Source organism: Stenella coeruleoalba, assembly GCF_951394435.1.
Source record: "Stenella coeruleoalba genome assembly, chromosome: 3".
Lineage (NCBI taxonomy): Eukaryota > Metazoa > Chordata > Mammalia > Artiodactyla > Delphinidae > Stenella > Stenella coeruleoalba.
The window spans coordinates 166,570,105-166,700,825 of record NC_137148.1 but is presented as its reverse complement, the minus strand read 5'-3'; the positions used below and the strand labels follow the sequence as shown (position 1 = coordinate 166,700,825).

The following is a 130,721-nucleotide window of genomic DNA, read 5'->3' as shown; positions in this document are numbered from 1 at the left end:
TTTCTCTTTTTTTTTTAAAATAAATTTATTTATATTCTTTTATTTATTTTTGGCTGAGTTGTGCCCCCGTTACTGCACGCGGGCCCTCTCTAGTTGCAGTGGGGGGGAGGGCTACTCTTTGCCGCGGTGCACGGGCTTCTCACTGAGGTGGCCTCTGCCATTGCGGAGCACGGGCTCTACGCACGCAGGCTTCATTAGTTGTGGCTCGTGGGCTCTAGAGCGCACCCTCAGCAGTTGTGGCGCACGGGCCTAGTTGCTTTGCGGCATGTGGGATCCTCCCTGACCAGGGCTCAGACTGTTTTTTGTTTTTAATGGGTGGTGCTGTATTCCTCTCTTACTGCTTGTTTGGCCTGAGATGTCCAGCACTGGAGTTTGCAGGCAGTTGGGTAGAGCTGGGTCTTGGTGCTGACATGAAGACCTCTGGGGGGCCTCACTCCGATTAATATTCCCTGGGGTCTGAGGTTCTCTGTTAGTCCAGTGGTTTGGACTTGGAGCTCCCACCACAGGAGCTTGGGCCCGGCATCCGGCCTGGGAACCAAGATCCCACAAGCTTCATGGCGCAGTTAAAAAAAAAAAAAAAAAAAAAAAAGGAAAGAAAGAAAGAGAAACAGATGCGGTACAATATCAAAGAATAAAAAACAAAATAAAATTAGAAAGATAAAAAAATATATTAGGAAAAATAAAACTATAAATTGAAACAACTGCAACAAGGTAAAATAAAACCACAACAGAAAAAAGAAAAAAAAAAGGAGGGGGGGAGAAGCCAAAAGGAGAGAACAATAACAAAGTATAAAGAATAAAATAAAATTAGAAAAATAAAAGATTCCATTCACTTTTCATCACACTCTTTTATCTCTCTGTTACTCAGACTCAGTAATTACTATCGTCCTATCTTCATTTACGCTGATTCTTTTTCTACTGGCTCAAATCTGCACTAGAATTTCTTTTCTGGCTTTTTTTTAGGTTTTATATCTCTTTATTGATATTTTCTTTTTGTTCATACGGGTACTTTTGCTGTCCCCTTGTTCCCAATTTATAGGCAAGTGGCAGGACCTGAATTCATCAGACCCGGGTAGTTTGGCTGAAGTCCGAGGTCTTAACCATTGCCCCTCCTTGCCCTGGCCATGACTTCTACATTAGTTCACCTCTGTGGAGCACATCACCCTGGGACTTCTTGGTTAGTTACCTAAGAGGATACAGGGGCCAGGGGGCAGGAGACCCTGTAAGATGACGTGCGTTAAGTGAGACCATGTGCTTTAGCCTAACCATGCCCCCCCAAATAAAAATACAAAAACAGAAAACTCTCCATCTTGTTCAGAAGGCATTTAAGGTAACTAATTTTTAGCACATACCACATTGGAGGAGGAAACAAGATGGCCTTTTCTTCAGCCCTCAACACTTGCTAAATGGTTTCCAATGCCTATGAGGACAACATAGGTTATCTGTTAACCATGAAAGTCTTCACACTGTCTTGTACACCCCTCCTGGTTCATCTTCGACTTCTCCCTCCTTGCTCACACTGTTCCTAGCTCTTCCCAGACTTCGTTATACCTCAGGGTCTTTGCACTTCCTGTTTCTTCAGCCTTAAAGCTTTTCTTCCCCACATGCCTGCCTGGCTCCATCCCTTCATCTTGGCTTTGATCCACATCACCTTATTAAAAAGATTTCTCCTGATCACCCTGCTGAAATCCCTCTCTAGCCTCTTGTTCTACTTTGTCTTTCTCCCAAGTATTTTTTTTTAAAACATAAATTTATTTATTTATTTATTTTGGCTGCATTGGGTCTTCGTTGCTGCTTGCGGGCTTTCTCTAGTTGCAGCAAGCCGTGACTCCTCTTCGTTGTGGTGTGCAGGCTTCTCATTGTGGTGGCTTTTCTTTGTTGTGGAGCACTGGGCTCTAGGTGCTCGGGCTTCAGTAGTTGTGGCTCGCGGGCCCTAGAGCACAGCCTCAGTAGTTGTGGTGCACAGGCTTAGTTGCTCCGCGGCATGTGTGGGATCTTCCTGGGCCAGGGCTTGAACCCATGTCCCCTTCATTGGCAGGCAGATTCTTAACCACTGCGCCACCAGGGAAGCCCTCTCCCAAGTATTCAGTGATGTTTTCTGTGTCCATTTCCCCCATTGGATGAAGGTCTGAAGGAGCAGGGATCTGTCTCTCTTGTTCACTACTTCCTCCCTGGTGCCTGGCCTGTAGTGCACACTCGGTCCATGTTATGGACTGAATGCTTGTTCCATCCCAATTCATATGTGCAAACGCTAACCCCCAGTGTGATGGTACAGTAAGTGGGGAGTTTGGGAGGTGATTAAGTCATGAGGCTGGAGTCCTCAGGAATGGGACTTGTGACCTTATAAAGGGAACTCAGGGAGCTCTCTTGCCCCCTTTTTCTACCACAGTGAGAGGACACAGTGAGATGTCCCTCTATAAATCAGGAAGTGAGCTCTCACCAGCCATCAGATCTGCTGAAGCCTTGATCTTGGACTTCTCAGCCTCCAGAACTGTGAGAAATAAATTTCTGTTGTTTATAACTGTTAAGTCTATGGTATTCTGTTCTAGTAGGCTGAGCAGACTAAGACAGTCATTATCTGTAGTTAAATGAATGAATTTACATCCTGCACCTTACATTCTGCAGAGAAGGCTTTCTCTACAATGACCTCACAATGACAACAAATGGAAAATCCCACCCACTCACTGAGCAATTATTGGCACTTACTGATGTCAGGCATTAGGTCCCAGTGGCTATAGGTTATATTTAGGTTTCCTGCCATCATAATGCTACATCTTTTTCAAAGACCAAGATTCCTCATTGTCTCTATTCTTCAGACCATAGGTTGGAGGCTGCTCCACTTCAGCATGTGGTCACTGGAATATCCCTTCACCTGTAGGGTTTCAGGCCATTACTTCATGTAGCTCTGCTTTGAAATGCCACCTTGCAAAACAGTTGAGACCATTATGAGCCCTTCTGCTCTTAAAACATTGTACACTTGATCTACAGAGATGGAAATAGTTTAAATGGAGATTTAAAATGTACCAGTATCTTTTCCTCTCCCAGGTCTGCCTTGGTCCCTGGGCAGCCATGTTCCTGGGGGGATGAAGGTGATGTTGATAGGGTACAATGTTACAATGGAGATGACTGGGACTGATCCTATGGACCGTGTTCTTGGAGTTATGCAAGTGACATTGATAGGGTATAAATATTACCATAGAGACAGCTGAGCCTGGTGCTATTAGCTGCAATCATTCTAGCTATTATCCTGGCAAAAAGGGTGTGAAGAAATTAATTTGCCAGCAGCTCCAAGGACATGCAGCTGCTACAGATTCTGTGTTAGTTTGTGTTTCTACCAACAGATCCACGAATATCACCTGGAACCATTGTGAAGATGGAATATGCAAAATCGCCAGAAAGGATGCCAGAAAAACCTTCCCATGTACCCTTTGTTGAAGGTTTGTTCCAGATTAATTGCCTGATAAAGCAGAGATGTTTGTGCCATTTGTTTTAAAGCATAAACAAAAGAAGAAAGATAAAGAACAAAAAAGCCCACCTTGAAAGTTCACAGTGGGTCTACAAATCAACAAGAGCAGCTGGGGGTTATGCCTCTATAAGCTTTCTTTTTTAAATATTTATTTATTTGGCCACGTTGGGTCTCATTTGTGGCATGCAGGATTTTTCATTGTGGTGAGTGGGCTTCTCTCTAGTTATGGGGGACAGGCTCCAGAGCATTCAGGCTTAGTAGTTGCAGTGCGCAGTCTCTCTAGTTGTGGCGCGCGGGCTCTAGGGTGTGCGGGCTTCGCTGCCCCGTGGCAGGTGGGATCTTAGTTCCCCCGCCAGGGATCCAACCTGTGTCCCCTGCATTGGAAGGCGGGTTCTTAACCACTGGAGCACCAGGGAAGTCCCTCTACATGCTTTTGCACCTAGATTTTTGAGCAGATTTTTAGTTTTATTTCAGTGGGCTCACTGTTTCATGTACTAAATTTTTGCAAAGTAAATTTTCTGTCATTAGCATATTTGGCAGCTAGTAACACTTGCTCTAATTAGAAGATAAGAGTAAAAACAGATGTGATGACAACCACTATGGAAATCGGCATGGCAGTCCCTCCAATTGTTAAAAACAGAACTACCATGTAATCCACTTCAGGGCATGTTCGCAAAAGAACTGAAAGCAGGGTCTCCCCTACACCTGTGTTCACAGTAGCATCATTTACAACGTGAGGGCTCTCTTCTGGATTGGATGTCTCATCCAATCCACACACAGCATAAAGAAGGTGAGAAAGCTCTGCGGGGTCTCTTTTACAAGGCAACTATTTCCATTCACGGGGGCTCCACCCTCCTGACCTAATCACTCCCAAAGGCCCCACCTCCTAATGCCATCACCTTGCATTCACACCCTGACCCTTGACGATAAATAACCCAAATGCCTCAATACTGAAAGAGAACTTTTTTTTTTAAAATTTTTAAAATAGTCTCCACTCTTGGCATCCAACAAAATCCCTGGCACTGAGAGGCAGCAAAGATAGTTTTAGTCCTGCCCTCCTGGAGTTTACCATTTTCTGGAGGAAACGGACTGGGAACCTGTGTAGTAAAGAGTTTAACTTTCCCCCAAAAGAGGTCTGGCCTTTGTCTCAAGCTCCTGGAGATAATCGCTAAGTGTCTTTGTTTCCCTGGGGGCCTTGGGTCCAATGGATAGTCTTTTTTTTTTTTTTTAAGATTTTTAGAATTTCATGTAATCAGTGGATAGTCTTATGATGTGACTTAGGCTGGGGGCCAGAAAGACCCACGGTGTGATTTAAGGTGGGGGGCTTTGGGTCACACGGTATCAGTGGACCTGTAGACTAAGACCGACCTTGTGGGCTACCAACCAATCAATCAATCGCGGCCACGTAATGGAGCCTTAGTAAAAACTCTGAACCTGAGGCCCAGGTGAGCATCCATGGTTGGCCATGCTCTGTGTACCTCATCACACATCGATGACGGGAGAGGAAATGATGCCTCCATGGGGAGAGGGCGCTAGGGGCTGTGCACTTGGTGCTTCTCCTGGACTCTGCCCCATGCACCTCCTTCCCTCGGCTGATTTTGATCTATATCCTTTCCCTGTGATAAACCATAACTGTGAGCATAACAGCTTCAGGTCAGTTCTGTGAGTCTTTCCAGCAAATTACCAAACCTGATGGTGGTCTTGAGGACCCCTGACCTTGCAGTTGATATCAGAAAGGAGGGGCGGTCTTGGGTGGACCGTGTCCTCAAGTTTCATAGGTGGCTGTAACCCTTTACGGCAAATAATTAAATGAAAAATATTTATTTGTAATTCTCATAGTCCTTTGAATTAAAAAAAAATCCAACAAGGAGGGTTGCTCTGAGAACCCAGCTCTTCTAGATGTTATTCATGCTAGAATTTTTAGAGTTTTTCACTGTTTGAGTCCAGCATGGGCTGGTTTCAGTGTAGGCAGAGTGCTCTGAAGGTTGGGTTTGACTCCACCTGGGGACAACTGCCTTTGGGAGGTTCTCATCACCCCTGCAGGGACCCCACTATTCTTGGTTTAGGTGCGTGTAACATCTGCAGCTCTGATTTCTCCCAGCTGGGTTTCTGACCCGTGGCCTTGATGAGGGAGCAGTCCTCTGAAAAGTCTCCCCACTTCTTCTGTAAACAGCCATTTGGGTGTTGAAATAATCCTATAAGGCTTACTCTTTGGGGGTTCTATAAAAGCTGCTACAGAGTTAAAACACTTTTGGTGACTGAGTCAGTTTTCCTGGGTCTCTCCCATGCATATGTGTTATTAAACTGAGTTTGATTTCCTCCTGTTCATCTGTCTCATGTCAGTTTAATTCTCAGAGCAGCCTAGAAAGGTAGGGAAAATTTTCTTCCTCTCCAACAATACTCTCACGGTGAGATACGTTTGTCAGAATCCACCAATGTACAACACCAGGAGTGAACCCTACTGTAAACTCTGGACTCTGGGTGATCATGATGTGTCCACGTAGATTCATGGATTGTGACCAACACACCGCTCTGGTGCAGGATGTTCATGGGATAGTTGGGAGTGGGTTCTAGCTCGTGTGTGTGTGACTGGGGGGACAGAGCAGCGGACATAAGGGAACTTTCTGCTCAATTTTGCTATGAACCCTAATCTGCTCTAAAAAAGTAATAAAACCTATTTAAATGAACAAATGGAGTTAAAACACTTTTGAAATATCAGGAGGATGACCACAGTGAGATGTCACCTCACACCCATCAGGATGGCTAGTATAAGAAAACAACAACAAAGAAAATAACAAGCTTTGCTGAGGATGTGGAGAAGTTGTGGACTGTAGGTGGGAATGGAAAATAGTGCAGCCACAATGGGAAATAGTATGGTGGATCCTCAAAAAAGTAAAAATAGAATTACTATGTGATTCAGCAAGTCCACTTCTGGGTATAGAACCAAAATGATTGAAAGCAGGGTCTTGAACAGGTATGTGCACACCCACATTCACAGTGGCCAAAAGGTGGAAGCAAGCTTAGTGTCCATCAAACAGATGACTGGATAAACAAAAGGTGGTCCATCCGTACAGTGGAATATATATCTATTTTTATTGAATTATAGTTTATTTACAATGTCATGTTAGTTTCAGGTGTACAGCTCCATGATTCAGTTATATATATATATTCTTTTTCAGATTCTTTTCCTTTATAGGTTATTACAAAATATTAAGTATAGTTTCCTGTGCTATACGGTAGGTCCTTGTTGGTTATCTATTTTATATATAGTAGTGTGTATATGTCAGTCCCAAATTCCTAATTTATCCCTCCCTCCCCTTTCCCCTTTGGTAACCATTAGTTTGTTTTCCATGTCTGTGGGTCTATTTCTGTTTAGTAAACAAGTTCATTTGTATCTTTTTCTTTTTCTTTCTTTTTTTAAGATTCCACATATAAGTGATATCATATGATATTTGTCTTTCTCTGTCTGGCTTACTTCATTTAGTATGATAATCTCTAGGTCCACCCATGTTGCTGCAAATGGCATTATTTCATTCTTTTTTATGGCTGAGTAATATTCCATTGTATATATATACCACAGCTTCTTTATTCATTCATCTGTCTATGTACATTTAGGTTGCTTCCATGTCTTGGCTATTGTGAATAGTGCTGTTCTGAACCTTGGGGTGCATGTATCTTTTAAAAAAAATTTTATTGGGGTATAATTGATTCACAATGTTGTGTTAGTTTTGGGTATACAGCAAAGTAAATCTGTTATACAAATACATATATCCACTTTCTTTTAGATTCTTTTCCCATATAGGCCATTTTTAGATTCTTTTCCCATATAGGCCATATAGGCCATTTCCCAAATCTGTTATACAAATACATATATCCACTTTTTTTTTAGATTCTTTTCCCATATAGGCCATTTTTAGATTCTTTTCCCATATAGGCCATATAGGCCATTTCCCAAATCTGTTATACAAATACATATATCCACTTTTTTTTTAGATTCTTTTCCCATATAGGCCATTTCCCAAATCTGTTATACAAATACATATATCCACTTTTTTTTTAGATTCTTTTCCCATATAGGCCATATAGGCCATTCCCATACAGAGTATCAAGTAGAGTTCCCTCTGCTATACAGTACAGGTCCTTATTATTACATATAGTAGTGTGTATGTGTTAATCCCAATCTTCCAATTTATCCCTCCCCTCCCCTTTCCCCCCAGTAACCATAAGTTTATTTTCTACATCTGTAACTCTATTTTGGTTTTGTAGATAAGTTCACTTGTAGCCTTTTTTTTAGATTCCACATATAAGCAATATCATATGATATTTGTCTTTGTCTGACTTACTTCACTCAGTATGAGAATCTCTAGGTCCATCAATGTTGCTGCAAATGGCATTATTTTGTTCCCTTTTATGACTGAGTAGTACTCCATTGTATATATGTACCACATCTTCTTTATCCATTCCTCTGTTGATGGACATTTAGGTTGCTTCCATGTCTTGGCTAATGTGAATAGTGCTGCAGTGAACATTGGGGTGCATGTATCTTTTCAAATTATGGTTTTCTCTAGATATATGCCCAGGAGTGGGATTGCAGGATCATACAGTAGGCTTATTTTTAGTTTTTTTAAGACTCCTCCATACCATTCTCCATAGTGGTCTGTACCAGTTTACATTCCCACCAACAGTGTAGGAGGGTTCCTTTTTCTCCACACCCTCTCCAGCATTTATTATGTGTAGACTTTTTGATGATGGCCATTCTGACCAGAGTGACGTGATACCTCTTTGTAGTTTTGATTTGCATTTCTCTAATAATTAGCGATGTTGAGTGCTTTTTCATGTGCCTGTTGGCCATCTGTCTGTCTTCTTTGGAGAAATATCTATTTAGATCTTCTACCCATTTTTTGATTGGGTTTTTTGATTTTGAGCTGTATGAGCTGTTTGTATATTTTGGAAATTAATCCCTTGCATTTGAAAATGCAAATATTTTCTCCCATTCTGTAGGCTGTCTTTTTGTTTTGTTTATGGTTTCCTTTGCTGTGCAGAAGCTTTTAAGTTTAATTAGGTCCCATTTATTTTTTTTTGTTTTTATTTCCATTACTCTAGGAGACAGATCCAAAAAGATATTGCTGTGATTTATGTCAAGGACTGTTCTGCCTATGTCTTCATCTAGGAGTTTTATAATATCCAGTCTTACATTTAATTCTTTAATCCATTTTGAGTTTATTTTCATACAATGGAATATTATTGGGCCTCAAAAAGGAAAGAAATTCAGACACCTGCTACAACATGGATGAACCTTGAGGACATCATGCTCAGTGAAATAAGCCAGATGCAAAAAGACAAATAGTGTATCATTTCCACTTATATGAGGTCCCTAGAGGAGTCAGATCCACAGAGACAGAAAGTAGGAGAGTGGGTGCCAGGGGCTGGGGGAGGGGGATGGGGAGTGAGTGTTTAATGTGGAGAGAGTTACACTTTTGCAAAACAAAAATGTTCTGGAGGTTGGTTGCACAACATTGTGAATATACTTAACAGGACTGAACTGTACACTTAAAAATAGTTAAGATGGGCTTCCCTGGTGGCGCAGTGGTTGAGGGTCCGCCTGCCGATGCAGGGGACGCAGGTTCGTACCCCGGTCCATGAGGGTCCCACGTGCCGCGGAGCGGCTGGGCCCGTGAGCCATGGCCGCTGAGCCTGCGCGTCCGGAGCCTGTGCTCCGCAGCGGGAGAGGCCACAGCGGTAAGAGGCCCACGTACCGCAAAAAAAAAAAAAAAAAAAGTTAAGATGGTAAATTTTATATTATATGTATTACAATTTTTTAAAAAATCAGGGATATGAAATTGTTGAAAACGGAGCGATCTCAGAGCTGCCCAAAAGGAGTACAGCCAAGGCTAAAGGTAAGGATTCGCTGCTGTATGGCCTGGAGCTGGCGATTTTGTGCGGGACCTGGCCTGGCAGCTCAAGCTGCAAGCAAGGACCCTCCGGCACCCAGCTCCCTGTTTGATGAAGGAAGGTTTAAGAGAACGGGCTCCTGCAGGGCAGATGCTTGCTCTCAGCTCATGGTCGTTCCTGTTTGTCCTTTGATATTTGTGTCTGCAACCTCTGTTTGTTTGGCAGCACTGAGTGGTATTCGGGATCTTAGTTCCCAGACCAGGGATCGAACCTGTGCCCCTGGCAGTGCGAGTGCAGAGTCTTAACCACTGGACCACCAGGGAAGTCCCTGGTCTGCAACCTCTGGGCAGAGAATTTTGCCTGAAAGGGACTTTGGAGATGACCTGGATGAAGCCCATTGTGCTATGTCTTTGCATGCCAGCTTTGCCTTCTTCAGATTTGCAGGCATTTTTTTTTTCTCGTATGGCTCACAAATTGTAGTTTATTGAATTTTTAGACACATATAGAATAATTAAGCATGGCAAATTTGTTTTAACATTTCTGTTGAAAAAACTTTAAAGTGTATTACATACATTCTTTAGTTTCATAACCACAATACACTCTATGATGTTTAATTTTTCATGGTAACAAAGGGCTTTGAATATTAATCAGTATACTAAATATTAAACTATTATAATACGTACAAGAGATTTCCTAGTACAGTATTCGTACTTTAACCCAATAGCGCCCTACAGATGAGGAAGATAATGTATAGAGGTTATATGACGTGCCCAAGGTCCCATGGCTAGTAAACAGAGCCAAGTCTCCTGTGAAGTGCCTTTATCCATTATACTGTGACTTCTATGCATACAGAAGAAATGAGAGACGAGATCAGCTTCTAATCCTAGTAATGTTGCTAGACGAGCTGTTTTGAGTAGATTCCTCATAGGTCTCACTATCATAAAATCAGAATGAAGAAAGCACAAGTGTACAAACCATAGAATTTTTTTTTTAAATTTAAATCACGGCGTAGGTAGATGGAGGCATGGGTCAGGGACTTAATTAAAGAAGAGTGAAGGCAGGGACAGAACATTCCAGCCACACGGCCATGTCACTTCCGAAACAGGTTTACCTGCGGGGGTCTCCGAGTGCAGCTGGAGGGAGGAGGTGTCTTTTGTTCACAGTGAAGATGGATTAAATACTCAACCTGGGGACTTCCCTGGTGGCACAGTGGATAAGACTCCACGCTCCCAATGCAGGGGACCCGGGTTCGATCCCTGGTCAGGAAACTAGATCCCGCATGCATGCCACAACTAAGAGTTCGCATGCCACAACTGAGGAGCCTGTGAGCCGCAACTAAGGGGCCCGCCTGCTAAGACCCGGTGCAACCAAATAAATATTAAAAAAATAAAACCTCAACCTGGTGGCTTCCCCCTGCAATCCTCACCCCCAGGGCTACCTGCATCAAGGCCACCCTTCCATTGCTGTGGGGGACTTACAAGCTGGTGCGCTGACATGTCCAATGAGAGGAAAATCACTTTGATTTTAAGTGGTCAGGTGGTTAAATGGAGAACACAGGAAACCTGCAGGCGTGAAACCTTAAGTTAATAATATCTCGGGATTTCCCTGGCAGTCCAGTGGTTAAGACCCCACGCTGCCACTACAGGGGGCGCGGGTTCCATCCCTGGTTGGGGAACTAAGATCCCGCATGCCATGTGGTGTGGCCAAAAAAAAAAAAAAAAAGAAGAAAAAGAACATATCTCACCAGTATCCTAGTCTGGAAATTGCTGTGAAACAAATGTTTTTTAAATTTTTTTTACTTTTTATTTTTTTTAAAGATCATATTTTTAAAAAATTTATTTATTTTTGGCTGTGTTGGGTCTTTGTTGCTGCGCACAGGCTTTCTCTAGTTGCAGTGAGCGGGGGCTACTCTTTGTTGTGGTGCACGGGCTTCTCATTGCAGTGGCTTCTCTTGTTGCAGAGCACAGGCTCTAGGTGCGCAGGGTTCAGTAGTTGTGGCTCGCGGGCTCTAGAGCGCAGGCTCAGTAGTTGTGGCTCATGGGCTTAGTTGCTCCATGGCATGTGGAATCTTCCCAGACCAGGGATCGAACCCATGTCCCCGGCACTGGCAGGCAGATTCTTATCCACCGCGCCTCCAGGGAAGCCCTCTCCACATGTTAATGCGTGTCGGGCAGTATCTCACTGTGGTTTAGATTTGCATTTCCCTAATGATTAGTGTTGTTGAGGAAATATTTTTTACATTGGAAATGATTTCAAGGTGACAGAAAAGTATCTAAGCTTATATAACCACCAGCCACTTGTTTTCAGAGATGACAGGGATGCTCGCTCAACTTGGTTCTCATCCATCTTCTGTGCTGTAGCATGACTTCTTTCTTCTTCAAAAACCGAAAATACACACACCTGGGCTGGGCCCAGTGCACCTGGACACACAGGTTCAGCTGCTGGAGAGGGCCGATGGCAGCTGCAAAACCACTTCTGACACGTGATCCCCAGGAAGCTCAAACTCTTCATGTACGCAGAAGCCAGATGTGCTGAGAGGCCGGCTTTCTCTCCCCAGGCCCCACTGGTCCACCCTTTGCCTTAAGGCCAGCTCCTTCTCTGGGTGTCACCTGCAGCATCTTTCTAGCCAAGGACAGCTTTTCAGGCTCTGGCTTCTTGCTACACACTCTGCCTTCGGAACACTTACCACAGGGAGATTGTAGAGGGATTTGTACATTCAGGTTTCTCATGTTACGTCCCCAGACCTGACATGTAGACATCAGTGACCTGTTCTGGCTTCTATGCTGGAGAAACGTCTGCTCAACTCTGGCCACCGTACTAATTAAAAACATAGTTCTAAACTGTTTATTTTCAACTTCAAAAATATATTACAGGGACTTCCCTGGTGGCGCAGTGGTTGAGAGTCCGCCTGCCAATGCAGGGGACATGGGTTTGTGCCCCGGTCTGGGAAGATCCCACATGCCGCGAAGCAGCTGGGCCCGTGAGCCATGGCCGCTGGGTCTGCATGTCCAGAGCCTGTGCTCCGCGGCGGGAGAGGCCACAGCAGTGAGAGGCTCGCGTACCGCAAAAAAAAAAAACAAAAAAAAACCAAAACATTATATTATTATTAGTGTTACCAATTCAACATGTGTTTAGATTTATCCAGTTACCACTTTTTTTTTTTGCTCAACATTCCTTTTTGTTTCTCAGTCCTTCCCTCTCAGATCACTTTTTGTTCTGCTTGAAGAATGTCCTTTTTAAAAAAATTTCTCATAATTTCTTATACCATTTTATTTTTTTAATTATTATTTTTTATTTATTTATTTTTGGCTGCGCCCCGCAGCATGTGGGATCCTAGTTTCCCCGACCTGGGATCTAACCTGTGCACCCTGCAGTGCAAGTGGGGAATCTAAACCACTGGACCGCCAGGAAAGTCCAGAACGTCCTTTATGGAGGTCTGCTAGTGGCAAACTCTCTCTTTTTATTTGAATGAAAATGTCTGCCTTTTACTATGTTCTTTTTTTAAATTTAATATTTATTCATTTGGCTGCGTGGGCTTTTTAGTTGCAGCGTGCGGGCTCTAGTTCCATGACTAGGGATCGAACCCGGGCCCCCTTCTTTGGCAGTGTGGAGTCTTAACCACTGGACCACCAGGGAGGTCCCTTTTACTATGTTCTTGAAAGTTTTCAGTGCAAAGTTGACTTTGGTTTTTCAGAATCCAAAATTTGTTTACTTATTGAAGATTTGATTCCTTCTCTTCTGGTTTCCAATGCTGCTTCTGCAATGTCAGCGCTCTGTATAATTGTTCTTATTCTACCTGATCTGAAAGTCATCTCTTTGTTTTAGATATTCTACAGTTTTATTACAATTGGACTACATGTGGAGTTTGGGGGGTTTTGTTTGGTTTTTTTGGCCACGGCAGGCGGCATGAGGGATCTTCCCTGACCAGGGATCAAACCCACGCCTCCTGCAGTGGAAGGGCGAAGTCTTAACCACTGGACCACCAGAGAAGTCCGGAGTTATTATTTTGATAAATTTTAAATTGAAGTGTAACACTGTATAGTGAAGAATTACCCAAAGAGAGGTCTGGCCTCTGTCCTAGCTCCTGGGAGGTAACCTCTAAACCCTTGGGATTCTCTAAGTGATAGGATGTATTGGCTATTCCGAGAGCCCCTCGGAACACAGTTTTTGCTATTAGTTTCAAGTGTACATCAAAGTGACTCAGTTATACATATATATAATCTCTTTCAGATTCTTTTCCATTATAAGTTATTACAAGATATTGAGTATAGTTCCTTGTGCTATACAGTAGGTCCTTGTTGTTTATCTATTTTATATATACTAGTGTGTATATGTTAATCCCAAACTCCTAATTTATCTCCTCGCATCCTGGTATCCCCTTTGGTAATCATGTTTGTTTTCCATATCTGTAAGTCTATTTCTGTTTTGTAAATAAGTTCTTTTGTATCATTTTTTAAGATTCCACATATAAGTGATATCATATGATATTTGTCGTTCTCCTTCTTCACTTAATATCTAGGTCCATCCATGTTGCTGCAAATGGCATTTCATCCTTCTTTATCGTTGAGTAATATTCCACTGTATATATATATATATATATATATATATATATATATATATACATATATACATACATATATACCACAGCTTTATTCCTTCATCTGTTGATGAACATTTAGCTTGCTTCCATGTCTTGGCTGTTGTGAATAGTGCTGCCACGAACATTGAGGTGCATGTATCTTTTCGAATTAGAGTTTGCTCCAGATATATGCCCAGGAGTGGGGTTGCAGGATCACAATGTAACTCTATTTTTAATTTTTTAAGGAACCGCCATACTGTTCTCTATAGTGGCTGTACCAATTTACATTCCCACAAACAGTGTAGGAGGGTTCCCTTTTCTCCACAGACTCTCCAGCATTTATCATTTGTAGACTTTTTGATGATGGCCATTCTAACTGGTGTGAAGTGATACCTCACTGTAGTTTTGATTTGCATTTCTCTAATAATGCCTGTTGGCCATCTGTATGTCTTTTTTGGAGAAATGTCTATTTAGATCTTCTGCCCATTTTTTGATTGGATTGTTTGTTTTTTTGATATAGAGCTGCATGAGTTGTTTGTATATTTTGGAAATCCATCCCTTGTCGGTAGCATCATTTGCAAATATTCTCTCCCAGTCTGTAGGTTGTCTTTTCATTTTGTTTATGGACTCCTTTGCTGTGCAAAAGCTTTTTTTTTTTCTTAATTTTTATTGGAGTATGGTTGCTTTACAATGTTGTGTTAGCCTCTACTGCACAACAAAAGGAATCAGCCATACACATACAGATATACCCTCCCTTTTGGGCTTCCCTCCCATTTAGGTTATCACAGTGCATTAGGTAGAGTTCCCTGTGCTATACAGTATGTTCCCATTAGCTGTCCATTTTATACATAGTATCAATAATGTATATGTGTCAATCCCAGTCTCCCAATTCCTTCCACCCCACCACTTTCCCCCCTGGTATCCATACATTTGTTCTCTACATCTGTGTCTCTATTTCTGCTTTGCAAATAAGATCATCTATACCATTTTTCTAGATTCCACATATGTGCGTTACTATACGATATTTACTTTTCTCTTTCTGACTTACTTCACTCTATATGACACTCTCTAGGTCCATCCACATCACTACAAATGACCCAATTTCATTCCTTTTTATGGCTGAGTAATATTCCATTGTATACATGTACTACATCTTCTTTATCCATTTCTCTGTTGATAGATATTTAGGTTGTTTCCATGTCCTGGCTATTGTAAATAATGCTGCTATGAACATTGGGGTGTGTGTGTGTTTTTGAATTATGGTTTTCTCAGGGTATATGCCCAGTAGTGGGATTGCTGGGTCATATGGTAGTTCTATTTTTAGTTTTTTAAGGAACCTCCATACTGTTTTCCATAGTGGCTGTATCAATTTACATTCCCACAAACAGTGTATGAGGGTTCCCTTTTCTCCACACCCTCTCCAGCATTTATTGTTTGTAGATTTTTTGATGATAGCCATTCTGACCAGTGTAGGGTGATACCTCATTGCAGTTTTGATTTGCATTTCTCTAATAATCAGTGATGTTGAGCATCTTTTCATGTGCCTCTTGGCCATCTGTATGTCTTCTTTGGAGAAATGTGTGTTTAGGTCTTCTGCCCATTTTTTGACTGGGTTGTTTGTTTTTTGATATTGAGCTGTATGAGCTGTTTGTATATTTTAGAGATTAATCCCTTGTCAGTTGCTTCGTTTGCAAGTATTTTCTCCCATTCTGACGGTTGTCTTTTCATCTTGTTTATGGTTTCCTTTGCTGTGCAAAAGCTTTTAAGTTTAATTAGGTCCCGTTTGTTCATTTTTGTTTTTATTTCCATTACTCTAGGAGATGGATCAAAAAAAAGTATTGCTGTGATTTACGTCAAAGTGTTCTGCCCATGTTTCACAGTATCTGGTCTTACGTTTAGGTTTTTAATCCATTTTGAGTTTATTTTTGTATATGGTGTTAGACGGAACACACTTGACAGTTTAAGCTAACTTGGTGACTCATGGTGGGCCCCTGGATTGTTTATGCTAACTCAATGACTCGTGGTGGGTCCACGCCAGAAACACCAACCATGTAATTAGATGGATAGGGTTGGCGTCACGCGATATCCAGCGAGGGGAGGTGGGGACGGGGGCTGGAGATTCAGCCATGTGGGCAATAATTTGATCATGTAAGTATTCAATCAATGATTCCTACCTAAGAAACCCCAGTAAAAGCTCTGAACACTGAGACTTGGGTATACTTTCCAGGTTGGCAATAAACTCTGTGTATTGTTGCAGATGTATGTGTCTGGAGGATAATGTATCCCTGAGGACAAGAGAAACTTCTCGATGTTAAACCTCCATTGTCAATGCCATGGTCAATGCTGGAGAAACATTTCCTGTGAGATGCATTGGGCTACTTTTTTATATATGACCTATATGTTTTTTGTTCTTAATCCCTCCATTACGGTCTTCTTTGGTGTTTGATGGGTATTTTCCCTAGTGTGCCATTTTAATATTATTTTTTTTGGCCGCGCCATGCGGCATATGGGATCTTAGTTCCCCCACCAGGGATCAAACCCACACCCCCTGCACTGGCAGTGTGGAGTCTTTTTTTTTTTTAATATTTACTTATTTATTTGGCTGAGCCAGGTCTTAGTTGAGACACGCAGGGTCTTCGTTGCTGCATGCGGGATATTTAGTTGCAGCATGTGGGACCTAGTTCCCTGACCAGGGATCGAACCCAGGCTCCCTGCATTGGGAGTGTGGAGTCTTAATCACTGGACCACCAGGGAAGTCCCATAACCACATTTTTTGAGAATAAGATCCATATTGCTCCCCATTCCCCACCTGGAGATAGCATCAGACCCACAGGTTAAGTAAGGGCTCTGTCCCACGAGACTGGCTCCCAGTCTCTTTGATGCCAATCGCAAGTTCAGGTTGTCACCTGTGCTTCTGACCAACTGGCTATAAATCAGAGGTTACCCACGACCCCTCCTTGGGTTCGATTAATTTGCTAGAGCGGCTCACAGAACTCAGAGAAACATTTTACTTACTATATTACCGGTTTCCTACAAAGGCTATGAAAGGACCCAAATTGACAGCCAGATGAAGAGATACACTGGGCGAGGTGCTGAACGCAGGGGCTTCTGTCCCTGTGGAGTTTGGGGCTCAGCACATGGATGCGTCTGGTTCACCAACTTGGAAGCTCTCTGGACCCCATCCTTTTGGGTTTTTATGGAGGCTTCATCACATAGGCATGATTGATGAAATCATTGGTCAGTGGTGATTGATTCAACCTTCAGCCCCTCTGGAACTGAATGTTCCAGACAGGCTTGGTTCTGTCAACGAGCTCCCATCCTCAGGTACTTTCCAACAGTCGCCTCATTAACATAAACTCAGGTGTGTCGGAAAGCGCTTGTTAGGACTATCAAGACACCTTTATTGCCCTTATCACCTAGGAAATTCCAAGAGTTTTAGGAGCTCTGTGCCAGGAATGGGGATGAAGACCAAATATATAGTCCTTATTATAAATCACAATATCACAGGACACAATTTGAATGTAGAATCAATTACAAATACCAGATGAATTGGATGTGGGGGGTGAGAGAAAGCGAGGCAGTGAGGCTGACTCTGCGAGTTTTGGCCTGAGCACCCGGAGGGATGGAGCTGCTTTGGATGGACAAACAAGGTTGTTATTACTGGTTTTTATTTTTAATTTAATTTAATTTAATTTTGCTTTTTTTGGGTCCCAGCGTGTGGCTTGTGGGATCCTAGTTCCCTGACCAGGGATCAAACCTGGGCCCTCGGCAGTGAAAGCGGAGAGTCCTAACCACTGGACTGCCAGGGAATTCCCTATTAGTGTTTTTTAAATGTAAAGTATTAACTTTAAAATAATTAAAAATCATTCACATTTTGGTCATTCGTCTCTGTAAACACGTTTCAAATTCTAAACCAAAGGGTCCTATTGGTGGTTCAGGTGAATTCATTTAGTTGACTAGTGTTTGCTGAGCACCTATTACACACCAGGCACTATTACAGACACACGGGATACATTGGTGAACAACACAAAGACTCTGCTTGGCGGGGGGGCACGAAGGACAGAGGCTGTTGGCACAGTCAATACATGATTGACATAGTAAATAAGGAAATCAGAGAGTGTGTTAGAAAGTGGTAAGTGCTATGGAGAAGGGCGGCTGGGAGAGCTGAGTGCTGACGGAGGGGTTGCAATACTGAATAGGGTGATAGGAGTTGTTGAGACTGGAGCAAAGGTCTATGGGAGCTGAGGGAGGGACTTCCCTGGCGGTCCAGTGGTTAAGACTCCACACTTCCACTGTAGGGGGCATGAGTTCGGTCCCTGGTCGGGGGAACTAAGACCTCGCATGCCATGCAGAGCGGCCGAAAATAAAAATTTTAAAAATAAAAATAAATAAAGGAGCTGAGGGAGGAGTGATGCGGATATCTGGGGAAAGAATGCTCCAGGCAGAAAGACTGCAGGTGCAAAGGCCCTGTGGCAGGACTGCGCCTGGCAGGCTGGAGGAGCAGTGAGGAGGCCGGTGTGGCTGGAATGAGTGAGTGGTGGGGACTGGCGGAGGCGAGGGCAGGGGGCCTTGAGGACCATGGTCGGGACTTCAGCTGAGGTCAGTGCAGCCACTGAGGCTAGTCCTTCTAGCCTAAGAAGATTCCAGAAGCTCTGATTGCAAGAAATGCTGTCTTTACCTTGCCCTAGAAATATAATCCATGGCTTCTTCCACTTTATTCTTTGGGAAATTTTAAATATGGAGAAAAAAATCGAAGTCCAGGATGTAGGGGAGTCTGGTAGAGCACAGCAGGCCACTTCAAGATGTTTGATAACAGCACATCCAAGGGACCAGCAGATGACTGTTAAAAGGAAAACCAGCCTTGGAGCCACTGAAGGCGCAGCTTTCCTTCCCCTGGCTCTCACCAGCGAGGTCTCCCAGCGGTAATTACCGCATGTGCACGCTGACTCAGGGCCCGGCTGGCACTTTTGTAATTCCATCCTGTCCTGTGAGCTTCAGCACTGATCTCAGAAGTGCAGACAATGAGCATCATGATGGAGGCATGCACGTCCCTTCCATAAACACAGCGGTCATGATCTCCATCAGATAAAAACGATCTCCAGGGCTCCCCAGGGTGCCTGGATAAGCCAGCAGAATCAAGTCTTAATTATCCTGGGCTGAGGCTTCTCACACTGTCTCTCAGCCAGCACCTGAGGATCTGGGCTGTGCTCATCAGAGGTTAGCTGGATGGCTTGGATTTATTACGACTTACGAGGTTTTTAAAAAGTTGAGGTAAAGTATGCATGACAGAAAATTGACCATCTGAACCCTTTTTCAGGGTACAGTCTGTGGCATTAAGCACATTCACATTGCTGTGCAGCCATCACCACTATCCATCTCCAGAACTCGCGTCTTGCAAAACTGAAACTCTGTCCCCATTAAACACTCACTCCCTACCCCTTCCCTCAACCCCTGACCCCCACCATTGTCCTTCCTGACTCTGCAGTTGACTGTACTTTAGGGACGTCATATACCATGTGGAATCATATGGCATTTATCCTTTTGCACTTATAATGTCATCCATGGCGTAGCAGGTGTCAGAATGTCCTTCCTTTTGAAGGCTGAATAATATTCCATTGTATGGATGGACCACGTACATCTGAGGATGGATGTTAGGGTTGCTTCCACCTCTTGGCTATTATGAATAATGCTGCTTTGACCATGGGTGTACAAATATCTGTTTGAGTTCCTACTTTCAATTCTTTTGGATCTATACCTGGAAGTGGGATTGCTGGATCACATGGCAGTTCTATTTCTAATTTTTTTTTTTTTTTTTTTGGTGGTATGCGGGCCTCTCACTGCTGTGGCCTCTCCCGTTGTGGAGCACAGGCTCCGGACGCGCAGGCCCAGCGGCCATGGCTCACGGGCCCAGCCGCTCTGCGGCATGTGGGATCTTCCCGGACTGGGGCACGAACCCGTGTCCCCTGCATCAGCAGGCGGACTCTCAACCACTGCGCCACCAGGGAAGCCCCTATTTCTAATTTTTAAAGGGATCTCTATACTGTTTTCCACAGCATCTGCACCATTTTACATTCCCACCAACAGTGCACAAGGGTTCCAATTTCTCAGCATCCTCTCCAACACTTGTTATTATTATTTTTCTGATAGTAGCCATCCCAATAGTGCGAGCTGGTAGTTACTCCTGAGTTGTTGTTGTTTTATTTTTAACTATCATTTATTTATTTGGCTGCGCTGGGTCTTAGTTGTGGCACGCAGGATCTTTGTTGATGCGTGCCGGCTCTTCGTTGTGGGATGTGGGATCTTTGGGGTTTTTTTAACATCTTTATTGGAGTATATCTGCTTTACAATGTTGTGTTAGTTTCTGCTGTATAACAAAGTGAATCAGCTATACAAATCCATATATCCCCATATCCCCTCCCTCTTGGGCCTCCCTCCCACCCTCCCTATCCCACCCCTCTAGGTGGTCTCAAAGCACCAAGCTGATCTCGCTGTGCTATGCAGCTGCTTCCCACTATCTGTCTTACATTTGGTAGTGTACATATGTCAATGCTAATCTCCCACTTCGTCCCAGCTTACCCTCCCCCGGCCATGTCCTCAAGTCCATTCTCTACACCTGCGTCTTTATTCCTGTCTTGCCCCTAGGTTCATCAGAACCATTTTTCTTTTTTTTTTAGTTGCGGCATGTGAACTCTTAGTTGTGGCATGTGGGATCTAGTTCCCAGACCAGGGATCGGACCCGGGCTGCCTGCATTGGGAGGGCAGAGTCTTAGCCACTGGACCAGGGAAGTCCCACTGCTGAGTTTTAAGAGGCTGCTTCTGCCTTCATGGAAGTGTGTCTCGGGTTTATAAAATCATTAAAAGACCTGGTAAGCAGCCCCAGGGAGAAGTAAGAGCCAGATGAACCCAGGACAGTGAAACTCTTCTCCGGGAGAAGCAGCACCACTGAGGTCCACCCCATGGTGCCTTTCCCAGGGTCACCTGGTGACAAGAGCTCATGCGTGGGCCATGCTGGAGGAACACCAGCTTGGGCAGAGATGGGTTTCGTTTCTTCAGTTCACGGTTGGACAACCTGTTCTACCACAGTCTCAGGGATGCCACTCCCAGGCTTAATTTGCACTGCAGAATGAGGTCAGTGGAAGAAAGGGAGGAGACGACACACGAGAGGCAAAGGGGAGGTGGATGGAAGGGGGCCGGGCAGGACGACCACCTGGTTTTGTCACATCCACGCCCCGCTGCAGGCTCCCCTGGCCACGTGTGTGTGTCTACACAGACCCCAGGGCTGGGGGACGATCATTTCGGCCGTGATCCTCTTATGAACAGGAGAAGGTAAAAGGATGCTTAGAAGCTACCCTAAATCAGGTCCCTAAATCAGTGCTTCTCCATGGGGGATGATTTTACTTCCAAGGGACATCTGATCATGTCTGGAGATATTTTTTGGTGGTCAGAACCCTGAGGGGGGATTTTTTTAGTTAGGAAAATTTTTATTTCAAAAAGTATTGAGGGCATCCTAAAACCTTAAACAGGATTCTGGACACTGTAAACTTATAGCACAGACAAATATGCCAATCTGCCTCCTCTCTGGGGCTGGAACTGGATGTTGGACTGGAGGAAGGGTGTCCTTTATTACATAGCAGTCTCTGAAGTCATAAAAATAGAGAGTACTTTATAATAGTAGATCAGCATTAAATACTAGCCACTGAATTTTCATAACTGAATTTGTCTCATAGACTAAGTCTGCACATCCACCGTGTAGAGACAACCGCAACCCCCAGGTTGGCCCAGCCTCTGTCCCCAAATCTGTCCCCAAATCAGTGTACAGACATCTGTCAGTGGTAGGGCTCCAAGCCTAGAACTCACACCCACGGGAGGGGAGGGAAGGAGACAGATGTTTCTGAAGGATCCTCCGCGATCCTGGACCCCCACCTGGAGGCTGAAGGGATCTGCTGGTGCTGAGGCTGCTGCCTCCCTTTCCTACCCTTGATGGGGTCCTGATGGTGGGGACCTGGGTGGTTCTAGAGAGTGGACATGGAGGAGAGTGGACCCACAGGAGAGGGATGCAAACCCCGCCCCATCTCCCTTCACTGGCCCACACAAAGCCAACCATCATTGGAGAGGCCGCCAGACGGCAGGATAGTCAGCTGCGTGGTGCTCAGTCACGGAGAAGTAGCAAAAAGAAGAGAAAGACCAGGAACCCAGGACACTGGGCCCCCTGCCACAAGGGAGCTTCTACAGGGAAGATCAGACAAAGGCCTGAGCCCCAAGGTGGCACCAGGGAGGGAGCCTGGGCTCTGGCCTTTGGTACTGACCAGTGATGGATGGATGCCAGGGTCACTGCTCAACGCCCTACAGTCCCTACAGTGCACAAGACAACCCACAGTGACGCTGAGGTCGAGAACCCCTGCCTGACACCATCTTCTAACAGACCCTTGAGAAAAAGGCCCTGACACGGGCCAAAACCCAACACACACCGCCTGCTGATTTTCTTCCACAGAAGGGGGTGAAATGCTACATTGTAGATGTTTTCAGTTTGCACTCCCTGTGGCCAGCTCCACCCTGGCAAAGTAGAGAAAACAGAGCTTCTCTGCCAGCTCTGAGGATGGTGATTGAACCTGTCTGTATGTCCACACCAAAGGTGTCCAGCAAACTATGTCCTGGTGCCCACGTGTTCCTAGTCTATTTTGGTGATGTGATGGTTAATTGTATGTGTCAACTTGGCAGGGCTGTGGTGCACAGACATTTGGTCAAACGCAATTCTGGACGTTCCTGTGAGGGTGTTTTTGGATGAGATTCACATTGAAATCAATAGACTTTGAGCAAAGCAGATTGCTCTTCACAATGCAGGTGGGCCTTTTCTAATCAGCTGAAGGCCTGAACAGAACAAAAGACTGACTCCCACCCCCACCCCCAAGCAAGAGGGAATTCTGCCAGCAGACAGCCTGCAGGCTGGAACTGCAGTATCAGCTCTTCCTGAGTCCCCAGCCTGCCAGCCCACCCTGCAGATTCTGAACTTGCCAGTCTTCTTAATCACCTGAGCCAGTTCCTTAAAATCAATCTTGAATGAGTCTGCTCATGCTGTCATACCAACTCACCATAAACTAGGTGACCTCAAAAACAGAATAAAAATTTTCTTTTTCTTTTTCTTTTTGGCTGCGCCACACAGCTTGTGGGATTTTAGTTCCCCGACCAGGGACTGAACCTGGGCCCCCAGCAGTGAAAGTGCCACCAGAGAATTCCCAGAAAAAAATTTTTTTTCACAGTTCTGGATGCTGGGAAGTCCCAAGATCGAGGTGCCAGACAACAGAGTTTCTAGTGAGGGCTCTCTTCCTGGCTTATAGATGGCCACCTTCTTGCTGTATGCTCACATGGCAGAGATAGAGACGGAGATGGAGACGCAGAGAGACAGATTAAGACTGTTCTCTGGTGTCTGTTCTTATAAGGACACTAATCCTATCATGTCAGAGCCCCACCCTTATGACTGCATTTAAACTTAATTACCTCCTTGCAGGCCCATCTCCAAATACAGTCACATTAGGGGTAGGAGTTTCAACACGAATTTTGGGGAACACAATTCAGTCCACAGCAAATCTCTTTCTATCCATGTACACATCCTATTGGTTCTGTTTCTCTAGGGGAACCCTGACTATGGAGGTGAGATGAGATTTTCTAAATAAAGCAACACAGGCACTGTTTGTCACAGACAACTGAGCACAGGTGACAATGGTCACCTAGGGTTCCCCTCCCCTCTATGGCTCTGTGTATAACCTGCAGGCAGCCAACTCTCACCCCTATCTCTAGCTCTGCATTTTCCTCTGCGCCCATCATTGGCAGCAGCAGTTAAGGGCACGACCACCAGAGTCCACCTGCCTGGCTGTGACTAGGCCAGCTCTGCCAGGACAGTGGTGACCTTGGGTAGATTATTAACCTCTCTGTGCCTCAGTTCCAACTACAACGTGGGGGCAATGGTAGGAGATGCAGCAAAGGGTGTGGTGAGGGTCATGTACATATATGGATACGGACGTACAGTTTTTAAATGAACAGACTTTGTTTTTTAGAGAAGTTTTAGGTTTACAAAAAATTGAGCAAATAGTAGGGAGTTCCCATGTATCTCCTCTCCCCACCAGTCCTCCACCCCATAGTTTCCAGTTTCCCTAATTGCCCTCCACCCCATAGTTTGCAGTTTCCCTAATTATTAACATCTTGCATTAATGTGAAACATTTGTTACAATTGAAATTGGTTTACAACTGAATCAATATGGATACATTACTATTAACTAAAGTTCACGGTTTACATTAGGGATCACTCATGTTGTATATTCTACTTTTTTAATAGGCTTTATGTTTTAGGGTAGTTTTAGGTTCACAGCAAAATTGAGCAGGAAGTACAGAGATGTCCCCTATAGCCCTGGTCCCCCCCGCCACATGCATAGCCTCCCCCACTGTCGACATCCCCCACCAGAGTGGTATATTTGTTGCAATTGCTGCACCTACACTGACACATCATCATCACCCAGAGTACACAGTTTATATTAGGGATCACCCTATGCTGCACAGTCTGTGGGTTTGGACAAATGTCTAATGACATGTATCCATCATTACTGCATCACACAGAATGGTTTCACTGCCCTATAAGTCCTTTGTGTTCTCCCTCTTCCTCCCACCCTTCCCCCCAAACCCCAGGGAGGGGGAGGTCTCCTTTTACTGTCTCCGGTTTTGCCTTTTCCAGAATGTCATATAGTTAGAATCACACAGTATGTAGCCATTACAGATTGGCTTCTTTTCACTCAGAAATACAGATTTAAGTTTCCCCCATGACTTTTTGTGGCTTGATCTTATTTTTCTTTAGTGCTAATATTCCATTGTCTGGATTTACCACAGTTTGTTTATCCTTTCGTTTATCGAGGGACATCTTGGTTGCTTCCAAGTTTTGGCAATTACGAATAAAGCAGCTAGAAACATTCATGGGCAGATTTCTGCATGGACCTAAGTTTTTAATGCATTTGGGTAAATACCTAAGAGCACAATTGCTGGATGATAAGAGTATGATTAGTTTTGTAAGAAACTGCCAAACGGTCTTCCAAAATGGTTGTACCAATTTGCACTTCTACTAAATTTTTTTTTTGTGGGGGGGTACATGGGCCTCTCACCATTGTGGCCTCTCCCATTGCGGAGCACAGGCTCCGGACACACAGGCTCAGCGGCCATGGCTTACGGGCCCAGCCGCTCCGCAGCATGTGGGATCCTCCTGGACCGGGGCACGAACCCGTGTCCCCTGCATCGGCAGGTGGACTCTCAACCACTGCGCCACCAGGGAAGCCCTACTACATTTTAATTTACATATTCACGGTTTAGAATAGCAGCTGGTACCCAGGAAGTGCTATGCAAGTGTTAGCTATTGTTGCTAATATTAATTTCTGGTCCTTTAATGGTGCCTACCTTTAGCACACACCCTTTGGCTTGCTAAGCTCATCCTTTCAACACCTTTGAAAAAGGATTCCCTCCTAAGCCTCCCTATTCCTCCCAACAGAGGAAGCATGTCTAACCAGTCTCAGGCAGGGACAGAAGTTAAATCTAAGCCAAGTCCTTGTGTAGGAAGCCAAGAAGAGAGGCAGAGAGAGAGCATTCAGGCTGAGGAATCATGGGCAAAGGCTGCGGGACTAGAAAAGGACAAAATGGGACCTGCAGTTGGATGTGCACGGCTGCTGTTTCCAAGCAGGTAGAGGAAGATTTGCAAGGGGGGAGCGGCGGGGGGATAGGCAGGGCCTTGTGGGCCACTTTACAAAGTCAGGGCCTCGTTCTGAGCCACTCAAGGGTTTATTTAAAGTAAACACATAATATTTATACATGCACTCAGCCCCAAAGGGTGTAAGCGTCTGCCTTCCTGGATCACAGCTCCTCCTAGGGACCAGCCCAGAGCTGTGCTTAGAGAGGGCCCACCCCCTACCCAGACGTTTGACCCACAACAAGCTTTTGTTTTTTTTGAATTTTTATTTTTTATTGGAGTATAGTTGATTTACAATGTTGTGTTAGTTTCAGGTGTACAGCAAAGTGATTCCATTATACATATACATAACATCTATTCTTTTTTCAGATTCTTTTCCCATATAGGTTATTACAGAGTATTGAGTAGAGTTCCCTGTGCTATACAATAGGTCTTTGTTGATTATCTATTTTATAGATAGTAGTGTATATGTCAATCCCAACCTCCTAATTTATCCCTTCCCCTCACCTTTCCCCTTTGGTAACCATAAGTTTGTTTTCTCTATCTGTGAGTCTGTTTCCGTTTTGTAAATAAGTTCACTTGTATCACTTTTTTAGATTCCACATATAAGTAATATCACATGATAATTTGTCTTTCTCTGTATGACTTACTTCACTTAGTATAATAAGGTCCATCCAGATTGGTTCAAGATGGCAGAGTAGAAGGACGTGCTCTCACTCCCTCTTGTGAGAACACTGGAATCACAACTAACTGCTGAACAATCATCGACAGGAAGACACTAGAACTCACCAAAAAAGAAACCCCACATCCAAAGACAAAGGAGAAGCCACAATGAGACGGCAGGAGGGGCGCAATCACAATAAAATCATATTCCATAACTGCTGGGTGGGTGACCCACAAACTGGAGAACACAGAAGTCCACCCACTGGAGTGAAGGTTCTGAGCCCCACGTCAGGCTTCCAAACCTGGGCGTCCAGCAACGGGAGGAGGAATTCCTAGAGAAGCAGACTTTGAAGGCTAGCGGGATTTGATTGCAGGACTTCTACAGGACTGGGGGAAACAGACTCCGCTCTTGGAGGGCACACACAAAGTAGTGTGCGCATCGGGACCCAGGGGAAGGAGCAGTGACCCCATGGGAGACTGAACCAGACCTACCTGCTAGTGTTGGAGGGTCTCCTGCAGAGGTGCGGGGTGGCTGTGTCTCACCGTGAGGACAAGGACACTGGCAGCAGAAGTTCTGGGAAGTACACCTTGGCGTGAGCCCTCCCAGGGTCTGTCATTAGCCCCACCAAAGAGCCCGGGTAGGCTCCAGTGTGGGGTCGCCTCAGGCCAAACAACCAACAGGGAGGGGACCCAGCCCCACCCATCAGCAGACAAGCAGTTTAAAGTTTTACTGAGCTCTGCCCACCAGAGCAACAGCCAGCTCTACCCACCACCAGTCCCTCCCATCAGGAAACATCCACAAGCCTCTTAGATAACCTCATCCACCAGAGGGCAGACAGCAGAAGCAAGAAGAACTACAGTCCTTCAGCCTGTGGAACAAAAACCACATTCACAGAAAGATAGACAAGATGAGAAGGCAGAGGGCTATGTATCAGATGAAGGAACAAGATAAAACCCCAGATAAACATTGAAATTAAGTGAAGATAGGCAACCTTCCAGAAAAAGAATTCAGAATAATGATAGTGAAGATGATCCAGGACCTCAGAAAACGAATGGAGGCAAAGATCGAGAAGATGCAAGAAATGTTTAACAAAGACCTAGAAGAATTAAAGAACAAACAAACAGAGATGAACAATACAATGATTGAAATGAAAAATACACTAGAAGGAATCAATAGCAGAATAACTGAGGCAGAAGAACGGATAAGTGACCTGGAAGACAGAATGGTGGAATTCACTGCTGCGGAACAGAATAAAGAAAAAAGAATGAAAAGTAATGAAGACAGCCTAAGAGACCTCTGGGACAACATTAAACACAACAACATTCACATTATAGGGGTCCCAGAAGGAGAAGAGAGAGAGAGAGGACCCGAGAAAATATTTGAAGAGATTATACTCGAAAACTTCCCTAACATGGGAAAGGAAATAGCCACCCAAGTCCAGGAAGTGCAGAGAGTCCCATACAGGAGAAACCCAAGGAGAAACACACCGAGACACATAGTAATCAAACTGGCAAAAATTAAAGACAAAGAAAAATTATTGAAAGCAGTAAGGGAAAAATGACAAATAACATACAAGGGAACTCCCATAAGGTTAACAGCTGATTTCTCAGCAGAAACTCTACAAGCCAGAAGGGAGTGGCATGATATACTTAAAGTGATGAAAGGGAAAAACCAAGATTACTCTACCCAGCAAGGATCTCATTCAGATTCAATGGAGAAATCAAAAGCTTTACAGACAAGCAAAAGCTAAGAGAATTCAGCACCACCAAACCAGCTCTACAACAAATGCTAAAGGAACTTCTCTAAGTGGGAAACACAAGAGAAGAAAAGGACCTACAAAAACAAAACTAAAACAATTAAGAAAATGGTAATAGGAATACACATATCGATAATTACCTTAAACATGAATGGATTAAATGCTCCAACTGAAAGACACAGGCTTGTTGAATGGATACAAAAACAAGACCCATATATATGCTGTCTAAAAGAGACCCACTTCAGACCTAGGGACACATAGAGACTGAAAGTGAGGGGATGGAAAAAGATATTCCATGCAAATGGAAATCAAAAGAAAGCTGGAATAGCAATACTCATATCAGGTAAAATAGACTTTAAAATAAAGACTATTACAAGAGACAAGGAAGGACACTACATAATGATCAAGGGATCAATCCAAGAAGAAGATATAACAATTATAAATATATATGCACCCAACATAGGAGTACCTCAATACATAAAGCAACTGCTAACAGCTATAAAAGAGGAAATCGACAGTGACACAATAATAGTGGGGGACTTTAACACCTCACTTACACCAATGGACAGATCATCCAAACAGAAAATTCATAAGGAAACACAAGCTTTAAATGACACAATAGACCAGATAGATTTAATTGATATGTATAGGACATTCCAGCCAAAAACAGCAGATTACACTTTCTTCTCAAGTGTGCATGGGACCTTCTCCAGGACAGATCACATCTTGGGTCACAAATCAAGCCTCAGTAAATTTAAGAAAACTGAAATCATATCAAGCATCTTTTCTGACCACAACGCTATGAGATTAGAAATCTACTACAGGGGAAAAAACCGTAAAAAACACAAACACACGGAGGCTAAACAATATGTTACTAAATAACCAAGCGATCACTGAAGAAATCAAAGAGGAAATCAAAAAATACCTAGAGACAAATGACAATGAAAACACGACGATCCAAAACCTATGGGATCACAATCTGAACCTAATCAAGAGGAAACATCCAGTGAAGTCAAAGTGAGGGACAGATTACAAAGTAGCTGGTTTGTAATTTTCTAAAGTGTCAGGGCGGTCAGGGAAGACTGAGAATCTGTTCCGGACTGAAGGAGGCTGGGGACAGCACAACCAAACCTGTGATTCTGGACTTAATTTTTTTGTTATAAAGGATATTGTGGGGAAAATGCGTAAAATGTAAAAGGAGCCTGAGAATTAAAATGGTAGTATCACGGTTAAGTATCACTGTTAATTTCTTTTTTTTTTTTTTTCTAATGTTACGCGGGCCTGTCACTGTTGTGGCCTCTCCCATTGCGGAGCACAGGCTCTGGACACGCAGGCTCAGTGGCCATGGCTCACGGGCCCAGCCGCTCCGCGGCAGGTGGGATCCTCCGGGACCGGGGCACGAACCCGCGTCCCATGCATCGGCAGGCGGACTCTCAACCACTGCGACACCAGGGAAGCCCAATAAAGCTATTTTAAAATAAAACCTAAAAAAAATTGTGGTAAAATACACATAACAAAAAATTTACCATTTTAAGTGTACAGATTAATGGCATTAAGTTCAACCACAGTGTTGTGCAAACATCACCACCATCCATCTCCCGAACTTTTTTTTTTTTTTACGGTACGCGGGCCTCTCACTGTTGTGGCCTCTCCCGTTGCAGAGCACAGGCTCCGGACGCGCAGGCTCAGCGGCCATGGCTCACGGGCCCAGCCGCTCCGCGGCATGTGGGATCCTCCCGGACCGGGGCACGAACCCGTGACCCCTGCATCGGCAGGCGGACTCTCAACCACTGCGCCACCAGGGAAGACCCCATCTCCAGAACTTTTTCATCTTCCCAGACTGAAACTCTGTCCCTATTAAACACTCACTCCCCATCCCCCTTCCCCTCCCCCAGCCCCCGGTAACCTCTATTCACTTTCTACCTCTATTAATTTGCCTGTTCTTGATACCTCATATAAGTGGAATCATAACAGTATTTGTTCTTTTGTGTCTGGCTTATTTCACTGAGCATAATGTCCTCAAGGTTTATCCATATTGCAGCATGTCAGAATTCCTTCCTTTTTAATGCTGAATAATGTTCCATTGTATGGATGGACTACATTTTGTTTATCTGGTCATCGATTGATGGACACTTGGGCTGCTTCCACATCTTGGCTGTTGAAAATAACGCTGCTATGAACATGGGTGTACAAATATCTGTTCAAGTCCCCAGTGGTAATCTTTTGCAAAATGATAGTATAATATCACAGCCTGGAAAGAGAAATACATATTTTTCCCATTACTCCCCCTTGCCCCCCAGCTTTATTGAGATATAACAGGATATTGACATGGATACAGTTCACTGATCTTATTCAGATTTTCTCAGGTTTGCTTGTACTCATTTGTGTGTGTGCCTGTGTATTAGGTTCCATTCAATTGTACCACCTGTGTGGGTTTGCATATCCACCACCACAGTCAAGAAACGAAACAGTTTCAATACCATAAGGATTCCTAGTGCTGCCTTTTTATAATCACACACACACCTCCTCTGGCAACTGATAATCTGTCCTGCATCTCCAAAATGTTGCCATTTCAAAAATGTTACATAAATGGAATCATACAGTATGGCTTTCTCTCTCTCTCAGTGTGACTGCATAATTCCCTGACATTACTTCATTCAGGTTGTCCAATGAATCAATAGCTCATTCTCTGTAATTGCTGAGGAGTCATCCACGGTACAGATGGACCACAGTTTGTTTACCCAGTCACCTGTGTGAAGGATGCCTGGGTTGACCCCAGTTTCGGGCTATTACAGATAAAGCTGCTATGAATATTCATGCACAGGTTTTGCGTGAACATTCATGTTTATTTCTCTGGGATTAAGACCTAGGAGCACAGTTACTGGGTCATATGATAGTGGTCTGTTTAGTTTCTTCTGAGGCTGCCAAACTGTTTTCCAGAGTGGCTGTACCATTTTACATCCCCACCTGCAATGTATTATTCCACGTGTATTCCAATGTATTCCAGTTTCTCCACATCCTCACCAGCATTCGACGTTGTCACTAATTCTTCTTTTTTTTTTAAAGGGAACTTTATTATTTTTATTTATTTTTTTGGCTCCTTTGGGTCTTCCTTGCTGAGCAGGCTTTCTCTAGCTGCAGCGAGTGGGGGCTACTCTTCGTTGCGGTGCGCGGGCTTTTCATTGCAGTGGCTTCTCTCATTGCAGAGCATGGGCTCTAGGCTCGTGGGCTTCAGTAGTTGTGGCTCACGGGTTCTAGAGCACAGGCTCAGTAGTTGTGGCGCACGGGCTTAGCTGTTCCGCAGCATGTGGGATCTTCCCGGACCAGGGCTCAAACCCGTGTACCCTGCATTGGCAGGTGGATTCTTAACCACTGCGCCACCAGGAAGCCCACTAATTCTTATTTTAGCCATTCTGATAGATGTGTAGTGATTTCTCATTGTGGTCTTAATTTACATTTCCTTAATGGCTAATGACACTAAACATCTTTTCGCGCACTATTTGCCATCTGGATATCCTCCTTGGTGAAATGCCTAAATATATCAAGCCTAGCCCCAATCATATGTTTGGCTTATATATGTATATGTGTGTGTGAAAAATGTACTGTGATTATTCTTGATGGAGGTCCAAAGTGTAATAATTCCAAACTAGTGTTTTAGAAGAGCTTAATAAATTCAACCTAAAATAAAACACTTTTAGACATATTTATAGTTAGAATAAAAAACCTATTGAATTATGACAAATGTGGGGAGTTAGGTTTTGCCCTGTAGTTGCAGGAAGTGACATGATTTAGTGCAAGTGTAACATGATATGCTGATCATTTGCTGAGCTGAGTTAAAACCTGGGCTTCCGGCTAAAAGAAATCTATTGCCCTGGGTTTATAATTTGGAAGGATGGCTGCTTGTTCTCTGCACAACGCATCTCACTGCTTGATGTGGGGAAATCGTTTTCTTGTGATGCCCATTTTTCAGGGCAGGAGGTCATGTTTGAGGAATAAATATATGTTTGGTTAATAAATAAGCAGTTTCATGCCTAAGGAAGATCTGAAGAGATTACTCAAAAAGTACTCACTTTACTGTGGCAACTGAAGAGGACGCATTTCACATTTTCACCTGCTGGACGTGTGTAAGCATTTTATTTCAAGCCCTTGACGTTGAGTCAAAAGAGAGAAGTTCATTTTCTCTGCAATGGTTCATTTTAGGTGTCAGTTTGGCACATGGCGCTTAGCTGTTTGGTTGAACACCAGCTTAGCTGTTGCTGTGGAGATTTTCATAGATGTGATTAATGTTTAAATCATACTGAGGATGTTGAGTCAAGCTGGTCACCCTCCATCATGTGGATAGGCCTCATCCAATCCGACATAAGAGCAAAGAACGAGGATTCCCAATGAAGAAATTCTCAAGACTGTAGTACAGAAACCCTGCCTGAGTTTCCAGCCTGCTGCCCTGCGGAATTCAGACTCAACACTGAGACATCCTCTATTCCCTGAATTTCCAGCTACTGGCCTGCCCTATGGATTAGGCTTTGGACTTGCCAGCCCCTATAGTCATGTGAGCCAATTCCTTAAAATAAACATCTTTCTCTCTTTATCTGCATAAATATAAATATACATATACGTGTGTGTGTGTTCTCTTTCTCTATATATGTATATATATTCCATTTCTCCAGAGAAACAGAATAGGATGTATATATATGTACATCCAACATCATATTGATTCTAGAGAACCCTGACACATCCTCTGAGCCACGTGAGAAACTCCTGCCTAATAAGGCAGCAGATACCAGAGGATGTAGACGTGAATGCACAGACTCCGAGACTGCTAAGACCAACTGGGAATTGTATTTTCACCGCGTGAGGAGTGATGCTGCAAACATCTGGACTTTTATACACCTCTTTGCATTCCTACCCTTCCCTCCACACCTGGCACTCTCCTTCCCACCGGGGAAGGCAGGAGGGGCAGCTATCATTGTGCCAGGCAGCAGATGGGGAGGGTGACTGGGACCTGGACACAGGAGATGAAGGGCAGAGCCTAAAGCTGTGACTTCAGTCCAGGGCTCGAGTCATTCTCCCCACTGGCATCTGAGAAGCCGGGAGTGTAATACTGACGCCTCAGGAAGCATCTCGTAAACCGGCAGCAAGGAGTCACCCGGGAGTACTCCTTCACTCTCTCTTTCGTGCACCAGGCATTTGGCACTGTGCTAGGTGCTGGGATGCATGGGTGGTGGAGACAGACACAAAGTTTATGTTTCAGCATGGGGGATGAGTACCGTGGAGAAAAATCAACTGGGAATGCAAGGTGGAGGCGTCTGTAACATTACTGGTATCCTCTGGGAGACAGAGCCATGCATGGGTTGGGAGCACACGGGCAAAAACTCTGGGGCAGGAATGTGCCAGGTTTGAAGAATAGCGAGTGAGGAGGCCAGTGGTGGGAGGGGAATGAGCCAGGAGAAGGGCAATAGGCGATGCAGTCAGGGAGGGGACAAATGGCCTACAGGTCCCTGTGATGACCGACTTTGGTCTTTTAAATGTGTTTACATTTAAAAAATAAACTTTATCTTGGACTTCCCTGGTGGCACAGTGGTTAAGAATCTACCTATCAATGCAGGGGACATGGGTTCAAGTCCTGGTCTGGGAAGATCCCACATGCCGCGGAGCAGCTAAGCCCGTGTGGTATTAACTACTGAGCCTGCGCTCTAAAGCCCGCAAGCCACAACTACTGAGCCTGCGCGCGTAAAGCCCATGCTCCACAACAAGGGAAGCCAGCGCAATGAGAAGCCCTGCACACAGCAACAAAGAGTAGCCCCGCTTGCCGCAGCTAGAGAAAGCCCTAACGCAGCAACGAAGACCCAATGCAGCCATAAATAAATTAATTAAAAAAAGTAAACTTTATCTTTTAGAGCAGTTTTAGGTTCACAGCAATATTGAGCAAAAGGCACAGAGTGCCTTTTTTTGCATCTACTGTTTTATTTAAGCATATTTAGAGATAAATACATGTCAGAATTTCAACATATGTCACTAGGGAAAGGAGTACATGCACCACACAATGAGAGACACTGTTTGGTAGAGATGTCACCACACTGAATCAGTCATGCACCTGGCTCTGTTAAACAGAGCGTTTCAACATATGTCACGAAAATTGCCATGTTGATGTTTGCTTTAAACATGCACAGTGCTCCCCTCTCCCTAGCTCTGTCTCATGTGTCATCTTATCAAGTACAAAAGCCACTGGTAAAGCTCAGTGTTAAATATATTTTCATGTTTGGTATTAAAGGTGTGCTACCTAGTTTATGCTTTTCATAAAAATCTAGTTATTAGTTAAATAAATTATTTTAAAAAGCAGTGTGCAATAAAAAAATTTTTTTCAAATTAACAAACTGTAATTGCTTTCCCAAAGATACATTTTTTTTTCATACACATCCATCATACACTGTAACCAAAAAAAGCAGTGTACATGAAATAAGAGAAAATAAATTTAAAATCCATAGCATAGGTAAGGAGGCTCTAGTCTGGAGCACAGCTGAGTTTCCAGCAATATAAGGAGGCTCGAAAGTTTCTTTTATAAGAATGCCTGCTAGCAAGGGTTCCAGCCAGGTGGTTGGTTGGTTTGTAAGTCAGTCTTGAGTACTTGAAACAGTTCTGTGTTTTTTTTTCCTTAGCGTTTAGAATAGCCATCATTGTCCTGCAATAGGCAGAGCTATCACGTCCAGGAAAAATGAGGGGGGGGCACAGAGTGCCACAAATGGACAGCCTCCTCCCTATCAAAGCGCCCCCCCATCAGTGGCACCTTTGTTACCACTGATAAACCTAAATGGACGCATCATCATTACCCAGCATCCACAGTTTACATTAGGGTTTACTCTGGGTGGTGTACATTCTAGGCGTTTGGACAAATGTATAATGACAAGCATCCACCATTGTGGTATCATACAGAGTAGACAGACTGCTGTAAAAATCTTCTGGGCTCTGCCTATTCATCCCTCCTTCCCCTAAAATCCCTGGAAACCACTGATCCTTTTACTGTCTATATAATTTTGCCTTTTCCAGAATGTCATAGTTGGAATCATGCAGAACAAACATAAGCCTTTTCAGATGGGCTTCTTTTACTCAGTAATATGCATTTAAGGGTCTTCTATGTCTTTTCACGTCTTGATAGCTCATTTCTTTTGAGTGCTAATATTCCATTGTCTGGACGTATCACACTTTATTTATCCATTCATCTACTGAAGGACAGTGTGGTTGCTTCCAAAGTTTTGACAGTTAAGAATAAAGCTGCTAGAGGGACTTCCCTGGTGGTCCAGTGGTTAAAACTCCATGCTTACACTGCAGGGGGCACGGGTTCAATTCCTGATTGGGGAACTAAGATCCCGCATGCCCCGTGACGCGCCAAAAAAAAAAAAAAAAGGTTGCTAGAAACATCCAGGTACAGGTTTTTGTGTGGACATGTTTTCAACTCCTTGGGGTAAGTACCAAGGAGCATGATTGCTGGTTCATATGGTAAGAGTATGTTTAGTTTTGTAAGAAACGGCCAAACTATCTTCCACAGTGGCTGAACCACTTTGCATTCCCACCAGCAATGAATGAGAGTTCCTGTTGCTCCACATCCTCACCAGCAATTGGTGTTTTCAGAGTTTTGGATTTCTCCCATTCTAATAGGTGTGTAGTGGTATCTCACTGTTGTTTTAATTTGCAATTCCTTGATGACATATGATATTGAACATCTTTTCATGTGCTTATTTGCCATCTGTGTATCCTCTTTGGTGAGGTGTCTGTTCAGGTCTTCGTTTTTTAATTGGGTTGTTCATTTTCTTATTGTGGAGTTTTAAGAGTTCTTTGTATATCTGGATAAAAATCTTTTATCAGATAACTTTTCAAATATTTCCTCCTAGTCTGTGGCTTGTCTTCTCATTCTCGTGATGGTCTTTGCCTTTTATTCTTGGTGAGATGGGAGCCATTGGAGGGTTTTGAGCAAAAGAGGGACATGATGGAACTGAACATTTTAACTCCTATTAAATATCCAAATGGTGGTATCTGAGAGGCACTTTTCTGGAGCTCCAGGTCCAGACAGGAGATAAACATTTGGAAATCATTAGCATGTAGATTTTTTAAAAATTAAAGTGAGGGACATCCCTGGTGGTCCAGTGGGTAAGACTCCACGCTCCCAATGCAGGGGGCCCAGATTCGATCCCCAGTGGGGGAACTAGATCCCGCATGCATGCCGCAACTAAGAAGCCCACATGCCACAACTAAGAAGCCCACATGCCGCAACTAAAAAAAGATCCCAGGGCTTCCCTGGTGGCGCAGTGGTTGATAGTCCGCCTGCAGATGCAGGGGACGCGGGTTCGTGCCCCGGTCCGGGAAGATCCCACATGCCGCGTAGCAGCTGGGCCTGTGAGCCATGGCCGCTGAGTCTGCGCGTCCGGGACCTGTGCTCTGCAACGGGAGAGGCCGCAACAGTGAGAGGCCTGCGTACCGCAAAAAAAAAAAAAAAAAAAAAAAGATCCCACATGCCACCGCAAATAAGTCTGCAGGCTGCAACTAAAAAAAGATCCCGCATGCCACAACTAAGACCTGGCACAGGCAAAATAAATAAATAAATAATAAAATTTTAAAATAATTAATGTGAGATTCATATAAAATTAAACACCTAAAGATGAATTATTTAGTCATATTTAGTGCATTCACAACAGTGTGTAAGCATCATCTCTATCTAGTTCCAAAATATTTTCATCATCTGCCAAATAAAACCCTGTACCCATTAAGCAGTTACTCTCCTCTTACCCCCAGCCCCTAGCAATCTGCTTTCTGTCTCTATGGATTTGCCTATTTCAGACATTTGAAATATACAGACTCATACAATATGCCGCTTTTTGTGTCTGACTTCATTTGCTTAGCATGTTTTCAAGGTTCATCCAGACTGTAGCACATAATAGGACTTCGCTTCATTTCATGGCTAAATATTCATTGAATGTATACAGCACAGTTTGTTTATCCATTCCTCTGTTCATGGATATTTGGACTGTTCCAACCTTTTGGGTATTATGAATAGTGCAGTAGTAATGAACATTTATTTACAAATATTTGTTCAAGTGCCTGCTTTCAATGCTTTTGGGTAGATACCTAGGATGTAGATGATTTTTTTTCCTCACCATGCGGATTGCGGGATCTTAGCTCTCTGACCAGAGATTGAACCCGGGCCAGGGCAGTGGAAGCATGGAGTCCTAACCATTGGACTGCCAGGGAATCCCCTGGAAAAATTTGTAAAGTCACAAGACTGGAAGCCAAGGGGGTGAATGTAGATAGGGGATGAAGGTCTGAGTCCTATGGCAGGTCATTCTTAAAAGATCAGTGTGAGGAGGAGGAAGACACAAAGGAGCTGATGATGGGGTGGGAAGAAACCTAGCAGTGTGTGGTGCCCTGGAAACCAAGTGAGGAGATTGTTCTAAGGAGGGAAAGTGTCAACTGTGGCCACCAGCCCGAGGAAGGTGAAGCTGAGAACTGACTCCTGCCTTCAGCAACAGGTAAGTCCCTGTGACCTGGACAGGAGTCATATCACTGGACTAGGAAAGGCCTGAAAAGGGCAAGTTTAATGGACATTAGAGAAGACCTAAATAAACAGAGAGATACTCCATGTTCATGGATTGGAAGATGGTGATTCTCCACAAACTGGTCTACAGATTCAGTGCAATACCAATCAAACCATGACCGTGATAAGTCACTGTTTTTGGTAGAAATTTACAAGTTGATTCTAAAATTTACATGGAAATGCAAAGGATCTACAGTAACGAAAACAATTTTAAAAAAGAACAAAGTTGGAGTACTACTTGATTTCAAGACTTACTATAAAGCTACAGTAATCAAAACAGTGTGGTCTTAGCTTAAGGGGAGGCATATTGATTAATGAACAGAACAGAGAGTTCGGAAATAGATTCACACTTTCTGTCTCAAATAGTCAACTGATTTTTGACAAAAGCACCAAAGCAATTCAAAGGGGGAAGCAAACAGCATGGAACAACTGCATATACCTATGGAAAACAATGAACTTCAATCTTACCTCATACTACATACAAAAATTAACTCAAAGTGTATCACAGACAGAAGTATAGCGCTAAAGGCATCAGTTTTGCTTAAACTGGGATCTCACTGTACAGCCATAAGCCACCGGTCTATAGGCTTATTCCTAAAATATACCTTGTCCTTAAAACAGGACTCCTTTTTTGGCCTTGCTACATGGCTCTTGTGGGATCTTAGTTCCCCGACTAGGGATTGAACCTAGTCCACTGCAATGAAAAGTGCTGAGTCCTAACCACTAACCACTGAGTCCTAACCACTAACCTAGTCCACTGCAATGAAAAGTGCTGAGTCCTAACCACTGGACAGCCAGGGAATTCCCCCCAAACAAGACTTCTGATCCTTCCTTGCCAGTGTCCATGTCCCCAGTGTCCCAGCTGCAGAGAAAGCTGGAGTTCACACAGGGTCCTCCTTCTTCACCTCAGTCCCACTTCCATGTTTATCCATTCTAACTCCAATTTCATCTATCTCTAGATGTGAAGACACCCTCTTTACCCTGGGCCACTGCAATGGCCTGAAGGGGGCTCCCTACTTCCTCTCCTTGCTCCTTGTCCCGCTAGCCCAGTCTCCACCCTGCAGCCAGAGCAGCATGGGATTCTCCTGATTAAAGCCCTCCAACTGCCTCACACTGTGCTCCAGAAAAAACTTGAGATCCTTGCTACTGCCCTGCTTTGCCCAGCTACTGCCGACATCCCCCTCACAGCCACAGGAGCTGTTCCCATGCTCTTTTCCCTCTTCAGGGTCTTGGCATACAGAGAGGTCGAGCTGACGCCTCAATCCCAGGAAGGCCCTATGTTATGATCTCATCACACCCTGGGCTTTTCTTCCATTGCACTTAGACTCTCCTATCATGTATTAGTGTGATCAATGTGGGAGACAGTCAGCTGAACTCAAGGACTATCTGCTCCAAGGGCCGGAACCCTGCCTGCAGGCCTATGACCAGCTCAGTGTCTAGCATGTTGAGGGCGCTTAAGAAATATTACTTGAGTGTATGAGAGAGACCAAAGTCCAGACTCCATTTGCCCATTTCCTGTCCACTACCCAACATGACAAGCTAAGGTTCTGAGAACTTCCAGGTGGCCTGCTTTCAAGGATTCCTCATAACCAACCTGTGGAGGTGAGTGCTGTTATTGTTTGCATTTTACAGGTGAAGAAAAGGAAGTGTGGATGAGTCCAGTAAACTTGCCTGGCATCCCCCAGCTACTAACAATGGAGTCGGGTTTTCAATTCAGGTCTTTTTGGCTTCAGCCCAAGACCTCGCCTGCTGCTCTATGCTGCAAGGGACTCACCTTGGGCTTGGAAAGGCCCAAAGAGCTTATGATACACACTCAATAGAATCTCTATTATTCTTTCAATCACAAAAATTTTTTTTAATTATCTAGCAGATATGTGGCAGAGGTGGGCAACACACTAGATGCTGGGTATTCACTAGGGACTAAAATTTACAACATCGTGTCATTTGAGTGAGACAGACAATAAAAGGGGTACACAAGAATTGTGAAAGAAAGGAAAAAGAGGCAGTGATCGGGCTTCCCTGGTGGCGCAGTGGTTGAGCGTCTGCCTGCCGATGCAGGGGTCACGGGTTCGTGCCCCGGTCTGGGAAGATCCCACATGCCGCGGAGCGGCTAGGCCCGTGAGGCATGGCCGCTGAGCCTGCGTGTCCGGGCAACGGGAGAGGCCACAACAGTGAGAGGCCCGCGTACCGCAAATAAAAAAAAAAAAAGAGGCAGTGATCAAAAAGGAGGCAAGGCCAGTGGAGGTGATGAGTCAGCTGAGACCTGAAAAATGAGGAAGAGCCGGCCTGAGAGAAGCAGGGGTAGGGACAGTCATGGGCTTTGGGACTTGACCTTGGGGAGCGTCTGTCCAGTTGCGGAGCTAAACGCGACATACACAGACTCGGAGATACTTTGAAAACAAAAAGAGACCAAGCCGCCTCCAGGCTCTGGGTCTTCCCACTCGGAACAAGGCTCTCTCCGTCACTGCTTTTATATGTCTCGACTCAAATGTCTTCGCAGCGAGGCCTTCCTTAGCTGCCCCATTTAAAACTCCAACGACCCTTCCTGTCTCCATTATCAACAAAGTGTATGTTACTTAATTCTCTTGCCCCGCGCCTGCCTCTCCCACTAGACCGTGAGCGCCACAGCGGGTGATATTTTTGTTCGGTTCCGTAGCACCTGAGCCTGGGGCAGGTCAATAGATATCTGCTAATCCAATTAATAGCCCTAGGTAGGTTTTGCAGAAAAGGCAGCCACGGTCGGTGCCCGTTCGGCAAAGCCGGACGGGCACCGCCATTCCCCGACCAGGGATGAAAGCGGTTCCTAAGTCCGCCCTTGGCCCAGGGGTCGGCTCTGCTCGTCCCCAGTCCAGCCTGTCCGCCACGCGCCTTCACGCACGACCTTGGGGCCTCACTTACGAGTTTCAGGGTCCCTCGGCCACCCCTTCTCCTCAGACCTCGCTGCCACCCCATCCCCCAACCTCCCCCAGCCACCTCCGCCTCCACAACCGCCGCAGTGCCACCCGCTCTGCGCATGCCCGGCGGCGTGGAGACGCGCGGCGTGCCGAGGACGAAGACCCCCGCGCGCAGGCGCAGGACCGTCCCGCACAGCGTGGGGAGGTGCGTCGGGAGCGCTAGGTCTCTCTGGCCCCACCCACCTTCCCCAACCCACCCTGGGCGGGCGCGCACGCGCGCTAGGAGCGGAAGGGTGGGCGGGCACGCGCAAGAGGCCGGGCCGACGACGGAAGCGGGAGAGGCTGTCTGTGGTGGGGGGAGGGGAGGTGACGAGTGCGCGCGCAGCGGGGGCGCGGGCGGCGTGGGGGGGCGGCTGAGGCGGGCGCGCGCGCTAGGCTTACCCTCGCTCGGCGGCAGCGGCGGCGCCTTCTTTGTTTCGTGAGGAGAGACGAGACGCTCATTCTGCCCCCGGCCCCGCGCGGAGGGGTGGGGGCGGCGCCGGGAAGGCGACGGCGCCGTCGACTCCCGGTAAGGAACGCGGGTCTCGGAGTGAGCGCGGCGCGGGACTTGGGAGGACGGTTTGAATGGAGCCAGGGCGCTGAGGGTGGAGGGGGCCGCTGGCGCCCGGATTGGGGCCGGGGTACGGCGGCGCCCGAGGGTCAAGAAGCTTGGCCGGCACCGCGCGCGCGGTGAAGGCCACAGTGCAGCGAGGCCGCGGCGGCTACTGTATCCGCGGGCCGGTTGGGTGGGGGCCCGGGCCAAGTGGAGGCCGCGCGCCCTCCGCGCGCGTTCTCGCCGGGGTCGCAGGACAAAGCTCGCAGCCCCGTCGGCGGGCCAGGGGCCCGGCCCCCATTGGGGTTCCAACAATAGCCAGCCGTCCTGGCTTTTCTGGCTACGTGTAACGGGTCCGACTCGAATGTTGCTTTTTGGCGAGGCTGCGGTCGGAGCTCAGTAGGAAAAAGCCCAGGTGTGTCCAGCGTCGCCTGGACACGAACATTAGCAGCCCCCTTGGGTTAGCCGACCTAAAATTTTATTATAAAAAATCACGTCATTTTAGATTTTCAAGGAAAGGTAAATAACTCTCCTAAACCCTCGCAAGTAGTGACTTAAGAATGTTTGCCCTGAAGCGGGGGTCGGCAGCAAGTGGGGAAGGACTGGGGAAACTGCTGTTGAAAGCATTGTTTTAGTTTTGCATCTTTTTCCCTTTCTCTCAATTGATTTTCCAGATTAAGGCTTTTATTTAAAACGTGGATCTTTCAGGAGAGGGTGTTTTGTGCCGGTCTTGAAGACACTAGTCTTGATTTTTCCCCCCGCCCAGTGAATCCTTGGGGAAAGTAGGGAATAAGCGTGAGAGCCACTTCCGAGGAATTTGAAACAAGTTTTCACTTTTAATTGACAGACCGGATTCGAGTTTGATACCTGGCGTTGCTGGTCACTTAGCTGTGTGACGTGAGGCAAAAAGCTTAATCTCTCTGAACCTCTTAGTGTCCTCGTATGTGAAATGGGAATAATGCCACAAGTGGAGTTGGTGAAGGCCTGTAAAATGGTTCTTGGCTAGAGGGAAGCACTATTATTGTTGTTCAGTACAATCTCTTCCTTTATTGTTCAATATTTGTTGAGTCCCTACTGGGTGTTCGATGGTTGGAGGTTGGATGCCCTGAGGAGCCTCTCCAGGCCTGTAGGGGAACAGGTGGTAAATGTGGGAACAACTCCCCTTGGCCTATCATGTGTGAGGAACACAGTGGATGGATGCACAGGGGAGTGAGTGATGGGAACCGGAGATCAGGGAGGCTGCGTGGAAGAGGGGGCCTTTACTCAGGATCAGGGAGGACGTCCAGGCTGTATTTGACCACCCGGGACCAGTCATCGCTCCCCTTTGCTACACTTGCGCATCACCCTGAACCTTTCTTGTGTAGCAGTTACCCCAGTTTGTAATTATACATCTCTTTTTCTCCAAGGGCCATCAGAGCCCTCAGCTGTGTCTACCTGATCTCCTGCAGTGTACCCCGGGCCCAGCACCTAGTAGGCCCTCAGTGAACCTTTGTGGATGAATGAGGAGGGTGTGCGGGAGGATTGAGTGAACATGTGTGTGAACTGCTTGGCACACGACTGAAGGGGGATTGTAGGCAATAAATGTTAGTTGCTGTTGCTGGTCTGTTTTTGTTTTTGTTTTTGTTTTTAAACTTTCCAGGCCATTGTTTTCCAAACCTCATTACCCCAACAATGAGGGTGTGTGTGGGGCGGTGGTTAATATGAGGTGGTGGTGTGGAGTGCTAGTTCTGGAATTAGACCTCCTGGATTCACAGCCAGCTCTAAATCCTAGTTTGACCTCAAGCAAGACACTTACCAGTAGGTCCCCCCACTTGTGAAACAGGTATGACAGTGGTACCACCTCAAAGAACTGTTGTGAGGGTTGAAAAGGTAGTATGGGAAGTGACTTAACACACTGCAGAGCCTGGCATGTAATGAGCCCTCAATTTATTGGAGTTAATATTGTTTATATATGTATGTATTTGTAAATTAACTGTTTAAAAAACTGAAAACATAAGTTAGAGTCATTCTGTATCCCAGAAATCCCAGGTTTGATGTGCCGGTTATATATATTTTTATAATTTTCTTTAAAATCAATGCATACACAATTATGAAAATAATAAACGTTCTTCTGCATGCCACTTAAAATCATTTTGTGTCCAGCACTTCAGGAGATGTTGATCTTGCAGGTTTTTGAGCTGGGGGTGGTGGTGGGATGACCTCATCAGAGCTTCTGTGTAGGGTAGTGCAGTGCAGTGCAGTGGTCTCCAAACTTCCTGTCAGTGAAAAGCACCCCAACATAAACACGTGTTTATTTATATACGTTTGCTACTCCTTGTGGACCCTCAAAACACTGGGAGGTAATCCTAGACCAGCTTCAGGTCCTAGCTGTCTATCAGATGTGGGAGAGTGGGAAGGATTAGTTGTGTTAGGTGAACATTCTGCAGGTGAAGAAACTGAGGTCCAGGGATATTTCACCAGGAGTTCTCGGGTTGAACATCCAAGTCTGACTCCTGGCTTGGCCACTTTCCCTCTTGGTGCCTCAAGGCAATGGGGGTGACAGTGCCTGGCACCTTGTAAGTCCTCAGACATGACAGCAGATTTTGGCCTGGGCTGTCAGGGCTACCATGGCACAGAGGGCATTCACATTCACCAGAGACAGAGCACAACGTGAATGGCGCCCCCTGCAGTTGTGCAAGAAGTGGCCCAGCCACGCATTCCCCATTCGTATAGTGAACAAGCGTGCATTGAGTGCCTGCCACGAGCCGGGCACAGCTTGGGGCTGGGGGTTCAGCCGGGAACAGGCAGACAAGGACCTTGTTCTCCTCCGCTCCTACCTGTCTCCTTATTTGCAAAGGGGGACAGTAATAGTACCGAACTTGTAGGATTGCTGCAAGGACTAAACAACAACAAAATGACAGATGACAAACGTTAAGTGCTTAGGACAATGCCTGACACACAAGACTAAACAGTTTGTAGCCGTTGTCATATATTATGATCTCTACAACATCCTAGCGGGTTGAGATACAGAACAGATTTTTGCCCCATTTTAATAGTTCTGTATGTTTTCAAAGTGGTAGCAAAGGAATCAGCTCCTTCATTTTGTCCTTAATAATTTGAAATTGTGTGCTTAAAAAAAAAAATTGTGTGCTTTGAAGTTTCACCATACAGCATTGGAAAGAGGGAAGTGTGTCTGGTGGCATGGGTTTTAAAAAATATCAAGTGTTTGTTTTGCATTTCATATATCTCCTCATAACTTGTAACGTTGATTGGAACACTGAAGAGAGGGTTTTTTTGGTTTGTTTTGTTTTGTTTTTTGTTTTTTGCGATATGCGGGCCTCTCACTGTTGTGGCCTCTCCCGTTGCGGAGCACAGGCTCCGGACGCGCAGGCTCAGTGGCCATGGCTCACGGGCCCAGCTGCTCCGCGGCACGTGGGATCTTCCCGAACCGGGGCACAAACCCGTGTCCCCTGCATCGGCAGACGGACTCTCAACAACTGCACCACCAGGGAAGCCCGAGAGAGGTTTTTTTTTTTTAATTAAAATCAAAAGAATACGCAAAACCTACTATAAAAGGGAAGTAACAGCGGCGGGAATATTGGAGGGAGATGTCCGAGGGTGACTATATCAGAACTGAGTTGCTGTTGCTATCACCTTCCAGATGTCATCCCTAAGAAATATTAAGCTCATTGATATGGTCGGTGATATCTTGGAGTTTTCAGTTAGCTGCATGCAAATTTTTCAGGATATGGATTTGATGGGCATGAGCAATTTGGCCTCCACTCATCTTCCTGTGTGGGAAAGGACCTTGCGGGAGGCACCAGGTGTAGCTGGGTCTCTTGGGAGATCATATTTCACAGGGCAGAGGGAAGGAAAGGGATGCATCCAGTTCCCTCAGGGAAGGGGCTTTCTTTAGGAAACAGGTAGCTGGCCCCTTCCTAGAAACTCAGACTGGTTTCCAGGGCTTCGTTTTGGGATTCTGTTACTTTGCTCAAGGGCCATGTCTTCATTTTTGTGCGTGGACACTTGTAACTGGGAACGGTCTGAGTTTCGCTCAGTGTGAAGTTTACCACCCGCAGGAGTGTGATAAAGAGAATGTGCTTTCCCAACGACCTATACTGTATAGCACAGAGGACCGTACTCAGTATTTTGTAATAACGTATAAGGGAAAAGAATCCGAAAAAGAATATGTACACATATTAATGTGCTGTACACGACATTATATATCAACTATTCTTCAATAAAATTAAAAAAAAAAAAAAGATGATGGGCTTTAAAATGGCTCCTTGGGGTGGTTTAAGTTCTCCTTTCACTGGCAGGTTGCGCCCTGCTGGTTCAGGAAGCAGGTGGCCGAGTGGCAGTTGCTGCCTCACCTGTTACAGTGAGAGACTTGAGGGGGCAGGGTTTGAGGTGCACCACCCCACCTTGCCCCGAAAGTCCCAGTAAAGTGGCACAGTGGGTGTCTCCTTGTCCTGATGGTGACGCTGAAGCACAGGGGGCTCCTCGATGTGCCCTGGGAGCTGCTTCTGGCCCTGATGACCGCAGAGCACACATCGACCACAGCCTGGACTGCTAGCGCGCTGAGCGCCCTCGTCGGCCTCCTCGGAACACCCCCTGGAGGCTCCTGCCTTTGGAGTGCTTCTCTTTGCTGCACTTTGTGCTCTTCCAGACTCTCCTCCTCCTCCTCCATCTTCTGATTCTCAGCCTGAATCAGTTACTCAGGCATTAGAGTCCGACAGGCTTGAGGTAGGCAGGACTCTATTCCCACGTGATTTTGGGCAAACAACGTAACCTCTCTGAGCGTAAAATCCCCTGTTTCTCCCATAGTCCCCAGTTGGCACCTCAGTCACCAGTAGTGAACCAAGGGGATGCAAGTTGGGGCTGAAATCCAGCCTGGCTGGGCTTTGCTAAAGTAAGCCTGGTTCCAGGGCTGGTCGCCCCCAAGGAAGGGGCACCCTTTATACTTCAAATGGCATGTGCTAGCTGAGGCCCTGCTGTTCACCTTGGTCATCCCTGTCTCCTCTCATTCTCTCACATGCATTCCATCTGCTTGTACAGAAAAGTCTTCTAAAACCATCATCAGACCATGTCACTGCCTTACGCAGAACATTCCAGTAGTTTCCCATTGCACCTAGGGTAGACTCCAACTTCCTTACCACTGCCCTCGAGGCCTGTGATCTGCCCTCTTTGCCCATCTCTGACCTCATCTGCTGCCACACCCTTCTCGCCTGCTCTCCTCCTTCAGGGTCCCACCCCAGGGCCTTTGCACTTGCTGGTCCCTCCGCCTGTCCCTAGCCACTGGCTCCCATTTCACTTCAGGTCTCTGCTCAGATGTGTCCCCATCACTGCCCACCATGATTGGAAACGCACCTCCCATCAGCTTGACTGTTAACCCTGCTACTTTATTCATAGCACTTCCACCCACTACGTGACACTGTGTCTTATTTATTTGTGTGCTTGTTTCTGTCACTCAGTTGTCCGTCCCACCAGGCAGGGACTTTGTTCTCTGCTGCATGGCCAGTGCCTAGAACCCTGTTTAGCGCAGAGTTTGTTCTCCCTAAGTATTTGGGGGTGGCTGGGGCTCTGTCATGAGTGACACTCGGCAGTTATAGGTGCCACGCCTCCCCACCTATTCTTGGCCACACTTGCACTTTGTGCGTCCCTGTCATGGGGGACTTCTCTCCTGCCCTCTCCACAGGTCACGCATCATGCTCAGTGTTGAATACAGAGCAAGCCCCACAGCAGACCCAGTGGTGGGTCATGATGTCCATCCAGTGGGGCTTGGTCAGGCTTAACAGAAAAGGAGGAGAGTCTACCCAAGTTTCAGGGGGGCAGGGTCAGGACAGAACTGTACAACTCGTCTTGGTTACTTGATGCGTGTTTGTGCTGGATCACATTGGAGTCTGGGTCATGGTAAAAAGAGTTTGGCAAACACCTGTGTAGATAGGCTAGCGTTTCTGTTCTTGAAGTGTAGACAGTTTATCTCCCTGCTGGATTAGAGCTTGAACTCCCCGAGGGCAGAGGGCTGGCCTGGTTGTCTTCATGTCTCCTGCCATGTTATAGATGGGGAGGTACTCTTCAGTGGTTTTCAGATGAATGAAAAACTTAAAAAGGGCAGGGGGGAGGATTCCAATGAATAAAATGATATATAATTCCCAGTGCTAAAAATAGTACTTGGTAGCAATTTGGCATGTGTACTTCTGAGGTAGAACTGAGAAGACATTGTAATTTATCATCGCGACATGGTTTTTTGGTTCTCAAATGCATTCCCTTTTAAATGTAGGGCAAGGTTTTGCTACTTAATTATATTGCAAGGGAAATGCCACAGAACAGCCAGCTTCCCAGGGTCTCAGGAATAAGCCATTTCCACGAGGTCCTTAAAACCACAGGTGCCCCCCGCCCTGCACATCCTTGCAGGTTCGAGGACTAGTGCACCCCACACCGTCAGGTCAGGTGTGGAGGGTTTTCTTAGTCATGGAGTGTGGCGGGGGTGGGGATGGGGGAGGTGGAAATCTCATTTTGTAGTTTAAATGTGACGGATGGGGCTGGCTCTGCTGAAGCCATCCCGCATGGCCACCTTGTACCGTCTGAGCGCCGGGTCATGACTTGACTGCAGTGTTGCTGCTGCTGAAATGTGTCTTCGAACAAATTTCTCCACGCCCCAAAAAACAAAATAGCAGCCATCCTGGGACCAAACTTAAATATAAAGCTGGTTTTTAGGCAAGATGGAAAAAAAAAAAAGCCAACCCATGATCTCAGCAAGCAGGTTGCAGAGGGTCCCGATCGCCTGTTGGCAGCCTGTCCTGCCACAGTGGCCGGCCACCACGGTCCTTTTTTATTTCTAAGAGAAACGCTAAGAGTGGTACGAAAGAAGAAACCAGACCTCTGATCCTCAAGCAGGTCTGGTTCCGCATTTGAATGTCAGCATAGTGATTTTGGTGAAGTTGGAAGTGGGTGGAAAATAACACAGTCCCCAGATCCTTTCATCTTCCTCCTTTATTTCCACAAAGGCACTTCCTGGGGCGTCTTTTCTGGGTGTTTATTTCCCAGGTATTTTTTCTGATCCAGGGCTTTTTTTTTTTTTCTTTTTCCTTAAAAAAGTGTTTTTTAAAAATCTGTTTACAAAAGTAATAGTTAAAACAAACACACAAAGAAAAACTCCAGAAATCTGTGATGTGGAAAGTGTAAGTTCCCCAACAGACACCTCCAGAGAGAGTCGCAGGCAGTTTGGTACATGTTTTCTGGCTTCTGTGCTCGGATTAACGTGCAGAAATTGTTCTTCTTAGCAAAGTAGGGTTTGGGCCAAGCACCCCAAACTTTGACGATGCCTTGTTCCCCTGCTTCATTTTGGACCATCCTCTGTGTCCACGTGTACCGTGTCCCGCATTCATTTTTAATGATGCCTTGACTTGTACAGCATGGACTGTGGGCAGTTCTGGTTGTTCGGCAGTTGGGGGGCTTCTCAGAGAAATTGAGGTGAAATGGCTGAGTACCCTTCCAGACCCTTTGGCCCCAGGAACCTGGGAGTCTGTTTTCATCTCACAGCCTCCTGAACTGTCTTTAGTTTTCAGCTTTTTGGTTCTGGCCCTGGAGTATATTTATTTTCTGTCACATGCCTTCGGGCTACCTGCCCAGAATCCCAGGTTCCGTTCCCCGCTCATGGAGCCCCCAAATACACCTGCCCCTCGGGCCACACACATCTCAATGAGGCTCCCAGGCACACACGTGCTAGTGGCTTTGCCATTTTGGCCCCTGCATCCCCTTCTCCTTCGCTTTTCTCGCCTGCTTAGGTTTGGGTTGTCTGTCTGGTTTGAGATGGATTTCTGTGTTGTGCAAAGTTGCCCCACCTCTTCCAGCCCAGACACCAAGTGAGTTGTCAGAGAGGGACTTGTTGCGGGAGTCCAGGCAGCACCAGAAAGCCACCTGAAACCCCCTGAGGCAGCCTTGAGGGTGACCTAGGGGACCCAAGGGCTTTGCTGGAAATGCCAGATCTTTATAGTTTCCTGTATGAGGAGGGCAGGGGTGTTTGGTGATGAGGGAAGAAGGAGTTTGGAGAGAGGGGTGTTCCTTGCCCTCAGATCTTACCTCTCTTCTGAAATTCCTGGCTGAATTTGTCTGGCCCCCGCTGGGTAGGAGCACATTGGTATCCCGTCCCACACCCTCTCTGGCTCTCAGCAGGGCCAGGCCCAGCCCCGCACCTCAGGAAGGGCTGGCTTGATGATGGCTAAGAACAACTCCTTTGTGCAGTGGGAGCTAAAAAGGTAAGGGAGAGTTTGTAGCCCAAATCCTATTCATTGACTGTCAGGCTGGACTGCGGTCACTTTTGACAGCTGGTCCTCATTTGCACCAAGGCTGTGCTGGCGTTCAGGTAGCTGCTGCTCCTCCAGGTCAGCAGAGCTGCCTTGTGCAACCTCTACTTCCCGAGGAGGGAAGTGAGCCTGTTGTCCTGAGTGCCGTGCGTCCGGAGCGCTAATGGCTGATTTCACCAGCAGCGTGGTAGCACTTGCTGCTGGTATGTGCCTGGTGTGTGTTAGGTTGTGTGACACAGCTAGCGACCCCTGAGAGAGGGACTGGTCTCAGCTCTAGTCTGCAGAGAGGAAACAGGCTCAGGGAGTCCGGTGTTGTGCCATTGGCAGGTGGCAGAGTCCACGCTCAGAGTCTGAGGTCTACTATGGCCTTGGGCTTGTGACTCCAGCTCTTCCATTGACCCACTGGGTGGCCTGGGAGCCTCAGGGACCCCTCTGTCTGGTAGTCCTTCCTCGTAGGGTGGTGGGGCAGGCTCAGTGAGGAAATAAATTCCTGTCCTTATTACCTAATGGGACCACTCCTTTCCCTCCCCTCTCTGACTGGATCTTACCTCCCTGCACTTTCTTTGTGACCGATTAGTCCTCAATAATTGTAAGCCACTAGGAGGCGGGAACAAGTCACAATCCCCCTGGACTTTAAAATATTCCTTCCCTTTCTCTATCTCCATGATCTTGAGGTAGTAAAGTGTCACAGTACTTCTGACACCAAACGTGGGTTTTCCACACCAACCAATTCTGCAGGTTCCTGTGGACACCAACAGGGTGTCCTACAGTTCAATTCAATTCTGACACTACCCAGAGTTGGTGCAGACCTCACAGGTTAAGGGTTCAGTCCCACAAGACTGCCCCCCACTTCAGATGCCAGTCGCAAGTAGTGGGTCCCAAGGTTATCCACACTTCTGTCCAACTTGGTTACAAACGTGGATTCCTATGACCCCCTCATAAGGTTTGATAATTTGCTGTAACAACTCACAAAACTCAAGAAGACACTTACGTTTACCAGTTTATAAAGGATACAGATGAACAGGCAGAAGAAGAGATACATAGGGTGAGGTCTGGAAAGGTCCGGAGCACAGGAGCTTCTGTCCCCATGAAGTTGGGGTGCACCACCCTCTTGGCACGTGGATGTGTTCACCAACCCAGAAGCTCTCTGAATGCCATAGTTTAGGGGTTTTGTGGTGCTTCATCACGTAACCATGATCGATTAACTCAATCTCCAGCCCCTCTCCCCTCACCGGAGGATGGGGTGGGGTGGGGGTGAAGGTTCTAAGCTTCTAGCCATGGTTTGATCTTTCTGACGACCAGCCCCCATCCTGAAGCCATCCAGGAGCCCACCTAGAGTAGCCTCATTAGAGCAAAGGACACTCCTATCACGGAGGAAATTATAAGGGATTTTGGAGCTCTGTGTAAGATGCTCTTATCACCCCTATCACTTAGGAAATTACACAGGTTTTAGGAACTCTGTCAGGAACTGAAGGCAGAGACCAAATATATTATTTCTTATTGTCACAGGTAGACAAAGATTTCTTAAACAGGACCCCAAAACCATTAACCATAAAAGAACAGACTTGATACATTGAACATCATTAAAATTAAGAACTTCTCTTCATCTCTGGGAGACAGTAATAGCAATTACACATCCCCAATAAAATGTTAGTGAAAGCTTAGAGCCTGTACAAAAGTGGATCTCTTGGTGGCCAGTGAGCATATGGAAAGGTGCAACACTATTAGTCACAAGGGAAATGCAAATTAAAACTGGAATAAGGTACGATTATACACTCACCAGAACGGTTACAAATTAAAAAGACTGACAGCACCAAGAGTTGATTTAGAGGAGCTGGAATGCTCACCCAGCTGCAGCAGGGAGGGCAGTGTATGTGATTGTCATGCTGACTTGGAAAACTGACAGTATCTGCCAAGGTAAAGTTATGCCTCCCTCATGACCAGCAGTTCCCCTCCTGGACACACAAGGAAAACGAGTGCCCACGTCCACCAAATGACATTGTTCACAGCAGCTTTATGTGTGCTAAAACCTGGGAGCACAACATCCGGGAACAGGAGAATTGACAATAGCATCCAACTGCATGGATGCCCCTCCCAGACCTAGCGATGAGCATAAGTAAACTATATGACCCTCTTTTCTTTTCTTTCTCCTTTTTTTTTTTGGCCATGCTGCACGGCATGTGGGATCTTAGTTCTCTCACCAGAGATCAGACTCGCACCCCCTGCAAAGGAAGTGCAGAGTCCTAACCACTGGACCACCAGGGAAGTCCCTGACCCTGTTTTCCGATTGAGTTCAGTAACAGGCAAAACTAACCTACAGTGAGAAAGTCAGAACAAGAGTTTCACCGGCAAAGGCCCCTTCTGAAATGTTGGAAGTGCTGTGTCTGATCTAGGATTCATCCAGCTGTATACCTACGATCAGGGCACTTTAGGTATGCCAGAACTCAAGATGCCCCTCCTCAGTACTACACCAAGCACCTGAGAGCCGCTCCCCAGTTCCATTTTTCTGTTCTCTCCACCGCCATGCTGTAGGATTGCCCTCCTGTGTCCACACGTGGCACAAGCACCAGCCCCTGGTGGGGCTTTTGATGGAACCCTACCTGCTTTGCCGCTCAGGATGGTTTTGCATTGTGTCTGCACTTTTTGGATCTCCTTTACTGTCGTTTCCACGTGTGTCTGAGCTTTCAAGTCCAGAAACGAGTTTGCTGACGGTGGCTCCGAGCAGTTACCTGTTTCATTGCAACCTGACCCTTCAGAGGTGGCAGCTTCTGAAGGAAATGCAATTTAAAAAGGGTTTTGTGAAAGCCCATGCTTCTTGAAGGCGAAGGTTGCCATACTCGGGCATGAAAGTCTTTTTCGCTGCCCTCCTGTGTCTTTGGTGAGCTGCTTTGTGTCGCCGATGACGTTAGTGGTGCTGTGAGAGGAGGCAGTTAATTCCTAGAGGGACCTTGGGCAGAGCTGTCTTTCCAGAGGCACATCGGTTCGTCTGTCTTTAGATAGGAGGTGGTGTGGATTTTATTTTGCTGTCAGTTTCAGTTGGCTTGACTTCGAGTGGAGACCTCCAGGTGAGAAAGAAACCATGAGCTGCCAGGTGCCACAGGTTCCTTAAGGAGGTGCAGGACTATTGTCCCTCTTCCCGCCTCAGCAGTGCTCTGTGGACCCGAAGAGAGGGCCTGTGGACACAAAGGGCCCAGAAGGGAGCCCCGAGGAGCCATCGTCCTCAGTCCAGCCATGGCCACATCCATATCACTCGGCTGCCCACTTGGGAAGTGTGACTGCTGGTGCATCCACCCTGTAGACAAACCCCTGGACCAGAGGTTTCCAACTCTAGAATCAGCATTTTAGCAAACGAGATACAGGGCACAGACCGCTGTCACGTGGCAGGGCAAACAGCATCCTGTTTGTGCGACAGAATGTGTGAATATTCACATGGAGCTGAATCAGGTCAAATTTCTTTTTTTAATTGAGGTATAGTTGATTTACAATATTATATTAGTTTCAGATGTACGATGTGATTCAAACGTTTTTGTACATTATACTCCATTTAAAGTTATCATAAAATATTGGCTGTATTCCCTATGCTGTACAATATATCCTTATAGAGTATTCATTTTATACATAGTAGTTTGTACCTCCTCATCCTCTACTGCCATTTTGCCCCTCCCTCTCCTGTCTCCCCACTGGTCACCATTAGTTCTCTATATCTGTGAGTCTGTTTCTGTTTTGTTATATTCATTTGTTTTATTTTTAGATTCCATATATAAGTGACAACAGAGTATTTGTCTTTCTCTGACGTATTTGACTAAGCATTATACCCTTCAGGTCCATCCATGTTGCAAATGGCAATATTTCATTCTTTTATTATGGCTGAGTAATATTCTATTGTATATATATGTGTGTATCTATATACATAGATACACACATACCACATCTTTATCCATTCATCTGTGGCTGGATACTTAGGTTGCTTCCATATCTTGGCTACTGTAAATAATACTGCTATGAACATTTGGGTGCATGTGTCTTTTCTGCATATATTCTTGTCTCCTTTGTTGTAGATTAATTGACCATAAATGTGTGGATTTATTTCTGGGCTCTCTATTCTGTTCCATTGATCTGTGTCTGTTTCTGTGCCAGTGCCATACTCGTTTGATTACTCTGGCTTTGTAGTATAGTCTGAAGTCAGGGAGCATGATACCTCCAGCCCTGTTCTTCTTTCTCAGGATTGCTTTGGTAATTCAGGGTCTTTTGTGTTTCCCTACAAATTTTAGAATTATTTGTTCTAGTTCTGTAAAAAATGCCGTGGGTATCTTGATAGGGATTACACTGAATCTGTAGATTGCCTTGGGTAATTTGGTCATTTTAACAACACTGATTCTTCCAATCCATGAACACCGTGTAACTTTCCATCTGTTTGTGTTTCTTCAGTTTCTTTCATCAGAGTTTTAGAATTTTCTGAGTACAGGTCTTTTTGAATCAGGTCAGGTTTTGCTTCCAAATGAATTTGTCTCGAATTTATTTTTTTTTAAGTTTGATTTTTTTCCTTGAGCGTGTTGGGTTTTGGATTTATGTGGAAGGGATTGTGAGCACATGTCAGTTCTCCAGCACTCCTGTTAGGTGTATTTAAGGTCCAGCACTGAGGCTTCTTGAGCTTTGGAGGAGATCAGGGATGCCGGGAGGATGGAGGAGTGTTTTCTCATACGGTCAGGCGTGTTCACCAGCAGGCAGGGGTGACAGCTGCTGGTCCTGGCTCTGCCAAGATTTCTGACCCTCTCTATTCCAGTTATTTAGTCATGAAACTGGACTGAAGAAGTTCGGGCTTTTGATCTGTTATCCAGGAAGATATACCCCCACCTTTCAAACGAAGACTTTTTTTTTTTTTGAATCAAGAGAATTAAAAATGTTCCTGTACTTTTTCAAGATTTAGTCTTAGAATCAGGAGAGCCCAGTAGAGCTTAGGGGCAAAAAGATTCATTCCCCAAACCAAAAAGTCCAGAGAAAGAAAAGTAGATTTGTGGCATGCCAACAAGAGAGGGGCTTTTGATAATTAATAAGGACCTACTTTAGAGCACAGGGAACTCTACTCAGTACTCTGTAATGGCCTATATGGGAAAAAAATCTAAAAAACAGTGCGTATATGTATATGTACAACTGATTCACTTTGCTGTACAGCAGCAAGTAACACGACATTGTAAATCATCTATACTCCAGTTTAAAAAAAAAAAAAAGAGGGGCTTTTAAATAACTCAGGATGCATCAGGACCAGGGAACTTGGTGGAACTGCTAGAATTTGTGTCTTGAAGACTGTTAAATGATGAAAAGGGTCGTAGGTATGATTCTCTGAAGAGAAAGCTGGCCTAGAATGTGCTGAGTAATTCTGTAGAGCGAGTGTCTGTGTGTGGAATAGCCTCGAAGGAGAAGCACTCTGGAGTGTGGCCGGGTCCCAGCGGGAGCACCAGTCAGCTGTCCATCCTGAGAGGGCTCCATCGCCACAGCTCTGGGGGTCTCTGGGGAGCTGCAGCCCTCTCTCCCCACACGTACCCCCTCACCCCACCCTGCTGGGCGGGAGGGGTAAGGAGGGCAGGGCTGCTTCTTGATCTCTGCAGGGCCAGCAAGAACTTCACCTCTGTGTCTGGTAGGACGGTGGGTAATTTTAAGTTTCTGTATTCTTTTTATGTTTTCCAGATTTCAGCACTGAGAATGTATTACTCCTGACAGTCATGACAGATTGAGGGTTCCCTGAAAACTGAACCCTTACTGTAGGGAGCACTTATAAAATGTATCAGCTCACAGACCAATCGTAGCAGTCATAACTTGCCAACGTCATTGGATATTTTGTTACCTGAGTTCTGGATCTTGTGGAGGCTCGGGGTCATAGTTCCAGGCCTCAATTTTTAGTTTACAGCACTTGAATATCACTTTTGAAGTATTTGACGTATCAGAGTGCCATTAGTCCTGTAATATTTCTCTTTAAAAGAGCCTACTTTTAAAACTTAAATTCATGTATTTTAAAGGAAACTTGGTCTCACTGCCTTAAGTGGAAACCAGCATTACTTGCTATGAATATGTGTTTTAGTTGAATTAACGAAGGTCCCGTCAGATGCTGTTGCCAGCAAAGGCTTTGAGCCTTAGTCGCGTTCTTCTTTTTTCTTAAATAGGAAGATGAGCAAGTGTGGGAGTGATGTGAAGGGTGTGTCAGCACTGCCCTGAGACGTCCTCTCTGTTGTAATCAGAAAGATACCAGGGGAAGTGAGGCAGTATCACCTGGTGTCCCCACCTCCTGAGTCCCACCCCTTCCTCGGGGGACTTTGATCTGATTTTGGGTGCCTGATGTATCACCTCCTCGGAGAGGAATGGAGGAGAAAGGACTGGGGCACTGGGGGTGCCCGTCCAAGGCACCAGCTCCCTGTCAGATGGGTGCTCTGACATGACTGTGTGTGATCGTCCTTGACCTGCCCTGACCCACCCAGCCGATGGCTGTGACCCCCACGCTGACTGGGACTTTCTTCCAGCAGGAGACCACTATCCGCAGCTCCCGTGAAGATGTCCACTCCAGACCCACCCCTGGGCGGAACTCCTCGGCCAGGCCCTTCCCCGGGCCCGGGCCCCTCCCCTGGAGCCATGTTGGGCCCTAGCCCAGGTCCCTCACCCGGCTCCGCCCACAGCATGATGGGGCCCAGCCCAGGGCCTCCCTCAGCAGGACACCCCATCCCGACCCAGGGGCCTGGAGGGTACCCTCAGGACAACATGCACCAGATGCACAAGGTAGGGAGCCCTGGGCCTGCTGCCCCACCAGCTGGGTCCGCACGATCAGAGACGGGAGGGGAGCAGCAGCACACCCTGGCCTCCACTATGGGCCGGCAGCCACCCCTCCCTGTGTCTCTCACACCCGTCGTTTTAGTAGTGAATTAAGAATGTCCAAATCCTAAAAGATGGCTTACAGCCCATGGTTTCCCCCACTCAGGCTGCTCGGCTCACCCGGGTAACTCACAGAGCATAGCAGCAGGTGCCCTTTGTCCCCACTTGATCCTGTACTCGGGTGCCATTGTCTTCACCACGTACCTGAGTTGATCAGTGGTGCTTTTGCCAGTGAGATGGAAAAAACCTCTTTTAACACAAATGGTTGCCCTCTCTCTTTGCATTCCTGGGCGGTGGTTGAAGGAAATGAGGAAATACCCTCTTATGGATAGTATTTTGCCCATTTTGCAGACGAGGAAGTAAGGTCTCAGAGAGATGGTCACTCAGTGAGTTGGTGGCAGAGCCACCTCACCCCTCCGGCCCTCCCAACCCCTCAGGCATGTGTCACATCGCTGACCTCCCACACAGTGCAGTGACCCCTTCCCCTCCCTGCCCTCCCCATCCCCCATATATTTCTGTCAACTTCGATACAGTATCTGTCTTGTCACTTCCCTTTTGGGAAACTGTTGGTGATCTCCCCCCATCCCCCCACCCCCCACACACACGCTGACTGAGGCCAGCTTCTCCTCTAGCACCATCTCCTTTTCCCTCTCTGACCATCTTGTTTCTTCCTCCTGGACACTTGACCCATGTTTGTCAGATGCCTGCCATGTGTCTGGCCTAGGAGCTGAGGTCCAGTGGTGCCCTTCACCTGCCTGCACAGAGCTCCTGCTCTGGGGGAGGCGAGCCCATCAGTCAGCTCCACCAGCCCAGGGAAGAAGGAGCAGAGGGTGGGCCCCACCCAGGGTTCTGCTCAGCATCCCGAGGGCCCCCTGCTTCTTCTGCTTGTGAAGCTGGCCCTCGTGCTCCTAGCCCGGTGCCCTCTCGTCCTCCTCTCACGGCACACACTGAGCTGTAGCTGACTTTGCTGGGCCAGCTATTAGACCGGAGAGCTGGATGTTTGCATTAACTGGGCCCACAGAGGGCCTGGAAGGGTCTCGGAAAATGTCCCCTTTCCCAGCCATTCCGTAGGGGGAGTGCTCAGTGCTGAGCATCAGGAGGGAAAATGTGTGTTTCTGTCCCACCAGGATCTGATCGAGCCTCCGCGGAGGGGCAGAACGATGCTGCAGACAGCCTCCCTCCCAGCTAGCAGGTGGGAGGCCAATCTCGGATCAGTGAGGACATTTGACATACTGTTACCATACTTCATGGGCAGGAGTTACTGCCCGTCTCTCTGATTTACAGTCTCCCAGGCAAGAGGGTCCCCCATCCAAAGACTTGTGGTCACAAGGTCATCTTGTGACGATAAACAGGGAGCTTGGTATCCCAGCTAAAACTGCTCCTGACTGGGAGCTATGTGTGTCCTTTCCTTGTGAGATTTTGGCTGTCTGAAACTGTGTCCTCACCCTCTCCCTGATGTCCTAGTCCAGCTGTCCCCTTGCCTCTAGACCACCAATCTGCAGGTTCCCTGGGTGGCATTATTTCATGCACCTGCCTTGACACCCAAGTAGATGTTAGGCCCATGTCTTGGACCTAAGCCACTTGGTCATGTTGGTGGTTCAGTAAATGCCATGGCGACTTTGGATGGGCATTGTTAGTGACATTGAAGTCCTCTCATTCAGCGCCTTTCTGTGCAGCCTCTTCCCTTCCCGCCTTGCTGATCCTGCCCTGTTGTCCACTCTCGTAGCCAATGGAGTCCATGCACGAGAAGGGCATGTCGGACGACCCCCGCTACAACCAGATGAAGGGGATGGGGATGCGGTCGGGGGGCCACGCCGGGATGGGGCCCCCGCCAAGTCCCATGGACCAGCACTCCCAAGGTATGGTTTCCTTTCTTTTCTTTCTTCATGTTTGTTGCCCTCTGGAAGTCCCGAGGTCATTTTCCTAATTGGATCACCCATGCATGGATTCAGAGGACCTAGGGCAGTTGAGCCTCATGGGAGACCCTGCCACAGAGGGCTGTTAAGCTTGGGCTTGTCTGGTGCCCTCTTCAGGGCATCTTTTCTTATAGCAGCCCCAGGAGAGCGGATACTGGTGGGACAGAACTGTGTTCAGCGCTGGGTGTTAGACAAGCCCTGGGCAGGATGGGCTCCTCGGGATAGCCGCTCTGGTGCCACCCAATGCAGACTCCTGGGATTTCCCTGACGGTCCAGTGGTTAGGACTTGGTGCTTCCACTGCCAGGGCGCTGGGTTCGATCCCTGGTCGGGGAACTAAGATCCCGCAAGCCGCATGGCACAGCCGAAAAATAAAAAAAGAAGAAGAAATGCAGACTCCTGGGCTCTGCCCTGCTCCAGACCTGCTGAGTCAGAATCTCAGGAGGGGGCTGGGGCTCAGCTTTAACAAGCCCTACAGGTACTTTTCTGAACAGGGAGGTTTGAGAAGTGATGGGGTACATGGCTTCCTGTCACGGGGTGGGAAGCTCAGGGGCTCCGCAGGTAACGGAAGTGAGAGGAGTGGGCCTGGCCAAGCCGAGGGGCAGGGGGGCAGGCCCAGAGAAAGCCCGGATCTGTGTGACATCTCAGCTTTAATCGTTGGCAGGTTACTGAAAGATGGGCCGAACCAAACCAGCTGTGCAGGCTGCCAACCAAGCTGCGAGCGTGTGCCCTCTGGGTGCCTCTTGTTTGAATCATGAGAACGAAACCTCAGGGTAGAGGCCCGTGTAATCACGAGAACGAAATCTCAGGGTAGGGGTCCGTGTAATCACGAGAACGAAATCTCAGGGTAGGGGCCAGTGTAAGCAGGCAAGGGTTCCCGTCTCTGCCTTAAAAATTACTGGACATGTGCTGCCGAGTGACCGCTCGGATCCACGTTTCCCCGCAGGTTACCCCTCGCCCCTGGGTGGCTCCGAGCACGCCTCCAGTCCGGTTCCAGCCAGCGGCCCGGCCTCAGGCCCGCAGATGTCGTCCGGGCCTGGAGGCGCCCCGCTGGATGGTGCTGACCCCCAGGCTTTGGGGCAGCAGAACCGGGGCCCGACCCCCTTTAACCAGAACCAGCTGCACCAGCTCAGAGCTCAGATCATGGCCTACAAGATGCTGGCCCGGGGGCAGCCCCTCCCTGACCACCTGCAGATGGCGGTGCAGGGGAAGCGGCCGATGCCCGGGATGCAGCAGCAGATGCCAACACTACCTCCACCCTCTGTGTCCGCAACAGGACCTGGTCCCGGGCCCGGGCCCGGCCCCGGTCCTGGACCAGCACCTCCAAATTACAGCAGGCCTCACGGTAAGGCCCATGGCCCTCAGGGTATGGAGGGGTCTCAGAGCAAACTGACAGGAGTGTGGGCATCAGTGTTGGGCAGATCTGGACTCTGCCGCCCATCAGCTTCCCCGACAGCAGGGTTGCTGTCGTGATAAATGTTGTTTCTCCAGCTGCCCCCTTTCTCCCCTGGTGCCCACAGTGAGGGGCTTGTTGTTGAGTGTGTCCCCTGGAGCCAGGGCTGCCCAGGGAGGCAGGTGCAGGGAGAAACACAGGACGCGTTTTATCCTCTTGTCCGTTTCTCCCTGCGTGCAGGTATGGGAGGGCCCAACATGCCCCCTCCAGGACCCTCAGGTGTGCCCCCCGGGATGCCCGGCCAGCCCCCTGGAGGGCCTCCCAAGCCCTGGCCTGAAGGTAAGTTCCCTCTGTTCTGGTGACACGTGTGTGCCCTGACTCCCATGTCAAGTTTGTATCATGCAGACCCTGAGATGAGCCCGGTCAGAGAGAGGCAGGCAGGATGTCAGGGCAGCTCGGGGTTCTGTCTCCCCTGTGTTTTGTGTAAAATGTAGTTAGTACTTATTTGAAGGTCACATCTGTTAGGTCAAAGCAGTGGATAAAATGGACTCATTCCCCATCCTCACGGGCCCTGAGGTTCAGTGATGGTCATTGAAGGGCTAATCGCTTAAATAGGATTCCGTTGGAGCTAGGGTGGATGAAAGGCAGGCAACTGCTGCTCCTATGAGGCCACAGCATAGCAAGATCACACCCAGACCCGGCACTTGGACCAGTAGGGGGCTTTGGGGAAGGGGCCTGCAGGCTGAGATCTGGAGGAGGAAGAGGAAGCGCACCCCATGGGCGAGGAGTAGTGTGGCAGTGAGAGGTGGGGGTTACAGGGAGCTGCCCAGGCCTTGTCAGCCTTGGGGATGAGTTAGACCCCAGGGCAGTAAACGCCCAGCAGGCTTGTCATCTTCACCTGGAATGGACTCGGAACGCAACGCTGTGCCCTGCTTCTTGACTCCCCCCAGGACCCATGGCGAATGCTGCTGCCCCCACAAGCACACCTCAGAAGCTCATCCCCCCGCAGCCAACGGGTCGCCCCTCGCCTGCGCCCCCCGCCGTCCCTCCTGCTGCCTCCCCCGTGATGCCGCCCCAGACACAGTCGCCAGGGCAGCCGGCCCAGCCCGCCCCCATGGTGCCGCTGCACCAGAAGCAGAGCCGCATCACCCCCATCCAGAAGCCGCGGGGCCTGGACCCCGTAGAGATCCTGCAGGAGCGGGAGTACAGGTGAGGGTGCTGCCGCCCCCCCCCCGCCCCCCCCAGGTCACGCGTTGTTGTGGTTCACACTTCTAAAGGCCTATGGGGTATGCAGCCAGAGATCACCCTCCTGCCTCTGTCCCCAGCCTCCCAGTTCTCTGGGTCAGTGTGTATCCTTCCAGAGAAATCGAGTATGTATACAGGCAGATGGGTACAAGTGGCTGTGTGGTCCCCAAATGGTACCTGACATGTGCACTGTTCCTCCCTTCGCAAAATATCTTAGGGATCATCCCCTATTTGTACAAAATAAGCTCTTCTTTTTTCTGGACACATTCTGCCTGGTGGCTCTACTGTGACTTATTTAGCCAGTGTCTTACCCGGAGGGACGTTTAGGTGGTCTCTAATCTTTCGGTAAAACGATGCCGTAGTAACTACACTTGCATATTTCTCTTCACATGTGTGCATTTATGTCAGAATAAATTTGTGAACACGGCATAGTTCAGGTGCAGGGGATTTACGTGCACGTGGAAATTTCATCAGTTCTGCAAAACTGCCCTCCATGGAGATTGTATGTGTTGGAGTGAAAGTGCTGTTTCACCTCTCCAACACAAGTGTATTATCCAACTTTTGGCTCATCCGCACTCAAAAAGCCACCTGGCAAGCTTTGCGGTGGATGTTCCTCAAACATAAGTAGTTGTTGGTCGCTTTGCCAAGGCCTCCTGAGCGCCGGGCGCTGTGTGAAATGCCTGGTGCACAGTAGGTCTGTATCACCCTGTCCCACACTGCTGGGGGCGCCTGAGACTCATTCCCTGAGCACCTCGTGCTCCCCTGTTTCTCCACTGCATTTATAACCTGTTCAGGGCTGGCCTCCCTTGGTAAATGTCAGCTCCCTTAGGGGAGGGGGCTGTGCCTTGTTCACCGTAAATCCCCAGCTGCATCAGTAAATCTGTGCCAGTGACTGTCTCCGGAGTGCATCTCCAGCTGTGACATGCCCTGGAGCTCCAGCCCCTGTACCCAGGCGCCTCCCCGCCTGCTCCATCTGGACGGCTTAAAGACGGCCTGTCCAGATGGCCTTATGCCCCCCAGTTTTCCCTTCTCTCTCTGTTCTCATGCAGCAGCTGAATGGACCATGGACCCTTCGGCTCCTTGACCCTCGCTTGTACTCCCTCATCCTCGGTGTCTGGTGAACTCTCTCAGCTCCTTTCCCCCCAATGCTGTTCACCCTGCCATCTGGTCTACACCTCCTCCCTGGCCTCCCTGCTCCCATCCTTCCCTGTGCAGTGTTTCCCACACAGCAGTTTGAATTCTCTTTTTACAGTTAATTTATATTAGATCTTTTCCTGGGTTAAAACTGGCTTCCCATTATCCATTGAGTAACCCTTTTCTCTGTAGCCCCTGCCCAGTGCTCTGTCCTCATCTACCTGACTGTCCCGGTTCCTCTTTCTGTTGAACAGGTTAGACTTGTTCCTGCCCCAGGGACTTTGCACATGCTCTGCATGACTCTTTGTAGTTATTTAAGCTTTATTGCCAAGGTCCCCACCTTATAGAAGCCCTGCCCCCCCCCCGCAACCCCTCCCCTCCAGGACCCTCCTCCAAGTCCTTCTCCGGAATTACCATAGATACTTAATTTTTTAACTCCTTTATGGCCTGTCATCCTGATAATGCTGTGAGCTCCATGAGAGCAACAAACAGCCTTGTTAGTCTTGTTTAGTGCTGAATCCCTTCACCTGGAATGGTCCCTGGCACACAATAGGTGCTCAATAAGTGTGTGAAAGACTGAGTAAGGAGATTATCCCATTTGAACTTCAGACCAAGCCTGTAGGGTTGCTCTGAGGGGTCTCCCCACTTCATAGCTGAGGACGCTGAGGCTCATGGGCTAAGTAGATTCCCAGGACTGGGATGGAGACCCTGGCCCGCCTGACTCCAGAGGCTGGCTCCCACTGCTGAGATGCCAGAAACCAGCTGCGCCCTCTCAGGTTTCCAGTTTGCTGTGGCTCCCGAGACTTCTGTGGCTGCCCTCCTGTATGTAGTCTGTGTTGTGGGGCATCCTTTTCTCAGCCATCTCTTGTCTTATGATTCATATCGGCTTCCCTTGAGGGATGGATACTTCTGAGGCTCCACCTTCAAAGAAAGGGAACAGATGGGTTCCTTGTAAACAGGTGACACCTCTCATCACCTGTCTTTTTTTTGTCTTTGTGCCCTAGGCTGCAGGCTCGCATCGCACACCGAATTCAGGAACTTGAAAACCTTCCCGGGTCCCTGGCCGGGGATTTGCGAACCAAAGCAACCATCGAGCTCAAGGCCCTGAGGCTGCTGAACTTCCAGAGGCAGGTGGGCGCAGGCGCAGGCCTTTGCTTTCGGAGGAGACTCTTTCTGCCAGCCTTGATGCTTAGATTAAAGAGCCGCTCACTGGGCAGTTACTAAATGTACCCTGACCATTAAAGCCGCTGTGCCAGGACTTCCCTAGTGGTCCAGTGGTTAAGACTTCGCCTTACAATGCAGGGAGTGCAGGTTCGATCTCTGGTCAGGGAGCTAAGATCCCACATGCCTCTCGGCCAAAAAACGGAAACTTAAAAAGCAGAAGCAGTATTGTAACAAATTCAATAAAGACTTTAAAAATGGTCCACATCAAAAAAATCTTACAAAACCAAAGTCGCAGTGCCCAAGCACACTTGTTGGCTCACTGTCCCCCTTCCTTTCCATGTCCTGCCCAGTGGAGGGACATTGGGATGAATAAGTGTGGGCCTTCCCTAAGGTGGCAGTGGCTAGCTTGAAGCAGTGTACTTAGATGGGTCTATTTCTTTTCTTTTTTTTTTTTAATTTTATTTTATTTGGCCATGCTGTGCAGCATGTGGGGTCTTAGTTCCCCGACCAGGGATCAAACCCGTGTCCCCTGCATAGGGAGCGCAGAGTCTTGGCCACTGGACCGCCAGGGAAGTCCCTAGATGGGTCTAATTTCTAAGGGTCCTTTACTTTTGAACGACCAATAACGAAGTTTGTTTGTGGTTGAGGGAGGGCAAAGCTGGAGACCTGAAGACCTGAGCATAGGGCTGTCTGCTGGTTGTCCGGAAGCAGCTGTTTCCTACCCTGTGCGTGCCCCGCCCACGGGCACCCACCACGGGTTCTCCCCACGCACGCGTTTATGCTCACGGGTCCTCCTTGCTGCCTGGCTTGCGATATGGAGGTGCGCGTGTTGCATGGATGTTACCAAGTTGTGCCCGTCGCCAGTTTCTCCTCTTCCTTCCCGAAGCTGCGACAGGAGGTGGTGGTGTGCATGAGGAGGGACACGGCCCTCGAGACGGCCCTCAACGCCAAGGCCTACAAGCGCAGTAAGCGGCAGTCCCTGCGCGAGGCCCGCATCACTGAGAAGCTGGAGAAGCAACAGAAGATAGAGCAGGAGCGCAAGCGCCGGCAGAAGCACCAGGTGTGTCCCCGCGGCCGCAGGCTTGACCGTGTGCCTGAGTCGTCAGCTCTGCACTGTCGAGTCTTGGTTTTCCTCTCAACACGATGTCCGAGTCTCTTTTCTGTTCATTATAAGAGTATCCTAGGCACTAAGAATACTTCAGTGGACAAAAACCAAACAGTACGGAAAGGTGGGTCGTAATCAAACGCACGTATAACACGTTGGGAGTTAATAGGGTGTAAGGAGACATGAAGCGGGAATAGGGAGTGATGGAGGAGCCCTTTATATAGGACGGTCGACTCAGGGACGGTCTCCCTGAGGATGTGAGGTCTGAGCAGAGCCCCGAGGGAGGAGCTACACCGACGTGTGGACGAGGCTCTTTGCAGACAGAGGGGAGTATGCCCCAGTGTTCTGTAAAAAACAATGACCCAGTATAGTCAGAGTGGGGTGAGCAAGGGGGAGGGTGGGAGGAGGTGAGAATGGGGAGGTGATGGGCAGAGCGTGCAGGACCCTGTGGGCCGGGAGGATGACTTGGGCTTGTGCTGTGAGTGAGGTGGGAGCCACGGAGGATCCTAAACCATGGAGGGTCCTCAGTCAGTGATCTGACTGAGGTTGATACAAGATCCGTCAAGGAGACCAGAATCTCTACTCAAGTAGGATTTGGGGTGATTCTGTTTGTTCATTCATTTATGTTTTCTAAAGTTTGCCTCCAAACAGTGTCTGTTACTGGCATAGTTTAAAATAACAGAGAAGTCAATATTCAGTGTTAACTACTGTTAATATCTTGGTATATCATTCTGACCTTTTTTGTCTATATACATATAGTAATCAAAAGTTAAACAGCTGCCTTTAAAAATATATATATATATGCACATTGAGCTGTTTAAAGTATTATTGAAGCATGATTTTAACATATGTGTTGTAGTCCATCTCAGTGTGCCCAGCATCCCATGATTTATGAAACTGTTTCCCTGTTTGGGGACATGCAGTGTACTCTCAGCTTTCCAGTGTTAAAAGTAACACTGGGATAGGCATTCTTGTCCTTGAGTTTTTGGGCCAATATCTGCTATTTTCCTTAAAATAAATCGCTAGCAGTGAATGATTTGGTGGGAGGGCGGGTGCATTTTGCAGTGGGTGGTAGACACTGCCAGGTTGTCTCAGCCAGGGCATTTGCCCCGTCTGCTGTGCATGAGAGGGGGGTCCCTTTTCACCACACAGTCCACGCAGAGAATGTTGGGCCTCGTAGGCAGACAGTGACTCAGTATCGTTTTGGTTGCGTCCCCTTGGTTTTCACCAGGCCCCCTTTAAAGTTTTGTCTCACGTGGGGTGACACCACGGCAACTCCTGTCCCATAGTCAGTCTGCTCTTCTGTGTGCGTCCTGCAGGAATACCTCAACAGCATTCTTCAGCACGCCAAGGATTTCAAAGAATATCACAGGTCGGTCACAGGCAAAATCCAGAAACTCACGAAGGCGGTGGCCACATACCACGCCAACACTGAGCGGGAACAGAAGAAGGAGAATGAAAGAATCGAGAAGGAGAGAATGCGGAGACTCATGGTACAGTTGGCCATCATGACCCGGGTCCCTTCACGCGGTGCTGGGTGTTGCAGGCATGCGGGCGGATCAGCCGCCCAGGGTTACGCCGGGGCATTTTGGTGCTCAGAGTTGGAGGCAGGACAGAGAAAGAAAGGGCTTGGGTTTGGGAGTCCGAAAGACCTGACTCCAGACCTTTGCCCACTCACTGACCATCGGTGACCGCGTGACCTCAGCTGGTTAACTGGCTGCTCTGTGCTCTCTGGAGGGTGGAGGTGGCACCCCTCCTGGTGGAGGAGCCGCCGATGGTGTGAGCCTGACCTCCCACCCCACCCTTCCCGTCTGACCGTGTATTATTCGTGGAGGGTTCTCTGACCGGGCCAATATTGACAGGCACTGCTGAGTGGACAGGGCCACGTTAGTACGAAGGAGAGTCCCTGCCCTTGGTGGGGCTCGTGCTGGCCCTAGAGAGACAGATGCCCAAGAGAGACAGACAAGATAGTTTTGGGTGGTGAAAAGCGCACTGAGGAGAACAAAGCAGGGCCAGGGAGTGGGGATTGACTGGGTGTTATGGGCAGGGTGGGTGTGACCCATGAATGCGGAGATCCAGGGGAAGCACCTCCCGGCAAAGAGGAGCTGAGGGCAAAGGCCCGAGGCGAGAAGAAGCCGTGTGTGAGGCTCAGCCAGTGGCCCCTGGAACAGCGTGGCGTGGGGGCAGAGTGAGGTTGGAGTCCTGGAGGCAGCCACGCGGGGCCTTGCAGGCCACGGGGAGGGCTTTGGATTTAATTCTGACCATGATGGGGAGCCGAGGGATGCTGTAAGCTGGGATGGCGGTGGGGGTGGGGGTGACATGATCCGATGTGTTCTCAGAAAGCCGGGGCAGACGGTCTGTGGGAGAGCAGTGGCTCGGACAAGGTGGAGAGAAGGGTTGGGATTTGGGTGTGTTTGTGGACATAGGGGACGGAGCTTTTAAATGGCCCTTGGCAGGACCATGTCTGTCCAGCAGGTCCCCAAGGAGCCTGGCCCGGGGTGGGAACTGGGGAAGTTCTGAAGCGGAGTCAGTAGTTATGTGAAAGGTGTGAATATAGCGCAGCCCCGGGTGTGAGCTCAGTGCTCCCTAAATGTGGGTCCGGCTGCTGGTTAACTGCAGCCCCGCGGGCTTCTTGAGTCTGGTTTGCCCGCCCTGGGTGCTGGTGGACGAGCGTGTCATGGGCACGCGCCATAACCGCACGCTTCTGCAGGCCGAGGACGAGGAAGGGTACCGCAAGCTCATCGACCAGAAGAAGGACAAGCGCCTGGCCTACCTCCTGCAGCAGACGGACGAGTACGTGGCTAACCTCACGGAGCTGGTGCGGCAGCACAAGGCCGCCCAGGTCGCCAAGGAGAAGAAGAAGAAGAAGAAAAAGAAGGTGCGCCCCTCGGTGGGACTGGAGCGGCTGTGTGCGCGTGTGACTCGGCCTCCCCGGTCGGGGGGTGACTGTCTCTCTCTTTCCTTCCAGAAGGCAGAAAACGCTGAAGGACAGACACCTGCAATCGGACCTGATGGCGAGGTGAGGAACCAGGGGTTTCTTCTGTGGAAATGCCAGCCCAGCCCCAGAGGTTAGGTCTATTTCATCCTTAAAAAAATTTTTTTTTCCCTTTGAAATTGTAAAAGTATATGACAATGGTAAAAATCCACATAGGTCCCCTGCCACACTCCACCCTTCCTCGCTCCCACTGCCCAGAGAGAATATTGTTTACTACTGGGTGCGTTTCCTTCCAGAGCTTTTTCTACGCACGTGCTGTTATTTATTTCTCAGTTTTCCCTTTAAAGTTTCAGGCTCACAGGAGAGGTGTAAGAACAGTGCAGAGAGTTCCTGCGTACTCTTCACCCAGATTCCCACTTTTCACGTGTCATTATTTTTTCCTAAACCATTCGAGGGTCAGATGCACACGTGAGGGCTTTTTACCCCTCTGTGTGTTTCAGTGTGTACATCCTAAAAGCAAGGCTGTTCTTTTCCACAACTGTACAATGATCAAAACCAGGAAATGAACATTGACGCAATACCGTGATCTAATTCACAGCCCTTGTTAAGGTTTCACAATTGACCCTCCAGTGTCCTTCACAGCAACAGAAAACCCTGAAATGACGCCGGGTCCTTCTCTGTGCGTCATATCAGGAGTGTGTGGCGTAGATTTCTTCCCCCACTGGTGATATTGACCTTTTGGTGGCCGCCAAGGTGTCTCCAGCTGTAAAGATTAAGTACCTTGTGCAGAGATACTCAGACATGTAAAGATAACGTGATTCCTCAAACTTTCATCGGCTGTTTCATCATCTGTTGTCTTTGCCTGTATCAGTTTTTGCCATAATGGTTACAAAATGGTGATGTTTTTTCCCTCGTCTTTTCTTCTGCATTTATTAGTTGACTTTCTGCAGGAAGGAAAAGCCTTCCCTTCTTTTTTATTTGGCTTGTTCATAGTTTGGCAACCCTTGGTACTAACTCATGGATTCTTATTTAGTTTAATGGATTTACTTAGTTTAATCCTGCACTATTATTATGTATTTTGATGCTCAAATTGTTCCATTTTGGACCAGTAGGAACCCCTTCACATTGGCTCCTGCCTGCTTTTGATGTGTCCCCATCGTTCTTTTAGGGGTTTCTGACTTCCTTGCACACGAAAATGGCCCAGGCTCATCTTCTGCTTTCTCTGCCCGAGTCCTGGACTCGGTCATTTCTCCAAGGAGCCCTGATTCCTTTAATCAGAGAAGAATATTTGGAAACCATGATCTAGATGTGTTCGTTGCTACTGAGTTGTCATTGCTTCTGGGCCCTCTCAGTGGACAGATCTAGGAAACAGATGTGTGCATGCTCACACATCCACCTTGCTAGTTATATATATTAACTAGTTATTGTAGTATTAAAAATACTGAGGCCACACTGATACTTCCAATTCTAATCCAGTACCACGGGGTTCTTTTTCTCCTTCTCCCTGTCCACGTTATAATAGCCCAAAACCTGACCCCCGTCTGCCACGAGATAGGCCCTCATTTCCTCAGTCCTAGACTGTGCAGGAAGTACATTCAGAATGGCTAACATGTACCCCTCTGCAAAAGAAACCTCGTAGCTAGGGGCTTCCCTGGTGGCACAGTGGTTAAGAATCCGCCTGCCAGTGCAGGGGACACGGGTTCGAGCCCTGGTCCGGGAAGATCCCACATGCTGCGGAGCAACTAAGCCTGTACACCACAACTACTGAGCCTGCGCTCTAGAGCCCTTGAGCCACAACTGCTGAGGCTAAATGCCACAGCTACTGAAGCTCGTGCACCTAGAGCCCATGCTCCACAACAAGAGAAGCCACTATAGTGAGAAGCCCGCGCACCACAACGAGGAGTAGCCCCTGCTCCCCGCAACTAGAGAAGGCATGCATGCAGCAACGAAGACCCAATGCAGCCAAAAATAAATAAATTAAATAAATAAATTTATAAAAAAATAAAAAGAAAGAAACCTCCTAGCTAGAGCTCACTGTTTGTCTGAAGTTGAAAGTACATGCTCCAGATACTGCATTCAGAAGATTAGTTCTCCCCTTGTGCCCCCGTTAGTGAGGCTCCCCCCAACGCTTGTTGGTTTTATTTATTTACTCCTCATTTCTTTATTTAGGATGTGAAATACTAGCCTGGTTCCAAAAGTCAGAACCGTGCAGTGAGGCCCACTCAGAGAGGGGTTGCTGTCCCCACACACGAGTCTTTGAGTCTTTTCCATGGCACTCTTGTCCGCCTCCTCTCGGTTAACACACTAGTGTGAAAGAAGGCTGCATAGTGAGGTGTGAATGCAAGGTGTGGCCTTTACCACCTCCTCCAACCCCTCCTCAGTCCCCCTTCCCAGAGAGAAACCTGAGTAACCTTCGGTGTGTTTGCTCTGGGACCTTTTCCGTACCTGTGTCTCCAGGTGGTTTTCTTTTCCCCGCCTGGTATTGTATCTGAGTCTTTCCAAGTTAGCTCATGTACACTTACTTACCTGACTCTTTCTAATACCACCGTATTAGAGAGGTGGCTAGTGCTTGCTTCTCTGACTTATAAATGTAATACTTCTAGGAAGAAAATGATAATAACATGAAACGTAAATGTAATGATAACATGAAAAGTAGAAGCCCCCATGGTGCCTGTTCTCTCACAAGCATGCATGTTGATCCTTGGTTGATGTCTCTCTCTGTATCTTTCCAGAAACCTTTGTGCTTATATTCTCTTTGTTTTGTTTTGGGACCATTTGGGTCAGTCTACACATAGCAAGACTTTTCCTGCGTAGCAGGTATCTTGGACCACTTTCCATATCAAGCAATTAGTTCTTTCATTTTATTGTATTGATGTACTAGGATCTCTTTCATCGTTCAGATTGATAGCTATCTAAGTTGCTTCCCATCTGTAGCTGTTAGATCCTGCACTGAACAGCTCTGATGGACCACCATATGTCCCCTCCCCTATGGGTGGCTATTTCCATTGTTTCCTTTCTTTCTATCCCACATGTTGTTGTAATGAGCCCCCTTGCTCTCTTAGCTGGGCTGCCATAACAAAACACCATGGCCTGTGTGGCTTTTTTTTTTTTTTTTTTTTAACCACATGGCACATGGGATCTTAATTCCCCGACTGGGGATTGAACCCGCACCCCTTGCAGTGGAAGCACAGAGTCTTAACCACTGGACCTCCAGGGAAGTCCCTTTTGTTGTTTTAGTTCTTGTTTTTGTTTTTGTTTTGGTAGCCTGCATGGCTTAAACGGCAGAAATATACGTTCTTATAGTTCTGGAGGCTGGAAATTGGAGATCAAGGAGCAGCAAGCTTGGTTCCTGATGAGTACTCTCTTCCCGGCTTGTAGACTGCTGCCTTCTGGCTGTGTCCTCACATGGGAGGAGAGAGAGCAAGCTCTGGTGTTTCTTCTTATAGGGGCACTAATACCATCCTGAGGGCCCCACCCATATGACCTAAATTAACCCTAATTACCCACCAAGGGCCCCATCTCCAAATACAGTGACATTGGAGAGCTGGGGCTTGGGCATATGAATTTTGGAGGGGACACAGTCCAGTCCGTAGCAGATGGCACGCTTTCTCCTGTTGGCCTGATTCCCAGAAATGAATGACTATAGTGATTAACTCAAATAATATTCTTATTTCGCATGATTTTATTTGAAACGTTAAGTTGAATTTTTTAAGAGAAATGTGGGCTGGCATTTTACTACAGTGCTAAGCCTTCACACGGCCATTTGTGGCTTTCAAGGGGGAAGTCACATCACAGGAAAGCGTGACTCGGGGAATTCTGTTGGGGAATCACTGCAGCTGCTCATCCTGTTTAGTAACGGGAACCATCACTTGATGATGGCTGCTGATTGTCCTTGTTCTCACCCAGTGGTTCGCAGCCTTGGCTGAACGTCAGAATCAGCTGGGGAGCTTTTGAAAACCAGAGAGGCCCAAGCCTCACCCCAGAGCAGTTCTGTCAGGATTCTGGGTGTGGGGACATCCCGGCATCAGCACCATAACCGCTCTCAGGAAGGACTCAGGGGTGAAAGTCACTGATTGAGGCAGCCTGCAGAGCTCATTCGTGGGGCGTGGGGTTTCTGTTCCGCTTCATGGTGGGCCACTTTAAGGGTGAGATTTTAACCTGCATGGAGACTAATCTCTGCTGTGGGTCAGTGTTGATGGAGGGAGGCGTGGGAGGTATAAGTTCCTGGTAGATGCAAACAAAGGTTTCCATCCTCATCCTCGTCCTGAAGGTTTTCACCAGGAAATGTGAAGGAGCTGAGGAAGGGGAAAACTTCATCCCAAGTTGATATCTCAGGAAATTGAGGAATTCCGTATTTGTTGCTACAAGGAAGTTTTATTTTTCAAATATTCTAGTTAGCTGTTTAACAGAAAAGAATGAGGACCCTTGTTGCAGTCTACAAATACAATATAAATTGAATAACTCAAGGACCAGAAAAATGGGAATAGTGTAGTCACTTGGGTAAAAAAGGAAGGAGTACGTAAGTCCATGTTCCTTATGTGTGGAATTGATCTGGGAGAACACACGAGAAAATGATGCTGGTGGGCGCCTGTGAAGAGAAACTGTTGGGCAGGGGGATAGGGAGGGAGAGTACACACTCTATACTCTTGAATTTGAACTATATGTTACCTATTTGAAAATTAAAACGTGGATATCAGTTCCTTCCAAGAAACAACTGTCGTCAATGGGTTATATATATTTTTTTTTACTGAATGGTTAATGTGCAGCTAACCCATCTCCACAACCACTGGTCACATTGGTGTGCTGTTTTCTGGACGTGGAGTTGGGAGGGCACTTCTCCAGTTGGCCATGGTTAGTGGGGCACCGAAGGTATAGACTCTACAGAACCTCAAGTCACACGTGTGACTTTTTCAGCCTCTGGATGAGACCAGCCAAATGAGCGACCTTCCGGTGAAAGTGATCCACGTGGAGAGTGGGAAGATCCTCACGGGCACAGACGCACCCAAAGCAGGGCAGCTGGAGGCCTGGCTGGAAATGAACCCGGGGTGAGTGGGGCTTCGTGTTCCAGAGGCAGCCAGGATCCTGAGTCAACAGTCGGCCTCATTCCAGGGGAGCTGGCAGCTGGGGGTGATCCTGCTTACATTTGGAAACAGGCCAATTTGCTAAGGAAAGTGAATCATGCTGGTTCTGGGGAGATTTATATTAAAATGCTGATTTTTTTTTTTTTTTTTTTTTTTTTTTAGGTATGAAGTAGCTCCGAGATCTGATAGTGAAGAGAGTGGCTCAGAAGAAGAGGAGGAGGTAAGAGTTCATTTCCTGGCTGTCGAGGCCCACAGTGCTGTGTGGTGTGGCCTCTACCCACAGCAGGCACAGTGATCCTCTCCCGCTCCAGCCAGGCATCAAATGGGGCAGGAGATCGGCACACGGGCAGGGGGTGAGGCTGAAAGTTGGTGCTTTAGAGCTGCGCTGTCCAGTACCGTAGCCTCTAGCCACACATGACTGTTTCCACTTTCACTTAATTAAGTAAAATGTAAATGTCCTCACTCATATCTCCTCAGTCGTACGGGCCACATTTCAGGTGCCCAAACAGCTCTCCCCTCCAGAAAATGTTGGTATGAAGTAGTGAGCATGAAATCACATACATGTTGGCCCCTTGTAATCTATTCTTTGGCAATGTTACAGATGGTCGCATTTATTGTGTATGTTCTCTAAATCATTTAATTATTCCACGTTATGGTGATTTTTGGATGTTTGCTGGTTGACAAAGCTCTGATGAGAGCCTTGTTCCTCTGTCTGTCCTGGGTGGCCTCCTTGGGAAGGGTGACTCAGAGGGAGCCCGGGGATGCAGTGTCCGAAAGCAGGGCTTGTTTTCCACAGTTCGCATCCAGAAGGGTGCTGTCCTGACTCCCCCTTCAGCTGGGGTAAGAGTGTCTTACAAGGCTGTTAAAAAGCTTTGGCCACCTCCATAAGATTTTAAAAAGGGAATTTTAATGGGCAGATATTTGCTTATTAAGGTTGAACATTTTTTCAGGTGTTACTATTTAGATTTCTTCTGTGAATGGTTTGCTTCATTTGCCCATTTCTAATCAGTTGTGTTTTTTTACTGGATTTTTAAGTGTTCTTTATGTATTTACCCCAGCCTGAAATCAGCTTGGTGTTCACCTATATCTTTCTTTTGGTTTGTCCTCTTACCTCTTCAGGTCATCTGGAATTTATTTTGTGTAGGGCTTGAGATGGCGCCCTTTTTCCCCCTTCCCAGTAGTAGCGTTAAGCCAGTTGGTATACTGTTAGTCCATCCCTTCCCCATTGATCTGTGATATTTAAAAAAAACTAATATTAAAGACACACTGGTGTCTTTTTAGGGTCACATGTTCAGTTTCTTTTTCTTTTTTCTTTTATAATTTATGTTTCTGGGTTTTATTTTATTTAATATTTTTTTAAATTGAGGTATAGTTGATGTACTGTTCAGGTTCTTTTAAAGTTCTAATAATTCTTAGACCAGTAACATTTTGTTGTAATTTTTTAAACAGCTTTATGGAGATATAATTTACATATGTAAAATGCACCCACAGTAAGAGTACAATTCAGTGATTTTTTAGTGAATTTATAGAGTTGTGCAATCATTACTCTACACCAGCTTTAGAACGTTTCTGTCACCCCAAATGACATCTCACCCATTTACAGTTTGTTCTTGCTAACTCCTCCAGCCCCAGGAAACCACTGGTCTGCTCTGTCTCTATAGATTTGCCATTTCCGGAATTTCACATAAATGGAATTATACAACATGTAGTATCTTGTGTCTGGCTTATTTTATGTGGCATGTTTTTGATTTTCATCCATGTTGTCTGTACACCAAAAGTTTGTTTTACATTGCTAATTAGTAGAGAAATGCAAATCAAAGCTACAATGAGGTACCACCTCACACCGGTCAGAATGGCCATCATTAAAAAGTCTACAAATAACAAATGCTGGAGAGAGTGTGGAGAGAAGGGAACCCTCCTATGCTGCTGGTGGGAATGTAAACTGGTACAGCCACTGTAGAGAATAGTATGGAATTTCTTCAAAAAACTAAAAATAGAGCTGCCATATGATCCAGCAATCCCACTCCTGGGCATTTATCTGGACAAAACTATAATTCAGAAAGATACATGCACCCCTCTGTTCATAACAGCACTATTTAGCAGCAAAGTCCTACACTTAGGAAACTATATTTAATATCCTGTAATAAACCATAATGGAAAAGCAAAAAAAAGAAAATATTCTATGCTTTGAAGGTGTAGATTTAACCCTTATATGCATAATCCCAAATATATCAAACTCAACTTATCAAAATTTTTGATTAGATATGTACATTTTACTCTAAGTAATTTCTATCTCAGTTAAAAAATATTTTAAAAATAAGTGGAGAAACCATTAATAAAAGTTAAGGTCTTAAAAAAGAAATTTGTTTTATTCCTGAGTCATGTTCCATTGTATAGATATACCACACTTTGTTTATCCATACACCAATGGGTGGGCATTTGTGTTTTTTTCCATTTTCTGCTATTACGAATAACATTGCTGTGAACGTTCACATACATGTCCTTGTGTGGACATACGTTTTCATTCCTCTTGGGTAGATACTTAGGAGTGGCATTGCTGGGTCATATGGTAAGTTTATGTTTAACTTTTTAAGGAATTGACAAACTGTTGCCTGAAGTAGTTGTACCTTTTCACAGGTTCCAGTTTCTCCATATCCTTGTCAACGCTTGGCGTTATCTGTTCTTTACATTATATAGCCATCCTTGTGGGTGTGTAGTGGTATCTTGTGGTTTTACTTTGCATTTTCCTAGTAAATAATGATGTTGAGCATCTTTTCAAATGTTTATGCACCATTCAAATATCTTCTTTGGCGAAAATCTATTGAAATCTTTTGCCCATTTTTAATTCGGTTGTTTGTTATCTCATCAGTGAGTCCTAAGAATTCTTTATATATTCTTGATATGTGTCCCTGTTCAGATATGTAGCTTGCAGACATCTTCTCCCAATCTGTTTGCTTTTCTTTTCCCTCAGTGATGTCTTTTGAAATGCAGAAATATTTCATTTTGATGAAATCCATTTATCGGTTTTTTCTTATATGAATTGTGCCTTTGGTGTTGTATCTAAGAACTGTTTGAAGTCACAAAGGTTTTTCTCTTATGTTTTCTTTTAGAAGTTTTATATTTAAGCTCTCACATTTAGGGTCATAATTGAGTTGATTTCTGTGTATGGTTTGAGGTACAGGTCTAAGTTTGTTTTTTGTGGGCTTTTTTGCTATGGATAACCTTCTTACCCAGCACCAGTTGATGAACAGACTGTTCTTTCTCCCATGAATAGTCTTGGTAACTTTGTGGGAAATCAGTTGACCATAAAATTAAGGGTTTGTTTCTGATGCTCAGTGTTCTCCTGTTGATTAGTATGTCTGTTTGTGCCACTACCACACTGTCTTGTATTACAAGTTTTGAAATCAGGTAGTATTATTTGCTTGTTTGCTCTATTGGCTATTCTAGGTACTTTGCATTCCCATATACACTTTAGGATCAACTCATCAGTTACTACAAAAAGGCTTGCTGGGATTTTTATTGAGATTGTGTTGAATATAGAGATCAGTTTTGGGAGAATCACGTCCTAACAATATTTAGTTTTCCAGTCCATGAACGTGAGATGTCTCTCTATTTATTTTGATCATCTTTAATTTCTCTTAGCAATGATTTGTAGTTTTCAGAGTATAGGTTTTGCTTTTTTTGTTGTTAAATTTATTCTTAAATATTTTATTCCTTTTCTGCTACTATGAATAGAATTGTTTCCTTGATTTTATTTTTCGATGTGTTGTTGCTATTACGTGGAAATACAATTTTATATGTATATTTTTAAAATGTTAATCTCGTGTTCTGTGCACTTGCTGAACTCATATTGGTAATTCCAATAGGGTTTTTTGTTTGTTTGTTTGATTCCTTAGGATTTTCACATGCAGGATTATGTCATTCATAAATAACCATAATTCTTCAATACTTCTTCCTTTCCCCTCTGTGTGCCTTTAATCTTTAATTTCCTTCTCTTGCCTTATTGCACTGGCTAGATCCTCCAGTACAGTGTTGAATAGAAGTGTCTAGAGCAGATATCCTTAGTTTGTTTTCGATCTTAAGGGTTATGCAGTTAGTCTGTCACTATTGTTTGGTGTTAGCTGTAGATTTTTCATGGATGCCCTTTATCAGGTTGAGTAAATCCTCTTCTGTTCCTAGTTTATTGAGAGTTTTTAGCACGTGTGAGCTAGATTTTATCTCATACTTTTTCTATTAAGTTGATCATTTGATTTTTTAAAAATTTATTTATTAATTTTTATTTTTGGCTGTGTTTGGTCTTCGTTGCTGCGTGCAGTCTTTCTCTAGTTGCAGTGAGTGGGGGCTACTCTTCGTTGTGGTGCGCAGGCTTCTCATTGCGATGGCTTCTCTTGTTGCAGAGCACAGGCTCTAGGGGCGTGGGCTTCAGTAGTTGTGGCACGTGGCCTCAGTAGTTGTGGCTCAAGGGCTTATTTGCTCCCCGGCGTGTGGGATCTTCCCTGACTAGGGCTTGTACCCGTGTCCCCTGCACTGGCAGGCGGATTCTTAACCACTGCTCCAACAGGGAAGTCCCTGATTTTTTTTTTAATTTAAATTAATCTTTAAAATTTAATTAATTAATTTATTGGCTGCATTGGGTCTTCATTGCTGCATGGGGGCTTTCTCCAGTTGCAGTGAGCAGGGGCTTTCTCTAGTTGTGGCAAGTGGAGGTACTCTTCGTTGCAGTGCACGGGCCTCTCATTGCACTGGTCTCTCTTGTGGTGGAGCACGGAATTTAGGCACGTGGGCTTCAGCAGTTGTGGCACGTGGGCTCAGCAGTTGTGGCTCACAGGCTCAGTAGTCATGGCGCACGGGCCTGATTGCTCTGCGGCATGTGGGATCATCCTGGACCAGGGCTGCAATCTGTGTCCCCTGCATTGGCAGGTGGATTCTTAACCACTGCGCCACCAGGGAAGTACAAATTCTTACTATATTTTTAAAGTTATTTTCTTTGTAGTTGCTCCAGGGATTATGATATGCATCTTAATTTATGATGATATGCTTCAGGTTAATACTAACTACATTCTGGTAAAATATGGAAATTTTGTTCTAGCTTAGCTCCATTTGTTCTTCTTCCTTTGTGCTGTTATTGTCACATATGTTACATCTATATATGTTATAAACCCAACAATACAGTCTTCTAATTAATACCTGATATAATCTTATGACTTAGTCTAAAGAAGTTGGAAAAGAAGAAATAAGGGAAAATATATTTATAGAGTCTTTTATATTGATACATGCACTTACCATTTCTGATGTTTTTTATTTCTCCTTATGGATTCAATTTACTATCACCTATCATTTCCTTTCAGCTTGAAAGACTTCTTTTTTAAACCATTTTTTAAAATCAAAGTATAATTTACAATGTTGTGTTAGTTTCAGGTGTACAGCAAAGCAGTTCAGTTAGACGTGTGTGTGTGTATGTGTTTTCTTTTTCAGATTCTTTTCCATTACAGGTTATTGCAAGATATTGAATATATTGAAAGATTTCTTTTACCATTTATTATAAGGCATGTATGCTAGCAACAGATTCTCTCAGCCTTTGTTTTTCTGGGAATGTATTTCTTTAGCTTTCATTTTCAAAGATAGTGTAGCTGGACATAGAATTCTTTGTTGACAGTCTTTTTCCTTTTGAATATGTCATTCCTCTACTTTCTGGTCTCCTGTTTCAGATGAAAGTCTAGCTACTAATTATATGGATGCTCCTTTGTACATGATGGTTCATTTTCTCTTTCTTGCTTCCAAGATTTTCTCTTTGCCTTTGGGTTTTAGAAGTTTGTGAACTCTCTCTTTGTGTTTATTCTCGTTAGTGTTTGTTCAGATTCTTGGCTTGGTAGAGTCATGTTTTTCATCAAATTTGGGAAGTTTATCATTTCTGTCTTCTATTGAGACTCTGTATTTGTTGATACATTCTACTTAAAGATGGTTTCCTTTATTTCTTTGAACATATTTACAATAGCTTTGAACACATATATAGTAATAGCTGCTTGTATGATTGTATGCTAAGTCCAACATCTAGGAACAGAGACAGGCTCAACTGACTGTCTTTTCCCCTGAGTTTGTATCACATTCTCCTCCTTTTTGTTTGTCTTGTAATGAATGTTTAGTGGAAGGCTATTTTAACCACTCTGGATTCTGACTTCCACCCCTGTGCGTTCTTTTTGGTGTTTTTGTTTGTTTAGTAAATTATCTAGGCTGAATCTGTGGAATGTTTTCCCAGGGTGTGTGCTGCCTTTGGTGTCTCTGCTCAGTTTATTGTTTTTGTTTTTTTCTCATTTTTAGTTTTAATCCTGGCTCTCTAGGAGTGGGTTGTGTTTCTTCATAACTTAGTAGTCTTCCAGTGATTGGGGAGAGTTTGTACTCAAACACCTTGAGCCAGTAAGGCTTCTTTCTCCAGCCAGTGGATCAGTGTGTGTAGAAGAACACATTCCAAGTTTGGGCCATTCTCAAGCCCACCCTGGCTTTTACTTTCTGCTGGGCCCTTTCTCCCTTTCTCGTTTCCTCTGTGCATGTGCACAGCCCTCAGCCAGTAATATGCTTTCCCCACCCATGGCTGAGGTCCTCACCTCCACTGACAGTGCTGCTGGCCTGGGCATCGTCCACTGCTACAAAATGACTAAGTCCCCATCAGCCTCAGCTGCCAGGCCTCGTGGCTTGCCCACCCTGGGAGAACTTGCACATCAGAACTGGGAGCTGAGGGTAGGAGAGATGAAAGCACCCCCAAGTAAGAACTCCACAAACTCCCACTCTTCTTGCCCAAGGCTCGGCAGTTTTCTCAGTGTTAATGCTTCTCAGACTCCTAGGGCTCTGAAATGGTTGCCTGTGCTACTTTTGTCCAGCTTTAAAGCCACTTTTTTTTTTTTTTTTTTTAAATATAAGTCGGACCTCAGGCAGGGCTGTCAAGCAGCCCCACCTTTCTCCCCACCTACTCCCCAGGAGGACTAGGGGAATTCTTTTTTTTAAAATAAATTTATTTATTTATTTATTTTTGGCCGCGTTGGGTCTTCATTGCTGCACGTGGGTTTTCTCTAGTTGCGGCGAGCGGGGGCTACTCTTTGTTGCAGAGCACAGGCTCTACGTGCGCAGGCTTCAGTAGTTGTGGCGCACGGGCTTAGTTGCTCCGTGGCACGTGGGATCTTCCCGGACCAGGGCTTGAACCTGTGTCCCCTGCACTGGCAGGCGGATTCTTAACCACTGAGCCACCAGGGAAGCCCCTAAAGTCACTTTTTGAGGGGAAAATTTGCTGACCCCTTTAATTGGAATTAGCCAGGCTTCCCATTCCTATTTTAATTCCCAGCATGGTAATATCAAGTAGGATAAGTCTTACCGGTTATGATTTTTTTGACCAAAATGTTTGTGCTGTCATTACCTGTTCATTATTCCAAATGATCTATAAAATTATTTTGCATGCTCCAAAGGAAATCCCACTGGGTTTTGACTGGAATAATTTGACAGGTTAATGACAGATACTTTTTCTTTTTTAGTTTTATAGCAGTTCCATTATACACACACATTTTGTGTGATTTATACAGGAATACAAGGATGGTTTAATATTGGGAAATGTATTTGTGTGTGTTTTTTCAGTATGTCATACAAAATCCCCTTTATTATCTGCTCAGTAAATGTTGGAAAATCCTTTTAATGAAACACGACACTCATACTTAATATACAGATTTATAGAAAACCTCTTAGTAAACGATGATGCCTTATCATCAGTCTTATTTGACATATTTTAGACATTTTGGCCATGTCAGTAAAGCTGAAAGTAAATCAAGAGCAATAAATATTGAAGGTTACCTATAAAATGTTTAATACCTAGGAAATCCAAGAGAAGGGAAAAGCTGTTTTAGTAGTATGCATTGTGTACGGGGGACTCGGTGCAACAGAAGTACAGCATACCCTGAGAGGCCCTTAAAAAGAAGTGTCTGGACTCTGCTAAGAAAACTAAAAATCATATACTGAGCAATTAAAAGAATGTGCAAATAAAAAGCGTGACATGTTTTGGGATTGGTAGGAAGAGGGCACGTGGGTTGTAAAAGCATCACTCTGGGGTGACCTGAGGTGAACTGGCTTGTCTCTTGGTAGGAGGAGGAGGAGGAGCAGCCACAGCCAGCACAGCCTCCCGCCCTGCCCGTGGAGGACAAGAAGAAGATTCCAGATCCAGACAGCGACGACGTCTCCGAGGTGGACGCCCGGCACATCATCGAGTAAGGCATCCCTCCCTCCACCAGCTTCCCGCGAGGTGGCACCGGCAGAAGCTGTTAGAATCCCAGCTTCTCCCCGGACAGCACTGTCCAGCCGGCAGCCGCTGTGGGACCACAAACACCGGATTGACTTACTTCAGATGTCACTGATGTTTGTAGGGGTCGAATGACGTTCCATCCATTCACGTGGCTCATCCTGTGTTTAAGAGATAGTCGGGGGCTTCCCTGGTGGCGCAGTGGTTGAGAGTCCGCCTGCCGATGTGGGGGACACGGGTTCGTGCCCCGGTCCTGGAGGATCCCACAGGCCGCGGAGCGGCTGGGCCCGTGAGCCATGGCCGCTGGGCCTGCGCGTCCGGAGCCTGTGCTCCGCAACGGGAGAGGCCACAACAGTGAGAGGCCCGCGTACCACAAGAAAAAAAAGAAAACCAACAAAGAGATAGTCGGGGGGCTTCCCTGGTGGTGCAGTGGTTGGGAATCTGCCTGCCGATGCAGGGGATGTGGGTTCGATTCCCTGGTCTGGGAGGTTCCCATGTGCCGCGGAGCAGCTGGGCCCGTGGGCCACAATTACTGAGCCTGCGCTCTAGAGCCCGTGGGCCACAACTACTGACCCCGCATGCCACAATTACTGAAGCCCATGCGCCTAGAGCCCATGCTCCGCAACGGGGGAGGCCACCGCAGTGAGAAGCCCGCACACCGCAATGGGGAGTAGCCCCCACTCGCTGCAACTACAGAAAGCCTGCACGCAGCAATGAAGACCCAACACAGCCAAAAATAAAATAAACAAATAAAAAATAAATAAATAAAAAAGAGATAGTTGGGTTTACCACAGAAGGCCGCTTCATGCTTGTGCTTCAGCCGCAGCCCTCCCCATCTCCTCCCTGGAAGAAACTGCTTCCAGCATCGCGTGTCTTCCACACATATTTTATGCATCAGTTAGCATGACATGTATCTGTGTTTTGTTTCATTTGCACAAGTGTATCTGGGGCACAGTGTTCTGCCCCTTGCTCCTATGTCTGTGCACACAGGGTGTCTCACTCCTCCACATCTGGCCATCCTGTCATGGCATCCCTGTCATGGTCTCACGTTGTGGCCTGAGTCTGGCGGTGGTCGTTTAGGTTATTTCTCATCCTTTGGTTGTAAGCACAGTTACAATTAACATACCAATTTTATTGTGGCTTACAGGACAGAGTTAATGGATACTCTTAAATAGAGCATTGAGAGCATTATGTATTACATAAGCACTAGGTATGAAGGGAACCATATGCGGTATGCGGGCCTCTCACTGTTGTGCCCTCTCCCGTTAACGGAGCACAGGCTCCGGACACGCAGGCTCAGCGGCCATGGCTCACGGGCCCAGCCACTCCGCGGCATGTGGGATCTTCCCAGACTGGGGCACGAACCGTGTCCCCTGCATCGGCAGGCGGACTCTCAACCACTGCGCCACCAGGGAAGCCCAAACATACAGTCTTTTGAATCCATCAGAAATATATAGGAAAAAACCCTCTAAGCTAGGAAAACCCAGCTCACTGTGCAGGATTTGTAAGAAGATATAAAAACAAAACACAGCATAAAACAATATGATAGTTGGATCACATATATCTCTCACATTAATAAAATGTAAATAGTTTAAAGTCATTTTTTAAAAGAATTCCAGGGAGTTCCCCTGCGGTCCAGTGGTTAGGACTCTACGCTTTCACTGCCAGGAGCCTGGGTTTGATCCCTCGTTGGGGAACTAAGATCCTGCAAGCCTCGTGGTGCGGCCAAAAAAATAAAATAAAATTATAAAAAGAGATTTTTTTAATTGAAGAATTCTAGATTAGATTACAAAACAGCCTAAGTGTAAATGATTCTGGTTTGTGCAAGGCTGTTGAGTGTACATTTTCCCTTTAGACTCTTGAACTCCGGGTAGGGAGGGTGGGCCATGTGACCAGCCTCTGGCTAAAAGTAACATTCCTTCTGTGGTGTGACAGTGACTTGATTCCCATGGCACCCAGAAGTCTAGTCTTGGGCCCACCTGGATTAGTGTTTGCTGCCTTGCCTGTCCTCAGACTGTGCGGCTGCTCTTTGGCTTATCTTCCGGCTCAGGCCATAAAGCTGCTCTGCGGAGGTTTGTGTCAGAAGCACATTGTCACAAGTAGGAATGTGTGTCTTCACACGGCCCTTTGATCTTGCTCCCAGGAACGCCAAGCAAGATGTTGATGACGAGTATGGCGTGTCGCAGGCCCTCGCTCGTGGCCTGCAGTCCTATTATGCCGTGGCCCACGCCGTCACCGAGAGGGTGGATAAGCAGTCGGCGCTCATGGTCAACGGCGTCCTCAAGCAGTACCAGGTAGGTTGGAGGGGGCCGTGTCCACATAGCAGTCTCGGCAGAGGGGTTTCCGGGTCGTGGGTGGCTGCTGAAGGCAGGCAGACCTGAGTTCACGGTCCACTCTTGGTCTTTGGGCAACTTGCTCTTCCCCTCTGAGCCTCAGTCTCCTCATCTGTAAAGCAGCTTCATGGTCTGACCAAGAGGAAATGAAATGTTGCAATAAATCCGTATCTGCTGGGTGCTTGATATGTGCCAAGAAGAATAGGAGCACTTTATAGGCTGTTAGCATCTGAATTCCCTCAGCCACTCTGAAGTAGGTGCTGCGGTCCTCCGAATTTCATGGGAAGGGGGGGTGGTTGGAGGGACAACTGAGGAACAGAGAGGTACAGCGATTCCTCAAAATCACACAGTTTGGGAATGGCCGAGCCAGAATGGGACCCAGGTGTGGGCCCATGGGTGCTCAGTACATATTTCCTAGAGCTCTGTGCAGCATGAGGCAGCAAGGCAGGAGAGGTTAGCAGCCCTAGACTCGGTCCTTCCTTCTGGGAAATGGGGCAGCAGCCCCTCCTGCCAGCCTCTGAGGGTGAAGTGATGACGCCTCTGAAGCTCTTTGTCAGGGTCTGGCCTGGAACAGCCAAGAAATGGAGCTGCTTATAGTAAAAATCTCTTCTCCTGTGGCCCCATATCCCAGGCTCACCTGTAAGCTCCCAAGAGGCAGCTGGTGCTGATATCCGTGCTGATATCAAGTGCCAAAGGTGAATCCTGTGGCCAGTGGAACTTTCCAGAGACCAGTGTAATCAGAGAAATCAGAACATGGCCAAGACTTAACTTGCTTAATCTGTTATGAAAATTTCCAGATTTTCCCTGAAGACAATATTCTCTCTAACTGACTGTGTTTCAGAAAGCTTCACAAGCTTTGGAAACCTTTCAGTTAATCTTGAAATGCTGTTGAGGCAGTTGTTAGTCATGTGGTGGACTCCTCACCAAGTTCCCCTGAAACCCCAACGCTCTCCTGAATCCAGTGTCACACGGTTGAGGGCAGGTTGCTCCCAATGTGCTGTGTGGCTTGGTGTCAGGCAGTGACAGACGGACACTGTAACAGTGAGAAGCTTAGCTGTTTAAATGTGCGCCCAGAAAGGACATTTCATATACATCTCTCATTAGCACAGCAACCCTGTGATTTCAGAGACAGGATTGCTGAGGATGAGGCTGAGTGGGAAAGGAGTGGGCTGACTCAGAGCAAAATACCAAGTGAAGACGGCCGCAGGAGGTCCCTGGCTGGGGCAGAACTTGTGAGTCTCCGAAGCGCGGGGAACACCCCCGAACCCAACCTGGGCTTCAGTCCTGGCCGCTTTTCCTTGCAGATCAAAGGCTTGGAGTGGCTGGTGTCCCTGTACAACAACAACCTGAATGGCATCCTGGCTGATGAGATGGGCCTGGGGAAGACCATCCAGACCATCGCTCTCATCACGTACCTCATGGAGCACAAGCGGATCAACGGGCCCTTCCTCATCATAGTACCTCTCTCGTGAGTGTGCCCACCCCAGGTGCCAGGAGTGCCCAATGGGAAGGCCCCACCGCCCGAGGTCACTAGCAGCCCGGCCTGGGCTCAGACGCCTGTGTGTTAGCTTGCTTGGGCCACCCTCACGAAGGACCACAGCCTGGGTGGCTTAAACAATAGGAACTATTTCCCGGGAGGCCACAAGTCTGAGAACAAGGTGTCAGCAGGGCTGGTTTCTCCCTAGGCCTCTCTCCTGGCCTTGTGGATGTCCATCTTCTCCCTGTGTCTTCACACTGCCTTCCTTCTATGTGTGTCTGTGCCCTAATTTCCTCTTCTTACAACAAAGTTATACCAGTCATGGATTAGGGCTTGCCCCAGTGACCGTGTTTTTACTTCATTATCTCTTTAAAGACTCTATTTCCAAATATAGTCACGTTCTGGGGTGCTGGGCATGAAGATGTCAACATACAAATTTGGGGGGGGACACAACTCAGCCCATAGCCACCTGCCTCTCGTGTCAAGGCTCAGGATAGAAGGGCAGGTGATGGAGTGCCCGTCCATGATTCCTGTTGGGGCAGCTCTCACAGGATGTCCTTGGTGTCCTCTTCAGGCCCCACAATGAGCAAATTCCACACAAGGTTGTCACGGGAGTCAGATAACTGCCCACTAGAAATGTGGAGTGGAACCATTTGTGCAGACACTGTCCACTTACTGCTGGGGCACCGAGCCCTGTCGATCGCGTCCCAGCCTGGTCCAGGCACCACAGACGCTCAGGTGGCATCTGGATACCCAAACGGCGTCCAGAGGAGGCTCTCTCACTAGCCACCTCTTGGTACCGTTGGTCTTTTCCTCCCAGCAGGCACCCTTCCAGGGGCCAGGATTCCTCAGGCCATCTGGGCATCCCTCTTCCCAGCTCCGCATGTGTCACATAATGATTCTCCTGTTCCCAGGTTTTTTCCAGAAGTCCCAGGACTGGCTGTCATTGACCCAGTTCAGGTCACATGTTAGGCAACAGTCCAGTCATGGGCCTGGGGGATGGTCTGCTCTGATGTGGTCAGGCCTCTGAGTGTACACTTGGCTTGGCCCTGAAGGGGAACCCCCTTTACCGTCGGCCCAGCACTCAGGGGGAACCATGTCTGCCTCAAGTCAGCTGTCGAGGGGGAGGATGGGAAACCGAGTACTCAGCCCTCAGCCCATGGGAACGTGCCCTCCTACCTGTAAGGAGGCCAGGCCTCCAGAGGCCACGCACCCACCGCTGGGGGCCCCAGAACCCTCCCAGAATTCACCTCGAGAAGTTGATTTCCTCCTTCTGCCTTCTGTCCCTCATGGCGGTGTAAATCTGGCTGCCTTGGCAGGAACAGATCTTCATGGAGAGGGAACTGTTTCCACGGTGCAGCGGAAGGTCCCAGGCCGTGGTCAGGCCCAGCTGCTTCTCTGCTTCCTGCTGCCCTTGCCTGTGCGCTGACTCCCTGCCCTCCACTTACTCAAGTCCCTTCCCTTCTGTTTAGCCTCCCAGGCGTGACTTCATCTCCACTGGAATAGCTCTGTCCAGCGTGCTGCTCTGCAGCCTGGGTTTGTCATTCTTAAATTTTCATTTTGAAATGATTTCAGACTTACAAACAACTGCAGAAGTAGTGTAAAGAGTTCCTATATACCTTTCACCCGGCCTCCTGCATCTCACATAACCTTAGGACAGTTTCAACACCAGGATAGTAACAATGATTTAACAAATCATTGTTAACTGGTAACGAATCTAGAGACTCTATTCAGATGTTGTAGACTTCCCCACTAAAGGCCTTTTTCTGGTCCAGGATCCCACTTTGCCTTTTGTTGCCGTGTGTCTGTCATGTCGTGTCTGTGACAGTTCCTGAGTCCATCTTTGTCCTTCATGATCTTGACACTTGAATCCTGACCAGGCATTTGGTAGACTGTCCCTCAGATTGGGTTTGTGTGATGTGTCTTCTTTCTGGAATTCTGGCGAGAAACTCCAGGGTGGGTGCTGTGCCCTTCTTGGGGCCTCACATCGGGAGGCACAAGCCCAGGGGCTCCGTGACAGGAGAGCATCGCTTTGGTCTTTCCTTACGTGGTGCCTGCGGGTTTCCCCACATAAACCTAAGAGTTTTCCTTTGTAATTTATAAGTAACTTGTGAGAAGGCACTTAGAAGCTATATGAATATACCATTTCTCATCATAACTTTCCCCCGTAATTTCAGCATCTGTCAGAGGAGTCTCACCTGAAATGATCACTCTGGAAAGTGCCGAGTACTGGTTTTCTCTTTCCGGCATTCCTTCTACAGGTCTTGGAATTCCACTACAAGGAAGAGCTGTCTCTTCTCCCTTATTTAATTGTTTAATGGTGTAATTCTTCATAGAAGAATTGTCTTGTGGACACTATTGTTATTTACTTTGCTTAAATTGTCCCAGATTTGGCCCAGGGAGACGCTTCAGATCCGTCCCTGTGTCCTTTCAGCACGTCTCTGTCATTGCATTGTGGTTGTTTACTTTAGAATAGTATCAGATTTACAGAAAAGTTGAAAAGGTCGTACTCAGAGCCCCCGTATACTCTCCCCAGGTTCCCCCTGTGGTTGATCACATCTTACGTGACCGTGTTACATTCGTCACAAGTGAGGAATCAGCACTGGAACATTACTAGTAATTAAACACATTACTATTAAGTAAACTTTATGTGGATTTCTCTAGTTTTGCCCTGATTTCCATTTTCAATTCCAGGATCCCATGTGACATACATACATACATACATACATACATACATACATACCGGGTCTTAGTTGCAGCAGGCGGGCTCCTTAATTGCGGCTCCAGGGCTCCTTAGTTGTGGCATGCATGTGGGATCTAGTTCCCTGACCAAGGATCGAACCCTGGCCCCCTGCATTGGGAGCACGGAGTCTTATCCACTGCGCCACCAGGGAAGTCTCCCATATGACATTTAGCCTTTACATCTCCTCAATCTTTTCTGGTCTGTGACCATTCCTCAGACTTGGTGTAATTTTGGTGACCTTGATGGTTTTGAGGAGAACTGGTCGGGTGTTTTGTAGGATGTACCTCAACCTGGATCTGTTTGGTGATTTTTTCATCCTTAAATGGGATGGTGGGTTTCGGGACGAAGACCAGAAGTGAAGCACGTCTCTTATCACCTCACAAGGGGGGGGCAGTTACTGTCTACATGTCTTTTCACTCTTGAGGTTGACCTTGATCACCGGGCTGAGGTAGTGTGTGTCAGGTGTCTCCACTGTGAAGTTACTCTTTTTTACCCCTTCCATACTGTATTCTGGAAAAAAGGGACTAAGTTCAGCCCACAAATAATAGGTGGGCAATTAAGAGCTACCTCCTTGAAGGTGAAATCCCTACATAAATTTTTTGGAGTTTTCCTGTGTGGAAGATTTCTTTCTTCTCCCCCCAGTTGTGAATGTATTCAATCATTTATATCAATATGGACTCCTGGATATTTATTTTATACTTTGGGTTAAACTCCAATACTAGTTTATTTTGTTGCTCAAATCATTCCAGCCTTGGCCATTGGGAGCTCTCTCAGTTGGCTGCTCTGTTCCTTTGACATGCCCCCATCATTGTGGGGTTTTTGAGCACGTCTTTGCTTTTTGGCACCCAAAGACGCTCCAGGCTCAGCTGGTACATTTCCCTCCCAGGGCCTAGAACCAGCCATTTCTCCCAAGAAGCCCTGGTTTCCCTTATTAGAAAATGGTCTTAGAAACCAAGATGTGGGTGCTGGGTGTGCTCCTTGCTTCTGGGGCGTCATTGCTTCTAGGTCCTCTCAGTGTGCAGTGCTAGGAAGTATACGTACGTGTACTGACCCTAGTGCACACGTGCTGACATGGTTTGCGTCTGGTCATCTGTGTCTCTGTTAAGTGTGACCATACTGCTGTCTTTGACTCAGCCGGGACCACAGGGCTCATTCTAGCCTTTCTCCTTACTCGTGTGTTCGTTCCCAGTGTGCGTGTACAGTGCTTTCAGAATACTTAGCCTGTGAAGAACAACCTTGCGAACTAGAGATCCAGTTCCTTTTGTCCTTAGACTTACAGTTTCCAGCCAAAACATCTTTTCCAAGGTCATTTAAGTTGGCTGCTTTCCCCCATTCCGTTCAGTGAAGTTATCCCGTGTGTTGATCTTCAGCCCTTTTCACCCTTGTGCTACCCAGACCGGGGCCCAGGCTGTTGAGTGTCATCTCCAGGAGCCACCTGTGCCCTGGGGGATGTTTTCAGACTGTGAGTGTCCCGCTGTCCCGTCCACCTGCTGGGGCGTGCTGTTCTCCGCCATGAGTTTGCTTGTCCTGCCTCCCTCTTGACCCCTGACTCTGGCCTGTCTCCTTAACTTCCGCTCCCGACTCTCCCTCAGCTCTTCTCCCGCTCTGCAGATGCCCCTCCCCCACCCCAGGCTTTGGCCCTTGGCTTCTCTCTCTCTCAGTGCCCCGACCTTCCCCTATTGCTCCCTGTAATAGGAACCAGACCTCGGTGACCGAACCAGGGCAACCTTGCTGATCCCTCAGTAAGGGGAAGCCCACAGCCAGGTGGCTTCAAGCTTCCAGGACCCAGGCTCCTGCAGTTTTCTGCTCAGTAATCCTTAGCACGTGACTCCTGCCCCTAGGCCTTTACCCTCTTGGTTGCAGGATGGCCACGCTGCCTCCATCATCTCCTCTGGGTTCCCAGAATGATGGGCGGGGCACAGGGCAGCAGGAGCATAGGGCAGCTGAGTCTCCACCCTCCTTCAAGACCTTTTCCTGACTTTCAGCCCAGCGACTTAAGCTTCCATCTCATTGGCTCAGACTGTGCCCACCTGGTTGGCCCTGGCTGCTGGGGGAGCTCCTCAGTGGAGCTTGCAGGGAGGAGCTGGGTGAGCCGCGAGCAGTCCCTTCCACTTGGCTTTTGCATCCTGTCTTTACAAACCCCCTGGTCTAGACTGTCTGAGTGAGTTCCCTCCCCCACCGAAGACTCTGTGTCCCAGTATTTCCCCGAGAGCCCACCCGCTCTGAACTTGGCTTTACTGTCGCTGTCACCCTCTCCTGAGGTTCTCTCTTGTAGTCGGGGGTGACTTGTCCCTCCTCACCCGCCCCCATGTCCGCTCACTGCCCATCTCTGTCTGTCCCCCCTCTTCCTGGCCTCGAGCCCTCCTGCGCTCCCCCTCCTGCAGTCTTCTGCCCGGGCCTGGCTTGGTCTCGCCTGCCTCCCATCCTCATTCTGCCTCTTACCGGGCAGGAACCTTCAGTGGCTGCCAGTTTCATTTTGACATGGCACTGCGACTCGGTGGTGTCTCCTGTAGCCCCGGCCTCCGTGGCATGACTCCCGCACCCCACCCCCAGCGTCCTGAGCCTGAAATGAGGCACCGTGAATCTGCGTTTTTCTGAGCAGCAGGTCTGCAGCTTGTGGTGTGTTCTCACAGGGGCCTGTGGCCACACAGCGGTGACAGAGAACTGATCTCCAGGGTCCAGCTCCTGGTCCTGGCCCTCTCCGGCCGCCCTGGCGGGGGCTGACCCTATACCCACCACCACGCCTTTGTGTGTCCCTGTGTCTTCCACCTGGGGCACCATCCCCTCCTTCCCTCAGATGGTCCATTACCCGGCCAGCTCTGAGGGTCACACACACATCAGCTTCACTCCCTCGTGGGCATCTGTTGGACAGTTGCTGGCAACAGAACTAGACCCTGACTCTCCCTTCCTTGTTTCCACCAGAACGCTGTCCAACTGGGCATACGAATTTGACAAGTGGGCCCCCTCGGTGGTGAAGGTGTCCTACAAGGTACGTCGCCCCCTGAGGAGGTGGGCATGGGCAGGGTGGGAGAATAGGGGATACGTGTGGGTGAAGAGGGGCATCAACTTGCATTAATGACAGGATGCACGTGTGCATGTGCGCGTCTTCTTATGTTATACACATGGGATCCTGCCATTAACACAGGGTTTGGATCACTTTATTTCGAGGAGTGATGCTGCTTTTTTACCTGAAGTTATGGACTCAGTTTGTGGAATGTGGTGACATTAACGCATTCACCTGAAGATTTCATTATTCTTGCCGAGCTTTGGTTAAAACCCATTCACGTGGGATGACTTAGCGAGTGTCCACCGTGGGCTGCTGTGTGACGGGGGACACCAGGACACGTGGGCCCCGTGCAGGCCTGCTCTGAGTGCCACCCCTAGATCAGTTCTCCTGTGAAGTGGGGACTAAATGTGCCTCTTGTCCTCGTGGGGAGAGAGGCAGAGAGGGCCTCACACAGCCACTCAGTGGCAGAGCCCCGTTGTGCCCTTGGCCACAGGTCTACTGGGCCCAGGCTCACCACCCTGTGCTGAGAGGCTCTTGGCCCCATGATGGGGAAAATCGGGTCCCGGCAGAGGGGACAGCGTGTCTGGGGAGAACTTGGTGCGTTTGAGGAGCTAAAAGTCGTTCGGCTGGCAAGAGCTTATGGGAACGAGTGCAGCTCTGTCTGGAACGTGAGCTTTGAACAGGAGGGACGGGGCAGATTTGCTAACCGGAGCTGCCCTTTGGGAGTGATCACGGCGGTCTGCGCCTGTGTGGGAGGCCTGGAGGCCTGAGATGGGGACCCGGGAAGAGGAGGGTGTGGGAAGCGGAGCTGGTTGACCATCAGGAGTGAGGCCGATGGAGGTGCAGGCAGCAAGCCTCCCAGGGGCCCGAGCCGCCCAGGACCCACACTCCTCTCTCCGCTCCCCACACTTGGCCCTCTGCCCTTGCCGGCGTGAGGGGCCAGGACCCGAGGCCCAGAGGCTGAGGCGCGAGTGTCTTCTCTCCCTCACAGGGCTCTCCAGCAGCCAGACGTGCTTTCGTTCCCCAGCTCCGGAGCGGCAAGTTCAACGTCTTGCTGACGACCTACGAGTACATCATTAAAGACAAGCACATCCTTGCAAAGGTAGCGTGTCTGCCTATAAAACAAGCCAGCCCAGGCCGTCGCGTGCTGTCAGGGAGCCCGTGATCCAGCCCAGGATTGTCGCAAGTGTGTCACGCTTCCCATCTTCTCAAAGCCCCCGAAGACATTTCTCAGTGATTCCCCCACATATGTGTAAAAAGACAGCTGCTCTGTGTGCGAACAGCCCCGGTCGAGGTGACCTTGGGCTTGCCTCTCCGACCATCTGTCCCCAGGCTGGCCCTGGGCCACGTCCAGAGACTGGCTGCGTCTGCGCAACATGTGGACTGGCTCCTCTCGGGCCTTCTGCCCGAAGAGCCTGGTCACACGCGGTGACTCTCGACCCACCTGTCTTGCCTGCCATGTCCCTGGCAGGGCTGTGGTGAGGCCCCCCTTGTCTCCGCCTGTCTCTAGAGGCCTCAGACCTCCCTCCCTGGTGGCCATGTCTCCCTACCACAGCCTACAGGAAAGCGGCCCACGAAGCAGGAGGGATTTGGTATCCAGGTCCAAGCACTCTGACGTCCTGTGTGTTCTCTCAGCCTTGGACCGCTGGGTTGGCGCATTCAGTGGGGGCTGTGCACGTGGGGCAGCCTCTTAGCTGACACAGTTGTGAAGGCAGCTCTAGTTGGGCCATCAGGGAATTACCGAGAATAAACCATGACGCAGATAGGAGGCAGGCACCATCCCTCGCCTACAAAAAGCTCTTTTCCCGGTTTGGGAAGGGGTCGAGCCAGAAGGTGCTGCATCTGGCCTCACTAACCGTGTAGGGGATTAAGTCAAGTGGTGGAGTTTTTGACCCAGGGGATGGAGGAGATGTTTACGTGTTACCACACCTGTCGGCCTTGGTCGCACTGATGACATTTGTGCTTGATGTGCATCTCTGAGCTACGGATGAGGAAACTGGGGCCCAGGGAGCTGGTGTCCAGTGTGCAGGCTCACCCTTCTGACCCGGTACAAAGCCAGGCCCATCCCAAGCATGAGAACGGGGCTCTGAAAATCCTGTGTTTGTCTGACCGTGGCTTTAATTAACGTAAACCCCCTGCCATGGGGGTTCCTCGTGGGAAGTGGCTGCTAGGCCCCACCCCAGTCGGTTCTGCCCTTTTCGTCTGGGACACCTGATGGGCAGTTCCTCAGCCAGGCCGTGCCAAGGAAGCCAAAGCCAGAGTGGCTCTGAAGCTCGTCACAGTCACATGTAAATAGGGATTTACACCTGCGGCTCCTGCCTGCAGACTCACACTTATGGTTAGAATCGACATCTAGCCTGTGTCCACCAGCCGTGTGGCCACTGACAGGCTCTGGGGCGCAGCCGGGGCCCCCAGAGCGCACCATCTGAACCCACCTGTGCTGCTCCTGCCTTAGAGCTGCCGCCTGCTGATTGGAAATGCACCCGTTGCTGAGCCAAGTCCCCTGAAGACCCCACCCCTGAGGGCCTCTGATCAGCAGGGGGGTTGTTATTTGGGGTGTTTCTCTGTGTCATGTACTAGCATACATAATTTTCTTGGGAAACCAAAGTACTTTTCTGCCCCTGGATTTGTTCACCCAGTCGCAGGTCACAGCCGTGTCTCCCTGTCCGCGTGTCCGTCTTCACCCCCTGCTTTACAGAGGCTGCGGTGTGAGCTGATCCCTCATCAGGGGCTGTTGTTGTGCTCACGTCCTCCAGCTCAGCAGGCCGTTCTGCCCAGGGCCTTCTTGCCTAATGGCCGTGAGGTCCTCACCCAGGTGGGCAGCGCCGCTGCCTGTCCTCCCCTGACCTCCTGCTCTCGGCCCACAGATCCGTTGGAAGTACATGATCGTGGACGAAGGCCACCGCATGAAGAACCACCACTGCAAGCTGACGCAGGTCCTCAACACGCACTACGTGGCCCCCCGCCGCCTGCTGCTGACGGGCACGCCGCTGCAGAACAAGCTCCCTGAGCTCTGGGCGCTCCTCAACTTCCTGCTGCCCACCATCTTCAAGAGCTGCAGCACCTTCGAGCAGTGGTTCAACGCGCCCTTTGCCATGACTGGGGAAAAGGTGGGTGTGCAGCCAGCCACGTGGTGGCGGGGGGTGGAGTGGGGAGCCGTGAGCCTCGGCCACAAGCAGCTCCGAGGACCCTCCAAGTTGATGGTCCTGGCCCAGCTGGCTTCCCTGGGTCGTTGTGGGTTGAGTGCCCACCACAGCCGGCCCAGCAAAGCACAGGGCAGCCCTGGCACCAAAGGACCCCAGAGGAGAAGGGCAGAGAAATCCCAGGGGATGCTTGGGGCTTCCCTGACCCTGTGCCCCAGGCACAGGGAGGGGACAGCAAGGAATATGGCCCTGAGGTGTGAAGGTGCAGCTGGAGGGCCTGAGGAGAGTTTAATTTTCACCCTGAGGGCAGCGGGTAGCTTGGATGGTTTCAGTGAAAGGAGTAACATGGTCAGATTCTGTCCCTTTTGTTTTTAAAGACGGCTGTGGGTTGTGGCCAGTGTCTCTCAATGTCTGCGTGGCTGGGAGTGGCGTTGTTGGTGTGTCTGTGGCCGCCGCGTTTTCTGTTGAAGGAGGTCAGCGGCCTGAGCCTGATGACCGAGGAGGTGGGCACGATCGCAGGGCTTAACGTTGAGCGTCACCGCCCACGGCAGCCGTGCCCCAGCTCACTCCTTCCCAGTTAGCGGATTTTCCTGAGGCAAGTCTGGGACAGCTGTTCCTCAGCTCTTACAGGGGGGCCTCTGTCAGCATCATCCCGCCTCCTTGGTACCGGCTGAGGCAGAAGCCCTCCTGAAGGAGAAATTGAGGCCTTTCCAAGGATCTCATAACAAAGGAGCCCCCAGTTTTCAGATTCCCAGGGACCGCCTCCTCCAAGAGCTGAGGAACAAATGCTCTGGTTTCACGTATTTTCAAGTTGAGCAAAAGCTCTGCCCAAAGGGACCCAGAGAAGAAAAGTTCAGATGTCATGTTTTCACTTAAAAAAAAATTTTTTAATTCACATTTTTATCAGAGTAGCAGGCCTCCTGGGAGAGCAGCATTTCTTTCCGTCCTTCCCACCCAGGCCAAAAGGAGAGTTGATTTGGGCTTCCAGTGACAGAGCCCTCTTGGAGCACCCTCCCAGTTACGCCACACGCTCTATCCGCGTGGCCCCCGCAGTGCTATCCGGATTTCGTTTGGATGTGTTGGCAGGACTCCAGGCACGTGGGTTTGTTACTCTTCGGGAAGCGATGCAGCATGCTGCTGTGTTTCATAGTGCCCTGGGGCCTTGGCTTCCGTGTCCCAGGGCTTCCATGGAAGGTCTTAGATCCTTGCAGTTTTTCAGAGGAAGAGGTTGCCCTGCTAGGCTCCTGTGAAGCTTAGGGTAGTCTGAAAAGGAGGTGCTGAGCACAGGGTGACTCCAGATGGCCCTTCGCTGCATCCCTGTCCCCTCCTTTGGAGGTAACGCTTGGTTGTCATGTCTTGTTGGGGCTGCCAGGTGGACCTGAACGAGGAGGAAACCATTCTCATCATCCGTCGTCTCCACAAAGTGCTGCGGCCCTTCCTGCTCCGGCGGCTCAAGAAGGAAGTCGAGGCTCAGTTACCTGAAAAGGTACCACGTTTAGTTTTTTTCTTTTTGGCCACGCTGTACAGCTTGTGGGATCTTAGTTCCCTGACGAGGGATCGAACCCTGGCATCCCGGTAGTGGAAGTGCCGAGTCCTAACCACTGGACTACCAGGGAATTCCACGTACCATGTTTGTTTTGAGCGGAAGTCCCAGTGCGGCATCGTCCAGGGGACCTCCCTGGGGTGGGCCCAGTCAGGTGGCTCCCCTGGATCCCAGGCCTGGCCCTGGTCTTGCCTCGGCATTCAGGAGTCGATCCCGCCTGGGGTTGGCCACTCTCCCTCACTGGGTCTCTCAAGTGGAAGGCAGGTGTGCTAAGTTAGAGCACTAAGTCCCCCCAGGGCCCCCTCCCCTTTCCCCTGGGTGGGCTTGGGGTCCCTGGCCAGTCGCCCCCCCCAGTCACATTTGCGCTTTGTTTCTTGGCCGGCTGTGGGCAGGCCTTTGGAAGGTAGCCGAGTTGCCCCATCTGGCCCAGGAAGCCCCCCACATTCCTCTGCCCCGGTGCGTCTGCCACATCCCATCTCCCCTCGTCCCCCTGGGTATGGGGTTTCCTCACGGTCACCCCTGTGTGCCCTGATCAGAGCACACAGTCCAGGGCCCAGGATGCCTCTGAGAGGCTGGGCGATCAGAGACTGGCCCAGGCTGGGCGTTGGGCTCCGGGACCCTCGGCTCCAGTTCCGGCTGACGGCGGTGTGTGCCCTGCAGGTGGAGTACGTCATCAAGTGCGACATGTCCGCGCTGCAGCGCGTGCTTTACCGGCACATGCAGGCCAAGGGGGTGCTGCTCACCGATGGCTCTGAAAAGGATAAGAAGGTTGGCCCGGGGCCCCCCTCCCCCCCCGGGTGTCCACAGCAGGCGTGCTGGGGGCCACTGGGTGCGGGGCTTTTGCACACTGTAAGCAGCAGGCTCTCGCCTCCTCGGAGGTGATAGTCGTGGCCGAGGCCCCATCTGGCCGTGGTCCCGAGGGTGTTGACTGGGCCTGGTTTAAATCACAGCTGGTGTGGATGGGTCCAGTCCATAAGGCTGAGGGGACAGAGGCTGATGGCCCGTTTCCAGGGAGGCCCCCGAGCCTCCCAGTCAGCAGCCTGGGGTCCTCTGCTCGTGAAGTGCTCTCTCCCGTGGATGCATCAGTCGGAAGTGGGGGGCCCAGCACGGACCCCAGCCATTAGAATATTCTAGGGAGTCCCACCTTCCCAGCTGGGAAAGAGCCTCGACGGCCAGGGCCACTGAGCCCGTTTCCCTCGTCATTACGTGGCGTTGGGGTGACGTTAGTTTACGGTGGGGAGGTGGGAGCTAGGCAGGCTGCTGCCTTTCGGCCCCTCTGAGGCCCTGGGCCCCCCCGCCCCTGCTCCCCTCACCAGGACTGCAGCTGTCCTCCCAGATCCCTCGCTTCTGCCCCCGCGGCCTCGGGCTTGGCCCTGCCACCCCATTTTCTCTTCCAGATGTTTCGTTTGGGCCCTTTCTTACCCGAGCTGTTGCAGCACCCTGTTTCCTGGTTTTCTTCTTGGCCCACGGCACCCACCCCGGCATCCTTCCTTCACCCTGTAACCAGAGATCTTCCTAAGCCGTCTGGCTGCAGCCCCGCCCTGGGGACTCCCCCCAGTGCCCACAGAGCTGGCCTCACAAAGTGTTTGTGATCCACCCTCAGCTCTTTGCCAGTCACGTTTCCCCTGTGTCCCGCCGGCCCCTCCTCACCCTCCACCCTCCACCCTCCAGGGTGCCAGGGGGTCTCCGCTTCCCCCAGCGCTGGCTTCTTGCTGGCTTCAGGCCTCTGAGCCCCGACAGGAGCCAGCTGCACACGCCCCGTCTCCTCTGCCACAAGCCACAGCTCCTCTCACGTCCTTCTTCCACGCCTCCTCCCCCAACCCCACCCCACCCCACCCCGGAACAAGACCGATCTGGGAGCCTCTCTTCTGCCTCCTCAGGGCAAAGGTGGCACCAAGACCCTGATGAACACCATCATGCAGCTGAGGAAGATCTGCAACCACCCGTACATGTTCCAGCACATCGAGGTGAGGCCCAGGGCCGGGGCGGCAGGCCCAGCGGTACCCGGAGCTCGGGGGCCTCAGCCCTGCACAGGGCCCTGCTCTCAGAGGGGTCTGTCTGCGCCTAGCCCCTAGACAGAGCTAGGTCACTTCTCTCTGGCAACTTTAGAGAAAAAGAGCTTGTAAGGTTTAGACTAGATGATGCTTGTACATTTGCCTTTTTATGGATTTTTTGTTTGCAAGTGCTTATATATTGTAAAGAATCCAAACTGTAGGGAAATATGCAAGAGAAATGAAAATCCCACCTCAGGTAACTGCCGAAGCCTTCGGAGGCTGTTCTCCGGAGTCGTTTCCCCCGCGGTGGGGTTGTGCTGCCTCTGCTTGTTGGTTACTAGCCTTCCCCACTCGGTGACACGTGGGGCCATCCTGGGCAGAGCATGGAGAGCAGCGTCCCTCTTCCTGACGGCTCTGGGCCCCAGTACCCTTGAGAGTCTGGATGCTTGCTTCTGAAAAGCACACATATGTCCGTACATTCTGGCATAAAGTTCCGGGGTCATGCCAGAGGCCCCTGGGCTTCCATTTCAGCTCACCAGGTGTGGTCTCAGGCGCGCGCCGTCCTCGCGCGCTCCTTTCCGTGGTTAAGAATGTTAGGTCATGACGGAAGGGATGTCAGTGGGATAGAAAAGCTGTGTTCAGCATCTGTGTGGCCTTGGGGCCGCCGTGGGCGATCGCTGAGCATGGGTGGGAGGGCTCGGAGGCATGGGACCTAGCTGTCTTTTCCTGCCCCGCACTGACCCGCCTCTCATTCCATCGCAGGAGTCCTTTTCCGAGCACTTGGGATTTACCGGTGGCATCGTCCAAGGGTGAGAATCTTCCTAGCTTAACGGGGTGGGCAGACCATCTGTGTGCCAGTATTTCTCTCTTCGGTTGGCTTTATTTCTGTTGTTATACTTGTCTAATTTCAAAGGCAGTATATTCCTGGCAGAAAACTTTGAAAACATAGATGAACCCAAAGAAGAGAATAAAAATTCTCCACTTGGAGAGGTGACCACACCTGGCTTCCAGGCCCCACCTCTGGGCTCTGTGACCTGTGACAGCTTTCTTAACCACTCTGAGCCTAAACTCTGCCCACCAACAGAGGGATACTCTTTATACAGTGCGCCACGCACCTTGCTCTGGGGGTGTTTTCTCCAGCGTTGTTTATAAAGCGCAGCCCAGGCATTGTTCAGCCCTGGTGTTGGGACACAAATGCTGCCTCAAGATTTCACCGTTAAAACATTCTTAACCCTAAAGCCACCATTATTTCTCTGGGATAGTAAACTATTTCCTAGAGCAGAGGCACCGAATGAAAGGGCAAAAGGTTCTTTAGCTGTGTAGTTCTTTATACCAAATTGCATAATGGGGTCCCACAGACCTGGGTTTGAGCCCGGCCCTGGCAGGTCAGCAGCCGTGTCACACTGTCCCCCAGCCTCAGTTTCCACATCTATAAACCAGGAGCGAATGACAGAAGTTGCAGTGGCCCTTAGTCCTGTGTGTGGTGCGGTGTGGGCACTCTCCACTGGGAGCCTCTGCTCTTGGAAAGTTCTTAAACAGGAGGCCTGGCTTCCCGGGGCAGCCCCTGTCCATGCCCATTGTCCCAGGATCTTTACTAATAAATAGCACCTTCTTTCGCTCTTAGAAGTATCCAAGTTGGTCAGTAATTTCATGACCAAGTTTATTTTAGTTGGGTTGAAATGGCTTTGCTGAAACTTTGGTGGGGGGAGGGGGGCGGGGGCGGGCACGGGGGTAGTCTGCCAAGGAAGCACTTGTGTGCCCCCGAGCCTGGTGGCCAGCCTGCCTAGGCCGGCTCAGGTAGCCTGGGCATGGGAGCGCACGTCCCCCTTGACCTGCCTGCAGGGCGCTGTGGTTCATGTGGTGTGTGTGTCCTTCCCCACCCCCTCCACTCCGCAGGCTGGACCTGTACCGAGCCTCGGGGAAATTTGAGCTGCTCGATAGAATTCTTCCCAAACTCCGGGCCACCAACCATAAAGTGCTGCTGTTCTGTCAGATGACCTCCCTCATGACGATCATGGAAGACTATTTTGCGTATCGCGGCTTTAAATACCTCAGGCTCGATGGTGAGTACGATCAGGAGAGAGACGTTTGTTAAAGGGCGGCCTCGTTATCCGCTGCTGCCAAAGCTTCTCTAGGTCTAGCGGCAGGAGTGGGCATAGCGGCTCACTCAGTGACACAGGCTTGCGGGAATGGGAGGGAGGGCCCTGGGAGTATCATGGCTGGATCTCCTGAATGTGAGGCTCATGGTGTTTGCACCATAATGCTGCGTCCAGTCCAGTGGTTAAGGGTTGCTCTACGGTCCTGTTACGGTGGGAAGTGACAGAAACCCATATCCTGTGGGCATAAAGAAGGAAGTCTTGATAGACTCACATAACTGAACCTCAAGGGTTGCTTCAGGCACAGCTGGATCCAGGTGCCCAGATAGTGTTAAGAGGGGCTTTTCTGGAGCTCCTGGCTCTTTGTCCTCCATTTTGGCTTCATTCTTAGCCAACCCCTCCGGGCTTTCCTTCCACCTACCTGCTCAGTGTCCCGAACAGAGAAGCAGCTTGTCTTTTCCCCCAGGGGTCTGGGGGTGAAATTTCATTAGGCTGCTGTGAGCAACATGCTCTTCTCTCCACCGCCTGGGTGGCTCTGGAGCTGGAATCGGGCCCGTTCATGCCGGAACTGTGAGCACTGAGAGAAGCAGGAAAGGGAGGGAGGAAGAGAGGGAGGAAGACCAATGCTGCAGGGGTGATAGCGGCAAGTTCCCTGGGAACAGCACTGACTGTGACCACATGCACTCATAAGAAGCCCTGTTTCTGCCTTGTTCCCAGCACACAGGAGCTCCAGGGAGGAGGGGGCTGAGTGAGATGCTGACAGTGTGTAGGACCCGTGCTCTGACACGTGTCAACTGACCGGGAAGACCCTAGAGGGAGCCCCCCACCCTCTGTCAGATGGAGTGAATGGGGCTCTCGAGAAAAATGAACTTGGGGGCCTCCAGGGTAAACACAGTTAAGAAGTGTGGGATAAACCACACTTCTCAGAGCCTTTATCTAAGCTCGTTGCTATGTGCATCCACAGCCAATACCCCAAACCTTTTTGCCCCCATTGTGTCTTTCACGGTACATCTTGTGGAACTGTTGTTTTTTTCAGACGCGAGGTTGCTGGGCGGATCTGTCTGTCGGTCTCTGCCCTCCCCACTCCCACCCAGAACCTTTGCTGCATCCCTGTCTTGCCTTCCTTCGGCCTGTTCTTGGAATTCTGTCCAGGGCGACCTTTACAAACACAGCTGTGGTCAGGTCCTCCCTCAAACCTCCCTCCTTCAGGTGCTTCCCATGGCTTGGAAGGCCTGCATGGCCAGGCTCACCTCGCCCCTCCCTCTGTGTGCTGGCCTCCCCAGTGGCCTCTCTGTCCTTCAGGGGCTGAGCCTTCATGAGCGCTACTCCTTGTCTGTGTCACTGCCCCGCCCCCTAGAGGACAGGCCAAACGTGAAGAGTGTGTTCCCACCCACCCCAGCGCCCATCCATTTGCCCGCCCCCCCTTTTTTTTTCCTCCACGATGAGAGTCCTCTATCTAGGATGAGGACTTTTGTTTGCTTGGCTGTGGCTGCATCTCTGGGCACCTCATGTGGTCACTGCCACATGAGCGGAAGCTCTGGGAAAGAAAGGCAAAGGGGGGGAATTCCCTGGCAGTCCAGTGGTTAGGACTCCGCTCTTCCACTGCAGGGGGCCCAGGGTCAATCCATGGTCGGGGAACTAAGGTCCCGCGTGTCACACAGTGCAGTCAGAAGGAAAAAAAAGAACAGCAACGGTGGGGGCTCGGTGACACGTGGAGTGGAACCTTCTGCTCTCAGAATGCCGAGAGTGAGGGTGCAGGCCGGGCATCTGGGATCGGCCCCTCCACCTGGGCCTGCCTCAGCCCCTCCTTGGAACTGGGGCAGCCCAGGCACCAGTGGGCATCAGGCCTCCATGCTGTTCATTGTGACGTGTAGGAGAGTGGCTGGAAGCAGCACCAGGAATGACACCTGATTTCCCCAGAGGCACCTCTGCTCCCCAGGCTGGCAGTAGCCCGAGGAGCTTAGATGCCCCTCTGAGCATCACGATGCTGAGGATCATGTCCTGGGCCATCACATTAGAGTCCCTGTGGCTCCACGAAGAGGGGAGCCATCCTGCCCAGAGGGAAACAAGTCTCCATTGTAAGCCCCCCGTGTGCTCGCCTGTAGATGATTCCCTTTGTGAATGGAGAAAACCCATCACAGTAGGATGGAGGCAGGCGCCAGCCCTCTGGCCAGTTGTTCGATACCATAGCAGCCCCGTCTGCCCGCCTGGAAACCCCACGTGGGTTTGGGGGCACGGCGTTAACAGTGTTGCTGCAGTGTCTCCCACCACCGCCTGGACAGCTGGGCAGGGCAGGTGGTGGCGACTCATTGGGCAGCCCCATTGCCTGGGTGTCTGCTGGGTGCCGGGCACTGTGCTCCAGCGCCTGCCCACTTAGTTCCCACAGCAGCCCCGATTTACACGGAGGAGACACCGGAGGCCCGTTGGGGCTCGTTTTCTTCTCCTGGAGTGGGAGGACTGGCGGTCAGTAGTGTCACCGTAAATCTGAGTTGTTCGCCAGTCACCACTCATGGCCACGTGTTGAGCGAGTGTCCATGGCTTGGGTGGCCCGAGTTGGACGGCTGTGGACTCTATACCTGCTCCCTGATGTAGGTGTTCCTCTGTCTCCTTTGCACCACCGCCCGCCCCCCCTCCACCCGCCACGGTCACCTTGCTAATAACCCTGCTCTCCCTACCCGCCGGCAGGAACCACTAAAGCGGAGGACCGGGGCATGCTGCTGAAGACCTTCAATGAGCCCGGCTCCGAGTACTTCATCTTCCTGCTCAGCACCCGGGCTGGGGGGCTGGGTCTGAACCTTCAGTCAGCCGACACTGTTATCATATTCGACAGTGACTGGAACCCCCACCAGGTAACAGCTCTCAGGCCCCCTAGGGGGAGGGGCTCGAAGCCTCAGGGAGACCATGCCCACTAGCATGGCCTCCTGACATTGACTGGCCTCTTGACATTCTCCTGGAGTCCCGGAAGCCCCTGGAGAGAAGCCCAGAGAGCAGTTACTTTCCTCTGTTTCTCAAAACGAAACTAGTTTTTTGCTCTGATTATGAAAAAATTCATGTTCCGTTGTTATTTAAAAAAAAATAATCCTGGGAATTCCCTGGTGGTCGGGTGGTTAGGACTCTGCGCTCTCACTGCAGAGAGCCTGGGTTCAATCCCTGGTCAGGGAACTAAGATCCCACAAGCCACATGGCACAGCCAAAAAAACAAAAAGAATTCTGGTGTCGCGTAAATGTGCAAAGAAAGTGGAAGATGCCCCAGTCCTATCAGCTGGCAGTAATGGTCACTGTTTTAGTCATGCAGGTCCTTCCTGGCCATGTTCTGGCCCAGCTCTCATGCTGGCGCCTCTTAAAACCACACTGGGGCGTACTTTTTGTGCTCTGTGCACTGCTGCCCTTGTTTCTTATCCACATACCCTGCACAGGGCTCCGTGCCTGTAGATAACAGGGATGTGGTATTTTATAGATGCAGTAGTTTTTTGTTCGTTTGTTTGTTTATAAATTTATTTATTTATTTTTTGGCTGCGTTGGGTCTTTGTTGCTGCGTGTGGGCTTTCTCTAGTTGCAGCGAGCAGGGGGCTACTCTTCCTTGCAGTGTGCAGGCTACTCGTTGTGGTGGCTTCTTTTTGTTTCAGAGCATGGGCTCTAGGCGCACGGGCTTCAGTAGTTGTGGCATGTGGGCTCAGTAGTTGTGGCTCGTGGGCTCTAGAGCACAGGCTCAGTAGTTGTGGCACACGGGCTTAGTTGCTCCGCGGCACCTCCGGGATCTTCCCGGACCAGGGCTTGAACCCATGTCCCCTGCACTGGCAGGCAGATTCTTAACAGCTGAGCCTCCAGGGAAGCCCTGGTACAGTAGCTTTAAAGTAAGTATTTACCTCTTGCCTCTTACTATAAAAGTAGTAATTTTTTCAAATGCAAGTACCAATAAGTGAAAGTAACAAATTAAAGAGTCCAGTTTTCCCCTTCCCCACCAACCCCGCTCTTCTCTGAGCCAGCATCTACCCGTGTACACACATATATTTTGGCTTTGACATGAACACGGCATGTTCCAGCACGTGTCTCTTCCCGCCAGCAGCTGGTGTGTTCATGTCTCCATGCAAGCACATGGGGACTCTCCCCAGCCGCTTCCTCAGCAGCCAGCTATCTTGGCATATGGTGGCCCCAGGATTTTTTTTTTTTTTTGCGGTATGCGGGCCTCTCACTGCTGTGGCCTCTCCCGTTGCGGAGCACGGGCTCCGGACGCGCAGGCTCAGCGGCCATGGCTCATGGGCCCAGCCACTCCACAGCACGTGGGATCTTCCTGGACCGGGGAACGAACCCGCATCCCCTGCGTCGGCAGGCGGACTCTCAACCACTGCGCCACCAGGGAAGCCCGGCCCCAGGATTTTTGACTCAAATCCCAGTTGGCAGACGTCCGGGTTTTCTGTTCCCCTTGGGGAACCTTGTCCCTGTCTTGGAGCACCAGCCAGGCCAAGCCTGAGAGGTGGGATTGCTCAGTCCACAGGCCTGTCCCTTCACGTTCTGGTTGGTTCTGCCACAGTGGCCTCCAGCAGGCTGCTCCAGCTTTCACTCCTGTTGACGGTGCGAGCGAGCCCTTCTCCACAGCCCAGCAGAGTTGGTTATCGGTGTGTAAACCACGGGCGCCTGACAGACGAGTGCCTGGGATGGTTGCTGCGCCAGCCTGGGGTGTGGCTGCCGCCCGGACCTCGATGACTGGCCTGTTTCCTGAGAGGTGGTCCGAGTGTGCTTCCCCCACCCACAGGCTGTCGAGGGGAGAGACCCCCGTGGAGCCCTGTCCTTCTCCACACCCGGGGGGTATCAGAGGTCATGAAGCACATTGCAGAGCCAGGAATCACGCCGGCTGAGCTGCGGGGCAGGGTTGAGGGTACGAACCGTGGACACAAAGCACGCCTGTTCCCACCAGGTGTGGCCTCTGCTGCCCCCATGAGGTGCAGATCTGGAGGTCAGCCCCACACAGCTGCAGGCCCCAGACACAGGATCTCGTAGCCCCTCCTGGGTCTACGCTGGGCGTGATGATACAGCGTTGGTGCCATACCTGCCACTTTATGGGCGCTTGCTCCACACCAGGCACTGGCCTGAGCACCCGATGCCTGTTGGCTCCTCTCACACACGATAGCCACGAGACGGGCTGGTGTCAGCAGAGTGGATCCTGAGGCTCCGAGAGGTGGGGCCTGGGCCTGGCTTGCGTGGCAGGGCCTCCAGTCAAACCAGGCATCAACGTGGTGCTGCCCAGCTTTGACGTCATTTTGTGAACAGTGCCCTCGCTGTGATACAGCCACGCCAAGCCAGGCCCTGCCCGGGGCAGCCAAGGGGCCCTATGCAGCTGTGAGAGGAGCTGCTGGGGTATAACCCCCTGGGGTGGCCCTCTACAACCGCGGTTTCTTCCTGAGTATCCGTCAAATCCCAGTGAAGGTAGAAAGTGACGCTTCTGCAGGAATTTGGGGTCAAGTCATCCTGGCACGGGCTCCAGGTCTTGTTCCTGAGCTTCTGGCCTGTGCAGCTTCTGGCTGTGGCGGGCAGAACAGCCAGGCGGGCGCCCGAGAATTGCAAGACTCCTGCCTTTCCCAGTGGCATCCAGTGATCCACTGTCCCTTAACGATTTAAAGAGCTTGTTTGGGACTGACCGGCATCTCTCTCCCCAGGACCTGCAAGCGCAGGACCGTGCCCACCGCATCGGGCAGCAGAACGAGGTGCGTGTGCTCCGCCTCTGCACGGTCAACAGCGTGGAAGAGAAGATCCTGGCTGCGGCCAAGTACAAGCTCAACGTCGACCAGAAGGTGATCCAGGCCGGCATGTTCGACCAGAAGTCCTCCAGCCACGAGAGGCGCGCTTTCCTCCAGGCCATCCTCGAGCACGAGGAGCAGGACGAGGTGAGGGCAGCGCCAGCCCCGACCCCCTCCCCGGCGTGAGTGGTGGACGCATGAGCGGCTTTCATTTTTGTTTTTTTACCTTTTTTGCACTCTTATTTTTTTTGCATCCCTTTGGAGTAAAGGGAGTGTGGGCTGAAAGGAAAGAGGATGAGTACTTGCTTTTTCTTTGAAGTGGTTTTTTTTTTCTAAACTGCTGGTGAAAGATGCCGGATTGACAGCCCTGGAGACTGAAGTCCTCTATTTATCCACAGAGCAGACACTGCAGCACGGGCAGCGGCAGTGCCAGCTTCGCCCACACTGCCCCTCCGCCAGCGGGCGTCAACCCCGACTTGGAGGAGCCACCTCTAAAGGTGAGAGGGGTAGTTCAGTCTCCATGCCCATTCAATCCTCGGCTTCTCGGCTGAGATGGCCAGCAAGGGCCCTGATCCCACGGAGCGTGCGTGTGCGTGTGCGTGTGCGTCTCTCGCTGCCGTGTGGGTCCCCATCCACCGCAGCCGGACTGGGACCGCCAGCTCATTTCCCATGGACCGCCGCCGCTCGCCTCCGAGCCCGGCCGCCTCCCACCCCGGCCTCCCCGCACTCCAACTAAACGTGTGACATCTTGTAGGAAGAAGACGAGGTGCCTGACGACGAGACGGTGAACCAGATGATTGCCCGGCACGAGGAAGAGTTCGACCTGTTCATGGTGAGCGCCGCGGGCACTCGGGCCCTGCGCACCCTCAGGGGCTTGGTTCCCCGCCTGTGTGAACCATGTGCAGTGGAGCTCACACACACACACACACACACCGCCCCCTTCCCTGCTGACACCGAACAGAGCAAAAGGTCTCAGTGACGGTGGCATCCCCAGCGGGTAACGGGGCCGGGGGCAGCCCTCAGGGTGGCCCCTCCATGGCTCCTAACTGACCCATCTTCGTTCTGTGGCCTCCTAAGTGTGTCATAGGGATGGCAGGACACACGTACACGCCCAGCCCTGCTCCAGTTTATGGCCCTCCGTCTGGCCAATGCCTGTTGTCCTTGAGGCTCCCTTTCAGAGGGAGCCACACTGTCCAAGACTGAGGGACTGGCGAGGGCCTCGGTCTCAGATGCCCTGTTGCCCCTCGTGGGCACGGAATCGGGGGGAATTGGGGGCGCCCTCGGCCCCAGCAGGCCTATGCCTTCCACTGAGCCTGTATCGCCTCAGTGGGGCAGGGGAGCCGCTGCCCTGTTTCAGCCCCCGTTCCAGCCCCCGTTCCACCACCATCCTGTCCTTTCCAGTTCTCTCTGCCCCTGAAGCAGAGCCCCAGCCAAGGTCTGACATGGCAGCCCAGCCAGCTCAGCCACCGCACGACCAAGTTGCTGTTTAACTACCGCTGCAGCGATGGTCCTGAGGCAGGGAAGCAGCCCCTGGTCAGGGTGCCCCCGCGTGTGCCCACTGGTCATCTCCTCTGTCCTCTCTGTGCTGACGCCTGTCCCTCTGTCCCTGCCGCCCCGCACCCCACAGCGCATGGACCTGGACCGCAGGCGTGAGGAGGCCCGCAACCCCAAGCGGAAGCCACGCCTGATGGAGGAGGATGAGCTCCCCTCGTGGATCATCAAGGACGACGCAGAGGTGGAGCGGCTGACATGCGAGGAGGAGGAGGAGAAGATGTTCGGCCGCGGCTCCCGCCATCGCAAGGAGGTGGACTACAGCGACTCGCTGACCGAGAAGCAGTGGCTCAAGGTACATGCCGGAGAGGGCCGCGGGCGGGGCTCGGGCAGCGCAGGGCTCGGCCGCCAGGATCGAGGCCTTCGTCCGAATCCTGGGCAGTACCCTTCGGCCGTTCTTGGTCGGTTTTCACTCACGACAGCGACCCTTCCCACGTGGGGTCAGGTTCACTCAGTTCCTCCTGATGAAACTCGGGAAGGCACCCCTGTGCGGTTCCCGAGCTGCTCAAAACCCACTTCTGGGTGGAGTTGGCCCTTCCAGCGTCAGGTTTAAGCAAAATATTGCCAGTCTTTGCATGGGGCTGACCGGAAGACCCAGGGATATATTGGGGATCGTCAAGTCACCCTGCAAAATGGTTGAGATTGGTGATGGGGTCAGGCAGCCCCGCCTTCGCGTGTGTCACCCCTGGGAGCTGTGGGGAGGGAAGAGGAGGAAGCCCCCGCCCGAGGCTCCCGGCACCAGCTGCTCACGGAGGTGATGTGAGCACCTGTTTTCAGCAGGTGGCTCCCGGCCCTCGCAGCTGCCGACAGCTGAGTCAGGGCTGCGGGCGGCTGCTGGTCCTCCTGATTCCGCCCCCCGCCCCCACCCGAGCGAGGGCGCTCTACATTTGCACAGGGGCCTGGCACTGTGGTTACAGTGACAAATCAGACCCCATTCCTGCTCCAGGGGTTCTGAGTGCAGAGGTGATGAGTAAGAGTCCAACCCTCGAGTTGTTGTCCCTGAGACAACACTTCCTGAAAGGCAGATGGCGGCTTTCGGTTACGCCCTGCTGAGCGCCACACCCTGGAATGAGCAGCTGTCTCCCCAGGCCTCTTATCACACACCCTGGGGTTCCCCTTAAGTAACTGCAGCCCCAGTGCTTTTTCAGCCATGTGGCCAGGTGGCCCTGGTCCCCTCCTGGGAGCTCAGAACACCCCAGACTTGCGAGCTCGCCCACTGAGCTGTGCACCAGAGGGAGCTGTTGAAACATGCCAGGAACCACCGAACCTCGGGTGGGCTGGGGGCGTGTGTGTGTCTCATTCCCTGCCGTCAGCCCAGGGCTCCAGGGCCCAGAAGAGAACCTTGGATGAAGGAACGTCGTACCAACCACAGTCCCGAACGGCTCGCGTGGGGCCTTTGCCAGCCCGGCATTACTGAGACAATGGGTGCCCTTTAAAAAGTAGCTGCCCACACGCTAATGATGATAGTCGGTGCGCATTTCTTTCTCCCTCCTCTCTTTCTTTGAGGAATAACTTTACCCGTGTAAGATGTACAGTTCAGTGATTTTTGGTATATTCACAGAGTTCTGAAACTATCACCACAAATGAAGCTTACTACATTCTCACCCCAAAGAAACTGTTTTCTCTTTAGCTATCTTCCCATCCCTTTATTCCCCCTAGCCTTTGACATCCGCTAAACAACTTTTCTGTTTCAATAATTTTGCCTAAACAGGAAATTTTCTATAAATGAAATCATGCATTATATGATCCTTTGATGTCTGGGTTTCTTCACTTAGCAAAATATTTTCAAGATGCATCCAGGTTCTAGCATATATCAGGACTTCATTCTTTTTGTGGTTGGATAATGTTCCATTATAAGAATATACAACACTTGTTTATCTAGTCATTAGTTGATGGACCGTGGAGTTGTTTCCACTTTTTAGCTATTGTGCATAATGCAGTGGTGAACATTTGTGTACAAGTTTTGTGAGGACATATGTTTTGATTTCTCTGGGGTGTGTATCTAGGAGTGGATCAAATGGTAATTCTCTGTTTAACCTTTTGAGGAACGAAAACTGTTTTCCAAAGTGGCTGCACTATTTTACATTCCCACCAGCAACACAGAAGGGTTCCAGTTTCTCCAGGTCCTCGCTGATAACTTTCTATTTGCCTTTTGATTCTAGCCATCCTAGTGGGTGTGCAGTGGTATCTTATTGTGGTTTTGAATTGCTTCCGGTGGAGTGGGAGGGTGGTGGTGGCGCTAATGGTGTTGGGCACCTTTTCACATACTATTTGGCCATTTGTAGATCTTCTTTAAAGTCTTTTATCAGATATATGATTTGCAAATATTTTCTCCTATTCCGTGGGGTGGTTTTTGTCTTTGCTTTTCACTTTTTTTTTACATATTTTTAAATTTTATTTATTTTATTTATTCATTGTTTTTTGGCTGCATCGGGTCTTCGTTGCTGCGCACAGGCTTTCTCTAGTTGCAGTGAGCGGGGACCACTCTTCCTTGCGGTGCGTGGGCTTCTCATTGCAGTGGCTTCTCTTGTTGCAGAGCACGGGCTCTAGGTGCGTGGGCTTCAGTAGTTGTGTCTCACGGGCTCAGTAGTCATGGCTCGCGGGCTTTAGAGCTCAGGCTTAGTAGTTGTGGCGCACGGGCTTAGTTGCTCCGTGGCATGTGGGATCTTCCCAAACCAGGGCTCGAACCTGTGTCCCCCGCATCGGCAGGTGGATTCTTAACCACTGCACCACCAGGGAAGCCCCTGTTTTTCACTTTCTTGATACTGTCCTTTGAAGCACAGAATTTTAAAATTTTGATGAAGTCAAATTTATTTGTTTGTCTCTTTTCGCCTGTGCCTTGGTAGCATGCCTGAGAATCCATTGCCAATTGATGGTCACAAAGATTTACCCCCGTGTTTCCTTTCAAGAGTTTTAGAGTCTCAGCTCTTACATGTAGATCCGTGATCCTTTTTTTTTCTTTTTTTCTTTTTTTTTAAAAATTATTTATTTATTTTTGGCTGCGTTGGGTCTTCATTGCTGCTCACGGGCTTTCTCTAGTTGGACTCTTACTCACGGTGCGCGGGCTTCTCATTGCGGTGGCTTCTCTGTTGCGGACCATGGGCTCTAGGCACGCGGGCTTCGGTAGTTGTGGCACACAGGCTCAGTAGTTGTGGCTCCTGGGCTCTAGAGCGCAGGCTCAGTAATTGTGGTGCGCGGGCTTAGTTGCTCCGTGGCATGTGGGATCTTCCCGGGCCAGGGCTCAAACCCATGTCCCCTGCACTGGCAGGAGGATCTTAACCACTGCGCCACCAGGGAAGTCCACCGTTAATCGTTTTTGAGTTAATTTTTGCGTATGGCGTGAGGTCAGGGTCCAACTTCATTCTTTTGCATGTGGCTATCTGGTTGTCCCAGCACCATTGTTGAAAAGTCTATTCTTTCCCATTTGAGCACTTGCCATTTTTTTAATATATCATACTCAATAAAATTTACATTAATAAAAGAGATATTTACTCAAATCAGGGACTCCTCTGTCTTAGTGGTGGACATGTAATTCGCACCACTTCTCTGGCAGCCACTCTGATGCCATATGTACCCAAACCCTGTAGAATGTACTTGGCTCTTGCCCTTCTGGGCTGACCTGCACGTCTAGGGCACAGGACCAGAGACCCCAGTATTAGATTCCTGGGACTGCTGTAACAATTACCACAAACTTGGTGGCTTAACACAATAGGAATTTATTCTCTCACAGTTCTGGAGGCTAGGAGTCTGAAATCTATGTGTCAGCAGGACCATGTTCCCTCTGAAGGCTGCTTTCTTGCCTCTTCCAGCTTTCGGTGGCCCCAGTATTCCTTGGCTTGTGACCACATCACTCCAGTCTCTGCCTCCGCCTTCACATGGATGTCCGCAGTGTCTCTCTTACGGCCTTTTCTGACTCCTTGGATTTGAGCCCATGCTAATGTAGTATGATCTCATCTCTATTCTTAACCTATTACATCTGCAAAAACCCTATTACCCCATAAGATGACATGGATGGTGGATGCCTCCTTCCACCACCCTGACCCTTCAGATCTTAAGTGCCCACCTCTGGGAAGCTCTCCCAAACCCTGACCAGGACACATCTGCTCCACCATTCTCAGAGCACTTCTTACCCTCCTTCTTGGCACTCGGCACACTTGTCACCATGTTTGTGGGCTGTGTATTACTGTCTCCCCTCCATGAGGGGCTGTGTTCAGTGCCTGGCCCTGTACCTGCACTCAGATGCAGCTGGTAACTGAGATGAATAACCAGTGCACCGGTTGGGTCCAGGCCCCACTCCCGTTTCTGATTCCAAGCCCCCGTAGAAACCTGGCTTCCCATCACTTTGTGTTCACGGCTAAAACATGCAAGTTAGTTATTATCGTTGAGAATTAATACGTCGGAACTATTTTAAAGTTAACACTCACGTTCGTGTTCTTCAACCCAGCGGTTTCACTTTCAGGAATCTATCTAAAAGAAAGACAAATGTCAGTTATGACGGTACTTAGAATAGCCCACCCACCCATTCTTGCAAAACTGGAAAGAACCTAAATGCCCAACTACAGAGGAAGTTAAGTTAAGGCCCATTTTACAAGGAAATACTATTAAATAGGCATTAAAAATTATGTTGCAGAAAAACGAGAGGAAGTATATCCAGGACATAATAAGCAAAAAGATGAGTCGTGATGTGGTATGTGGCTCGATCCCGGTGCTGCCTCGATTGTGCACATGTGCGTGGGAAGGTGGGACATCCTACAGGTGGAGGGTGGGGACGGCTGCACAGCAGGAGCGTTCCCAGGGCCACTGAACTGCATACTTGACAGTGTTTGAAGCGGCTGACTTTATGTTATGTGTATCTTACCACAGTTTTTTAAAAACATGGAACATGGTCTAGAGCAGAAGTGTTGACGGGGTCACTCTAGGTGGAGGGTTTACAGGAGCCCACTCTTCAGGCTTCGCACAGTGAGGCTGTGACACTTAAATTTGTAACATACGCCATTTATCTGCGAAGAACTGGCTTGGGTGGGCTGGCATCGGGGAGACAGAGCTGGCCCTCACGGCCCCCGTGCCCTTGGAGCCCATCCAGAGCCCCAGCATGCGTCCCACCCCAGGCAGGCCCCCGGGTTTGCGCCGCGGCCTCTGCTTGTCGACCTCGGTGCTGGCTGTCCTATTTTTACCACTATTGACCCTGAAGGCCATCGAGGAGGGCACGCTGGAGGAGATCGAAGAGGAGGTCCGGCAGAAGAAATCATCGCGGAAGCGGAAGAGGGACAGCGATGCCGGCCCCTCCACCCCGACCACCAGCACCCGCAGCCGCGACAAGGACGACGAGAGCAAGAAGCAGAAGAAGCGTGGCCGGCCGCCTGCCGAGAAGCTCTCCCCCAACCCGCCCAACCTCACCAAGAAGATGAAGAAGATCGTGGACGCTGTGATCAAGTACAAGGACAGGTAAGCGGGGGGCGGAGCGGGCGGGCAGGGGCCTCTGGGAGGGGCCGGCGAGCCCGCTGCCCGGGCAGTCACTCCACAAACTCAGGTCGAATCTCTGTCTCGGAGGCTTTGTCCTCGTGGGACGTGACATTAACGTCCTGGAAGAGGGCAGACAGGCAGCGTCAGCCATGGTGAGAGGGCAGGGGAGGCGACGTTCAAGAGGGGCCCTGTGGAGGGCAGATCTGGGGACAAGGGGTCCAGGAGGTGGCCGGCGGGTTCGAGGCGAGTGGCAGGGTGAGTGTGGGAGAAGGGGGTCTGTGCTGTGATGGAGACCGATCACGTGGCTGGTGGACCATGGTGAGGAGGCGCCTGTGGCTGGAGCAGAGAGCCAGTGGTTTTCCTTCTGTAGACAGTCCCCCACCCCGCCTGGCTATGGTCTCCCTGGGCCATTCACAGGTCAGCCGCTTGTGGAGAAGACATAGACCAGGCTCCCCCTAGGCACTGGGGCCCCTGCCCTCACAGACACGCCAACCACAGGACAATGCATGCTTTCTGCTTTGTAGATCCATTTGTGGATCATGAGTACTACGTAAGTAAGAAGAAGAAAATAATGGCTCTCCCGCGGCCCTCCTAGGAGACTTGTGCCCATCCTGCCAGCGCAGGGTGGGTCGTGTGGAGCTGCACAGGGCAGCCAGGGGCATCCTTCTGCCCCCCCAGTGTCTTGTTCCACTTTCTGCTATATGCAGATCGATGAGGCTGTCCCCGTAACGGGAGGGTTTTACGACTTGAATTCATAGTAATGCTCTGCAGTCAGTCACAAGCAAAGTAGGGGAGAATTTAATCTGTCTGAGGGAATAGTGTCAAGGCATGAGCCCATGGTGTATCATTTGGAGAAACTGTTACCAAGCCTGTGATTTCAGGGGGTGGTGATGGTTATAGTACCCAAAAAAGGATACAAATTGCTCTTTAAAAAGAATCCTTTATTATTGGAAGAGAAACAAATGATGAAGTGGAAAAGAGGCATATTTAAGTTCAACTGCTAGGCCTAAAAATATTACATTTTGTGTCAGTGTTTTTTTGGGTTTTTTTAAGTGTATATTGGGGTTTTTTAATTAATTAATTTTATTTTTGGCTGCACACGGGCTTCAGTAGTTGTGGCTCGCAGGCTCTAGAGCACAGGCTCAGTAGTTGTGGCACATGGGCTTAGTCGCTTCACGGCATGTGGGATCTTCCCCGACCAGCGCTCAAACCCGTGTCCCCTGCATTGGCAGGCGGATTCTTAACCATTGCGCCACAAGGGAAGTTCCTTGTGTCAGTATTGAGAACAAAATATTGAACTCATTTGCAAACTTCACCTTTGAGGCCAATTCCACAAAGAAAAAAGTAGACCAACAATTATTTGTAATATGGAATGTGCAAAAATCCAATGAAAATAATAGACCCTGATGTTTTCTTCCTAATAGTATTCTTGCAAGGGAACCTTAACATTGTCAAAATGAAGAAGACCCTTGAAGGTCAGTGGGAAAGGATGGACTTTCCAAAAAGTCATGCTGATCACTGGGATATCCATCCATACGGAGAAGATGAATATTGACCCCTCCTCACGCCATACACATATATTAATTTGAAGTGGATTACAGACATAAACGTGATGTAAATCAACTATATTTCAATAAATCTTTTTTTAAAAACCCATAAATGTGAAAGGTACAACATGGGAAAAAATTTTCATGTCCTTAAAGGAGGCATAGATTTCTTCAGTAGGACAGAAACGCCACTGGCCATAAAAGACTCACAAGTTAGACTTCACTCAAATTAAGAACATTTGTTCATCGAAGGACACCCTCATGAAGATGGTGAAAATTGCCACAGACTAGGAAAAGAAAATTCAATTTTAAAATGGGCAAAAGGCATGAACAGACACCTCCCAGAAGAAGATACCCCAGTGACCAATCAACGTGTGAAAAGGTGCTCGGGATCACCACATCGACGTCATAACAAGAAGGAAGTGCACAATAAAATGAGCGTGAGGTGCCTCCTCACACACACCAGAAGTGTTAAAGTTCCTTTTAGTACCACCAAGGACGTGGAGCAGTAGCACCTCACACCCTGCTCATGGGAGCATGTGGCTCTGGGCAGTATCTTCTGAAGCTCGACACACAGATAACGCTTCTGACCCAGCCACTCCCGTCCTAGTCCTGAATGCATACATCCACCAGAAGACATGTACAGGTGCATCCATAGCAGCTTTGATCACGACTCCCCTAAAGGAAACAGCCCAGTGTCCACCCACAGGAGAACACATCCACAGTGACCTAGTCGAAGAACAGAATTCTAACAGCCACGAGAACAGACAAGCTACCACTCCCTGGGAGAATCTTACACTCTGTTGAGTGAGAGAAGCCAGACACAGAAAAGTACCTGTCGTATGCTTCCAGTTATAGGAAGTTAAGCTGACCGACGGTGATGAGCATGGATCAGTGGTTACCCCAAGTTGGAATTGACAGGGATGGGACGCCAGGGAGCCTCCTGGGACGTTGGGATCTTGGTCTGCACATGAAAACCTTCGCCAGGCTGTACACCTAAGATAAAGATGTGCGGACTTTCCTGTAGTAGGTTACACCTCGGTTTAAAAATAGTAGACACTTGAAATCGGCACCCTGCACTCAATAAGGCCTTGGATATTTTCAAACTAAAAGTATGTCAAGTGTCAGTCCACTTTCTTAGTCATCCTATGACTTAGAGAAAAGGCACTGTGCTTAGCTGAAGGTCACGTGACAGAAGAGAAGCTGGCTCCCCTGGCTGCTGCAAACAGCTGTTCTCCCAGGCCCATGCAAGATTGGGTGATAAATCGGGCAATGAATTAAAACTAGCTTTTAGGGTTCAGGGACATCTTGTCAAGACTGGCCTGTGTCAGGACACCAAGATCCTGGTAGGGATTCTGAGATCCAGCCTGATGAGAGCCCTGACACTGCAGTCACAGAGCTGAGCTCCCAGGTCTGTCAGGCCCACGTGGTGGTGCCTCCGGGGAGGGCTTGAAGCATGGCGTATGCTTAACCTCACGTCCTCCCGGAACAATGGCCCCACTGGACGGGGAGTTCGACGTTAGACTGGGGAGAACTGCAAAGGAGTTACAAGTGGGATGGAGAATATGACCATTCCAGGAAGCCTCCTACACGCTGGCTTTGAGAAACGTTTGGTTCTCAGTTGGAGCAGGGCCTTCCACTCGCTGGTTTGCTGGTGGCCACACAGGAAGAGATCAAACAAGGCACGTAAACTCAGGAAAATAGTCACATCATCCTGGTTGAAACGTTGCTTCATGGAAAATGCTTTCAGAGATGATGTTTGGGTACAAACTTGACCTACTTAATGGACATTTTTGACATTCTTATCAAAACATAAGAATTTGAAACCATGGGGAAAACTACAATATGGTTCATGCAGCTGTAGGGTTAGGCACGGTCTGTAGACCACGCTGTCTTCTGACAACAACTGCAGAGTTCAGGGTCCCCAAGACCACCCTCAATCTCGATAATTTCCCTAGAAGGACTCTCAGCACTCTCTGAAAGCTGGTGTACTCACAGTTATGGTTTATTACAGCGAAAGGACACAGATTAAAACCAGCCGAGGGGAGAGGCGCAGGGAGCAGCGTCCTCCCCGTGGAATCACCGGGCCACAGTGACTTTCCTGGCAACATTACGAGAAGATGCGCACAGAGCATTGCCAGTCTGGGAAGCCTTGGTGTCTAGCCTTGAACTTGGTCAGTATACCCGGCCAAACTCCCACGTGGCTGCCCAGTCTCCAGTCCCTCTGTGGTTGAACCGATGCTGCTTGACCCGACGCCCCTGCCTGGAATCACATTTAGACTGTGCCAAAGGCCCCCAGCTAAACAAAGGTACCCCACCAGGCGGGACATTCAAGAACAGAGACATGGCCTCCAGGAGCCAAGGGCAAAGGCCAGACCTTTCTTTGGGCCAGGTTAAATTCTTTATGACACAGCTGTCACGTACCTGGAAGGTTCTGAGGGACTGGCCACCACGCCAAGGAGAACAGGATTGGAACAAAACCAGAGGTAGCTTGACGTGCACTTTCTTGTCTCAGACTTCCGATTGCTCCTTTCCAGAAGAGAAAATGAAACTTTGGATTTAAAAATCCCATTTGCTTGCTAGAACCCTGTGATTAGCTAAACTCTGTACTTGAGTTAAATGTGGATCCTGAGGAGAGAACTTATTGTTACAGCTTGGTTCTTCCTGGACACCAAAGAATGATTACAGGACATCGCCAGCGTTTGGATTCGGAGTGGGGAGCCCGCCTTGCTGAGCAGGGGCCGTGGCGCTGCTCTTCCTGCCCCCAGTGACCGTGGTGGGAGTGGGGTTGCACCTTGAAGCAGTGACTCCAGAGAGAAGTGGCTCGGCCATGCCTCTGCTGCTGAGTCTGAGCAGGGCTGTCCCGCCCCCAATTTGCACCACTCCAAATGTTGCTACTGAGTGTTGATTTCAAGATCCCTACCCCCCCACCCCCCACCCCAGTGGTGTTAAAATACCAGTGCCGTCGTGTTTGATAGAACCTTTGCATGTACATCCTGATCTGCACGCAGGTAATGTCCTGATTTGGAAGCTTTTGCGTCTTTCATGTGTGTTCAGATTCAGGGCTGCCAGGCCCACCCCTCCCGAGGCCCCAGTGCACCCTGTGAGTGGCCCTCCCTCAAGTTGTGAGGTCTCCAGCCTTTGCAGCTGCGACCCTCTGCTGGGTGGCGGTGAAAATACATGTCCTTCCGTGGGGTCACGGTGGGAAAACGCTGGAAGAGTCTGCAGTTTAACGCAACTGAGGGCTGGCACAGGCAACCTTGGGGTCCAGCATGGCCTCCGGGAGGAGTGCCACATAAGCAGAGCCTGAGGAAAAGCAGGGGCCCACCAGGGAAGAGGAGGGGAAGGAGCATCACAGGCCAAGGAACTGCGCATGCAGGGGCCCGAAGGCCAATCCCACACGCAGGGCCTCGCAGGGTGCCTCCTCCTTGGTGGTTGGAAATCCCGAAACTGCACAGAGGAACCCTCGGGTTAACAGCCAGAAGTGAAACCAGAATTAAGGAATTAAGCTGGAAGTAGGGATTTTCACTTTAAAATATCTAAGCGCACCAGTAAGTTAGGCTGCAGGGTCAGGTTGGGATTTGTCGCGGAGCTGCGTGTGCTGCCGGTGGCTGTCTTCTCCCCTGGTCCTTCGGAGGGATTCAGCAGCTGGTGGCCGAGGCATTTAGGCACCGTCTCCAAGTGCCAGCCAGCAGGTGTGTGCTCCAGGGCGCATCCTGTGGCGCCTTTAGGATGGCTTCAGAGAAGTGCATCTTCTGGAAGGCGCCACCTCGGGGGACAGGCTCCAGAGGACCCCACAGAGCCCCTTCTGTGCCCCGCTGGCTGATGTGTAGAGCTTGACCGTTAACTGCTTCAGGGCAGAGTTGTCACTGCTGTAAAGACTGTGCGTTGGACAGTGGAGGCCCATCGGCACCAAGCTGCCTGAATTTGATCATCGAGCCTGGATGGTGGAAGAGAACATCTTTGTTTTTAGGAGATACTCATAAGTTATTTCCAGATGGTTCAGAAAGTTGGTGTTGAGTACAGGCCGCCCAGGCTAAGCCTCCCAGGGCTGAGCCCCACTAGGTGGACCCTCTGGGTCCCCTTCTCCTGTCCTCTTACCAGGAGGCAGCAGCCCTGTAAGGACCATAGGGTTTGAGTGTCACAGAGACCTGGGATCAATGCCAGATCCACTGTGGGTGACGAAGGGCCCCACCACATCCACGGTGGCAGCTTCAGCCAGGCCTGGTGGCCACTGCCCAAACCCCATCAGCACTTGCCCTCTGCCCTTGCAGGAGCCCTGCATCACCTTGATTAGAATCAAAAAGCAGGTGGCTCTTCAGTTGCAAGGTTGTGCTTTGATTGGCAAGAAAAACCGGGGCAGTGTAACAGGCTCCAGGGCAGGTTGTCAGGCAGAAACATTCTCTAGGAGAGGGCACCTCGGTTGGCTGCAGGCCCTTCAGAACAGGCCTCTGGGGAGAAGGGAGAGGGTGGAGGGTGGGCGGGTCTGGGAGCCCTTTCCTGACAGGGCAGGGAGGCCTCAGGCTTCTCCTGCCTCGGCCTTTGGAAGGGTGCACTGGCCCTTCATCGGGAGCCCAAGCTTGGAATGGGCACTGCAGGGCAAGAGGCAGCCCTCCGCCTGTGGGGTCAGCGCTGTCTGCTCAGCCCCGAGTCCAGAGCCTGGCGTGAGAGGCGCCGAGGTGAGATGTCTTGAGAACAGTGCTGATCCCCATCATTAATCCCCGGGCCCGCCTGAGCGTGGGCACAGGCCAGGCTGCTAGCCGAGTGGGGCTCAAAGCCACGGGAGGCTTAGCCCAGGTGGCCTCGCTGAGCCGTGCTGAGGTTCTGAGCCTGCCACGGAATTTGCGGGAAGAAGCCCACCTGCCCAGTTAGTCAAGCCGATTCCATCCCCCTGCTTCACTCCCTGCTGCTAATCGCCATGGTGGAGACAGAGCACGCCAAAACAACAACAAAAAACAGGGTTCTAATTTTAAGGGTCTTAAAAGTAGAATTACATAAAAGCTTAAAACAGGACAGGTACAGATAGATACCTGGACTCCAGAAACAAGTAGATTTGGGTGAGCAGGTGGCAGCCTGCCCCTCCCGTCCCTCTGCCCACCTCGGAATCCCCTGTGAGACCCTGTGAAGTGCTCAGAGCATTTCAGCAGGCATGTGCTTCTTCTGTACTCAGGAAGCAATAGAGGAACATTCGTGAAAATATCAGAATAGGATAAACAGGTAAGGCAGGAGGTGTAAAATGGAAAATTCCAGACAACCGGGGGAAAAAAATGAGGAGGAAAGGATGAATAAAAAGGTCCAAAGTCAAGGTCAAATAAATGAGAAATTACCAAAACACAGGTAAAATTTAAAAGGAAGCCAGGAGACAGCTAGATAAAAGGATTGAAAGGCAGATAGAGAGGTGTCAAACTTCTGAGGTGAAACTCAGAAACTAAATTAAAAATGTAATTTAACTAAGATTAAAATTTAGGAGGAGGGAAGAGAGAGTGTCTGCGGGGGCCTCCGGGGAGGTGTGGAAGTGGGTCTGTGGGTCCCGGACGGTGGCAGCACGGTTTCCCCACCCGCCGACCCCCAGACACACCGCAGCCCCTTGGTCCCAGCAGTCCAGGGATCCCCAGCACCCGTAGCTCCCAGGGTGGCCATCCTGCAGACCCTGCCACCTGAGAAGGAGCTTGAGGCCTCTCTGCCTTGGCGCCGCTCGGTGCTCAGAGCGGATGGTAACATGGGGGCTCCAAACAGGAAGCACGCTCCTCAAGACCAAGGTCACTCAGCCCTGCAGAGTGGCCTTGGGCCTCCCTGCACTCACATGACCAGCTCCGCCCACCCCTGGCCGCAGCTCCTGGGCTTGCTGTGCCTCTCATTTTCATCTTCTCCCTGGTCCTGAGAAATGTTCTTTGAAGTGCCATGAACGGTGCTCGTCACCCGCAGCTAACGTCCCTGAGCAGCTGCCACGGCAGAGCACAGCACTGGCTCTCGCGGCGTTCAGGTCAGCTTGGGGAAGCTGGAACGTACACTTGGAGTAGATGCCACCCCTGAGAGCCAGGCTGGATTATGATCCGGCTTCTGCTGCTTGCCGTGTGACCCTCTTCTCCAGAATGAGGGTTTCACACTAAGTGGTTTCAAATCCAGCTTAGCGGGGGTGGGGGTGGGGTGGTCAGGTTTTCTTTAAAATGAGATTTGGATTTCATCATTGAACTGTATTAAGAAACATGAGCCCCCAGGTGTGCCATTGGCTTCTGTAAAATAATCAGTTCATTAGAAATTTTGGCTCATGAGATTCTTAATCAGCTTTGTGACCTACAGCCAGTCCAGCCCTCAACATGTGGACCCTGCAGTAAAGCTTCCCCACCCTCCCTCTTTGTTGGAAGAGTGTGCTAAGAGTGCAGGGCAGGCAGCCTACAGACCTTCCTTGTTGGCAGGTTCCGTGGTGAATATCATTTCCTTTCACTCGTGCATGAGTCAGGAGTTTTTCTGTACCACACAGCCATAAATCTGACACTGAGATTGATCTTTTAAGGGTGGATGCCTGGCAGGTGGAGGCTCTTAGTAAATATTTGTAAGCGGATCTGCCCCAGACTTCTCACTTTTCTAATTCTCCAGATATCCTTGACTTTGTAATGGGTCAAAAAATTGAACCTGGAAAGTAATTTTGTACTAATACCTCTTTAATGTGTTTCATTGTATCATTTTCAAATTTCATGAATGGTGTACATACACATAATCTGAGATTCTGTTTCAGATAAATGTTCTGCTGCTAAGTCAATTTTTAAAATCCTGACCTCATATCCAGGACCCTTGCTGGCTCAGTTCACTAAGAGTCAAAAGAGAAAATAGTCCCAGGGTGAGAAGATGTTATCAAGAGGTGTCATGGGAAGAGGGTCTGAACTGCACTCTAGGAAGGAGAGGGGGACTGAGGGACTGGGGAGGAGGCAACTAGGATCTGTCTTGAGTACTATCTTCAGTCGATTGCTTCTGCCTGCCTGAGGCTATCAGGGCTCAAGAGATAGTGCTCTGATCCATTTGCAATGTCTGCCCTGGTCAAAGGGTGAGGAACGGAAGGAATCAAGCAGTATGTTATCATCCCCAATACAGACATTCTTTCTGTTATTTTCAGGATTCATACCAGGGGTCAACAAACCAAATTTGCAAACTAGCAAAACTATAGATATGGCCCACGACTTGTACGTGTATAGTCTGTGAATTAAGAATTTTTTTTAGATGAGTTTGAGAGAATCAAAAGAAGAATACTATTTCAAGATGTAAAATTATATGAAAATCAGATTTTGTTTCTTATAAATGAGGAATACAGCCAAACTCTGTTGGCCTACATGTTCTCTGTGGCCACTTTGGTGCAACGATGGCAGAGTTGAGTAGTTGTAACAAGAGGTGGTATGGCCCACAAAGCCTATAACTTTTTTTTTTTTTTTTTTTGTGGTACGCGGGCCTCTCACTGTTGTGGCCTCTCCCGTTGCGGAGCACAGGCTCCGGACGCGCAGGCTCAGCAGCCGCGGTTCACGGGCCCAGCCACTCCGCGGCATGTGGGATCTTCTCGGACCGGGGCACGAACCCGTGTCCCCTGCATCGGCAGGCGGACTCTCAACCACTGCGCCACCAGGGAAGCCCAACCTATAACGTTTATACTCACTGTTCATAGACGAAGTTTGCTGACCCTTGATTTAGAACAGTACATGGGGGGAATTCCCTGGCGGTCCAGTGATTAGGGCTCCACGCTCTCACTGCCAAGGGCCCGGGTTCGATCCCTGGTTGGGGAACTAAGATCCCGCAAACCACACAGTGCGCCCCCCCCCAAAAAAAAAGGACGACAACAACAACAAAAAGATTCTAGAACAGTATATGGGAAAGGATGAGAGAGACCCCTGACTTAGCCTAGGGCACCTGTGCTGAGGTCCTGCCTGCCACCAATTTTGTGTGTCTGGGCCAGCTCTCATAACCTCTCTGGTTTCTCCGTCTGTTCGAATGGGATATCGACGGATGACCTCTTAGATGCTGAGAGTCTGTGGTTCTGTCCTGTTCAGGGGTTTGGGTCTGTTTTTTTGTTTGCTTTGTTTGTTTTGCTTTTTGTCTCGTCTGATTCTTTGTTTCTCCTTCACATGTTATCTTTTTGTTTCAAGGACACATCAAAGGATGTGTCCATTTAGACTTTGGGGCTCTATGTATCAGGAACTCAGGTGTAAGCCCCGCAAGCAGAACAGGGGTTCCTTTGGCTTGGAGGCCATGGAGGAGTTAGTGAAGTCTAGCTTTCAGGACCCAGAGCCACCTGCCACCTCTCCCCTTACCCCTGTGGTGAAACACAGCTCTGGGCACCGTCCTCAAGGCCTCACACACCAAGAAAAAAGACCTCTGCTTCCCCAGCTCCTGGTAGAAAGGACCAGGGAAGGGCTCTTATTGGCTGGCTGCATCCCAGGCTCTTGCCTGGACCAGTCACTGAGACCAGACGGCTGAGGAGCTGTGCTTGGTCGCGCCATAGTCTTGTGGGGAGAGGTGGGGACTCAGTGACGGGCAGCCCCACCAGAACCCTGAGTTGGTGTGGCGGAGGGCACATTCCCATAGGGAGGAGACCATCTGGGCAGGTTAAATAATAAGGGTCCCAACCAGGGCTCTTCGGGCTCTAAGGAGAAGGGCTTAGAAAACTAGATAAGGCCCCCCCCACCGCATGGTCACAAACCTCGTTCAGTAAGAAATGACCTCTGGGCTAGATGTGGGAGGAATTGGAGCTCCAGGCAAGGCCCTAGTCACTCTGAGCCCCTCTGTGTCTCGTGTCCCGATGTGATGGGGACAGGGCAGTGAACGAGGTAGAAGAAAATCCCTGCTGTGGGAACTGACATCTAGAGGCTGGAAAATAACGTCACTGTCGTATGTAACAGCAGCCACCACTGCTAGTGTTACCAAAAACCAAGTGACAGGCCAGGCTGGAGGCACTAGGGCCATGGTGGGTGCTTGCTTTCTTTGTGTCTGAATTGGGGTCACAGGGCCGATCCTGACGGCAGCAGGATTCTCTCAGGCTCCTTCGTTCGCGTGCCCACCGCTGCCAGGCGGCCGGACGCAGAGCAGAGCCAGAGGTGGAGTTCCAGCAATTCTGCCTGGCAGAAACTTCTTCAGAGCAAGTCTCACAAGGCAGGAGGCATGTCTCACTGACAGTGGTGAGCGGGGAGGCCAGGCCTGGGGGCTCACCCTGTGGGATCCCGTAACCTCAAATTCAAGAGGAGGGAGGCCAAGCTCGGCCAGGTGCTGGAGGTCGGGGAGGCTCACGGGAGCAAGCACTGAAGGTTTGTGCCTTTACGTGTCATCTCAGTCGTCCGTGTTATTACGAGGCGTCGGGAAGATGACATTTATGCGGAGGTGAGGGTGGGAGCCGGGGTTCCCTGGGGGAGCAGCCGCTTCGGTGATTCTGAGGCGACTGAGCAGGTGGAGAGGGGCGCTGACATCGGAGGTCACGGGCAGCCCATCCTGGAGAGCCAAGCAGCCCCGAGGAGGGGGGCGCCGGTGAGCGAGCCTGGAAGACCGTACCAGCCCCTGGTCGGGGGGAGGTGAGGGCTCTCCAGGGGACTTCTAAGGATTAAAAATGACTTCTCAGCACTTTGGCAACGAAAATCTTATGGCAGTGGCTTTTCAAGAGGTCTTCACCGTCAGAGAGGGCGGTTTTAAAAGTCCCCCGTGACCCTGGCGCCCTGCCCCTCCCTCACACACGACTAGTTCCAGGCCCTCTGCCCTCAGCACGTGGCACCAGACAACAGTTCTCGGGCCAGGTGGGCCTTTTATTCCTCAAGGACGCGATTTCCCCAGAGGTTTGTGAGGGTTTTGCTCTGGAATTTCCCTCTATATCATGGCGCTGGAGTCCCGCTTCCTGAGCTCCCTGAAGGGACACGCACACCCTGAGGCCAGGCCACCTGTGTGGATGCCACGGGTGAGCACAGAGCCCATGGCCCTAGCACCACATACAAGCCTGTTTGTGGGCTGCAGCGTTAATTTAGCGGGTCTAAAACTGCCGTTGCCAGGAGACAGCGTCGCCACGCTGGAGGCTGAAGGGAGGCTGAGGGTGGATGTCTCTCTGTTCGCCCCCTCCTCGTCCAGGCACTGGGAGGATGTTGCCTCGGAGCTCCTGGCCCCAGCATAGCCGGGTGCGGGGGTGGCACAGCCTGGCGTCCCAGTGCTCGGGTTCCTCATCTCATGGCCACTCACGGCACGTCTTTCCTCTGCTCCCTTGTGCAAAGCAAGCACCTTCTCGTTGGAAAAGACTAGAAAACAGCTTTTGTCATCCATTAGCATCTTGCCAGGGGGGGCATCTCTCCTTGGGTTTTGGCCAGATTCTCTGAAGTTCGCCGCTCGTAAGTGCCGCCTGTGAGAGGTGCACAGTGTGCTTGGGAAACTGGCCTCTGAAGGTGCGGGCACTTGATGCTCCCAACGTGAGCAAACTGGTTTTTGCGTCGTAAACAAATAATCAGGGCTCTTCTCCCTCTTTTAAGCACCAAGGCTTTCGCTGCATGTGGCACGTGATGCTGTTTCCTCCAGGGCTGGGGTGGGGGAGGGGAGATGGGAGGAAGTTGGGTGAGTTCGGAGCCTCGATTCAAATGCATCAGGGGCCTCTCTGCATGGCTGCCCCTCAGGAATGTTCCAGAACTCACAAGACAGCACAGGTACGGGAAATAATTCCCGAGTCAGCCTTGAATTTCTCACCGGCTCTGTCCTCAAGCAGTGGGGGAGTGGCCTGGTGGGGGGGCGCCAGGCAGGGGGTGAGGGCTCCCCGGCAGGCAGGGCCTGTGAGTGACGCCGCCGTGTCCCTCCTTGCAGTAGTAGTGGACGTCAGCTCAGCGAGGTGTTCATCCAGCTGCCGTCCCGCAAGGAGCTGCCTGAGTACTACGAGCTCATCCGCAAGCCTGTGGACTTCAAGAAGATAAAGGTAACCCCGTGTCGAGTGTGCGGGGAGAAAGACGTGCCACGTCGGCGTTTGGGGGATTCCGAGCCTGGGCCTCGGGCCCCCCCAGGCAGGGAGCCAGGCGTTGGACGTAGGGGTCCTGAGGATGTGACGGGCGCCCCCCGCCCCCGGCACCCACAGCTGGGCCTCCACGTCTGCACAGAGCCTGGGGGTTCAGCCGTGACCTCGTCAGGCAGAGGGACGCCGGGTGCGAGGGGGTCCAGAGGTAAGGCCGCTTCTCCCGCCCACAGGAGCGCATCCGCAGCCACAAGTACCGCAGCCTCAACGACCTAGAGAAGGACGTGATGCTGCTGTGCCAGAACGCGCAGACCTTCAACCTGGAGGGCTCCCTGGTGAGCAGCCCCCAGCCCCGGGTGACACGCCCCTCAAGCCCCCGCCCGTGAATTGACTGGTTTTAAAAAAGACTCCCTCCAACTTGGACTATTTTACTCATTACAGAAGCAATGTGTGTGTATTACTGAAAAAATAGCAGAAAATAAAAACAAACTAAAAAGAGGAAGTAGACTTGGTGCCATCCATCCATGGTGACCCTGGGAACAGTCTGCGTACATCTCGGAATCTGTTTTGAATTCCCTCGGGGACTCTCTTGAAAGGAATCCTGTGCTGTGTCCCATCCTGGGATGAAATTCGTGTACACACACAGCCTTATTAGCCTAGCAGTTTCCCTAAGTGTCGGGATGGGTACCTCTCGGAAAAGAGGTCTGATAGTCATGTATTTGGGGGAGATGCTGGCTTCAGCGAGGGGCACGCGTTTCTAATGTTACGGCAGACCCCCTCAGAGCCTTTAAAAACGCGCTCGGTGCAATTCTTCAAAGGGAGGGAGGAATGTGTGGTTATTTCTGAACGAACACAACCGGACCTTTTGTCTGGGGCCCCTTCATCAACCCGGTGCTCTCTGGGGCACCAGCTGAGAAAGGATTATTGAGCTGTCCCTCTGCCAGGACTGGGGCCCAGCGGGCGGGGAGCTCCCCAGCAGGCCCCACACCTGAGCCCCGTGTGTTTCCACCCAGATCTACGAAGACTCCATCGTCCTCCAGTCGGTCTTCACCAGTGTGCGGCAGAAAATCGAGAAGGAGGAAGACAGTGAAGGGGAGGAGAGTGAGGAGGAAGAGGAGGGCGAGGAGGAAGGCTCGGAGTCGGAGTGTGAGTCTGGGCGGGGGGGGGGGGGGGGGGCGGAGGGGCGCGTTGGGGCGGGGCTGCAGCCCATCCCCGGGGTGGGGGGAGGCGGGGATGGGGTCACACCCACCTGAGAGGACCCGAAGCCCGCACGGGTCCCAGACGCCCCTGGCTCTGAGGTGCCATGCTCTCCCGAGCTCACATCTTCTTTCCTCCTGGTGCCCACCCCAGCTCGCTCGGTCAAAGTGAAGATCAAGCTGGGCCGGAAGGAGAAGGCCCAGGACCGGCTCAAGGGCGGCCGGCGGCGGCCGAGCCGTGGCTCCAGGGCCAAGCCGGTGGTGAGCGACGACGACAGTGAGGAGGAGCAGGACGAGGTAAAGCCTGCGGGGCCCGGGCAGGCGGGTCGCTGCACGTCTGCGCCGTGCCACGTGCTGGACCCTGGTCCAAGGCCAACAGCCCCGCTCCCCAGATGCGGAGACCGAGGCTCAGCCTTATATGGCCTGGGACTCAAGTCCAAGTCCACGCGGCCCTACAAGCAGTGCTCTTGGAGCTGGTGGGCTTCAGGCGGGGCATCCCAGCCTGTTCCTGCTGCAGCAGCCTGCAGAGCTGCCAACCCAGGGCACCAGGGCTGCCGAGCTCGGGCCGGCAGTGTTGGGGCGGGAGGCGGTGAGATCGGAGGTGCCGCCAGCAGGTCCCCATGCCCACAGCACAGGGCCCTCCAGCCGCCAGGACTGCCGTGGTGTCCTCACTGCACGGGGCACACGCCCTGCACCCCAGGTCTCTGCTTGTGGCTCTGTTCCGGCCTGTCTAGAAGGATTTCTAAACAATGGTAGTGGGTTAAGAAAAAGCAAGCAAAAAACAAAAGGTCCCATAATCCACAGTCATAAAAACATTGTGCAGCAGACCCTGTGAACGGGGCTGTGAGCGGTTCCTTGGTGATGGTCCCCCTGGCACAGGCTGCAGTCCCTCGCACACCAGGGAAGAGCCACAGGAGCATCAAGCCTGGACACTTTCATGGGCGTGGGGGCACGAGCAGACCCACTGGCTGGGTTTAAATAAGCTTTGCCCTCTTGCTCTAGCCTGGATGCCAGGCCCTTCCCTGCTGTAGGGCCTGGGCATTTCACTTCACTTCTGAGCCTGTCTCCACTTCTACAAAGCACGGAGGTCAAGTCGATTACACGGGGCCTGGCTCCCAGAACAGCCTAACAAGCACCATTTTGTTGTTGTTAGTCTTTTTTTCTTTTTTAAAATATTTATTTATTTGGTTGCACCAGGTCTTAGTTGCAGCACGCAGCCTCCTTAGTTGTGACATGCGAACTCTTGGTTGCAGCACGCATGTGGGATCTAGTTCCCCGACCAGGGATGGAACCTGGGTCCCCCACACTGGAAATGAGGAGTCTTAACCACTGGACCACTAGGAAAGTCCCTCGTTAGTTTTCTTGTATAGCTATTTGCAATAGCAGCAAAACCAGGTGCCTTTGGACTTCCCTGGTGGTGCAGGGAAGAATCCGCCTGCCAATGCAGGGGACACGGGTTCGAGCCGTGGTCCGGGAAGATCCCACGTGCCGCAGAGCAACTAAGCCCATGCGTCACAAGTGCTGAGCCTGCGCTCTAGAGCCCACGAGCCACAACTACTGAAGCCCGCATGCCTAGAGCCTGTGCTCTGCCACAAGAGAAGCCACTGCGATGAGAAGCCCCTGTTCACTGCGACCAGAGAAAGCCCGCGTGCAGCAATGAAGACCCAACACAGCCAAAAATAAATAAATGAATTAATTAGGAAAAAAACCCCCAGGTGCCTCAGAATAAATCTGACCATAGACATCCATGGTCTTATGGGGACGTTAATGACATTGTGAACACGGGAGTGGTGGCCCTTGTTTCTGGAGAGGAGGGTCTGAGCTGTAAAGCTCCCCATCTGCCCGTCTGGATCCAGCAGGGCTTCTGTGGCCCTTGCCAAGCTGTTTAAAACGTTTATACAGGAGAGCAGAGATTTTACGTGGTCAGGAATCGGCAAGATGGTTTTAAAGCCACAGGTCAGGGGAATTCCCTGTCGGCCCAGTGGTGAAGACTTGGCGCTGTAACTGCTGTGGGCCCGGGTTCCATCCCTGGTCAGAGAACTAAGATCCCGCAAGCTGCGTGGCATGCCCACAAAAATAAAGCCGCAAGTCAAGGGCACAGGGACAGGCAGACAGCAGTGGGACAGAGCAGGGAAGGCCCAGCAAGCCTCCCACGTCCCGAGGAAGAGTCGATGTGGACACAGGGGACAGTCTGTGGGAGAACGGTGACGTCACGGTGTGGCCATGGCAGCAGGGGATGAGGGCAAAGGCCAGTCCGCACCCAGCCTCGTGGAGCCAGTGCTGCCCGCTCCCTGCAGGGCAGAGCGGTTCTGCTGCCTGCACTGGTGGTTGAGTGCATCTAAAGCTGAGGTCGGCGCCAGTCGGGGTGCTCCTGAGGGCGGGGCTGACTCACACTTTCTCCTCCTGTCCCCCCTCCAGGACCGCTCAGGAAGTGGCAGCGAGGAAGACTGAGTCCCGACATTCCAGAGTCTCAACCCCGAGCCGCTCGTTCCAGATCTGAGATGGTGTAGCCCTTAGCAGTAACGGGTAGCAGCAGATGTAGTTTCAGACTTGGGATAAACTGTATAAACAAAAATCTTCCATATTTATACAGCAGAGAAGATGTAGGACTGTTTGTGTCTGGCCCTGTCCTGGCATCAGTAGCGTTGGTAACAGCATTAACTGTTTAAAATGAGAAAAAAAAAAAAAAAGAATTATGAATTGGGGAACACGCGACACCTGTTTTTCTTTTCCTTCCCTGGCAGTACTGTTTCGGCCGCAGTTTGGAATCACTGTAGTTTAAGCTGTGGATGCATGTGTGTAGCCGTCCACTCCTCGTACTGTATTTTATTGGACAGGTCAGACTCGCCAGGGCCAGGGGTCCATAGGCCCGGCGGGGGTATGTCAGTGTCACTGGATGTCAAACAGTAATAAATTAAACCTACAACAAAAGTCTTGCCTTCTGGTGGACTCATTCCCGGCTCCTGGGGTGGTGGTGAATGTCCGCTGCCACCCCAAGCGCTGTGAGGCCCTGGGGCCCCGTGTGGGGCCTCACCATATCCGGGCCCCTGTCCTCCCATCACCAGATCCCAGGGGTCCCATTTCACAGGGGAGGACACTGAAGCCCACGCAAAGGCAAACACCTTGCCCAGGCCTCACACCATCTGACTGCAAGCCTGGGCTCTGGCTCCCTTACCACTGCCATTCTCCATCATGTGTTCAAGCCTGCCCTGTCATGCAGGGAGCAAACAGCTCAGTCCCTTCCCCTCTGCAGCTAAGGTGGGGTTGGGGAGACAGTCACATAAACAGGCAGGTGCAGGACTTCCCTGGTGGCGCAGTGGTTAAGAATCCACCGGCCAGAGGGAGGGGATATGGGGATATATGTATACGTATGGCTGATTCACTTTGTTATACAGCAGAAACTAACACAACAATGTAAAGCAATTATACTCCAATAAAGATGTTAAAAAAAAAAAAAAGACACTTAAAGAAAAAAAGAAAAAATCCACCTGCCAATGCCAGGGACACGGGTTTGAGCCCTGGTCCGGGAAGATCCCACATGCCGTGGAGCAGCTAAGCCCATGCACCACAGCTACTGAGCCTGTGCTCTAGAGCCTGCAAGCCACAACTACTGAGCCCACGTGCTGCAACTACTGAAGCCCACACGCCTAGAGCCCGTGCTCCGCAACAAGAGAAGCCACCACAATGAGAAGCCCGTGCACCACAACGAAGAGTAGCCCCCGCTCGCCGCAACTAGAGAAAGCCCGCGTGCAGCAACAAAGACCCAAAGCAGCCATAAATAAATATATTTTGGAAAAAAACGGCAGGTGCCACACAGTAGTCAGAGCCATGACACGGGAATCCCAGGGCATTGTGGGAGCCCAGGTGATCAGGGAGAGCTCCCAAGTCCAGAACTTACTTTGGGTTCTGTAGTTTTTGTCTCTTCATTAAGATCTTGTATTTGCGAGTCATTGTCATCATATTTGCCTTTAATTCTTCAAACACTGTTCACTTTAATTCTTTGAACATTTTTTTTTCTTTTTCTTTTTTTTTTTTTTTTGCGGTATGCGGGCCTCTCCCGTTGCGGAGCACAGGCTCCGGACGCGCAGGCTCAGCGGCCATGGCTCACAGGCCCAGCCGCTCCGCGGCATGTGGGATCTTCCCAGACCGGGGCACGAAGCCCTATCCCCTGCATCGGCAGGCGGACTCAACCACTGCGCCACCAGGGAAGCCCCTGGTGGCATTTTTCTTTTGTTTTGTTTTAGTTATTGCTGAGCTGACTCTGTAGGGTCTCTCTCCCCCACTGTGTGCAGCTGTTTATGTCTCTGCTCCATGTTTGAAAGTTACTGTTTTTCATTATCTTTAAGCTGACTCCCTGTTGGAGTCACCCCTGGGTCGGCCTAGCTTCGGGTCAGCCAGTGATGGCACAGAGGTTGTGCTCAAACCCCTGAGTCAGTGAGGCCCTGTGCCAGGGGCCCATGCTCAGGCAGTTTGCAAGCCAGACCTGCCTTTGCTTCCTGCCGTCCCTCTTGCATCTTCTCAACATGTGCACACGGCCTCCTGCTGAGCAGCTGGGTTGACGGGGCTCCCTCCGTCTCTTGTGCAGCCTGGTGTGCGCGTTACCCATCTGCAGCCAGCATCTCAACCTCAGCTAGTTAGGAGGCCTTGGCCTTCCCCATTCATTCCACCCTGAGATCCCTGCTGTTTCCAATTTGCCCAGTGGCCTGAGGTGTTACTTGGCTCCTAGTCAAGTCAGCCCCCTCCAGCAGTGATATTCATGGCTTGTCCAGTCCAATAGGAGCTGGGAGGCCAAAAAAAACCATTACCTCCCACTGCTCGTACCTTGCCATTCAGTAATTATTTTTGAGTAAATTCTTCTTAATTTGTCAAATGCCTTTGATTAATCTCCAGAATCCTGAAATGGTTGTTTTTGACAACTCTGTCTAGTTTTAAGGTTGCTTTTATGGAGTGGATTTGCCAAGATACTCATGTCATTTTGAAAGTCCACATTTTTGTGTGTGAATGGCTTTGACTTCATTTTAACAAATTTGAATTTATTTTAATGTTTACAGAAAAGCAGCTCACCTTGATTTCACGGTATTTAGACTGAGGCCAATTTAAAAATGTGTCCCTTGAGGGGGCAAAAAGTATATGTGAAATTTGAGTAGGAGAAAAGTGTTTGTCTGACATAGTTTGTTGGTGAATAGATGGCAGCAAAATCCAAAATAATATTTGCCATGAGTTCATACCGCTCTCATGTCAAAGTCTGGAGTTGGTGCCTCAGTGTTGGAGAACAGCTCCTTCTCTGTCTTGTTGCTTTAGTACTTGCCACCCCTATGTCCAGCATCACCTCATGGCCCAAGATGGGTGCTGGTGCTCCATCTATCCATTCCACATTCCAGCCATCAACAAGGAGGCAAGGGGAGGGA

General features: G+C 49.5%; 1 protein-coding gene across 12 annotated transcripts; it reads left to right on the top strand.

Moving 5' to 3' along the window:
• Positions 1–40,765: 40,765 nt before the first annotated feature.
• Positions 40,766–128,238, top strand: SMARCA4 (SWI/SNF related BAF chromatin remodeling complex subunit ATPase 4). Of its 12 annotated transcripts, none has more exons than XM_079915485.1 (35): positions 40,766–41,121; positions 55,949–56,198; positions 58,018–58,150; positions 59,152–59,550; positions 59,839–59,937; positions 60,549–60,807; positions 62,982–63,108; positions 64,028–64,201; positions 65,566–65,739; positions 66,957–67,124; positions 67,215–67,265; positions 72,096–72,226; positions 72,425–72,482; positions 80,384–80,505; positions 82,681–82,831; positions 84,175–84,338; positions 90,013–90,079; positions 91,089–91,199; positions 92,965–93,207; positions 94,613–94,726; positions 95,444–95,551; positions 96,664–96,750; positions 97,540–97,586; positions 98,674–98,840; positions 101,559–101,722; positions 104,528–104,755; positions 105,007–105,105; positions 105,363–105,440; positions 106,236–106,454; positions 111,351–111,604; positions 123,976–124,084; positions 124,351–124,452; positions 125,131–125,263; positions 125,468–125,610; positions 127,732–128,238. In XM_079915485.1, exons 2-35 carry the CDS (start codon positions 55,977–55,979, stop codon positions 127,762–127,764), a joined length of 4,938 nt encoding a protein of 1,645 aa, XP_079771611.1. In that variant the 5' UTR covers positions 40,766–41,121; positions 55,949–55,976; the 3' UTR covers positions 127,765–128,238. The 12 variants fall into 12 exon arrangements, with proteins under 12 accessions (XP_079771611.1, XP_079771614.1, XP_079771613.1 ...); XM_079915488.1 differs by having other exon boundaries at positions 55,946–56,198; positions 80,387–80,505; XM_079915487.1 differs by having other exon boundaries at positions 55,946–56,198; positions 123,979–124,084.
• The last annotated feature ends 2,483 nt before the right edge of the window (positions 128,239–130,721 follow it).

Excerpts from the sequence above, each read along its gene's own strand:
- SMARCA4 (XM_079915485.1), top strand. The coding sequence starts at position 55,977 with ATGTCCACTCCAGACCCACCCCTGGGCGGAACTCCTCGGCCAGGCCCT. Across the intron at positions 72,227-72,424 it reads TGGCTGGAAATGAACCCGGG|GTATGAAGTAGCTCCGAGAT; the intron begins GTGAGTGGGGCT and ends TTTTTTTTTTAG. Across the intron at positions 125,611-127,731 it reads GTGAGGAGGAGCAGGACGAG|GACCGCTCAGGAAGTGGCAG; the intron begins GTAAAGCCTGCG and ends TCCCCCCTCCAG.